The following is a 144,179-nucleotide window of genomic DNA, read 5'->3' on the forward strand; positions in this document are numbered from 1 at the left end:
AGCACAGCTAAAGGCAAAGACAGATCTGGAAAATTAAGGGTGCCTTTTTATGCTGGATTTTGGATCCCCAAAAGGAGGGAGAGCCATCTCTCAAAATGTATTTCTTACCTAATTATTACACACCAGAGTTCTCTCCTAATGTGAAGTAATTTGATACCCCCAAAACTCAAAATGGCCAGATAACACAATGCGAAACAGAACAGAGCCTTTGATTTTGACAGGGAACTATCTGCTTTTAATTCCTGGGGTTTCATGAGGAAAACAGGCGGGATTTTTTCCAAAACAATGTCTGTGGCACCTTCTCTGTTTTCCCACGGAGTTCCATGCTACCAGAAGTTGTCTTAGGGCCTCTTATGTGTGCTTTAAGAGTGGCGAGACAAAAAATGGAGAAAAATAATTCAGTAGACTGAGAATAAAAAAAACCTTTTTCCAGAAAAACAAGATCTGAGAAAAACATAAAGGCCTTTTAAATATACCTATAACTTGAATATCCACTTTTAATTAAGCTGAGTTCTCTTTAAGGAAATCCTTTTAAATCCCTTGTTACTCTACTTTAGCCATGCCAAGCAGTTAAGATTTTTCAGCTTTTGAACTTTGCAAAAAGTAACCTCACAGGTGAAACCTTAATTAGGTTATGATTAACCATATGTGTACAAGATATTTTCAAAGTGGGTGATAGGCAATGTTTGAAACCATCATTGCAAAATTGTCACTGAGACAGTGAGAGATTCAACCCAACCAACTCCATTTTGTTTCCAGCCCCTAAGCTATCCTTGCCCATCCCTGGATGGAGGCCAAACCAACTTCAGGAGGAGCCTGATTTACAGTTTATACTCTAAAACAAAGATAATAACAGCCACTTCTTAAGATATACTTCCTTCCTGCCTGGGGACCAGACCAAGAAACTAGACACAAGATTAAAAACCAGGGCCCAGGAGCCAAGCAGCTGGAGGCTACAAAACTCTGATCCTCCCTCAGCTGCTCTCAAGATCACTGCTTAAGGTATTTTGTAAGCCCTACCCTTGATGGATTAGTTGGCACCACCCAACTCGATAAACTGTCTTATCAGATTTTGTGGTCTTCACCCAGGAACTGACTTAGCACAAGAAGACAGCCACCATTTAAAATGGCAGAGGCTAAAACAAATAATTCCCACATGGTTACAGGTCATGTTCCTAAGGACTTGAAACAAGATGGAGGCCTGTAGCCAAGTTTGTTACTATTTTGTTGAGCTGGCTTGAACAGCAGCCTTGAACAGCAGCCTTAAGGGGTCCTGGCCCTGCGTCCTAACCTACAATACCCTTTCTTTTGACAGAACCATACAGAAAGACACACAAAGCACACTGGATTGGCTACAGCTTAAGATCAACTTCACAAATCCTTTTTCATTATTTGTATGATCTTTTTTTTACCAGTTTGCACAGGGAGAGGGAAGCCAAAAGCTCGACTGGTAATTTTTTTTTTCTTTTTTATTGCGACAGAGTCTCACTCTGTCACCGAGGCTGGAGTGCAATGGCACGATCTCAGCTCACTGCGACCTCCACCTCCCAAGTTCAAGCGATGCTCCTGCCTCAGCCTCCTGAGCAGCTGGGATTACAAGGCCTGCCACCATACCCAGCTAATTTTTGTATTTTTAGTAGAGGCAGGGTTTCACCATGTTAGTGAGGTTGGTCTCAAACTCCTGACCTCGTGATCCACCTGACTCAGCCTCTCAAAGTGCTGGATAACGGGCATGAGCCACCACACTCAGACTCCACTGGTACATTTTTACTCTTTTTCCAGCATGTCAGGCTTCTGAATTCCCTTCCCCCAGCTCAACTCTAAGTAGGAAGAACATTATAAAAGGTCCATTTTAAACTGGGAAAGAAGGAAAAACACCATAGACCTGAGTTAAATTGTGGAAAGTTTCTATATACTTAACAGGGTCGTCAGTAAACTGGCCGAAGTTTCCTTTTATTTGCTTAAGGTCCTTTAATGAGAAGGGAACTTGAAGGGGTCCCAAATAAGGGGGATCCTCAGATGGTTCCCCTGGAAGTTGCTTCTCTAATTTTGGGGAATTATTCTCTTTGGGTCTGCCTGATACGATTGCTTAAAGAGCTGGGTTGATTTGCAACACTTGCAAAGGTCTAGTGAAAAGGCCATGCCCTTGTGCAAAAGAAAATGAGCTGCTTTTTCTTTAAAGTCACAGGGTGAAAGTTGCCCCCAGCGCTTCAGAACGCACTTCAGGGGAGTGCAGGCTGAAGATAGTACCCATCTAGAAAGAGAAGCAATAATAAAAGCATCCTTTTAGTCCCCTTCCTTTCTTTCTGACCCAGGATGGAGGGGAAGACAGTGGAGGATCCCCACGACTGCTTTCTCTTTTTGGTTCCCAAGTCCTGGCACCATGTTAAATGTGCTGCCCATGATTGCAGGTGTGGCCCTCCAAGCCATGGCACCAGAGGAACTAAGTTTTTGGGCCTAGTTGCACTTCTCCAAACAGCTGTAGTTCTCTGCCTGTGATTTCCCTTTGACTTCCTAGACCTGTGCGACCTGTGTGCCTCCCTGAAAAAAAAAAAAAAAGAATATCAAGAAAAACTAAGTAATTGGGCAAGGCCCCTTTAATGGGGGGGTGGACTAGACTGAACTCTATATTCTGCTATTATGTCCCGTGCTAAAGCATTTACCCTTAGAAAAACGGTTCCCGTTAACTTGTGAACCTAAAATCCTCTTATTATTTAAGTACTGTTCTAATTGGAAACAAACTAGGTTTCTCAAAAGAATGTAAGGACTGAATGGCCATTTTCCTGCTGTTGGGACAGCATCAGAACTAAAATTTGGTGATAGAGGACATTTTAGTCATAACTACTGAAGGCAGAACTTTCCTGTTCACAGATGGAGCTTAGAGCCTGATTTCTAGAGGCACAAAAGTAAGGTGCACTGTATGGCAAAGGAAGGACCCGCAACATGCCTCATGAAGAGGATTTCTATTTCCACTAGGTGACGCTTTTGGTTTAGAAATACCATGCACTCCATCTCCCCCTCCAAAGGAATGCAGCTCATCGCCAGCAACAGAACAAAGCTGGACAGAGAATGACTTTGACAAGTTGAGAGAAGAAGGCTTCAGTCAATCAAACTTCTCAGAGCTAAAGGAGGAACTACGTACCCAGTGCAAAGAAACTAAAAACCTTGAAAAAAGATTGGAAGGATAGATAACTAAAATAACCAATGCAGAGAAGTCCATAAACGAACTGATAAAGATGAAAACCATGACACGAGCACTACGTGACAAATGCACAGCTTCAGTAACCAACTCGATCAACTGGAAGAAAGAGTGCCAGTGATTGAAGATCAAATGAATGAAATGAAGCAAGAAGAGAAGGTTAGAGAAAAAAGAGTAAAAATAAATGAACAAAGCCTCTAAGAAATATGGTATTATGTGAAAAGACCAAATCTACGTCTGATTGGTGTGCCTGAAAGTGATGGGGAAAATGGAATCAAGTTGGAAAACACTCTGCAAGATATTATCCAGGAGAACTTCCCCAACCTAGCAAGGCAGGCCAACATTCAAATTCTGGAAATACAGAGAATGCCACAAAGATACTCCTCAAAAAGAGCAACTCCAAGACACATAATGGTCAGATAAACCAAAGTTGAAATGAAGGAAAAAATGTTAAGGGCAGCCAGAGAGAAAGGTCGTGTTACATACAAAGGGAAGCCCATCAGACTAACAGCAGATCTCTCGGCAGAAACTCTACAAGCAAGAAGAGAATGGGAGCCAATATTCAACATTCTTAAAGAAAAGAATTTTCAACCCAGAATTTCATATCCAGCCAAACTAAGTTTCATAAGAGAAGGAGAAATTAAATCCTTTACAGACAAGGAAATGCTTAGAGATTTTGTCACCACCAGGACTGCCCTACAAGAGATCCTGAAGGAAGTACTAAACATGGAAAGGAACAACCAGTACTAGCCATTACAAAAACATGCCAAAATGTAAAGACCATCGATGCTAGGAAGAAACTGCATCAACTAATGAGCAAAATCACCAGCTAATAATGACAGGATTAAGTTCACACATAACAATATTAACCTTAAATGTAAATGGACTAAATGCCCCAATTAAAAGACACAGACTGGCAAAGTGGATAAAGAGCCAAGACCCCTCAGTGTGCTGTATTCAGGAAACCCATCTCATGTGCAGAGACACATACAGGCTCAAAATAAAGGGAGGGAGGAAGATCTACCAAGCAAATGGAAAAAAAAAGGCAGGGATTGCAATCCTAGTCTCTGATAAAACAGACTTTAAACCAACAAAGATCAATAGAGACAAAGAAGCCATTACATAATGGTAAAGTCATCAATTCAACAAGAAGAGCTAACTATCTTAAATATATATGCACCCAATACAGGAGCACCCAGATTCATAAAGCAAGTCCTTAGAGACTTACAAAGAGACTTAAACTCCCATACAATAATAATGGGAGACTTTAACAACCCACTGTCAACTTTGATGGATAAATGAGAAAGTTAACAAGGATATCCGGGAATTGAACTCAACTATGCACCAAGCGAACCTAATAGACATCTACATAACTCTCCACCTCAAATCAAGAATATACATTCTTCTCAGCACCACATTGCACTTATTCCAAAACTGACCACATAGTTGGAAGTAAAGCACTCCTCAGCAAATGTAAAAGAACAGAAATTATAACAAACTGTCTCTCAGACCACAGTGCAATCAAACTAGAACTCAGGACTAAGAAACTCAATGAAAACCGCTAAACTGCATAGAAACTGAACAACCTGCTCCTGAATGACTACTGGGTACATAACAAAATGAAGGCAGAAATAAAGATGTTCTTTGAAACCAATGAGAACAAAGATACAACATACCAGAATCTCTGGGACACATTGAAAGCAGTGTGTAGAGGGAAATTTATAGCACTAAATGCCCACAAGAGAAAGCAGGAAAGATCTAAAATTGACACCCTGACATCACAATTAAAAGAACTAGAGAAGCAAGAGCAAACACATTCAAAAGCTAGCAGAAGGCAAGAAATACTAAGATCAGAGCAGAACTGAAGGAGATAGAGACACAAAAAACCTTTCAAAAAATCAATGAATCCAGGAGCTGGTTTTTGAAAAGATCAACAAAATTGATAAACCACTAGCAAGACTAATACAGAAGAAAAGAGAGAAGAATCAAATAGATGCAATAAAAAATGATAAAAGGGATATCACCACTGACCTCACAGAAATACAAACTACCATCAGAGACTACTATAAACACCTCTATGCAAATAAACTAGAAAACCTAGAAGAAATGGATAAATTCCTGGACACATACACTCTCCCAAGACTAAACCAGGAAGAAGTGGAATCCCTGAATAGACCAATAGCAGGATTTGAAATTGAGGCAATAATTAATAGCCTACCAACCAAAAAAAGTCCAGGACCAGACGGATTCACAGCCGAATTCTACCAGAAGTACAAAGAGGAGTTGGTACCATTCCTTCTGAAACTATTCCAATGAATAGAAAAAGAGGGAATCTTCCCTAACTCATTTTATGAGGCCAAAATCATCCCAACACCAAAGCCTGGCAAAGACACAAGAAAAAAAGAAAATTTTAGACCAATATCCCTGATGAACATCGATGCAAAAATCCTCAATAAAATACTGGCAAACCAAATCCAGCAGCACATCAAAAAGCTTATCCACCATGATCAAGTGGGCTTTATCCCTGGGGTGCAAGGCTGGTTCAACATACGCAAACTAATAAATGTAATCCAGCATATAAACAGAACCAAAGACAAAAACCACATGATTATCTCAATAGATGCAGAAAAGGCCTTTGACAAAATTCAACAGCCCTTCATGCTAAAAGCTCTCAATAAATTTGGTGTTAATGGAACGTATCTCAAAATAATAAGAGCTATATAGGACAAACCCACAGCCAATATCATACTGAATAGGCAAAAACTGGAAGCATTCCCTTTGAAAACTGGCACAAGACAGGGATGCCCTATCTCACCACTCCTATTCAACATAGTGTTGAAAGTTCTGGCTAGGGCAATCAGGCAAGAGAAAAAAATAAAGGTATGCAATTAGGAAAAGAAGAAGTCAAATTTTCCCTGTTTGCAGATGACATGACTGTATATTTAGAAAACCCCATCATCTTAGCCCAAAATCTCCTTAAGCTGATAAGCAACTTCAGCATAGTCTCAGGATACAAAATCAATGTGCAAAAATCACAAGCATTCTTATACACCAATAACAGACAAACAGAGAGCCAAATCATGAATGAACTCCCATTCACAATTATTTCAAAGAGAATAAAATACCTAGGAATCCAACTTACAAGGGATATGAAGGACGTTCTCAAGGAGAACTACAAACCACTGCTCAGTGAAATAAAAGAGGCCACAAACAAATGGAAGAACATACCATGTTAATGGATAGGAAGAATCAATATTGCGAAAATGGTCATACTGCCCAAGGTAATTTATAGATCCTATGCCATCCCCATTAAGCTACCAATGACTTTCTTCACAGAATTGGAAAAAACTGCTTTAAAGTTCATATGGAACCAAAAAAGAGCCCTCATTACCAAGACAATCCTAAGCCAAAAGAACAAAGCTGGAGGCATCATGCTACCTGACTTCAAACTATACTACAAGGCTACAGTAACCAAAACACATGGTACTGGTACCAAAACAGAGATATAGACCAATGGAACAGAACAGAGCCCTCAGAAATAATACCACACATATACAGCCATCTGATCTTTGACAAACCTGACAAAAACAAGAAATGGGGAAAGGATTCACTGTTTAATAATGGTGCTGGAAAATTGGCTAGCTATAAGTAGAAAGCTGAAACTGGATCCTTTCTTTACTCCTTATACGAAAATTAATTCGAGATGGATTAGACACCTAAATGTTAGACCTAAAAGCATAAAAACCCTAGAAGAAAACCTAGGCAATATCATTCAAGACATAGGCATGGGCAAGGACTTCATGCCTAAAACACCAAAAGCAATAGCAACAAAAGCCAAAATTGACAACTGGGATCTAATTAAACTAAAGAGCTTCTGCACAGCAAAAGAAACTACCATCAGAGTGAATAGGCAACCTACAGAATGGGAGAAAATTTTTACAATCTACTTATCTCACAAAGGGCTAATATCCAGAACCTACAAAGAACTCAAACAAATGTACAAGAAAAAAACAAACAACCCCATCAAAAAGTGGGCAAAGGATGTGAACAGACACTTCTCAAAAGAAGACATTTATACAGCCAACAGACACATGAAAAAATACTCATCACTCGCCATCAGAGAAATGCAAATCAAAGTCACAATGAGATACCATCTCACACCAGTTAGAATGGCAATCATTAAAAAGTCAGGAAACAGGTGCTGGAGAGGATGTGAAGAAATAGGAACACTTTTACACTGTTGGTGGGACTGTAAACTAGTTCCACCATTGTGGAAAACAGTGTGGTGAATCCTCAAGGATCTAGAACTAGAAATATCATTTGACCCAGCCATCCCATTACTGGGTATATATCCAAAGGATTCTAAATCATGCTTCTATAAAGACACATGCACACATATGTTTATTGTGGCACTATTCACAATAGCAAAGACTTGGAATCAACCCAAATGTCTATCAGTGGCAGACTGGATTAAGAAAATGTGACACATATACACCATGGAATACTATGCAGCCATAAAAAAGGATGAGTTCGTGTCCTTTGTAGGGACATGGATGAAGCTGGAAACCCATCATTCTCAGCAAACTATCGCAAGAACAGAAAACCAAACACCGCATGTTCTCACTCATAGGTGGGAATTGAACAATGAGATCCCTTGGACACAGGAAGGGGAACATCACACACAGGTGCCTCTTGTGGGGAGCAGGGAGCAGGGAGGGATAGCATTAGGAGATATACCTAATTAAATGATGAGTTAATGGGTGCAGCACACCAACATGGCACATGTATACATATGTAAGAAACCTGCACGTTGTGCACATGTACCCTAGAACTTAAAGTATAGTTAAAAAAGAAAAAAAGAAAAAAGTTTACATATGACCTTCCCATGGCACATTTTGGATGAATATAATTTATGCTGATTAAATGTTATGTAACTGATCCTTAGGGTGATTGTGATGGCACAACATTCATTTTCCCAAGTAAAAAAACAAAAAACAAAAAACGAAATACCATGTGCTCACCAGAGAAATGGAAAAGAGATGCTTATTGAGTTACTGCCTGTCACGTTTGCCCATCTTTTCTAACAGACCTGTTTCCCTGAACTGTAAAAATTTCCACACATCACATACACAGAGAATAGTCGTAGTAACCGTGGATAGAAAAGAAAGGAAAATTTAGCATCAGGATAGCTGGAAGAGAGCCATGAGATTAAAGGACGGATTTGAGATTTGCTCCATACTCACCACTCCAATGTGTCTATTTTCTGTTCTGATCCAGATCCTGGGCGAGAACCCAAAATGAAATGACTTCATTGTCTGGGGTATATATCCTGGCTCTTGGTCTCGGTCAAGAAAGAGTTCAGGACACAGACACACGTGAGGATCGGGTTCAGGAGCGGAAAGTTTAATAGAAGAAGAAAAGAGAGAGAAAATGCTTTCTCGTGTTGAGAAAGCAGGTGGAAGAGGGCCTCATTTGTGGCCGAACGCAATTGGTTTGTACAGAAGGTTGAGGGGGCGGTGACTGATTTACATAGGCCTCAGGGGATTGGGTTGACCAGACGCCATTTACATAGTCCCTGAAAACACTGGCCCTCCCACTCGAGTCTTTTGTTATGCAAATGCGGTCTCCTTCTGGTGGCGGCCATGATGCTAGAACACATGGTTTTATCTGGAGGCTGCCATGAAACCTGGCACACATGGTGACAAGGAAAAGAGGGCAGGAGATGCCGTATTGGGTGGACCTGGCTTTTAGCTGCTGGCATTGGCATATCAATGCTTGTAGGTCTGGGTTTTCAAGCCACTTTTTGTTAGAAAAAAAAATGTTTTGGGAGTAGCTTTTTATTAAAAAAAAATTCCACTGAGAACTTTCACCCTTTCTAGCTGCCTAAAAATAATTAATTGATAATGCCTGTATTAATATCAGTATTACATCACATGAATTGCTCCTGAATAGGATTTTCAATTTAAGACATCATAACAAGGTTTCAAAAGAGCAATTGAGGAGTGGGTAAAGTTCCCATGAGAACCAACTTTCTCTCAATTCTCTATGGGATTCTGATGAATAAAAGAAAGAAACTTGTTGAACATGGAACGGTTCTGTACAACAGGCCATGCTTTCCAAATTTGCGTTGGTCATCAGATTTTCATCAGTCTAGGAAGTGAAAAACTTATGTATGCCTTGAATACAAAAAGTGCTCAATATACATCTAACCAAATTGAATTGATGAAATGGACCTCCAAATTCTTCAAGCTACTAAGCTTATATTTTTAGGTTTGATTCATTTAGTAAATATTTATTGAACCCCTACTTTACTGCAGGATCTTTTCAGGGGTTGGGTCAGCTGCAATGTAAAGGCAGACTGGGTTCATGCCTTCTTGTAGCTCTTGTTCTAAAGGGAGAGTCAAATAATAAACAAAACAAGGGTGCACAGTGATAGCGATGGAGGCTTGTGGGGAAAAGATTAAACAGGGCTGTCAGAGAGAGACTCTGGGAAGATATATTTCACCTACGGTCTGAATAATAACAAGGATCCAGCCAAATGAAGACCAGGGAAGACCAATCAGAAGGAAAAACAAGAGTGAAAGCCCTAAGGTGGAAAGAAGGCAGAGTGTTTGAAAAACAAACAAAAAAAATACAAACTGGCCAGAACACAGTAAAAACTGAGGAAGATGGTGCTAGATGAGATTGGAGAGTCACGTAAGGGCCATATTACATAAAGCTGGGTAAGTCATGGTGAGGAGCATGGATTGCTTTTTTACATATGGAGCAATATTTTTCTAGAAAATTCTCAGTAAGGTTGTCTCTGTCACATTATTTCATGTTACCGTGTTCACTTACCATCAACTTCCAAGAAGCAAGCAAATGAAATGAAAATGTGTTTTTCCTTAACTTTTTCGTATGTTTATTCAACCACAGTAACTTAACACATAGGGAAAAGTTCTTTTTTAAAAGAACTTTTAAAGAAAGAGGATACTGTCCAGGAGCAGTACCTCACACCTGTAATCCCAGTGCTCTGGGGGGCCAAGGTGGGAGGATCACTTGAGCCCAGGAGTTCAAGACCAGTCTGGGCAACATAATGAGACCCCGTCTCTACAAAAAAATTAAAAATTAGCTCGATATGGTGGCATGCACCTGTGGTACCACCTACTCAGGAGCCTGAAGTGGGAGGATCGCTTGAGGCCAGAAGTTCGAGGCTGCAGTGAGTTATAATCATGCCACTGCACTCTAGTCTGTGTGATAGAGGGAGATTTGTGTCTAAATAAACAAATAAACAAAATGAGAATATAGTTGTATGTGTTTGGAGGAAAATAAAAGATAATCATTGACAAAGGAAATTGAGGAAATTCAATATTGGAGCAGAATTTTTCTTCTTCTTCTTGTGCTATGCCACACAAGATGGATCCTGAAAGTAGAAAGATCCCTCAGTGTGTCACCATGCTGAACAAGCCAGGACTGGTGCTATAGGCTTGAAGTGATATTTTCCACTTCTGTTTAGTTCGTGTTGCACTGGTCACATTATTTAAAGGTACTTTTAAAATTTTTGTGTTCTTCCCTCCCATTTTGGTGTATACACCCAGATGCTTCTCCTTATCTTCTACTCTTTATTAATCTTATTTTCGTTGCCACAACCTAATCCATGTGAGCATTTTCCATCCTTACAAGTGCAGGATTACTTGGTTAGGGTTTGCCAACCAGTGTAAAACATACCATTTCCATCAATTTAAGGGATTGCTAAGACTGAAAGGCAGTCATGAAGAAGTATTTGCTAGTTAGGGCAAGGGTAATGGTACAATGGAGACAAAACAATTTCATTCAAATGCTTTAAGGGGCTCATTTTCCACTGTCACTTTTGCCATAATACACAATTTCCCCTCAAATAATTCAGGGATCAAAAATTGTCAAGAGGAATGAAGCCAAGACATAGTATACCAACCCTACAGATAGAAATGTTCCACCTGCCGTCTTCTCTGCCTAGTTAAGTAATTAACTACTTCACTGAAATGTAGTTCTTTGTAAACACTTAAAAAGGTGGTTTTGTTTCTTCGATTATAAAACTATTTAAGTCCATAAAATGGAGATGTTGTAAAAAATGTTGAAGTCTTGGCCAGGTGCAGTGGTTCACACTTGTAATCCCAGCACTTTGGGAGGCCAAAACAGGAGGATCACTTGAGGCCAGGAGTTAGAGACCAGCCTGGGAAATATAGGGAGACCCTGTCTCTATGGAAAAAAAAAAAAAAAAAAAACAGTTTTAAAAAATCACCAGACATGGCAGCTCACACCTGTCGTCCTAGCTATTCAGCAGGCTGAGGTGGGAAGATTGCTTGAGGTCAGGAGTTCGAGGCTGCTATGATTGTGCCACTGAACAATAGCCTGAGTGACAGAACTTTTGTCTCTTAAAAAAAAACAAAGTCTTTTTTATTGAAACTACCAAAATGCTATATATAGAGAACCAAAAGAGTATCCAATCCTGTTAACAATTATATAACAAGGTTATCTCAAGTCAAAGAGTACATAGACTGCACACTAAGATCTTGTCTTAACCTCACAATTCCTCTCATTTCCACATTGCACTAGTCAAAAATCCTCGCTACTTCTGCTCCCAGATCTCATCAAATCTATGCCCCCCGCTTTTACCCACACAAACTATCCTTTGAACTTGTCTCCCTATTGACCTATATTCATTTTACCTCTCACATTCACGCTGAAGTTATCTTTCTGAAATACATTTTTGATTGTGTTATTCCTCTCATGAAAACATTAAATAGCTCCATATCAACTAGAGAATAAAGTCTACAGTACACAAGGCTTGCAGAATCTGGCTCCAATCTACATTTCTAACTTCCTCTCCTGCAGTTATCCTGTTTATCCCATAAAGTAGAAAACTATGGTTTTACTTTAACCAAGCAATAGTTTGTCACACTCCATTACACCTCTGTGCACTATTCCCTTGGACTGGAATGCTTTTCCCCCTCTACTGCCTCAAAAAATCCTACTAATTCTTTACAACCAAGCTTAAACATCAGCTTCTCTGTAAGGAGTCCCTAGTTCTCCAAAACATAATTTTAAAACTCCAACATGCTTTGTCCCAGTAGCTCTTGGTATACACCAGTCTCACAACAAAGATTACCCTCGACTACGGTGTTGTCAAATACAAATATGCATGCCACATGTGTAATTTCAGATTTCCTAGTGGTCTCATGATAAAGGAGAAAAGAAATTGGTGAATTTTAATAATATATTTTATTTAACTATTTAATCAAAAATAGTACCATTTCAACATATACTAATACAAAAAAATAACAAGAAATTCACAGTTTTTTCACTACTAATTCTTTGAAATCCAACACATATTTTGTACTTGCAGCATATTTTAAATTCAGACACTAAGCTGTGATAGTTAATACTGAGTGTCAACTTGATTGAAGGATGCAAAGTATCGTTCCTGGGTGTGTCCGTGAGGGTGTTGCCAAAGGAGATTAACATTTGAGTCAGTGAACTGGGAGAGACAGACCCACCCTCAATCTAGATGGGCACCATCTAATCAGCTGCCAGCGTGGCTAGAATAAAGCAGGCAGGAGATGGAAGAGCAGACTTGCTGAGTCATCTGGCCTTCATCTTTCTCCTGTGCTGGGTGCTTCCTGCCCTCAAACAATGGACTCCAAGTTCTTCTGCTTTTGGACTCCTGGACTTACACTAGTGATTTGCCAGGGGCTCTCAGGCCTTCGGCCACAGACTGAAGGGTGTACTGCCAGCTTCCCTACTTTTGAGATATCGGGACTCTGACTGGCTTCCTCGCTCCTCAGCTTGCAGATGGCCTATTGTGGGACTTCACCTTGTGATTGTATGAGTCAATTCTCCTAATAAGCTTCTATATTTATATATATATACATCTTATTAGTTCTGTCCCTCTAGAGGACCCTAATACACTAAGCTGTTTTCCAAAATAACTGATCTGCATTTACATTTCATAAAATTTATAATTGAAAAAGTAGATTCACATACCTAAATTGTTCTAAATGTACTTGAAAGTTTTCTAATAACTGAATCAAATATCATTTATTTTGAATTAAAATAAAAATTAAATAGCTGAAAATCAGTTTCTCAGTCATAATATTGCAAGTACTCTAGTGTACTAAAATGCAGCTAGTGGCTATTACATTGAACAACATAGCTCTATTATATTTGTGTATACATCTCTCTTCCCTACTTAATTGGACCATGTCTAACTTGCCTGTATCCTCCCCACTGCCTAAAGCTTGAACACACAAATGGAGCTTTATGAAAGCTTGTTGAATAAGTAAAAATAAATGTGGAAGTCACTTGACCCTAGGGCAACATGAAATCAAGAGCGTTCTTTTGTAAATAACATAAATGGAATTTTTATGAATACTTACACACATTGACACACACACACACACACAAGCACAAGTACATGCATACAACCACAGGCCTGCAGCATTATCCACAATAGCCAAGATATGGAAACAACCTAAATGTTCATTGATGGATGGATAAAGAAAATGTAGTATATACATAAAATGGAATACTACTCAGCCTAAAAAAAGGAAATCCTGCTATATGCGACAACATGGGCAAACCTGAAGGGCATTATGCTAAGTGAAATAAGCCAATCACAGAAGGACAAATGCTCCATGTCCACCTACATGAGTTATCTATAGAAGTCAAACTCATAGAAGCAGAAAGGAGGACGGAAGTTGCCATGGTTTAGGGGAAGGGGGAAATGGAGAGTTGCTGTTCAGTGGGTATAGTTTCAATTATACATGAATACATTCCAGAGATCTGCTGTACAATACTGTGCATATAGGTAACAAGATTATATTGTACACTTAAACATTTAAGAGAGCAGAGCTCATGTTAAATGTTCTTACCACAAAAAAAAAAGAAAAAGAAAAAGAAAACTAATAGTGAAAAACAAAACAAAAAAAATTACTCTGGTGTGGGATACTGATAGCAAGGGAGTCTACGTCAGGGAGATGCAGTGGGTGTATGAAAACAGTGCTGTCCTCCTCAATTTTTCTGTGAATATAAAACTGCTCTGAAAAACAAAGTGCACTTAAAGAAGAAAAGAAAATCAGTTAAGTTTAAGTACATTCAATTTGTTACTAATTCCTATAATAATAAAAATTACTTGAAACATATTACTCCCCCTTCCTCTGGGCCTTCATCTCTCTTTTCTCCTTCCCTTAATGCATTTATGGGTATGTTACATAATTAGCATTTCATAATGCATTTTTATATTCTCTAGTTGTTTTGCCTTCTCAAGTTGTATTTTAAGCTTCTGGAGATAGAGCTCATTCCTTGTGTTGTGGGAAGTCAGGGACCCCGAACAGAGGGACCAGCTGGAGCTGCTGCAGAATAACAATTGTGAAGATTTCATGGACATTTATCATTTCCCTAATAATACTCTTATAATTTCTTATGCTGTCTTTACTTCAATCTCTGAACATAAATTGTGAAGATTTCATGGACATTTATCAGTTCCCAAATAATACTCTCATAATTTCTTATGCCTGTCTTACATCTCTTAATCCTGTTATCTTCGTAAGCTGAGGATGTACATCACCTCAGGACCACTATTGTACAAATTGATTGTAAAACATGTGTGTTTGAACAATATGAAATCAGTGCACCTTGAAAAAAAAAACAGAATAACAGCGATTTTAGGGAACAAGGGAAGACAACCATAAGGTCTGACTGCCTGCGGGGTCGGGCAGAATAGAGCCATATTTTGCTGCTTGCAGAGAGCCTATAAACAAACATGCAAGTAGGGAAGATATAGCTGAATTATTTTCCTAGCAAGGAATATTAATAATTAAGATCTTGGGAAAGGAATGCATTCCTGGGGGAAGGTCTATAAACGGCAGCTCTGGGAGTGTCTGTCTTATGCGGTTAAGATAAGGACTGAAATATGCCCTGGTCTCCTGCAGTACCCTCACGCTTATTAGGGTGGAGAAAAAATCCCGCCCTGGTAAATTTGAGGTCAGACCGGTTCTCTGCTCTCGAACCCTGTTTTCTGTTGTTTAAGATGTTTATCAAGACAATATGTGCACAGCTGAACACAGACCCTTATCAGGAGTTTCTGACTTTGCCCTTTGCCTTGCGATCTTGCTTTGCCCTTTGCCTTGTGATCTTTATTGGCCTCAGAAGCATGTGATCTTTGTTCTCCTTTTGCCCTTTGAAGCATGTGATCTTCATGACCTACTCCCTGTTCGTACGCCCCCTCCCCTTTTGAAATCCTTAATAAAACTTGCTGGTTTTGCAGCTCAGGGGGGCATCATGGTCTTACCGACATGTGATGTCACCCCCAGAGGCCCAGCTGTAAAATTCCTCTCTCTGTACTCTTTCTCTTTGTTTCTCAGCCAGTTGACACTTAGGGAAAATAGAAAGAACCTATGTTGAAATATTGGCAGCAGGTTCCCCCAATATCCTTGTACTTTGTAACTGTTATCACACATGGTTTAATGGTAATAAAGAAATGTAATAATTTAATGTATGACATATCATCAATTCTCAATGCCTTTTTTCAGTAAAGCCTTTCCCAATCAATTCCAGAAGCCAAATCTCTCAACAACACTCACATTGATAGCACTATCTCTGGACCTAGCTAGGACCCAGACCTACTTCATATTAGCAATTTTTCTCTAATGTGCTACAATGTGTTTTCATGTGCAATTGTCCTTGACTCTCAAGGAAGTAGGATCATGTTTCTGACCTTTGGTACAGCACCTCACATCACCTAGTGCAATGCTTTCATCAAAATGGATCCCTCCATAGATGCTGCTTCCTGTTCCCATTTCCCACTCCCATCTCCTCCAACCAGGCACAAGATGCAGCAACAACACGGCAAGAGAGAATTCTGTAAGGGCTGCAATCTCCTTGGCCTTATTGCTCTATATCCCTAATAATAGGTAACTCTGATAAATGAGTGCACATATGTAAATTTCCACAAAGGAAATTATAGTAGGTTTATCTTTTATTCTAATGTTGCTTGAATAAGAACAAAATTAAAATAAGCACACACGCACAAAAAAAATGCCTCTGTGAATCAGTCACAGGGTTCCTCTAAGTCTGGGCTGGTGTCCTTTCTCTTCTGCTTGCATAACTCTTTGATGGTCTCTATCTCTGCAGGACTAAACTTGGAGGTTAGTGTCACATTGTCATAGTCAAATTCTTCATCAAGTGAGAAGGGTTGAACTTCATCTCCAAGTATCTATAAAAGGTAACAAAGGAGGAAAAAACATACACAATCATTGTAAATGAAGATAAAATTGAGAAAATTAACTCCCTAGTAATATTTAATTACACCTTTTTTCAGACTTCAGCACTCTCAGCTGATTAAGCTGTTTTTAAGTAAAGGAATAAATTCAATTATTCAGTTTGACCTAATTTAAGCCTCTTAATATGCCCCATTTATACCATGCTGTATCTGAATGAATATCATTAACTAATGCTGCCCAAGGCAAGAATCAGAAAGTCTCCCTTGCATACACTCATTATACATTTTACCACTTGTAGTGTTAGGACTAGAGAAGCATACAGAAAAACCAACAGTTATATTAAAATGTGAGAAAAATATACACTAAGATTTTTTATCAACCTTAAATAGATTTTCACCATTTGCCAAAAAAGATCTATATTAATAAAACATAATTTTTTAAAGATAAAAGTACACTACACTGAATATACTTCTTCAGATAATACCTATAAATCTTGGCTAATAACAGTAAAACTTGAAACATAGTTTAAATTTAAAAGTCCAGGATCTCTTTTTTCCTGCCAAGAATTTAAAAATATCAGTTTATCTATAAGTAAAGTGTTACGAAGAAATGTAATAATTTTGAATCTATTCATAATTTGTGAGTTTTAAAGACTTCCTAAAGGAAGGCAGATAAAAAAGCATATTTTCCAACAAACCAAGAGTATGCCTTAAATCTCTTGTATCACACCCTAAAAAGCCTCTCCAAAAACAAATGGTGTGTGATACAATGAAATCATCCAGTGCTTCTATGTAGCTCTACAATATGTATAGTGATGCTGAAATAATTGAAAACTATGGTTTATGCAAGAATGAAAAAATGTCCCAAAGCTATAATCAGCTTTAAATATTCTTGCATGGAAGATGATCTCATTGAGTGGCTTATGCAATGTTGGTAAAAATGTAGCACGTAGCTCAGAAACTATCTGCTGTTACTAAAGGTGAAAGAAAAAATAATGAGTAGTTATCTCCTACCTGTTCCGCAAGTTATGTTTTGAAGTTAGGTGTGCAGTGATAATAGCAAACGCTCAGCCATTTATCATCCTTTCTTAGTAAAATCAACAGGAGAACAACTTCTGGAGATGTGCTTATTTCCTCTTTATTAGAAAGGACCTTAGTGCTTTTCTGACAAAACTGCCACTGAGTTTCCATGGTGAGTTTCCACCATGTGCCAGCCCTGATACTAGGAACCACATCGCATCAGCAGTGATATTCAAACAACCCTACCGGTAGTCACTGTTACCCCTACTTTATAAAGCTCTGAAAGGTTAAGTAACTTGCCCAAAATACAGAGTTAGTAAGGGAGAGAAGCAATATTTGAATCCAGGGTAATCTGCTTCAAATAAAGCCTCACCTGCTCAACAGAAACATCAACAAGAATCAACCTTGAAGTTTTCACTAAGCCAAGTCATAGCTCTTTGGAGAGAAGACCTTTTCTAAATAAGATGATCAATTCTCACAGCCTACCATTAGAAAACTGTACTCAAGGCTACGTGTAATACCAGGACTAGCTTTTAAAACCCAGCTGTATACAAAAAGCAAATCAGCCTGCAAGGCTGATTTTGATCACTTTCTGAGATCGAATTTATCATCAACACAGCCAAAGTGACAGTGGGACAGTCTTGCTTAGATGGCTCAAATGCAGAAACACACACACACACACACAATGACACAAGATGTTCATTTCCTGAATGTTAAGTGTTCTTGCTGTCTCCAGCTCTACTCAGCAGTAAGTACTGAGGCCTGCAGGCTTGGTTGGCCACAACCCCTTCTGGAGCTGATTCTAGCTGATCCTGGCAAAGCATAAGGAGGAGAACCTGTTTCCATCAATATATTCAGTCTGATGGGAATTTTGCTGCCTTTTCATGCCTGGGTAAAGGCCTTTCATCACATGTCTATTAAGCTTCAAGCTGCCTATACCTGCATATGTCCCCTATACTAGGTCTTTAAATTCTACCTTGAAACCTCTGAAACTTGCCTACACCTTACTAGCCATCCCCACTAGATGCAGTCACTTTGTCTTCACCCACTTCTCACTTAGGGGTTAGGAATACAATTTCAAATTAGACAAATCCCTTTGCCATATTAAAATCTCAGTGACACCATACCATGCCCCCAACTCCCTCTACAGAACACAAATGACCTCAATTCCCACCTCCCTCCCCTTACCTCTTCACTCAATAAACATTTATTATATAGCAGATTCTGAGAACATAAAGTGATTATAGCAAAATCTATGTCTACAAGGTTTCATAACTTCAAGGAGAAGACAGAAGTGTAGGAATGATTTCAGTATCACGTGCTGTGCTCTCCAGTACAGGAATGCAAAAAAGGGAAACAGAAGCACAGAGAGGAAAGTGCAGAAGCTTCATTTACTCTTCTATTTTTTTTTCTTTTTTTTTTTTTTTTTTTTTTTTTTTTTTTTTTTTTTTTTTTTTGAGACAGAGACTCCCTCTGTCACCCAGGCAGTAGTGCAGTGGTACGATCTCAGCTCACTGCAACCTCCAGCCCCCAGGTTCAAGCAATTCTCCCGCCTCAGCCTCCTGAGTTACTGGGACAACTGGCACATATCACCAGGCCTGGCTAATTTTTGTATTTTTAGTAGAGACAGGGTTTCACCATGTTGGCCAGGCTGGTTTCAAACTCCTGGCCTCAAGTAATCCACCCACTGCAGCCTCCCGCAGTGCTGGGATTACAGGCATGAGCACCGAACCTGGCCTCTTACTCTTGATTGAGTTTTGCCACTCTCCAGACAATCTTACTAGCCTCCCCACACATCACTTCACTTATTATCTACCTCATCCTAGCAACCCAGCTAAAGTAAGTCCTGTATTTCAGACTTACTTCTAAACTTTGATCAGGGTTCCCATGGCCGAGTTAGTTCTAGATATGGCCCAACCCATTGCCTTCTTAAGATTCTCCCTTCCCTGAGGTCTCAAACTACCCTGTGGCTGTAATATCCAAACTTAGAGGACTAGACATGTAGAAATGTATTTTTTTTTTTTTTTTTTTTTGAGATGGAGTCTCGCTCTGTCACCCAGGCTGGAGTGCAGTGGCCAGATCTCAGCTCACTGCAAGCTCCGCCTCCCGGGTTCACGCCATTCTCCTGCCTCAGCCTCCCGAGTAGCTGGGACTACAGGCGCCCGCCATCTCGCCCGGCTAGTTTTTTGTATTTTTTTTTTAGCAGAGATGGGGTTTCACTGTGTTAGCCAGGATGGTCTCGATCTCCTGACCTCGTGATCTGCCCGCCTCGGCCTCCCAAAGTGCTGGGATTAATGGAAATATCTTATTTTCCTTTAAGTTTTAATACATTTACATTCTTCTCTGTTATGGATGATGATTTTCTTCATCAGTCACTTGGTACTAACCATAACAATAACATGAAATAAAGTTTTCAGCAAGTCAGTAAAGATAATGTCAACACAAAGATTATTCATTTATAATATCCTTCAATGTATAAAAATATACTTAAAATATAAATTTCTTCACTAAGAAATGAAGGGTTATTAACAGCAGCTATTGTTAGATTTTTCTAGGCAATCAGTTAGATACTGAGATATTAAAGCAAGAAATAAAGAATAGTAATAATGTCACATTTGCAATGCCAAAACATGACATTCAGGACACTCTAAACCATTTTGGGGATATACTGTACTGTGGCCAGTACATCCCTGAGTCGAAATGTCAGAGGAATAGCCTCCTGCAATCATTCAGATATTTTACATTCTTTCTACAAACTCTACATTCCTATTAAATTCTAGTCACTGTGTTAGGTGCTGGGGATACAAAGAGGAAGACCTATGTGAAATCACAAACAAATCATTAGAGTAAAATGTGGTAAGAACAGGGTGATAGGAACACAGAAGGAATACCTGACCCAGACTAAGTTGGAGGGGATTGGGAAGGAATCAGAGAAGGCTTCTTGGAAGAGGTGATATCTAAGCCGACTCTTAAAGGGTAAACATTAGTTTACAAGTTGACAGAGAAGAGCTTTGCTGACAGGGGGAGTTTCCGTGAGCAGTCCATGGAAATAAGATGCAGAATTTCGCATTTGTGAGTCTGAAAGTAGGTCAACATTGTCAGAGCACAAAGTGTAAGTTGGAGAGTGGCAAGAGACAAATATGGTGCCAAATCATCCTAGAGATGATGAAAAGTCACTGAAGAATTTTTTGAAGGCAGGGAAGACACTTGGTCATCTATGCATTTCAAATAAATTCCTTCATCCATTTAATTTTTATTAAGCACCTACAATGAGACAGGTGCTGGAGTAAAAAAAAAAAAAAAAATTGCCCTGCCCTGTTGGAAATTATATGAGACAGATCACTATGAAGGTTAAACAGAAGGTAGATTTGAGCGGGATAAGCCTGGAGCCAGAAGAGTACTCAAGAACCTGCTAGAGCAGTTCAATAAGACATCATGAGAACAGGGGACTGGTAGCAGAGACTTGAAAAATCCATAGAAAGTGAAATTGGCAGCACTCAATAAGTGACTGAATATGGAAATGTAAGAAAAGGAAGAATGCAGAAAGGGAAGCAGGTAAAGCACAGTTTAATTTGAATGTACCTGAAGGAATCTAGATGAATTGAATATACAAACTTGAAACTGAAAAAAAAATAAAAAAAAAAAAGGTCTGAAGCTAGAGATGTCAATTTGAAGATGAAGATGGATTCAAGTATGTAGGCTGTGAGGAACTGTATGTTAAGCACCGAACCCTAAGGCACACCAGCTCATAAGTGATGGATGGAGAGAAAACCCAAAGGAGTCAGGGAAAACACAATTTGAGAAATACGTAAAGAATCACAGAAGAAAAGTGAAGTGAGAACCAACGAAGCAAGAGTGCCAGAGGAAGGTCAACAGTGTCAAACATGGTAGAGAGATCCATTAAAAGGAAGACTGGAAAGTGTCCCCTGGATTTGGCAATCATAAAGCAATTGGTGCCTTCATTCTGAAAACATCCAGGCAGGTGACTGGAGCCAAGGATATTTTACAGTATACTGAAGAGTCTAATAGCTTTTCAATTCTGGATTAAAAGAGAGAAAAAAGAACAGACAGTAGCCAAAGAGGGGTCCAAGATGAAGGGAAGCTTGTTTTCCTTGTTTTGTTTAATTTTGTTAAGGATAGGAAAGACTTAAACCTGTTTACAGGTTGATGTGAATGAACAAATAGAAAAGAGAGAATGACCCCAACCATGTTATTACTGTATACCAGAAAATCACTCCCATTTAGTGGTGAGGTTTGTTTATTTATTTGTTCATTTAATAAATGTTTACTGTATGTCTACTATATGCATGGCACTGAGCTTGGCACTAGTTCTGACTTTGCATGTTAATTACGTAAGCTTATGATGACATGCATGAGTGAATTTAGTTTTCCAAGACCGGAGACACATAAGTGATTCAAAGTGAGCCTAGGTAGGTGCACACTGCAATTCACAAGATATCACTGTGATCTTCTAAATGACAGCTTTGTTTGTTTGTTTGTTTGTTTGTTTTCTTGAGATGGAGTCTCGCTCTGTCGCCCAGGCTGCAGTGCAGTGGCGCGATTTCGGCTCACTGCAAGCTCCGCCTCCCGGGTTCACGCCATTCTCCTGCCTCAGCCTCCCGAGTAGCTGGGACTACAGGCGCCCACCACCACGCCTGACTGATTTTTTTGTATTTTTTTTAGTAGAGACGGGGTTTCACCGTGTTAGCCAGGATGGAACAGCTTTTCAAATACAGAAAGGTTGCATTTCTATGTATATATTTCAGTTATTGGCTGTTGTGGCATACTTTGGAAATTCTCTTCTTTCCAATTCAGTTCGTGTTAGGGTTCAAAGCCAAGGTTTTTAGATTACAAACTGAAATTATGATTTACTTCAGTGAAGACTTTGTGCAATGGAACACCAAGTCCCCTGCTGCCAAACAAAAAACAACTATGAATTAAGTTATTAACTTGTTATTTTTGCCTAAGGAGCTGAAAGAAATATGTGGATTTCAGGTGTCTAATTTCAAATCTAATTGAAACCTTTTTGTAGCCTCTCAGGGAATAAAATTTGTGGAGTATTGGAAAACTTTCAGTCCCCTTAAAATTGCTCATGTGACTTATTCTAATAGAGGCATTGTTGATGGAGAGATTGTTTTCATTCATAGTACCACATAGGCAAATTAAAGAAAATGAAACTAATGCTTAAATCAATAATGGCAGCATTTAGCTGTAGGCTACCATACAAAGTACTATGGTAAATAAACTGTCTTTATAGGAGAAAATTTTTAGAGTACCATTATGAATTGGACAAACAGGAGAGCTCCTATTAAAATACCACACAAGTTTCTTCTATGACCTCTTCTACAGTTTTCAGGGGGAGGGGGTGGGTATCACAATTTTTTATCCTCCTAATAACAACTCTATTTGTTCTGTAGAGTAGCTTCAAACTTCCAAAGTTCATCAAAATGGAGTAACTAAGGCAAGATGATTCTATACACATAATTCTATACATAATTATGCATGTGGTAAAATTAGGGAAGAAATCTGAACCAAAAAAATGTTAAATGTTTGAAGTGATGGATATGCTAATTACCCTGATTTGATCATACACATATATATGTACTAAAATATCACACTATACCCCACAAATATATACAATTATTATATGTTAATTTAAAAATAAAAAAACTAAATTAGGTAAAACATTGAGTTGGTCCCATTCATACAGAAAGTTGATGGATTCGTAATAGGCGGTTCAGAGAAAGTTAGGAAGGACATGCAGAATATATTTTCAGCTTTTCAGATTGAAATCACAGAAAGAAACTATCATCTCTAATCCCAAAATGGCCTTTCAGTAAGCCCTTCAGGACCCATTTGCTATAAACTAATGATTATATTCTTTTACTAGCTCTGGGTGCTTTAAAATAAGATGAATGTTATCAAACCAAAGCAGAGTTGGTACAGTACAGGTTGAGTATCTCTTATCCAAAATGCTTGGGATGAAGTATTTTGGGTTTCAGATTTTAGAATATTTGCAGAACATATACCAGTTGAGCATCCCTAATCCCAAACTCTGAAATCCAAAATGCTCCAATGAGCATTGCCTTTGAGCATCAGGTCAGCACTCAAAAAGTTTCAAATTTTGGAGCATTTCAGATTTTCCCATTTGGAATGTTCAACCTATACTGTGATTCTAGATGGTTGTGAAAAGTTACTCTAAAAAATAGGAATTAGAAATAAAAATTCCCAACCAAGATATTACTTCAGATATTCAAAAAACAGCAAAAGTTATTCATCTGTGGCTTGTATCATTTTGATTCCAACATTTTTAAATGTCCACATTTCTGGTAAGAAATTTATATTCCTCTTAAACACACCATCATATATGGGGTCTCAACTTGAATTATACTGCTATTTGATAGATTCTGTTTTCATTCATAGTACCACATAGGCAAATTAAAGAAAATAGAAGTAATGATTAATCATTCAGTTTTTTTAACCCATTAACTAAAATCACTTTGTAACAATTTCTATAATGGTACTAGATTATATATATTCTCTAATTGTACTGAAATAAAATTGTATTTCTATAAAAGTACTAGATGCCATGTCTACTGGCTGGTCCAATAACTTGTATGGCCACAAGTGAAGTCAACAGCATGAACAAATCTTAAAAAAAAAAACTTATTCCTTCTAGAAATAGCCTTATAATTTTAGCTTTTTACAACTCAGAGAGAGCAATCTATAATTCAAAAAGCATATTGAAAAGTGACTGTCCCTAACAGTTTAGCCAGTAATCAATTTGGGAGTTTATTATAAGCCTGCATGCATCCTGGATATACTTTCATGATGTCAGTGAACAAAAGTACTTATTAGAAAGTGGTAATTTAAAAGTGAAATGTGTGGATTATTTCTGACTGAATCGCTAATTCTATAACAGAATATCTTCTAGTAACAAGACTAGTACCTCCTGATTAAATAATCCAAAAAGACCCTAAGGATTTTATTAGAAAGCAATAATAAAGAGCCCTTAACAACTTCTTGGGCCTGATCCTGCTTTGTGTTCCAGTAAGGAGGGTGAGAAAGGTCACTACCAGCGCTAGCAACAGCCTCTATTGATGCAAGTTTATTAAGCATATGTAGAAGAGCTGCAAAATGATAGCAAAAGATGACTTTCAAGTTGCACATTTGTGAAAGATATGCCATAGATTCCATTTTCATAGCTAGGTGACATTTCTCAGCCTCCCCTGTGGCTAGTAGGAACATGTGACTAAGTGGTCACCAATGGAATGTGAGCAGAAGAAATTAAGGACCTTGAGTCCTAAGCCTTGGGGAAACATGCTGTCCCCATGCTCCTCTATTCTGCCCTCCAGGTATGATGATGACCTGACCCGGAATACGCAGGTGAGGATGATGTCCTAAAATATAATGGACATCCAGAAAGAAGGAACCTGGGTCCCTAATGACCCCCCAAAAAGGAGCCACCTGCTCATTTTAAGGGCTCTATATAGGCTGTTAAATAAGAGAAATAAAGATCTATCTCTTTTCAGCCATTGAATTATTATTGGGATTCTCTGTTACAGAAGCCTGGCCTTACCTTAACTCATTCAAAAGTTTATAGAACCTTATCCATAATAATAAAAACGGCCTGTTCAGACTAAAAAGGGCAAGAAAACTGTCCATCCTTTCTATGTGTAGTCCTTGGGTAGCACAGATCTGTAGCACGGCATACATTGTAAAACAAAAATGGTTTCCACGTAAAAACATAATTGTGCTATGTGTTTAAAAAGAAATGTATGCATTTGAGATAGATGGCTGTGAGAAGGACCAATTAAGCAACTTGAATTTTATATTTTCCCAAATCTTAGACAAATACAAAAGTATACAGCATTTCTTTGAAGGGATGAATTACAAAATCAAGGCAGTGTAGAGAATGACTGAATTCCCTGTAGAGTACCTCTTCCGTCTGTTTGTCCATTCTTTTTACAGCGGGCTTTGGCTTCACCTCACAGGTAGGAGGCTGGGCTACAGAAGGGATACAGAGAGGAATGCTGGTGCTTGCAGCCTGCTCCACTTCTCCTGGAAGAAGCAGCAAATCTGTTGGATACAAAATATTTCAGTTGAGCCCTTCGCCAAGTTCACAATTTACCTAAATCATTTAAATGCCCAGAAGTCAAAGAAAATGAAGCAAATATGCTCATGTAAAGTAGGTCCATTTCACAATGCCTGTTCCCCTTTGGGAACTGGACTCAAGGGTTTGCCCTTTCCTCATAATAGAAGCCAGTAGTGCATTTACTTTTATTTTATCGTTGCAAACTTAAGAGTCCCCCAAAAATGTCTGGACGAGTACTGTTTTTGGAGTAACCTGACTGTCCCTTTTACTCTCAACTCAATTTCTACTTTTATAGGAAAATAAGGTGGTAAGATGTTACTTTTGCTTCATTTTCCCATATTTTCTTGAAGGGATAAAGAGAAAGAAAATGGAGTGCTGATTTCATCCTGTAACAATATGGCAATATTTCAAAAATATATATTAAAAAACAGTAATGCCAGAAGGAAAGTACTTTAACTTTCAGCAGAAGAATGAAATACTCTGTCATATTCATAATGCATGGTCTAATTTTCAACACTTGCAAAGAACAACAGCAATGTGTTTCCTGCTTGTTAAGCACAATCTCAAGAATTCAATAACCAATTTTGGAGTTCTGATTGACCTATTATAAGCGGATATGTCTCCTGATTTTTGCATGTGTGACAGTACATGCATGCATCACAGACAACTGATGATCTTCCACAGCTTTCTTCAAGGAGGACAAAAAAACAAATAGAAGCACAACAGGTTTCCTCCTCAGCCTGTTTTCATAGGAACAGAAGGGCTTGCTAGAACTAGCCAATAACTTGGAGGCGACTCTGGATGATGCTGCCCACTTCTCAAGGATGATCCTAATTAAGGCACTAATTAAGTTCTCAATGGAAGTGATTAATTAGTAACAGGCATGACTTGACTGCTGCAAATGGCAGCATGCATAGGGAGATAATTGAGCAGGTATTGCTGTTCAAAAACTGAAACTTATTTGAAATGAATCCCTCAACACTATAGATATCTCCTTCACACACAAAAAAAATATAATTACAAAATTCTTATGACTCCAGCAACAGAGAAAACAGACAGCCTGGAAATAGAATTGTGGAGGGGAAATGACAAAGAAGGTAATTCTGCTATGGCTAATTATTGAAATTTTAGACTATGATTTCATTAATTAGCAGAAATAAAAACAATAATAATAGCCAACACTTACATACTCATCATTTTGTATGCTTTAGCTCTGCTAATACTCCCAAAGCTCTATTATTTCCTGTTCTACAAGCAATGAGCTCTAAACACTGACAGTAGCCTCACTCAAGATCCCACAGCTAAAAAGGGCAGAGCTGGGCAGTCTATCTACAGAGCCCATGCTCTTATCCTACAATGCCACATTACGAACTTCTTTTAAACAAGCCTTTTCATTACATATTTTATTTTACTGGATCAAATTAAACACTCAAACTCAGAACCAAGAAATGTCATTACTATAACACATTAGCATGGTTAGGCAACATTAAGTACATTTCCCAAACATTTCATACCCAGAGAAACAACATTTTAAAATTCAGTGAGGTTGGTGGGAAGACTGGTTTTCTAATGCACCTATTTATGAGTTCAAAGCCAAATCCTCACTGAGCATCCTCGTGTAATAGCCCAGGACTGGTACAAATCTGGTGAGGGACCCACTAACAAGGAAAGCAACAAGAGAAAGGCTTGGGCCTCTCAACATGAAAACCATTATCTACCTGACCACTGGCTGACAGAGCAAACATCAGTTCAAATGTGAAATCAAAATCAAGTCTGCTTTCAGGGCTATTTAAAATCATTGTTCTGGCTGACAGTATTGTGCAGCGAGGAGGCTAACTCTGCAGTTTCTTTACTGAAACTTCACTTCTCTAACTTATTTGCCAAGAAAGTAGGATTTTCAACAAAAATGGTTTCTTTCATAATAATTCTACTGCCATGGGAACAATTCTTTCAAAATGACAAGACTCAGTATTCTCCATGTCTTAAATTCTTGTCATTTGTTTCTTCAGAGTCAAAGCGAAATGCACCAATGCATATCTATTAGTGCCTAACATAGCACCTCATACACAGCGAATTCTCAACAAATACTTGGAGATAGAAAATGAATTGTGTACACCTCAACTTTTAAACTGAACAGCAAGTATCAAGAGTCTGCCTGCCAATAAGATGTTGTGGATGATGTAAAATGAGTATAGCCCTTACCCTCAAAAACTAAACATTACAGGAATAAGACTTTCATATATAAAATCAATCAAAGAATAATCAAGAAAAAATAGAATGGCTCTAACTCTAAAGATGACAGATTTATAAAAGGGCAAAAACAATATGAATGAGAAGAGCCTGGCAAGGCATATGTTATAAAGAAAACTACTGCAATCATTTAGCCATTTTACAATTGTGGGTGGGTTATATATATACTCACATTCTCTCAGGAGAAAAAAATACTGTATTCACTCATGGTAGGAAATGAAATTTCTGAAGTTCTCTGTATAACCTTCTAAAACAGAAATGCTTTAAGAGACTTAATCTGATCATATTAGTTGTTTCTAAAACAACCAAAGGCTTTGTTTTCACCTTAATGAAATGCCACCATCTTGGCATTATAGAGTCAGGGACACTTTCAAAAATGAATCTTGAGGTTGGACGGCAAGACTGGTTGAAGTATTTTAATCTCTTCTTTCTCAACCATATGTTTAGAAATTCTACTATTTAAAAAGTAGCTATTCATGCCATTTGTCTCTGTATTTTGTCAATGATCAGAAAGTCAAAGACTATAGCCATGTAATCTAATACAGTGTTACAAAGTGAGCAATCTACTTGACATCTGAAATTTTATATACAATAATATTTAATCTGCCTGGCATATTTATAAAATTAACCAGTGTGTTCATTTGTTACCACATAAAACGGCCAAAATTTCCTGAAAGTTTGGGCATCCTAATACAAAAAGGATATAGATAAAAAATACTTTAGCCATCCAGGCCACTTCTAAATAGAGCTTCCAGCTATGATAGTCTCGTTCAGTAGTTCTTATTCTTAAAAATGATTGAAGATCCCAAAGATCTTTTGTTTATATGGGTTATGTCTATCAACACTCACCATATTAGAAATTAAAACTGACAAGTGTTCTAATATTTGTATATTAGAATCATTACAAATAATCAAGTTATATATTAAAATAAGTATTTTTATTAAAAGTCTATTTTCTAGAAACAGAAAATATTGAGAAGAGAAGCATTATTTTATATTTTTTCAAATCTGTTATAATATCTGGCTGAACAGAAGAAAGTTGGATTCCCTATTTGTTTCTGCATTCAATTTTTGAAATATGCTGTTTTTTAGTTGAAGTAAAGAAAATCCAGACTCACACAGATAGGCAGTTGGAAAGGGGAGGAGTATTTTAATAGTCTTTTTATATAGTTGTGGATATTTTTCTGTGATACTACACCACCATCTGAAAAATGATAAAGTTTTTCAAAAGTTATTTTCAATGAGCATTCTGAAAACATGTCAGTGAACTTTTTGTACTGCTACATTAAAATCCATTGGTCTATCTTGCACACTGAATGGATCTTTCTTCTATGTATAATTTTGTAAACATTATTAATTGGTCATTTGGAAAATACTGGTTCACTGTGTTATGTAGATCTTCCAAATTTTGACATATTTCATTATACAGTATAAAAATCACATTAGTTAATATCACCAATTTTGCCAGAGAAGCCTTTAAATATTGAGAAGCTGTCAAGCTCACAGTACTAGATACAAGTTCTCTAAAAATCTAATTTTCACTTGATGCATTGCCAATTTTATCATTGGCAACAAATACCATTAGTTATTAGCCTTGAAGAGACAGGCTCACTTTATTCATTTTTGAGAAATATAGTTTGCCAGTCATTCTTTCAAGTAAAAATGGTGATTCATGAAAGAGAAAAATAAACTAGTTCAGCACACCACTCAATCACCCAAGTGTTTTTCCACAACCACTGTATTTCAGTATGTAACAGAAGTGCCGTATGAACACTTACTATTTTGGCACAAAAATCATTAAAAAGAGGTATACTTAAGAATCAAGATTTAATAAAATTAATAATTTTTACATCAAGAAATTTTCAATGAAAACTGGCATTTGTTTTTTATTATAAATTTATGACAGTGAAGATGACAACTGCTAGTATAACTTGGTGCCACAAACTTGATTCAGACTAAGGTGCCAGCATCTTCACCCATCATTGCTTTTCCAACTTCAGTGCAAACATCAACACATGACCTGCCAACCTCAGGGTTTCTGAGGGATTCCCAGACCACACCCTCAGGAGTCCGCTGGTCTAGCTAATGTCAGTCCAACCCTCCCACTATCAACAACTAGAAAAGCTAGATAAATTACAAAAATCAACTATTTAAAGGCATTGGAGAAGGATGAGGAACCAAGATTTCAGCCACAGTTCTTAAATATGTGTTGAATAAGAGTCCCTAGTCATTTGGGGGTAGCCTAAAGCTGCTTAAAGTTGCAAATTAAGAAATACCTCTTTTTAAAAAAAAAAAAAGAAAAAGAAAAAAAAAGAGGTAACCAATGTCATCACTTGTATGCACTTGCTCATTAATGGCAATTAATCCCTTTAATGGACTAAAAATGACTGGACGTTGCTATGGTTAGGATATGGTTTGTTTGGCCTTAGCAAGTCTCATGTTGAAATTTGATCCCCAATGTTGGAGGGTAGGGACTGGAGGGAGGTGCTTGGTTTGAGAGTAGATCCCTCAGGAATGGCTTGGTGCCATTCTCTCCTGAGTGAGTGAGTTTTCGCTGAGTTCTCACTCTTAGTTCCCGAGAGAACTGACTGTTGAAAACAGCCTGGCACCTCTTTCCCTCTCTCTCAGTTCCTCTCTCGTCATGCAGTTTCTGCACATGTGACTACCCTTTGGCTTCCCCAGAAGCACATGCTGGCTCCATGCTTCTTGCACAGCCTGAAGAACCACGAGCCAAATAAATCTCTTTTCTTTACCCAGCAACATAAATGGACTAAGGCAGAAGTACAGTACTGGAGAACCTGAAAATAAAAATCAAACAAGGCTGCCAACCTTTGGGCAGGAATCAGTGCCCATTCTCAAGCAATACAATCAGTCACAGCATAAGTACACCCACTGGCCAAGAGATGTGTGTAAGACAGCATGAATCTCAGAAGTAGATTAAAAAAAAAAAAGTCTTGAGCTACTTGGGCTGGGCCCACTGAAGAAGCATAAAAATAAAGATGAACAGAAAATCTTCCTATTCTAATGGTCTCAGCACAATAACTAATAACTGATCCAAACAATAATCGTGCTGGGTAAAAGTTTGGGCCAGTTTGTCTGAGGCCTGACAGTCACCAGGTTAACTACCTTATCTCAAATTCAAAAAAGGAAGAATAGGTTAACTTGATATCAAATAAACACAGTGCACAAAACTCTGTGGCAGATGCTAACCTCAGAAAACTGCTTAATACCATTGCTTAACAGAACTGGCTCCACTGAAAAACCGTCTCCAATCTTTCCACCTGGGCTGCCAAATGATAAAACAAATATCAGAAAAGAATCATGCTCCTAAATCTTGGAGAATATTTATGAGAGTGAATGGGGTGAACAAATAAAGTCAGTGGTAGAAAAACAATATGCAAACCACTTCCTTGTTGCCCCAGGCAAATCTGTTGCTTAAACAATAACAACAGAATCTAATCAGTAAACCTCCCAGCTGCCAAAATTATACAAGCAACTTGACTATTTAAAATGTCACATTTCCCATCTGATATAAATATTTGCCTTCTGCTCGCATTCCTGAAGTGTAATACAAATTAGGCCCAAAATAAAATTCACCTTGGCACAAACTATTTAATTTCTTTTTCCTTTAAATGACCCTGATTGTGCATTATGAAAATTGTAAAGCCCTGGTGGCCTTTTCAGTAATTAGAATAAATTGCTGAAGCCTAGTTTGATTTTCAGCATAGGCTTCGCACATCATTCTATGTGTGGGAAGGTCTTGACTAGTTCATTCAAGTCTTGGTTCAGCCTCAGTAATCTTTTATACACAAATATAAGAAGGCTTGTTATCTGATTTCTGGAAAAATCCTACTAGTAAGATGTTTTTATCAATATTTTAAAATAAATCTGTTAATTGAAAAATGTAACTTGAAAAAAATATTTAAAGAAAGCAATGTGAAAATACTGGAGAAGGTAAAAAGGCTAATTTAAAAGATTGACGGGCTGGGCACAGGGGCTCATGCCTGTAATCCTAGCACTCGGGGAGGCCGAGGTAGGTGGATTGCCTGAGACCGGCCTGGGCAACACAGTGAAATCTTGTCCCTACTAAAATACAAAAAAATTAGCCGGGTGTGGCAGCATGCACCTGTAATCCCAGCTACTTGGGAGGCTGAGGCAGGAGAATTGCTTCAACCTGAGAGGCAGAGGCTGCAGTGAGCTGAGATCCTGCCATTGCACTCCAGCCTGGGTGACAGAGTGAGACTCCATCTCAAAAAACAAAGATTGACATAAGAAAAATCAGATCTGTTGGCTATGTTGGTTTATGTCAATATACAGACTTCTCATATTGGCAAGAAATGAAAAATTTAAACCATTCACAAAAGCACCCAAAACATGTACTTTTGTGCCCTCTTATGAAATTTATTTTATATTGCATATGTATTACATGCAGACTAGAACCATTTGTCTCCACGTGCTATCCTCAAATTAATTATATTAACATATATTTTACATATAATATAGATTACATATGTTTTATATGTTTATATATGTTAACATATAATATATTAACACATTATATAATTATTATATTTTATTATTATGTATTATTATATTATTATATATAATATAGGAATTCAGGAACTGAACTCAACTCTGCACCAAGCAGACCTAATAGACATCTACAGAACTCTCCACCTCAAATCAACAGAATATACATTCTTCTCAGCACCACATTGCACTTATTCCAAAACTGACCACATAGTTGGAAGTAAAGCACTCCTCAGCAAATGTACAAGAACGGAAATTATAACAAACTATCTCTCAGACCACAGTGCAATCAAACTAGAACTCAGGACTAAGAAACTCAATCAAAACCGCTCAACTACATGGAAACTGAACAACCTGCTCCTGAATGACTACTGGGTACATAACGAAATGAAAGCAGAAATAAAGATGTTCTTTGAAACCAATGAGAACAAAGATACAACATACCAGAATCTCTGGGACACATTGAAAGCAGTGTGTAGAGGGAAATTTATAGCACTAAATGCCCACAAGAGAAAGCAGGAAAGATCTAAAATTGACAACCTGACATCACAATTAAAAGAACTAGAGAAGCAAGAGCAAACACATTCAAAAGCTAGCAGAAAGCAAGAAATAACTAAGATCAGAGCAGAACTGAAGGAGAGAGAGACACAAAAAACCCTCCAAAAACCAATGAATCCAGGAGCTGGTTTTTTGAAAAGATCAACAAAATTGATAGACCGCTAGCAAGACTAATAAAGAAGAAAAGAGAGAAGAATCAAACAGATGCAATAAAAAATGAAAAAGGGGATATCATCACTGACCCCACAGAAATACAAACTACCATCAGAGAATGCTATAAACACCTCTATGCAAATAAATTAGAAAACCTAGAAAATGGATAATTTCCTGGACACTTACACTCTCGCAAGACTAAACCAGGAAGAAGTTGAATCCCTGAATAGACCAATAGCAGGCTCTGAAATTGAGGCAATAATTAATAGCCTACGAACCAAAAAAAGTCCAGGACCAGACAGATTCACAGCTGAATTCTACCAGAGGAACAAGGAGGAGTTGGTACCATTCCTTCTCAAACTATTCCAATCAATAGAAAAAGGGAATCCTCCCTAACTCATTTTACGAGGCCAACATCATCCTCATACCAAAGCCTGGCAGAGATACAACAAAAAAAGAGAATTTTAGACCAATATCCCTGATGAACATCGATGCAAAAATCCTCAATAAAATACTGGCAAACCGAATCCAGCAGCACATCAAAAAGCTTATCCACCATGATCAAGTGGGCTTCATCCCTGGGATGCAAGGCTGGTTCAACATATGCAAATCAATAAACGTAATCCAGCATATAAACAGAACCAAAGACAAAAACCACATGATTATCTCAATAGATGCAGAAAAGGCCTTTGACAAAATTCAACAGCCCTTCATGCTAAAAACTCTCAATAAATTCGGTATTGATGGGATGTATCTCAAAATAATAAGATCTGTTTATGACAAACCCACAGCCAATATCATACTGAATAGGCAAAAACTGGAAGCACGCCCATTGACAACTGGCACAAGACAGGGATGCCCTCTCTCACCACTCCTATTCAACATAGTGTTGGAAGTTCTGGCCAGGGCAATCAGGCAGGAGAAAGAAATAAAGGGTATTCAATCAGGAAAAGAGGACGTCAAATTGTCCCTGTTTTGCGGATGACATGATTGTATATTCAGAAAATCCCATCGTCTCAGCCCAAAATCTCCTTAAGCTGATAAGCAACTTCAGCAAAGTCTCAGGATACAAAATCAATGTGCAAAAATCACAAGCATTCTTATGCACCAATAACAGACAAACAGAGAGCCAAATCATGAGTGAACTCCCATTCACAATTGTTTCAAAGAGAATAAAATACCTAGGAATCCAGCTAACAAGGGATGTGAAGGACCTCTTCAAGGAGAACTACAAACCACTGCTCAGTGAAATAAAAGAGAACACAAACAAATGGAAGAAGAATCCGTGCTCATGGATGGGAAGAATCAGTATCGTGAAAATGGCCTTACTGCCCAAGGTAATTTATAGATTCAATGCCATCCCCATTAAGCTACCAATGACTTTCTTCACAGAATTGGAAAAAACTACTTTAAAGTTCATATAGAACGAAAAAGAGCCCACATTGCCAGGACAATCCTAAGCCAGAAGAACAAAGCTGGAGGCATCACGTTACCTGACTTCAAACTATACTACAAGGCTACAGTAACCAAAGCAGCATGGTACTGGTACCAAAACAGAGATATAGACCAATAGAACAGAACAGAGCTTTCAGAAATAGTGCCACACATCTACAAACTTCTGATGTTTGACAAACCTGACAAAAACAAGAAATGGGGAAAGGATTCCCTATTTAATAAATGGTGCTGGGAAAACTGGCTAGCCATATGTAGAAAGCTGAAACTGGATCCCTTCCTTACACTTTATACAAAAATTAATTCAAGATGGATTAGACTTAAATGTTAGACCTAAAACCATAAAAACCCTAGAAGAAAACCTACACAATACCATTCAGGACATAGGCATGGGCAAGGACTTCATGACTAAAACACCAAAAGCAATGGCAACAAAAGCCAAAATAGACAAATGAGGTCTAATTAAACTAAAGAGCTTCTGCACAGCAAAAGAAACTACCATCAGAGTGCACAGTCAACCTATAGAGTGGGAGAAAATTTTTACAATTTATCCATCTGACAAAGGGCTAATATCCAGAAACTACAAAGAACTTAAACAAATTTACAAGAAAAAAACAAACAACCCTATCAAAAAGTGGGTGAAGGATATGAACAGACAATTCTCAAAGGAAGACATTTATGCAGCCAACAGACACATGTGGTGATTCCTCAGGGATCTAGAACTACAAATACCGTTTGACCCAGCCATCCCATTACTGAGTATATACCCAAAGGATTATAAATCATGCTGCTATAAAGACACATGCACACGTATGTTTACTGCGGCACTATTCACAATAGCAAAGACTTGGAACCAACCCAAATGTCCATCAATGATAGACTGGATTAAGAAAATGTGGCACATATACACCATGGAATACTATGCAGCCATAAAAAAGGATGAGTTCATGTTCTTTGTAGGGATGTGGATGAAGCCAGAAACCATCATTCTGAGCAAACTATCACAAGGACAGAAAACCAAACACCACATGTTCTCACTCATAGGTGAGAATTGAACAATGAGATCACTTGGACACAGGAAGGGGAACATCACACACAGGGTCCTATTGTGGAGAGGGGGGAGGGAGGAGGGATAGCATTAGGAGATATACCTAATGTAAATGACGAGTTAATGGGTGCAGCACACCGACATGGCACATGTATACATATGTAACAAACCTGCACGTTGTGCACATGTACCCTAGGACTTAAAGAATAATAATAAATAATAATATTATTTATTATTATGCATTATTATATATTAGTATATATTATTATATGCAACATATTAATATATCAAAATTAATATTAATATATTGATATTGATGTTGATTAATATTAATAGTGTATTAATATCAATATTAATTATTAATATAATATCAATATTGTGTGTTATATTATATATTATATTATAATATTAATTAATATTATTATAATATAATAATATTAATATTATTATAATATAAATTACATATACACTAGTATATATAGTATATAGATATACCAGTATATATAATTATATTAATTAATATTATTATATTATAATATAAAATGTTAATTATATTAATAATATAGAATATTAACTGGCAATCTGGGGTGTTGGTTAAAATGCAGATCACCAGATGCCATCAAAGACCTTCTGAATTAGATTCTCTATTGGGAGGGAGATCCAGAAATCTGCATTTTTAACAAGGTTCCCTCTCCCAAATCACCCAAAACCCAAAACAGTGTGCTTCCTCTACAAGTGTAGCTTCCTGACAAGTCCTTAGCTCTCCCTTCTAATCCAACTGGAGTCCCTATGCTGCTCTTATAGAAATTCAGAGCCACTCAGCGTATTAAAGTTAGAGAACCTCTCCCTAGAGGATGTGATCCCTCTAGACCTCTGATTTCACTTAAACCAAGTAAGTAATTAAAGAATCTGCAACATCTACTGGTTAATAGTGTGCTTGAAAAGCAATCCCTTCATGGAGTAGTGTGATGTTTGAAAACAATAAAAATATTCATTGCTTCCGGTTACCAAAGCCTCTCAAATTCAAGCAGCTGAAGAAGCTAGAGTAGAGGTTTATACAACCAACGTATAGATAGTCACCATCCCCAAACCAACTTTACCCAGTCACTTTAACTTCTGTCTGATTATAAATAAGCCATCCTTCCAACACTAATGACCATAAATCATGTTTATGACTACCTAAAGACAGTAAACAATAGTGAAACATCGACAACCAAACCTCCATGGAAACTGCTCCTTCCGTAAAATTAGGCATTGACTTTGATATATTCTTGCATATTAAATCAGGAATGAGTGTTTTCAAAAAAAAAAAAAAAAAACCTCTTGATTTTGAACATATTTCAAACGTCCTTTGAGAAACAAAGAATATCTATGCCTATCCAGAAATGTTAACTAGAAAGAAAAAAGTTTTCCTCTAAATAAACATCAACAGACTAGCATGAAGTCTTTTTCAATCCAGTCCATGTGGAAAAATGCCTCAGAAGAAACATTTACAATATATCTTTAGTATTAAGAGTTTAATTTACATAATAAATATTTTTAAAAGCAAAAAAATGGATTTTCTTTTATTTTCTTTCGACTAGCTCACTGAAGCATGTGTAGATTTTCTGTCTAGGCTTTGCATGTTATTCTACATGTGGGACGGTCTTGACATTAGTTCACTCAAGTCCACTGAAACTTGGTTCAACCTCAGTAACCTTTAATACCAGGCAAGACAGCCTTATTTTTGTGACCAATTCTGATATTTTTATGATTTTTATGATCAATAGGTATTTCATGCGTCCCTCAAAAATAATCTCAGTTTACAAGACTGTACTTCTAAGAAATAAAGAGTTGACTTACAATGGCTCCACTTGAGACAATTACCTAAGAATCAATCCTGTGATGAATTGTTAGTGGGAGGGCACACCTTTATTTCATTTAAGACCAAAGGTTTCACAATCTTCAAAAAGCTTTGACCTTTCAGCTGAAATTTTTGTTATTGAAAAAAATAGCTCACAACTTTAGTTTTTCCTATCTTAGGAGAGGTGGAGGTAAGAATTGCCAAAAACAGGAAAGCTGTCTAAAGCCTTATTTGTAGTTTCTAGAAAGAGGTCAGGTAGTATAGAAAGGAAATAGAAAGCATACCCTCACTCATTTGGGGTTTAATCTCTTCATCCATGTCCAAATCTTCTAAATCTAGGAAATTGTTTACCTAGAAAAAAAAGAATTAACATCATTTTTAAGCAGAATAGACCTAAAGAAAAACTGCAATGAAAAGTCAATGAATTCACTTCCACAACACCTAACTGAGCAGCTGAATCCACTTTTCTCATTAACTCTTGAGTCCCAGCTCAAGGCTTTTGTGTTCACTGTGCTTTCCCAAGAGACATCTGAAAGAAGCAGTAAATTTGAAAGCTGACCTGGATTTTGGCAGGCCAAAATGGCACCATAGTCAGACCTCTGCATTGAAAGGGAAAAAAGTAGTCTGAGACTTTTTAAAAAGGGACTTTGTTCCAGATTCTATCCCAGAATATATACCACCACCATGACAATCAAAAACAGTGTTTCTGGGTTTTGTTTTCATTTTATTGCTTTTGCCTCTCAAGCAAATGGTGGTGGTGGCTCTGGCTACTGTCATAACAGCAGGCTTTCTTACAGCACTCTGAAGAGCCAGAGAGAAGAAACTAAAGAAAACAGGAGAGAAAAGTTCATGCAAAACAAAATCACAAGAGAGGTGAGCAGGGCAAAAACTCAAGTGTTTTCTCTTTCGAGCAAATAAAACTGAAAATTACTTCAAAGGTAAAAAGCAGGGCAAATGACCTTTACAGACACAATAGCAGCATTTCAATGAAAAACTATTCCACATGGAATACTGCTTTCCACTGCAAGCTGACAATGAGACATTTTAGATTAACAAAATGGTAAGATTTAGACAGGAACTAATTCATCTCAAGTGAATATATCAAAGAGTGTAAATAAGAAAATGATCTCACCACTGGCACGAATGAGACCGAGTAAAGGAATAAGGTGGCAATGCCTTTTATGCTCATGACCTAAACATGTGCATAACAAAATACCATAAAATTACAAATTTACATTTCATAATTGTAATTCAAAAGACAGGCTGGGTCCTTCTTCCCTCAGCTCTACCTGTGAGACCATAGCTATTACATAGGAATTTTAAATGGTACTTCTATTGCTTTTAAGTACATACCTGCAGTTATTATCTAGCATCCAAGAGAAGGCAAAAATTTATCTTCCATATAATGGTTTCACTACTAAATTTTGAAATTCTCTCATATTATATTGTTATTTACTTAGTGGTGTGTGCTAAGGGTGCTATACCAAAGCACCCCTTTCATTTATTAAGCTCTAAGGAAAAAAGATCCAGAACCCAGCTGACCAAGAATAGTTTAAGATATTCAAACACCAATGAATAAAAATAAAACAAACAAAAAAAAAACTTGCAAGGACAAAATCTGCTGAATTCTCCAACTTTGTATAAGGGACAGTAAATGAGTCCTGTGTTTTTAGTTTGTTTGTTATGTTTTTGGTTTTTGCCAAGAAAATTGAATCATGCCTTATCTTCACCTTTTCTGCCCAATTCGGATCACCTTGAAAAGAACTGCCAACTTTTTGGCCTTCATCCATCACTATCTGAAAAAATACTTTTTGTCCTTCATCTGTCACATATTGATGGAAAAATGAAACAACCGAAAATAAATAAGCTGATCTTGTAGCCCTTCAGATGACAAAACTCCCCTTCCTATTTTTGTTAATTAGCTAAGCATAACAGACCAAATTCAGTAAGCCATAGCAGAGGTCAGGGAATAGGTTTCAGGAGCTCTGATTCTACTTCTGTCCTATAGACTCATCCACAGTATAACCTACAATAGACTACTTAACCTCAGTCTTCTCATGAGTAAAACAGGAATACTTCCCACTCCTATCCCATCCCAATGAACCTCTGATGAACAAATCAGAGAATGCTAATACAACATTTTCAAGTTATTAGAAAACAATGTCATTCAACCATTTTTTTTCTTACATGCTGGTTAAAGACTCTCTATATAATATAATCCCAATGGTCAGTCATTGCCAGTAAAGAGTGAAAAAAGTTCATATCCCACAATTATCTCTCTGGAAGCAAGTTCTGGAAATAAAGAATTATAGGCATCTGCTGTATAAAAACATATTTCTAGCACAGAGATTTTTGTTCCCTTGTAAAAAAAAAAAAAAAAAAAAGAACACAATATACAATTCTGTCTACAATATTGCAAGGAAGCCATGACGAAGCAGATATTAGAAACTTAAATGGCTTAAAAAGCAGAACAGTTTCCACTATAATTCCTTGATAATTAAAAACTATAGCTGAGGAGAATGTGAAGAGTCTATAAAGTCTTCAAGATTAGAAAAAAAGTATCTAACATTTATTGACCAAATCTTAGAGAAAAACAAAATAACCGATTCCACCTTGAGTTTGAAAGAGATGAATCTAGGAGAGGTGAAAGAAAGCCCCATTTTACACAGGTAATTATAGAAAGGAACTCCTTTGTCTCAACTAGAAGAAGATAAGCTAAAAGAAATAATTTCAATAATTTATAGATGGCAGATCGTTAAGAACTTTTTAATAAAACTTGGGGATAACCGATTATCATCATAAACAATAGCTGTCAAAATCATGAAATACATGTAATGATGACCTTCAATAAAGTGCCCCAATGGTACTCCTTCTAGAATTAGGAGTTACAGATCTAACAACTATCTAGTGTTTAGTAGGGTCTCTCTCTTTTTTTTTTTTTTTGATTCATGAAGAATTCTTTTCTTCTCAGATTGTTTCTATAAATGTACTATGTTGGCATTACCTGTTCTTCCAAACACTGTGATGAAGTACGAAGAAAGATGGTTTTATTTCTAAGATGGCAGTTATTTGCTTCATTTTTATGAGTAACTTTTGCTGAGGTAAAAATGTTTTCTGAAGAATCAGTTCCAAACACTCCCCTTTCGGACACAAGATCCTCTGAAATAAGAAGTTATGCACTATTAGAAAACATCCACAGCACCCAGTCTGGTTTATTTTGTGTATATTGAGAAAGTTCCTTGCAACAAAAAAGAATACTTTTCAAAGAATTCGACAAACTGAACGCTTAAGGCATTAAGCACTCTGAACTGTTAAAACTGATTTCTAAAATTGGATAGAAAGATAACATTATGTCACTCAACATATATTTACTGAGTGCCTATTACATATCCAGCACTGTTCTTGGGCGATGTTAAAAAGTTAGTAAAATACAGTATTTGCAAGACTCTTAGACATGACCTATCCCATCTATTTCTAAATTTGAGGGATTTTTTCTTTATATGAAAGCAATTTATGGATGATTTTAGAAACCTTGTGAGGGAAAAAAGTAAAATATGAAAATCACTCATAATCCTACAAGCCAGAAAGGCCATAACAAAGTTTTTTCAGTGGCTATCTAAAATTTTTTATGTATCCATGCACTTCTAAAAATCCAAATTCAATCATACTGTACACAACTCAACTTGCCAGCAGTATCTCTTTTCAGGTTATTGAATATTCCATGTAATTTTAGTAGTTATCAAGAACTCCTTTATATAAAATGTAAGATAGTTTATTTAACCAATTCCTTATTCTTGACTGTTTAAAATTATAAACATGAATATATTTGTACTAAATCCATGTACATTCATGACTATCTACTTAGGCTGAGGAGAGCATCTAAGAGTAATCCTAAATTAAGAGACTAAGACAATTATATCATGATGCTATTAAAAGAAATGTGGGGGAAAATGAAATAATTTTGGTAAAAGATAATGAATCTAGCTTTGGCCATGTGGCATTTGAAGTGCCAGTTGAAACTGTAGTGGAAATGACCGAACAGCAGCTGCAAATGTAGGTTAAAATCTGGGAGAGATTTCACAGGAGGTAAATATCTGGTCATCAATTACACTGAGGTAATAGTTTAAGCCATAACATTATTTTTAATATTAATAGTAATATTAAAATTAATAATCAAGGTTAACATTCATTGAGTGTCTGGCACTCACCCTATTCTAATAAAAGGTGAAACAGTTTCCGTTTTCCCTGCTCAAAAGCATCTCATGAATCATTTCATTTAATCCTCAGAATACCACTAAAAGTAGACACTGTTACTATCCTCACTTCACAGATTAGAGAACTAAGGCCTGCAGAGAAAGAGTAACTCACTCAAGGCTATACAGATGGTTAAGCAGCAGAGTGGGGATCTGAACACTGCCTTCTGACTCTAGAACCTATCCTTCTAACCACTGTGCCTTGCTACCTGCGTTAGTGCAGCAAATGAAAAGAAAAGGTCTTTAGAGAATAGAAGAAAAAAGAAGCAGAAAGGGCAGGGGGTGGCGGGGAGCCAGAAAGGAGACAAAGAAAAATGGCTTACAATAGTCAAAGAAGAACTAAGGGTGCAGGGTACATTCCAAAACTGAAACTTGCTTCTTCTGACAATAGCAAGTACAGGAACCTACGTCAATGATCACTAAAAGAGTGATAAAGGAATTCAAAAGAAGTCAAGTGGCAGAAATCAAGCCATTGTTGGACTGGGCAATCCTACTCCATCCCCTTCCTAGCCTCTACTATAAAAATGTTCCAGAGACCCAGCAATTGTTTTATCTGTGAGTTCCTTAGGAACATCCCTAACTGAAGGGGTTACAGATAGCCTAACCCAGCACAATGCCCATGTTTGTTTCCCTTGACCTGTCAGTGCATGGCATCAAAATCAGTGAGATTCATGTTGTTGTAATGATCACAGCCTGGTACAAATCCAATTAACATCATTTGTTTGCTTCTGAATACCCTATCATTGGTAGAATTAAGACTTGTGAGGATATGTTTAGGACATAACACAGATACACTGATAGGAAGCAGAGATAAGGTGACCTAATCTATAATACACAATTAATAAGCCAGAGAGGGAAAACACAAATATGAAATGCATCACACTCTCTTTAAAAAGGTCATATCCATAAATAACACCAGCTCAGGCCAGCTCTCTACTACTGCCTACTGCACCAGCACCAGTGACTTCGAACTAGTTACTAGCGGGAGAGGTGGCCCCTGCCTTTTGCCTCAACAAATCCTTGGAAATTCTGGTGTGAAGCACCCAACCTTGGCTTCTGTGGGTGGAGGGCTGGGGGGGTGCTGAGCAAAGTGTGGGGAGGGTTGCTAAGAATATGCTGGAGTAACCAGCCCTATACAAGATGAGATAAATGAGGAAGAAATGGTCTTAGGCCTTAGTCTCCCTGACTTCTTCCACTTTTACAGCCACAGAGATGTCCTGAATCAGTCCTAGGGCAAAAAGCATTGGTAGCAGAGTAAAGCAAGATAGGCACAGAGACACTTGGAAATAGGAGTTAACTGAGGGATGAAAGGGTTCCTCAAACTTCATCGATGTTGAAAGGAAAGCAGACTTCCTGTGGCTACTGCCATGCCTTAGTGCCCTATTCTAATAAAAGGTGAAACAGTTTTCATTTTCCCTGCTCATCCTTTAAGTCAAGTATAACCTAAATCTAGTAATTACTAAGAAAATACTATGTACCCAGCACAACACTATTGTAATAATCTATTGACTTAAATACTTGAAAAGCACAGCAATGTCTGAAAATCAAAGATGTTCTACAAGGACGAGTTCTATTTGTTCTCACAATCACTCAGTGTACTCTCTACTATTTCCAGTAAAACACCCAGGTTATGTGACAGGTAACCAGATGAAACTCCTCTGAAATAAAGAACAAAATATAATGAAGTCTCGGCTTCTGATCCTGATGTTGGACTATTGTTGGGATCTCAGATCTCACAAAAGTTCTTTCACTCTTTTAAAAATTCTCCTTTTATAAACACAAAGTTTTCATTTTTAAAAGACTGGATGATGTAGAAAAGAACTTGTTTGCTCTCTGACAAAAGCTACAGTTTACGGCTCCTTTCTAAACTTCAAAATTGGTTTCACAAGAACATATGCTATATCCCTCCTAAGACCCAGAAGTGCTCCTTCTAAAGGTTTTTATCGTTGTTTTTAAAATCCAGCAAATAATAAATATCTTGGCATAATAAGAAAGGAAAAAAAAGTTATTTTTCAATATGATAATGTCAAATTGCAGATGCTGGCACAGCCCAGAATCCAAAGTGGCTGAAAGCCTGATTAGAGAGCCAGATGCCGCTTCCTATAGCCATCCTGGTGCAATCCAAAAGTGCCACCCAAGTGTTCGACTCATCTTCTTCTGTTTCTGTTTTTCATCAGGGTCCTCTTCCACCCTTTCATCTTATCCCTAATGTTTCTTGCTTTGAAATAAATGTCAGACATAATACGGTTTAGAAATCTAACAGCAATATTTCAGAGAACAAGTAGGTTATTGAGACCTGAAAAAGCGTTTCTTTGGGCATTTCTGAGTCAAAACTTCAATACAGATGAGACAAAAGTTTTTTTTCTGAAGGTTTTTCGAGGTTTCATTATTCTGAAGCAATGGAATTTCAATTTCCTTTTGATACCAAACAGAGAAGCTTCCAACAGATCTCCCTTACAAGGCCCCCCCTACACCTATAGGGTCTAATTTCAGACCAAAGAAAAAGGTTACACACCTTGAAAAGGTTGAAACTTTTGATGTCTTGATAAATTAAACACTAACCTCATATTGATTATATATCTTCCAGATAAAAGCCATTTTTTTAAACAACTCAATTTCGAAAGAAACTTTTTTAAAAATTCAAATTAATCTGTAAAAAAGCCAGACTAGTGCCCATGCAATGAGGAGCATTATCACACTTGCAGGAGAATTTTCACAGATCAGCACAACCAACATTAGAATTCACAACCAAATCTGCCAGCAAGCTCGGAGTGTCTGTTCTTCCACACTCTGGTCAATAGCAATATAAATCAAGAGCATGTTCTCAGTTGAGAGGAGATATTGAATATATTGCTAGAAGGAAAGAAAAATTCATGAGGGGACAATTCTGTGCAACACTAGGCAATTGCAAAAAGCCTTCTGCAAAGAGAATAGGGGATAAGCAATCATGCTGATAACAAGGTTGGGTACTCTGAAAGTCAGGGCGTGATTTTTGCATTATACTCCTTGCCTAGAGCAATGTTTCTCTGGACAATAATATTTGCTCTTGATTTGTCCAGCCAAGCTACTTCACTCCACTGCTTCTTGATCTCATGCTCCTTGGTATCTGGCCTCCCCTGGAGTGACAGTCGTTAGAACTAAATAAGCAATTTAAAAACCAATCAATCATAAATCAGAATAAATCCAAAGAAGCTAAATTCGGCTGACAAATGCTTTGTCTAAATTCCCTTTGCAGTGCTCTGAATTCCAACTGTTTTATGTTCCTCATTTGAAAGGGCACGGGGAGGAGACGATTACCTCAGTCTGGCCAGTCAGGAATAACTGTGCTTTCCCCGAGGCTGGATGATAATTGACTCATTATTCACAGTCATAGCCATCAACCTGCCAAGGCACAAATGCACAACCCTGGCCTAGAAAAATGTGTGTGAAAAGCCCCAGATGAGAGACACAATAGCAGTAAGTTGAAATTTTTGAAATGTCCAGTGTTAGGCACTTACAGAGAGAAAAATATGAAGAGAGTGTAATGTTTCTGAAAGCTTATTTTCAGACAGAAAAAAATTCTGTGTGGTGGCTGAGTTACGGAGCTCATTCAATCCAAAAGTTATATTCTGGTCATCAACTATGTGCAAGGTGACAAAGATGGTTAACACTCAGTCCTTGTTGTCCTTACAGAGTTTACAAACTAGGAAGGTAAGCCATATATGCAAACCACCAAAATAGAAGGCACCGATGGCAGATGATATAAGGGAGGTACAAAGACAAAGAATGGTAAAATCATAATTGGTTTGGGAGAATCACAAAAGGCTTCACATAGGACTAAGGCATCTGAGCTGGGCTTTGAAAGACAGCTAAAATTTCAACAGGTGAGCACTGTGAAGAGGTCATTTTACACAGGGAAAATTCCCTGAGCAAGGCCCTCAATGTGGGAACGCACAAGGCCTGAGGAAGAATCGCCAATTATTCCAGGAAGATTTGGGGACACATGGATGGGGTATATTTGGAGGGCCTGACAAAAACTGTGCTTGACCCACATCCTGGGGAGTCACAATTAGAGCTGTACTCTAAGACGACAAACGGACAGAATGGATCAAAGTGGTTCAGGTACTAGAGACAAGAAAGTGGAGCTACCATAGTAACCCAGGTGAGAAGGGCAGCTTCAGCTATGGTGGCAGTGGTGGGAACAGAAGAGATTTAGAAAAAAAAAAAAAGAGTTCGCAAGTGAGTTCTCTTTTGTTTTTAGAACAAAAATGAAGGCACTATCTCCAACTGATTATGTGTCCTCTCTCCAGATATCACAGAATCATCACGTTATCTTTCCACTGCAATCTGTACTATACTTTTACATATAATTTGGTATGCCCTTGATAACTTTTTTTTAAACAATCTCTGTGATGGTGGGTGCAAATAACAGCATGACGGCAACCTGTCAAGTAGATAACAGTTTGGTGCTAAGAGGCCACACATACCCATCCCATAAAATGAGCTTACCTTCCCAACTGACTTAGTCAAGACCACAAAAGAGGTGGCCCACACTGGGAACAGATGCAGCATATTTGAGCATAGCCTCCCACAGCTCCAGAATTCCTAACAGAGCAACAGCTGCTGGTGACAATGTCAGCACAAGGGAGAATCTGTTACATCCAAGTTTGTTTCTTTTTGCACCACAACCCTTTTCTATGCTAAACTTACAAGTCTATGCATAATTGATTTATTTTCTTAATAGGTAATATTTACAAACAAGTAGGATCCTCCTACTTCTTGAGCTAAACCCAGAATCACAAGGACACATGCTTATCTGGTGAAGAACCCAGGAAGGATCTAAGTATCCACGAACAATACCCCCACTTCCCCACAGCTTTACTGGGTATAATTTACACACCACAAAACTCGCTCATTTTAAGTGTACAATTCAATGATTTTTAGGAAGTATACAAAGTTGTACTACCATCACCACGATTCCATTTTTAGGTCATTCCATCACCCCAAAAAGGTGCCTGGAGCCCATTTGCAGTCACTCCCCATTCCTACTCTCAACCACAGGCAACCACTAATCTACTCTGTGTTGCTATGTATTTGTCTCTTCTAGACATTCTGTATCAATGGAATCTTATGATATGTGGTCTTTTGTGCCTGGCTTCTTTCCCTTAGCGTAACATTACTGAAGTTGGTCTGTTGGAGTGTATTAGTACTTCCCTTATTGTCAAATAGTCCATTGTATAAATAGTACCAAGTCTTATTTTTCCACTCACTAGTTGATGAAAATTTGGAGTGTTTCCACATTTTATACCCCCTTAATGATGATACTGAGTTTGACCTAAGGACTGTCATCACTAATCCAATTCCATGCTGTCCCATATGACAAAATAAAACCACAGGGTAACTATGCAGTTTAACTTCCCTCCACACCCAATGGAAGAAATGCTGATGCTCATTGAGGCTATAATTCTTTAATCACCTTATCTCCACTGTACCATCAGAGTCATAGGATCAGGCCACTCTCTATCACATGGCCTGTTTTCTTCAAATTTATATGAAATAATCTGAAATTACCTTCCTAAATTGTTCATTGCCTGTTCCCACTAAAATGTATCCCTAAGAGGAGCAGGGATCTCACCATCAGGAACTTACTCACAGTTTCTGTAAAGTAAAATATTCATTCTCCACTCTAAAGGATGGGTAAGAATTAAGACTGAAACATAGATTGATATTCAGCCCTTCAACCAGGAAGTTTTACACTGAGAGTTCACCATGTGCTTAACACTCTGCTAGGCTGGAAGAGGAGTTAAGAAAATGATATGACACGGCCTCTGCCTATAAGAAACATATCATCTAGTCCCTTAAAATTTTTACTCATTCAAAGACACAACATTTTACATATCTTTCAGCTCACATTTCCATGTTTAAGAATGTATCCAAAGGAAATGATTAAGTAAGTACGTGGGTGAAGATTTCACTGCAAAGCCAAAAATGTCTGATTTATTCCCTTGAACATTTTTATTTAATTGAGGACATATGTTTTTGCAGATCTTTGAACCAGCATTTCCATGGGTGAAAATGTATCTAAAGGCCATAAATAAGAAGGGTACAAAAGTGCTGGTACCAAAATCAATCAATAAATAAAGGCCAGAACCCTTGCAAGGACCTACAAACCCATCCATGCCCCATCTTTCCCTACCTCCATGCCCTCTAACCTCAGCTTCCACTCCTTTCACCTTTGCTCATGCAACTCCAGTCGCACTGGCCTCCTTGCTGGTCCTCAGCTGGGAAGGTGCTGCTATGACCTGGCCTCTGCACTCGCTGTTCCCTGGGCCTCAAATATCTGCAGACTCACCTCATTCCAGCTTTATTCAAATTTTACCTTCCCAGATCATCCTATATAAAACTGCAACCCTACATCCTCCTGCCAGCACTCATGATTCCCTATACCATGCTCTGGTTGTTTTCCCCCTTTCTAGAATACAAATTTCAGTTTCCCCCTTCTAGAATACAATTTCTCTGAAGGCAATGATCTTTGTGTCTTTTGTTCACTTCTGTAAGTAACATTTAGCACATAGTAGATATTCAACAAACATTTACCAAATGAATGAGGGTGTGCAATGCAGCATCATTTGTAATAGACAAAAATTAGAAATAATTCAAATCTCCAACGAAAAGAGAATGGCTAAACAAATATCCATGCAACTGAATACCAGGAAGTCATCAAAACACTGGTAAATAATATTTATTGCTATGAGGTGTTCATAATGTAATGTTACATTAAAAAGCAAGTTGCTTCTTATCTGTAGAGTGGTGAGGGGAAAAAAGCAAGATACAAAAACTATGTGTAGTACAAGCCCACTTTTATAAAATAATTATAATAACTTTGCTGAATATATAAATGAATGAAAATATTAGGTTGAGCCCTTACAATAATTCAGGTACTATAAATATAAATAAATAAATATATTTATGTGCATTTTATATATTTTTATTTAATCCTAATAACAATGAGGTAAAAGTTATTATATCTATTTTACATATGATAAAACTGAAGCTCAGAAATGTTAAGTAAGTTTCCCAAGACCATCTAGTTAGAAAGTAAGAGTTTAGATTCAAATCTTGGTTGTCTCCAACTTCCATGTTCTTAACTAATAACTGAATACATATATACATATTAATAAACAGAAAAATTCAAAAAGGATGCATACAACCATGGTTTATCTATAGGACAATAGACTATGGCTTTATTAGTTAACTGCATATAAGTTTGCCTACATAAAAAAGACACCTAAAGTAACAACAGCTTAAACAAAATGGAAGTTTATTTCTCGCTCATGCAACAGTAAGAGATATAGACAATCCAAGGATAATATGATTGTTCTGCACAGTCATCTGACCCAGGCTTCTATCTTTCTACTCTGCCATGACTACAGCACCAACCTTCTCCACATGGTCCAGGATGACACACCCCCACACCCTTGTTCCAAGCAAGAGGATGAAGATAAGGAAGAATAAAGCACATACCTCACTCCTCTGTAATTAGCTAAGGCTAATTTCAGCTACCAGATCAAGGAAGCACAAAAAATAGAGCAGCTCAAACAAGAATTTTATTTCTCTCTCCTGTAACAGTTTAGGACAGGTGGGTATGCTTTGTTCCATGAAATGACCCAGGGATTCAGGCTGCTGGAGTTTTCTATCATCCTAAGCACATGGCCTCCATGTCTGGGTCTAAAGGAGTTGTTCTAATGATTCCCAATTTCCAGCCAGGAGGAAAAGGATAAAAAGAATATAGTGCATGTGTCTTAAGGATCTGACCCAGAAGTTGCACATACCAATTCCCCTCACATCTCATTGGCACAAACTTAGTCAAATGACCATACCCAGCTTCAAGGAAGACTGGGATGTAATCTTTATTCTGGCTGGCCATAGAGTAGCTAAAAATTCTACGGCTATAAAAAGAGCATGTTTATTGTTTTGCTGTGTGTGTGGGTGTGAGTGTGTGCATGGGTGTGTGGGTGTTGGTGCCTCTGAGTATTTTCTAATTTTTCTACTGTGAACAAAAAAACTAAAAACTATACTTATATTTGTAGAGGCAAAAAAGCATTTCTTCTAACGAAGTTTCTAATCCTCAATCTAGGGAGAATACCTACATGCATATTCTTCCTTCTTAAAAAGTTTTTCCTGGAAATAATGAAGAAGGAGGAAAAATACATATACACACATAGATATACACACATATATATAATTTTACATTTTTTTCTATTGTAGGTCAAGATTCTCTTAATATTTAACTTTGATGTCCCTCTTTTAAATCACAAATAATTACCCTAATCATAAAATTCTACTCTTGTGTAAGTCTTTAAAACTACCAAGTACCTTTGTGCATGAAATATACAACAGAAAAGTTACCAGAAACAGCGAAATGATTGGAGGGGCATTTCCTGAAAGTACAGACAATGAGATGCCTCCACAGCCTGGGTGGTCTCCCTAGTCTCTTGTCTGTGCACTTGCTAATGGCAAAACACTCACAAAGAACACAGTTCTGGCAGCAACAGACAGAAGTAGCAAGGACATTTCCCTGTGATGGAGTAGCTTTGACCTATAGGCACATGCACTATAATCCTTCAGACTTGGAACAGAACGTGTGCCGAACTAAAGCCCACCCTAAAATTCTGTAAGCTATAATATCCTAGCCTCTGTATCAGCAATCAGCAAGATCACAGTAAAATTATTCCTACAACCCATTATACTTTTTCACTGTCAAAATGCTTTCTAAATAATATACAATGGTGATATTCAACAAAAATGTCACATTTAAAGTAAAATAATTGTTCTTATGCTTTGAGTGGGGTGGGGAGTGTCACAATTTCATGAAAGCTATAGACCTTATTCACAGAAAAAATACCATATATACAAAAATGGGCACAAAATGTTGAAAAATTCATTTATCTCCCTAAACTCCTCCCTGATTTCATTTAGAGTAAGAAACTATTTCTCAAAGCTGGTCTGAAAGTCCAAGTTCCTGATCTGCACACTAGTAGAACTACTGAATCTTGGGGCAAGATCCCTAGAAATCTGCTTTTTAATAAGTACCTTCCCGGTCATTTGTATATAAGGTAAAATTCCCAAGTAAAGATTCCATGAAGTAAAATCTAACAATGATAATTAAAAAGAAGAATCTGATACTTTATCTTTTGTCAACGCATGTATATACATTTGCCTGATGATTATGTGTAGACATAGTATTGCGTCCATCCACCAGAGGCCAGTGTGGGATCATCCCCTGAATTGTACTCTTACACCATACAATATACCACGTACATGTATACAATACAATATGTACTACACATAGTTGGTTTTAACTACTTTAAGAAATGCGGTATAAACAACTAACACTGTAGACAATATTTTACATTTTTTATATTTACATTCAAGATTCCTTTCATATTTAACCTTGATGTTTTTCTCTTTCATATTAGAGAATTAGAACCCCTCATCATAAAACTTCACACATGAGTAAGTCTTTAAAATTTACCAAATACTTTCATGTGTATTTCATCCGATTCTTACCACAACCATTTGAGACATACCAAACAGGCAGAATCAGCCCTGATTTACAGATTGACAGAGTAAGTGACAGGCCTGTGATCTTAAGAAATTAGTATATGCCTGGGCTAGTACCCAGGTCTTCTGACTCCAAGGATAGAAGTGTCCCTTCCCATTACACTGGCCATGCCCATAACAAAATGAGAACTATAAAAGCAATATAGTAAATTATTTATAAAACTAAATATCTGCAATCTAAAAGATTTTCCTTCACCCTAAGATCATGCCCTATCGCCTACCTGCACAAAGTTGCATTTACTCAAGGCAACCTCTTTAACTCATCTACATTGGAGAAAGTTAGGAGTAATTTTTCCTTCTTTTTAAAAAAGTAAATACTTCTTAGAAGTTTTCAAACTCTCTAAAGTAGAATAACATCTGCTGAATACATTTGTAATAATATAGGACTCAGACTTTGGCATGTTGCATTAGAGCAGTTCAAGAGGAGACTTAAATTATACATGTCTTTCACATTCTCTCATTTTTTTTTTTCAGGAAACTCCAGGACAGCCTTCCCCCCACGCCCCCCCCAAAAAAATAAAGCTTAAAGTAAAATAAGAAGGAAAAAGTCTGAAAATTCACTGTTCTAATCATTTTTATTGTTATTTTATTAACTCATAGAGTATTTATTCAATCTAAAACTGAGACCCCAAAACCAATGGCAATATTCTGGATATGATGTTAATCAACACTAGGCAAACAGTTAATATTGCCTTACCAAATCAACCTCTAACTATACAATCTATAAACATATAGATTGCTATTCTGCCTTCACACATTTAGAGCATTTGGGAATCACACCATCCTTTATAAGCAGATTGCAGCAGGCATCACATATCAGCTGATGAATTTTTCTAGGGTAGGGACCCTGTTTTGTTCATCTGAGTATTCCCAGATTCTAGCTCAATGCTTAAAACACAGAAGGAACCGTCAATACCAAAATGACCTCAACATTAGCAAGAAGACCTGGATTGACACTATAATTAGGGACTAAACTCAACACTCAGAATTAGATGACTCCCTACAACCCCAGTTTTCTAAATAGTAGTTAATATACAATAAAATCGAATGCAAAAGGCAAGTCTGCAAAACACATGAAAATGGTATAATGATTCCTCTCTGTGCTAAGGATGCATGAACTGCAAGAAGAGTGAGCTGATGGGCGTCACTTAAATCTACCTCCTCTGGAACGAATCCAAATTAAGGGGAAAAAAAGACACTAAAAATCACAAACTAGACAGATTGTGGTTTGATTTTCATATAAGGATTTGGTTAAAATAAAGTTTCCTGTTTGTATCCCTTTGGGTTTAGCTGACCATTTCAAAGAAAATATTATTGTTTCACGGCTAAAAGAACATTTTGCTAAAACCATTCAGATCTGAAACATGCCCATTCAATTGAATCAAAGGACACAGTCTTATGATCACCTCAGTTTCAAGTGGAACAATTTACCCTTTTCCTTCAAGTAATGATACACTTAGCAACAAAGAATAAAAAATAATGTCTCAAGTTAAAGAGAAATGCATACAAAACAAATATGCACTCACTTAATACTGTTTAAGTTGGCTATTTAAAGATTGATAATGACCACCTTAAAAGTTTATTTAGCTATTAGTAGTTCTCTTCCATTCTGTAAAAGTTTAAAATCCCATTTGTCTACAAAAGTTCAACTCTCTAATTTATATGTACATATAAAATATATCAAATATATATAAATTGAAAAGATGTGTATCTTTCCAAGTAAATCAAACAATTTTATTCTTTTCAAAGAATCAAAGAAAATGATTATTTTATTTGTAGGAAAAATAAATATTTTTAATTCCCATGTCTTCACTGAGAAAGCATATTAGAAAAGATATTTATTGGAACAAAATACTATGCATTAAAAACACTGCCAAAAATAAATGTAATGATTATAATTCAAAATGCCATGCTCATTTAAATACATTTTCTTTCCTTATCCAATTACATGTAAACTACAGCAGTCACAAAAAACAAATGATTATCTATGGACCAAATATTCACGTTGAAATAAATGAATATGAATTATAACAACTTCAGCTGAAGGTTTATGCTAATATATCTAAAACAAAATGGCTTGATCAGCTCAAAATCTGTCATAATTTGAAAGGGGAAATTTCTTTCTGCAACTGAACCAGCAATTTTTTGTGTGTTTCATAATTTGTCAATTTGTTCCCTAAGTGTAGTGATTTAGTGATGACAAAAGAAATACAGAAACAAATGAAAATTGCTTAATTACAGCTTGCAGATGTTCCCCCAAAGAGAAAAAAACAGGTTAATGCTGCTGATGCTGTTTCTTCCACAAGACTCTGCTATAAATTAGTTCACTTCATTCAATATTTTTTTCCTTCAGTGTTCTATGTGATGTTTGATGTTATGTTGTGATAAAGAGATTACATACACATAGTTACTGAATTTATGATCAATATAAAACTATCAACATTTTTTCTTACCCTTTTATTCTTTTTGGTAATACTAAAAAACACATCAATAAAAAGCTTTAAAATAACACTGCTTCCTTACTCGCTCCCTTGGGATGCAAGATTAATTAATTTTTTTTTATTGCCTACTTTTATTAGCAAGTCCTTATGTCTTCTGCAAATTTCTCTCGAGGTGACATTATCCCCATGGCCTATGTCCCATGGCCTATGTCTTCAGTTAAAGTAAGTTTATTGCTATTTGCTGTGATATTTTCAATTATCTTCTCTTTACTGTTAAATTCACATTTGCAAAAGCGCTTCCCGAGTTGTCTTTTTTTTTCTTAATGTGGCTAACGTTAAAAAGGAAACAGAAAGGCACTGCAAATGGCCTGTGAACTAAAAACACCACTCAATATTCAGTAGGGAATTAAATGACTGATAACAACAGCACAGAAAATGTGGCTTCAGTGCCACCTGGAAGCATAAAGCTGGTCAGTTCGTTTCCAACTTCCTCTGACAGGCAATCTGCCAGTTGCAAGGGTATCAAAACAATGTTAAGACCTCTGGTCTCTATCTAATACATGACAAAAAATAACTGCAAAAGGCTACACAGCAAGGATTATTTTTCTTGTTGTGTTTTCTTTTATGAGAGAAAGCTGTTTTTATGCTCTACTGAAATTCCTTTCCTGCTCTGAAGTTGGTAAGAGGGCCAGCTGCTTTCTCTATTTTTCTCTGTGGTATTTTTCTACAGCAGATTTTAAATTCATTCTTCAGATTGGGAAAAGCCTCTCTTTGTACCCTCATGGAAGTTTAAAGATGCATTGCTAATGTTCAAATTCAAAATAGCTTTGGGGACCAAGATGATATGTCAACTTCGGAAATGTGTTGTTTTATGTGCTGTCACCAGTTTCATTTTTAATTATATTTTTTAGAAGCTGTCAAGTATAAGTAGTGATATTCTTTTGGCTGAAATGACAACTCAAAATTTATCAGTCCAGAAGTGTAAACCAAATCCCAACCCAAGATTCTAAGCTCTTGACAGAATGAGTACTCAATAAGGAAAAAAAAAAAAAAAAAAAAAATTAAAAGACTCCTGAAATGAGAACTGTGTAACTTTGAAGAAGTCATTTGGCCTCTGTGGGCCTCAGTATCTCCCAGGCACAATACTTGTGATTCTTCCTTGACTCTTTCTTCTCCCTAATCCTCTGCCAGTCACCTGTTACTAAGCGCTGTCAGTCATTCCTTCACTGGCAGCGTCTCCTAGGCCCTTTTGCTTTCCATTTTCTCCCCCACTACCCTAGTCCAGACCTCCAGCGATGTACTTCTGCTTAGCCCCCGGCTAGTCTCCCTGACTCCAGATGTTTTCTCTACTTCCTCTTTGCTCTACCTTTCAAAATCACAAGCAGCGTGTATTACTGGGTTTTGATTGTTTGTTTGAAAATTCTACTATGGTTCCCAGTTACATAGTATATCAAAATCCAAACTTGAGCATCATTACATAGCCTCCTTTTCAGGCTCTCCTTTCTGTGCCATCCACTACATGTGGGTGTTCCTCAGGGTTGTACTCTAAGGCCCTCCTGTCTGCCTGCCTGTCATTCTGTATTCTCTTTTCTTTTCATTGCATTTTTTCAACCAATATTTAAGCATCTACTCATTCTGCCCCACCAGGCACTGCTTTAGATCCAAGTGTAAGAGTGGTGAAAACCCACGAGACACTAGCTGCATGGAGTTGATACTCTAGAGAAGACAGGGTAAGTGTATTTTGAGGTAGCACATCCATTCCTGTTGGCATATATTATCTACATAGCAGTGACCCCAGGTCTTGAGAAGAACTGCCCGATGCCCTAAGGAAGGCAGAGAACAAAGTGGTTCAGGGTGTGGGCTTTGAAATCACACTGACTAGGCCCATAGTCTAACTCCATCTCTTCTTATGAGGACAGCAGTCATATTGGGTTAGGGTCCACCCTTATGACCTCATTTAACCCTAATTATCTCTTTAAAGGCTTCATCTCCCAATACAGTCCACGTTGGGGGTTAGGGCTCCAACATGTAAATTTGGGAGGCACACAATTCAGTCCATAACAGCAAGTTACTTAACTTTATGCCTTGGTTTCCTCATCTGTAAGTTAAAAATAATAAAATGATAAAAATTAAAATGTAAGAAAAAACTCACTAGGTCATTATAATGATTAATGGAGATGATACATGTGAAGTGCTAAGCATTAATCCCTAGAACTTAATGCTATCAGTAGTAATATTAGACTTGTTTTGTAAGAGTCTCTCACTCACAGATGTTTCTGTGAGAGAGGTATAATTGTACAGAGGAGAGTCAGATGTCTGGAGTGTGAATCCTTGACCTGAACTCAGGCAAATTATTTAATCTACAATGACTTTCAGTTCCCTGAGCTATAAAAAGGAAGAATAATAGCTAATTCTTTGCATAATTGTGGCAATTAAATAAGTTACTCGAGACAAATACTTAGTAAATATATCCATAAGTGAATCTAAAATAAAGAGCACTAGACAGCCTCTGCCAACTCTATAATTTAAAAAGAAACATACTTTAAGCAATTATCTGGTATTTTAAAGCGGTACAGACAGTCCTGCTTTTTAACGGACTGCATTATCAGAATCTGTAGCCTAAATCAGTGTTTCTCAAAACTAGTGGTACATCAGAATCACCTAGAGAGCCTAGAGAATATAAAAATTTTAGACCCCTTGCTATAGTTTCATTTAATAAGCCAAAAGCCTGGAAATCTATACTTTTATAAAAGTCTGTCATCACAAAAGTCTTCCTGATATTCAGCCAAGTTTGAGAACTACTTGTCTATAGTAGAGCTGCTTACATATGTGGTTTTATGTTTTCAAGTAGACATGGTAAAAAATAAATATGCAAATAAAATGTAAAGTTAATTTTAATAATTTATTTTATTTAAATTAATTTTCTAAAATATTATTCAAATATAGTCAATATAAAAATATTAAGATATTTTACATTCTATTTTTATACAAGTCTCCAAAATCCAGTGTACGTTTATGCTTATGGCATGTCTCAATTCAGAGAGTAAATTTTCGTCAGAAATATTTGATCTGTATTTAGATTTCATAAAATTTACATTTAAAAAAATGGATTCACCTACCCAAGTTGTTCCAAACACCTTTTAAAGTTTTCTAATAAACGAATACCAGTTTTTTTATTTAAATTTAAATTAATTTAAGGTAATTAAAATTTAAAATTCTGTTTCTGGATAGCACTAGCCATGTCTCCAATACTCAATAGTTGCATGTTGCTAGTAGCTACTATGGTGGACAGTGCAGGCCTGTATGATCACGAATCATACAGTTACTACACCACTCATGAAATCTGTAATGCTGGAAAAGCACTGGCATCACTCCTTAAATAACTCAATGTGAATTAAGTAAATATAGATTAATTTCTCTATGATTATACAATATTATTAAAATCTGAGAAAAACTGAACGCTATTCAGTGGTTTTGAAACCCTGAGAGTTTGGAACTATTAAAGGCCAGCCCTCCACCAATTTATAAAGCCACAGGCATAGCCATTTGTCCTGAACATTCAGACACACAATGTTCTACCTAATAGGAAAATCAATTCAAATATTAACAAATATGAAGAGAAAAAGGGAGGTTGAGTTGACAGGAATTTTTTTCAAAGATATGTTAAAAGAACAATAAAATGCTAAAAGCACAAAGTATTGCAAGTGAAATGAGAATAGCATAAAGAAAAACTAGGAATGAAATTACACATCAAAATGTGAAATAAAATCTTTGATCTACACAGAAGAAAACAGGTTAAAGTAGACAAATATGGCAGTGAATAGAAAGCTGTTATTATGTGGCAATATAAAAACTCTAGAATCACTTGGAAAGCTGGATGCTAGGCACGTGAGAGAGAGAGAAAGAGAGATTTGGAAATAACTACTGTAACTCCTAACAGTTACCATATGTAATAAAATGGAGTTGAAAAGATTTAATGTCAATTTCTAAGTCATTGGCTTCTTAATTATACAATTTCTGTGTGACAGCAACATGAGCAGTAATTACCACTCTAAAAGGTGGGAGCAAATGCTTCCCAAATGGGATCATGTTGTAATCCTGGTGTGGAAGGAAATTAAAAGAAATTGCCTTTTTCTTTCAGCAGTTTAGAAGCAACTCTAAACTTTACTAAAGCAAGGCTACATATTCGTCTTGAAGATGTATTGTTTAAAGGAGATAGAGATACATCAGTACTAAAATCAATGCAACCATGACCCAAAGAACCATCACTAGCGTAGGCATTTTAACATCTTTCAGTTTCAGCTCTTTTCTGTCAAACTTTCCTGGTTCTACTTAACGTCTTGAAGCCCAAGGCAAGTTTGGGTTCAGTAGTTATCCCAGACTCATCTCAAGCAGCCCCTCTGATGACTAGACTTTATTGCCCTCCCTCCAACCACAGGCTAGGTGGCCCTCCTATAAACTCTCAGTCTCCACTGTGATACTTACCATGCATTAGTCTAATTTCCTGCTTGCTTATTTATCTCTACCACTGGATTACGAGTGCTTGAGAACACAAACTATATTTTATTTCCTTTTTAATCTTCAGCACCTAAAATGATATCTGGACCATAACAAGATACTCACAGATTTAATGAATTAATGAATTAATAAAAAATCAAATGTAAGTATTTACCTCAGTGTTTCTATAACCTAGAAAACATGATAGCAATATGACAGGCAAGAAGAAAGAATCCTTTTTTCCTTTTAAACAGATATTCTAGAAATTCCCATAAATTAGTTACATTCACAGAGAAACTGAGATACAAAAGATTGAAACTTAGCTGCTTATCTTTATCCACTATGTCAACAATATAACGGTGTCTTTACCAACTATTAAAAAAAATCTGCATGCTAATTTTCTAATACACATCTTACAGTTTGATTTACCCTCCTGAACGGAAGATACTACTGAGAATTCACTCATAATTGGCCTTTTAAAACTAATAATTAATGTCTCTTTAAACATTTTGATAGAACATTGTCTTTACCACGTTAAAAACTTAGTTGCTCTAAAAGAGAAAAAAACTACAAAACATGATCAACATAAATGTACTGTAGTGAGAATTATGCTATAATATTAACAGTTTCCAAATGTTTTCCAAGAGTCTGAGGCAGTAATGAGAATTTCTTTCAACAAGGCTATAATTTAATTTTTTCCAGAGAAATATTTTTAATAGGATTACTGACCCTTTTAACACTCTTGGAAAGAAAATGAATCCCATAAGCATTCTGGTGTATAACTATTATAAAAATAAATAGAACAGTCAATCAGTGGAAATGGTAATGGACTTGAGAAACTAAACTTACTAAAGAAATGTACATAAGTATGCATGGTGATAACCACTTTAACAGAGAAAAGGCTCAGTGTATATCAACAAAACGACTAAACACATTGAGACAAATGAAGGGCCTGGAAAGAAGCAGGGAAAATGGGAATTTTGGAAATACAGCTTTAATGTCTTTCTTAAACAAAACTAACCACATTTACCTTGATCAATTCTGCTGGCTATCACTCAACTCTTAGGCCTGTCCCTAAGTCCTGGTTTCTCAGAAGGTATTTAAATGTTTCAAGGGAAAAAAGGACACTTACTGATTTAAGAGACATTTTTACACTCACAACTCTTTGTGCTTTAAGAGGAATTTTTTCAGGTCATTAGTTTATAATGTGCACTGGTGCCTAGGGATATTTTGAAAGACAAAAAGAAAAACAAAACTAGTATGCTTGAAGATGCAGTTTATGGGACCTGCATCATCATTTATTTCAGCTCAATTTGGGGCCCAAAACTGAACCCAAAATGGAAGTTATCACATCTACAACAGTTTCTTTCTCAGCATGCAATGATCATACTGGAATTTGAAAACAGAGTAAGACCCCTTTTCACAAAAGTAAATGTATTATAACCCCCTAAATATATCAAAGTCCTTGCAAAAAGTTTTTATTCTTCTAGGGTATAAAAATAAAGTCAGTCTTACAAATGATTTCCAAAATAATATGAATTATCAAAATGTCATTAGCATACCAAAATTCATTAATTCTGCCAATTTTACCCTTGTTTCCACCACCCCACCACAGCCATTCATACTGCTATGTTTAGGTCCAGAAAACACAAACTAAATCATCGGTCTCGAACAAAGCAGGTATCTTCCTAAACTCAGGTTCATAGACTAAAAGATAATTTAGTCATTCTCAAGATTCATTTGATCTACATATCACGTCCAAACAGATCATTCACAGTCAGCCCCAAAGTTAACTAGCTAGTTCCTAAATTTTTCATCTCCACTAAGTATAAACAAAACCACCACATCTATGTTTTTTGTTTAAGTGTAAACGAAACAGATATCAATTATATTATATCTTGCCTGATAAAAGAAACAGGTTAGAATCACGTTTTCTTTTCATTATAACTACTACACTTCTTTTATATTTATACATTATAACTATAATTTCATTATAACTACTACTCTTCTTTTACATTTCTTTGGGACACATGAATCATTACTCAAATCATGAAGTCTGGTATTTTAACAGTGTCATGACCTCAGAGATTATGGAACTCTCTGTTCTCGCCCTTGGGTACACATTAGAAACACCAGAGGAGGATTTATAAAATATGAATCCCTTGATCCTAGCTGAGCTTCAGAGTGGGCTCTGATGTCGATACATTCTAAAAGCAAGTCAGGCGAGTCTAATGCGTAGCTAGGTAGAGAACCAATGGTCTCAAAAATGTGGATCAATGACCCAGAAAGGATCAAGGTTGAGAGCAAGCCGATGGCAATCTGAAGCAAAATCCAGAAGGAAGATAACAACTCAAATGCCTAGGGGCCCACTTGAATGAATGAAGCAGCCAATGTAAGCACACATTTTTAGACTGCGTGAGTACCAGAGAGCACGACAAACTAAGGAGCTCACTGGGCAAGAGCTCCTGAGCTCTAGCTGACATTGCCACGAGGAAGTAACAGATATTCTCACTGGATCCCACCCAAAAAAAAAACACAAATCAAGATTTTCATGTAAAATTACCCAACTTTCAAATGTTGGCTCAATTACTAAAACAATAACGCTGGATGAGGGAAACAAATAATGAAAAACACAACATGGGTTTGGCCTCATCTCACCCAGTCTAAAGGGTTGTTTCCGCTCTACAGAAAACAGGAGCAGCAGCAGCAGCATCACAACAGCAATACCAATACCTAACACTCAGTAAGTACTTATTATGTATTAGTCACTACGCTAAGAGTTTCACATGGATTATCTCAATTAACCTTTCTCAACCTTTGAGAGAAGTACTATTATTATTCCCCTTTTACTCAAAAACTACCTCCGCCCATGATCACATGGCCAGTAAGTGTGATCCCAGTTTCCAGAAGTGTGCAATGTAATCCATAGTCTATACTATGCTATTTCTCTTTGAAATTTTTTAAAATAGGCTTTTAACAACCTCCACTCTTTGCATTTGGCTTTCTTAAAAAATAAAAGGATTATACTAAATGATTTCTCAAGTCATTTTTAGTTATCAAATTCTGTGGCTCTGACACCATCACACAACTCTTGGATGTATGAAGACTAGTATTTATATCATCAATAACATTAGGGCACTGGTCACGAGTGCCCTAGTAAGAATTACCTGATAAACGAATGGAATGAATGTTCACTAAATAGTCTTTCTTAAGAGGCAGCAAAAACATAAACTTAAAATAAAATTATTTATCTCTATTGCTGCAGAAAGTTTACTTCTCCATTTTACCTTGTGAACGATGAGCAAAAGTGTTCAGAAATTCTTCATCATTTGTTTGCTCATGACAATTAAGGAATTTATCCAAGACTTCTTTGATTAACTGATCTTCATTCATTATTTCCAATCCTGACACATGGGCAGACATTTCTATTCACGAGGCCACAGTATCTGCAAGACAGAAAAATACCAGCTAGCGAGCAACAGGCAATACCAGCCCCTTTGAAAATATTCTGGATGGGTAGGTTGAAAAATCCCAAGGCTCCAAAAGAAAGATCAAGATAGTTACTAGAGCAACGACCTCTAGTTCAAGAGATCAGAATTTTATTCATATCTTTGCTGCTGAATTGTTAATTATCACAATTTTATTTTTTTGCTTCAGTCTTCTCATTACTATCTTCTTAATTCATAAGAATATTGTCACCCAATTACACAATTAGAAATTCAAAGTCTTTCAAGGTAGGAGGAACTTTAAAGAGTACTCAACTAACCACCCATCCAATGACAATAGCTTAGTGACTTATTTAGCAGTTACTGTGTACCAGGTGCTGTTCTGAGTAATTTTTTTTGTTAATTATCATAACAGTCCTAGATAAGGTCACAGAGTCAATACGGAGAAGTGCCAGCTCAAGAAGTCTGATCCTAGAAACCATGCCTTTAAACACTTCACTATCCATCACTCTATTCACTGGGTGACCTGCCCTCCCCCCGCCAGCCCCCGCCTTCCCTACTATCGCTGACAAAAGTTGACTTGCCCGTGCATCAACACATCCAGGGACTGGTAACTCTGAACATTCCAAAAAAGCCTTTGCACAGCTCTGTTAAAAACTTTTTAAATTAAGCCTAAATCTGTCTCCCTGAACCCTACCCCAACTGGTTTCTGAGCCCCCAACGTTGTACTGAAAAATTTCAGTCTTTCTTATACATGACATCTTTTCAAATATTTGAACAAGGTTATACTGTCCTTTGTCAATCTGTCAATCTTCTGATTTCCTTAACCTCAATTCCAAAATACCAAAAAGCTCAGGAAAAAAAAAATTTCATAAGACAATGCCCAAATGCATTTGGGGGCAAGACCTGGTTGAATTAACATGAGAGTACTTACGGCTTTTATTCTACTCAGCATTACTATTCATATATTTCCCTGTAGAAATACCAGTGTGCTTGCATATAAGGTGCTTTCCCAGAACCAGCCTAGAGATTTTGTATAATATATGACACATGCACTGATTACCTTTCTAAACTCCAAAAAGTTCTGAATTCTGAAGCACATCTGACCCTGAGGGTTTAAATAAAGAATCGTGAAGCTACACATGCCTCACAAGATTACTATGAAAATTAAATGAGTACGCATGGCATCTCAAAAAATGTTAGCCAGGATGATGATGATGATGGATCAGTCTTAGGATTCTGTCCTTTGCCTACACGAAGACCTGTTATAACTGTGCCCACTCAACTCTGAAGGCAGTGATGTTATCTAAAGATAAATCAAGATAATTCCACATGTATTACAACCCCAGATAAAGCATGGAGTTGTAGAGGACTGAGTAAAAATTAAAAGTGTAGCTGGGTACCAACTTAAAACAAAAGAAACCATTTCAAGCTATTTGTACCTAAAAAAGTTAGATATATGAAAAAGCATTGGTTATGGCTTATGCACATTTACTTGTAACACTGCCAAGGCTTTAGCCATGCAAAGCTGAATAAATTGTGTTTGCAGTAGCTAGACAGTAAATAATGATAAGTAAACTCAAAAGTGGCTATTATTTTACTACATTAGCATGTATACTTCATTACAAGAATTTCAATGTCAATCTGCTTTTCCAGAATTGGAGCCTAGAAAATTTTCAACAGTTTATTAATCTCTTCTTTAAAATCATCTTTGGTAAGTTACTTCAGCAAACAAATACCAAAGAGATGCACCCAGGTTGTGGTTTCCATTCCTGTAAATGTCTTCTCATAATGCTTTAGGAGTGTTAACAGAAATTCCTTTAAACTTCTTTTCCACGGCATATTTTGAGTATTATTCAACACATCTCAGTAGTACTAAAAGCAAACAATTAACAGATTGTGCCAGCACAAATTCAAAATCCTTCTAGGCCTTTAATTTTATTTGTGTGGTTATCCCAATATAGAGATGACATGCTTTTATTGACTATTTTATTTATTTACTTATTTATTTATTTATTTATTATTTATTTATTTATTTTGAGACAAAGTCTCACTCTTGATGCCCAGGCTGAAGTGCAGTGGCGCGATCTTGGCTCACTGCAACCTCTGCCTCCCAGGTTCAAGCAATTCTCCTGCCTCAGCCTCCCGAGTCACCAGGATTACCAGGCGCCCCCCCACTATGGCTGGCTAATTTTTTTTGTATTTTTAGTAGAGACAGGGTTTCGCCATGTTGGGCAGACTGGTCTCGAACTTCTGACCTCAGGTGATCCGCCTGCCTCGGCCTCCCAAAGTGCTGGGATTACAGGCGTGAGCCACCGTGCCCGGTCTTATTGACTTCTTAAAGGACTTCTGGAATATCCAGTTTCACAAACTGTCATTATTAGAAGAGTTTAACAATACCCATCTTCAAATTTAGAACTTGCCTTTTCTACAAAAATACAAACCTAGTATTAAAAGTCCCCAGGGACTGACAGAACAGATAATCACTTATCAGACAGCCAAGTGGTTTATGCAAATCCTAGTGGTTTTCTAAAAGGAAGCAATGCATTTTCAATTACCATTCACATACTTTTGTGTTTTTATCATGAAGTATTTTTCTAAAAGAAAAAGCGGGGGGGAGAGAGATCGAGAGACACTTGCCTGGATAAGAGAATTCTTTGTTTTGGTTTGGTTTTTATGTTTTAAGGCTTTGAGCTCCACATGACAGACTCAAAACGTCTTGAGATAAGTAAATGTGTATAAATATCTGCTGGTAAATCACAAGCAACACTTTCACAGTCACGGCCCCCAGAAGGAAATACAGGGAGCATGCACTGCTCCTTGGACTATTACACTTCACTTGAAAACCACAGGCCTGGTAAGGAATAGGGTTCACTTTTTACCAAGTCACTGAGAAATAGAAAAATCATATAACCTCCCTAAAGTCTTGTTTTCTGCTATCAAATAATGAAGCTAACAACCACCTAAGCTAGTTAATGTTATGTGCTCTCTGAAAGAACATTATTATGAAATATGGTACATGAAATTGTCAGCACTGATTCAGCACATCTTTGATGTTCACCTTCAGATACCTGTTAATGAACTTACTCAAACAAAATGCAACTTTCAGACACAATAGTCGACCTAAAGAAGTAAATCACCACGAGTTTGCTTCTCTGAAAGTGCATACCATACTTTTTAACAGCACTAGGGTTATATGTCTGCAAAAAAAAAGTGTGGGGCAGTGGTTCAAAACTCTGAGAGTCATGCAGGTCTATGAAAGCCCACTTACTCAAAATTGTATTCTTCTGCTCAGTAACAATCTACTGCTATACCGAAAGGTAAGATGGGATATCATAAAAATATTATCACTTTGCCTAAGGAAATAAAATCATCAACATTTGTACTTCAACAATTGCACAAGGGGTGTGTCCTTTTATATTTGTGTAAATGGTCAAATCTCCAAAAGACCAAACTGCACTCTAACTGCAGAGATTTAGTAAGACTGCACAGATGTGATTAGAACAGACCTAATATGAACTGATGTCTTCCTCCTTGACTGAACTACAACAATTTTGCATCCTCTAATTTTTTTGTCTTTCAGATAATATCAAGAAGAAAGAAAAAACATCCAACGAGAAATTCAGATTCTCTGACTTGAGAGAAACCTGAAGGTTATCTAGTCCAATCATAGGAATAAATGAGTATGGGAAAGAAACTTCATGTGGGGTTTCTGTCAACTAATGACTCTATTGATGAGCAGTAATGGATGGTTCTCTCATCATAAATAGTAATGAGATGCTCATGATTATGAACTTTAAGGCATATCTGAAGCCTCAGGAAATTAAGCACAAAGCAGCAATCTTACCCTGGCAGGTATATTCATGCCTCCATTTGTGCTCCATACCCTAATGACATTCAAAAGGCCAGAGGCTGAGCACATATTATACCATTATATATTAGCGACCCACCAATACAAATGAGAAAACAAAAGAAGAAACAAAAGGAATAAAGGGAAAGCAGAATATAAAACAAAACATCTCTTACAAAATAGAAAAGAACCTACACTCCTTTATTGTTTTCCATCAGGATGAAATAAAAAAACATACAATTAGAGCAAAAAGTATACACTGCACTTCAAGTCATGAGTTTTTATCAAAAGCCTTTTCTAACACGTAAAAGACATCAAACTCTTCATTATCACCAAAAAAGTTGGTAGTATAAGCATCTAGACTTCTACATATTATTAAATTCCCCTAGGTATATAGCCCTTTTCAGTGAATATTAAAGGAAGTATTTGGAAGGAGGTAGGAAAGGTTTGGGGATTATTGTTGACTACAAAGCTTTGAGAGAGAGATGAACTGCATTCCATGCAGCAGTAATAGAAGTATGTCTTACTAGCTATACGTTTCTCCTTGATAAATTCTCACCAAAAGGAAAAGACAGCACATCCATCCTAAAAACTGCATATAATTTTTAAAATGTGGGTTCAGATTATAAACAAAGATACCACAAAGGATGCCTTAACAAAAATAGATCTAGGTTCTTCCCTAAAGAGATTTATAATTTACATATTTACATATTCTTTTTTGTTTGTTTGTTTTTGAGACTGAGTTTTGCTCTTGTCACCCAGGCTGGAGTGCAGTGGCGCAATCTCGACTCACTGCAGCCTCCACCTCCTGGGTTCAAGCGATTCTCCTGCCTCAGCCTCGTGAGTAGTTGGGATTACAGGCACCCACCACCACACCTGACTAATTTTTGAATTTTGAGTAGAGACAGGGTTTCACCATGTTGGCCAGGCTGGTCTCAAACATCTAACCTCAAGTGATCCGTCTACCTCGGCCTCCCAAAGTGCTGGGATTACAGGCGTTAGCCACTGTGCCTGACTGTAATTTACATATTCTATACAACACTCCATTTTTGTAATAGCAATAACTCAGATTTTTATGTTATACTATACTTATGCAAGATGTTAACATTGCAGAAGGCTGGACCAAGGATGCATGAGACCTCCCTATATACCTCTTTGGAACCTCCTGTGAATTCATTTTGTGAATCTGTAATTATTTTTTTCGCTTAGAAAGGGGGGATGGAAACAGAGACGAATGATAAGTCAATTAAAACAAAAGATATTTAGGAAAAGTAAATTATCACTAAAAGTTTACCAAGAATGTGAGAACCAGGTGTGTTGTTTTCCCCTACAGAAAACTCTGGGAGACAGACTAATACTGATCTATACAATTACATGCATAAACAGAAACTTTCCTCTTGAAAACTTTGCTTCCCTTTCCTGTTCATTCACCCAAGCTACTGTAATGAGGTTTCTTGAGGCTATCATTCATTAAGCCCTGCTGTTCATCATCCGCAGATTGTACAAGACCCACTTTATTTCCCCAAGTATACTCTTCCTCCTAGCTGTTTAAGTCAATCCAGAAATGTCTGCATTGACTCACTGAGGCAGGTCAAGTAAGTATTAGATTGTTTTCAGTTAAACAGCTATTAATTCTATCAAACAAAGAAAAATGCAAACCAGTGAAGCATTTGAACTCTCCCCACTTACTCCCTATCATTTTTTAAAAACAGATTAACTGTGTACACAGAATCTGTAGGATACACTTATAAGACAAATCTCAGGAAATTCATTGTTTTTGAAATCAGAAAGTCTGCCTTTTCACAACCATTTTTGCTTCTTTTTTTTTTTTTAAGAATTTACAGTTGTGTGGAATTACAAGTAAACACCATACCTTCACCCCCTAACAAAACTCCTATAAGCACACTAACTGACCTGTAGACATTTATCAAGAAAAATCTGCCATACACGTATTTCAACCATGTCCAAAACTGATCTCCTAGCCTCAGAAATGCTATCAACTATACCAATGAGTTATGGGCAGTAACGGCGAGTAATTCAGTGAACATTTTCTTCAAGACTCCTGATACAACTGTGAATCCATAAAGCAGTAGGGTTTCTGAGTCAACTTTATAGCTCTATAATCACACAATATTTCAATCATAAAAGATTAGTTCAAACATAATCCCACCCTCACATAAGATACAGTGTCCCACTAATGGTTACTTTATCTATACTGCATACTATGGCACAAAGGCATTCACTCTTAATTAAAGTTGTCCCCTTCTCTCCAACTTCCTGAGCCTGTTAACCACCTGCACAGCGCACAGGACTTTAAACAATACCAAGAAGTCTACTCTAAAGCAAAACCCACACAGCTGGTTAGGAGCAGGTGTAGACCAACTGAACTAAATCACCTAGGAGTTCATTTCGAAATGTTTCAAAATGCCAGATCTCGCAAATAAAATCAAACTTTATTTCACTTGGCATTCTCTTAAAAGAAGTAAGATTTTAGATTTGTTTCCCAGCTATTTTGAATTATAAATTCCTAAGGTTGTGGAATAATAAATGGGCTGTAAGAGGTAATACAGTGCTTCCCCAGCTTCCAATTTCACTCAATACTTTATCTGCAATTTTGCCTCAAGGTAGAAAACATAACATACACATGCACATACATATATAAATAATTTCTTTTTGTCAATATGGTTTCTATACTCAAAGGTAGAAATTAAGAATCAGGTCAAGTGCAATAGCTCGTGCCTGTAACCCCAGCACTTGGGAAGGACAACATAGGGGGAACACTCTAGCCCAGTAGTTCGGGACCACCTGGGCAGTATAGTGAGACCTTATCTCTACAAAAAATTAAATAATTAGCTGAGCATGGTGGTGTCCATCTGTGGTCCCAGCTACTTGAGAGACTGAGGTGGGAGGATGACTTGAGCCCAGAAGGTGGAGGCTGAGTTGAGACAAGATTATGCCACTGCACTCCAGCCTGGGCAACACAGCGAGATCCTGTCTCCAAAAAAAAAAAAAGAATCACAAACTCCTTCAAACTCCTTTCCTTCTCTAAAAATAAAATCTTTCAGTAAATTTTTTTCTAGCAAGAAAAATTTTCCAGCCAAACTCCTCTGAAATTTTTTTTCCATTTTGTTTTCAAGCAAAGAATCCACCTTAAATCAGAGAGCATGAAACTTTTATAGGAAGACACTACTCATTCTGGTCAGGTGGCCATATCTAATTAATTGCTTTAAATAAAAAATGTCAAGTCACTTGTCATGTTCTTCTCTTGATAATCCATCATACTAACTGTAAATTGCTTCCTTCTATATATTTCCTCTTCCTTCCTCTTTTCTTTGTCAGTTTCAGTTGTGGCTCCTATTATGGAATTCATTCAACAGGCCAAACATCTCCCTTTCCAACACAATTTATCTTATTTCCTCAAAACTCTGCCACTTAGTAAAACAGTAATCATTGTCTATGCTTATCCTAATGCTATGAGAAGTTGCCACTGACATTATTTCAAACACTAGTTAACTCACTGAGTAATAATGAAGTTTAAGCTGTTTCTCCATTTACAAAATGGTGATAGAAACGCTTGAGAGATGCACTACAGTTCTTGAAATGCACTGTCATGAATTCTGCCTCCCTCCAACCCACCATGTCCACAGATCCCTGCAGCTGTGTTACCCTTGTCAAGCTATGTAAACTTTTCCGACCCTGAGTAGTTTGAGTGTAAAAATAAAGGGATTGGGCTTGAGGTTGGCTTCCATCTTTTTTTTCCAATTACATTTCCTTTTTGGTCCAATTATTATGCCAGGATATCCCATTACTAAGTTTTTATCTTTCCCATAAAATAAAGGTTGTTTTACTATGTAATTTCACTGACTTGTATTCTTTGATTGTGTACTGGTTTTTTGAAATTTACTGAAGGATAAATCAATATGTTCTTGTAGGAGTTTGAATTTGATTTTGCCTCAAGGCTTAAAAATGGGCTGAGAAACTTATAATTGTGATTTCTTAATGAACTTCTAAGAACTTTTAAGAAAAGATGAATGTGGCAAGAATATAAGGCGTGTTCATCTGCAACCAAAAGTTGCTTCATTCTACTATTATATATGTTCTTTAAGGCAGTGGTCCCCAACCTTTTTGGCACCAGAGACTAGTTTCATGGAAGACAATTTTTCCATGGACCACAGTGAGGGGGCTGGTTTCAGAATGAAACTGTTCCACCTAAGATCATCAAGCATTAGATTCTCATAAGGAACACTCAACCTAGATCCCTTGCATGCGCAGTTTACAATAGGGTTCACACTCCTATGATGATCTAATGCCACACAGCAGATCTGACAGGAGGCGGAGCTCAGGCAGTAAGGCTTGCCAACCTGCAGCTCACCTCCTGCTATGAAGCCCTGTTCCTAACAGACTGCTGACCGTACCTGTCCTTGGCCCAGGGATTGGCAACCCCTGCTTTAAGGGCAAGACCTGTGTCTGATTTTTTTTCTAATTCTCCACATGGTTTTATATATAGTAGATGCTCAATAAATATAGTTTACTATTTTATATTTAGTTTCAATGCTGAGGAATTTGGGAGATCAGGGACCTTGTATGAAATCACTGTAAGTCTAATGCTCTCCTAACGGTATAGCAAGGACTTGGAGTCTTAAAACCCATTTTCAAATGTGCTACTAATTTCTAGTCTCCTCAGGAGACAACTACTCATTCAGCAACTAATTATTATGCTAAAAATGGCCTGTTAGTAAAATCCAAAGGCTAAAACATGTCTAAACCTACCTATGGTTTCTATCTTTGCATTTCTTATTTTATATTTACAGTGGAGACATCCAATATATCAACTTTATGACAGTTGTCCTTATTGTTGCTCTAATTTCAAGAATCTTATACATAAAACACATAAATAGGTTAGAGAAATAACCCAACATCCTTTTGCAGATTAAAAAAATCATCATGGAAGGCACTAGAAGAGATGATGATGCTGTTTAAAGGATGGGTCGACATTTCAAATGATGAGAATCAACCAAGCAATTGAACTACACACATCTGTTTAAAAAAAAATCAACCCTGAAAATATACACACTAAAATTTTGCAAAAAAATTAAAGTAGTCACTATACAAATATATTTACAGCATCTTCATTAGGTAAGATTTACTGTATACATTCTATATACTAGACATTTTAATCCATTAAGCCTTAAAACAAGGTAATTACTACTCCCATCTTAGAGATAAGAAAACTGACACTCAAAAAGGTCACAACATTGAAACTCAAACCCAGATTTGCCTACCTCTGTTCACTACATTTTATCACCTCAGCCATATGGAAACTGATCAAATGACCAACAACAGTGGAAGGTCAGGTAAATTATATTACATTTACTTAATGTAATGTTATGCTACTATTAGAAATTATAGGCTGGGCAAGGTGGCTCACACCTGTAATGCCAGCACTTTGGGAGGCCATGGCAGGCAGATCACCCAAGGTTAGGAGTTTGAGACTAGACTGGCCAACACAGTAAAACCCCATCTCTACTAAAAATACAAAAATTAGTTGGGTGTCATGGCATGTGCCTGTTATCCCAGCTATTTGGGAGGCTGAGGTAGGAGAATCGCTTGAACCTGGGAAGCAGAGGTTGCAGTGAGCCGAGATCATGCCACTGCACTCCAGCCTGGGAGACAGACGGGACTCCATCTCAAAAAAAAAAAAAAAAAAAAAAAAAAAAAAAAAAAGGTAAAGGTAAGAAATTATAAAGGTAATTTTTTGCTATCCAGATCATTATGGAATATTAATCTCTTCCTTGGCTAAACACTTTACATACATTACCTTATTTAATCTTTTCTCAACAGCTTTTTGAAGTAAATATTTCTATTATCATCATTTCAGAGACAGAGAAACAAAGGCTTAAGTATTAAGATAACTTTACCTGAAAAAATAGCAGAGCTAGCAGAGAAAACCAGGTGAGCTTGACCCCAAAGCCCATTTTCTTAATCACTAAACTGTATTATTACACAGTAGCTGCCTGATATAAAGTTGGTAGAGGGCCTGGAATAATTATAACTCTTTCTTTCTGAGTCTTGTATTAAAGAAAATGAGACCACAAAAGAGTACTTCAAAGTTAAAATGAATAGCCCTGGTATTAGTGGTCTCTGCTTTAGGACAAATAATTTCTCATTTGACTCAAAATAGTATTTATTTAAACCACAGAAACTGTATGCATTTCTTCTGTGTTTTTCTAAAATGTTTTTAATTTTTAAAAATCAAGTTTTAACCAGATTTCTTTTTATCTTTACAAATAGTGAATTGTGTTGCCATTTTTGCTAGTAGTGAAATAGTTAAATCCTGAGGGTACACCCTGGTGGGTAACTCCCTCAACCATCTAAAGAGAGAGAGAGAGAGAGAAAAAAAAAAAAAAAGGTCATAGTCAGTTACTCCCATTAGATCAGTGTTCATGAGAACATCTGCAGGCACACATACACACTCTCTTTACACTCAGCCTTCTGCTTGCCACAGTCATAGTGCGCAGTCAGTGAATCTTCCCCAGGTGCTGACAATTAATACCTGGTTTAGCGGCAAAGATTCAGAGAGGCGTGAGCAGCCCCTCTGGCTTTCAGGTAGGTCTGATACCTTCATTTCTACCAAAGCTAAAAAATGGGAGCCTATGTTCATAAACTTTAAGGGAATGAAGATGCCACACTTTGACAGTGTGTTAGTTACAAATGGATTTGGTATCTAGATAGGGAAGGGATGAGTAGAATTTGGAAAATGTGGGGCTTTCTGTTCTCTGGCAGCTTCAGGGATTTAATTCTTAGGCCTTTAGAGCACTATTATTAATCTTAGTACATAAATCGTTATCTGGCCTAAGTATAGGAAGGAAGATCTAATCCTGCTTTTACTGCCAGCAAAAATAAAATAATGTATGCCTCAAACCTGATTAACAGTGCAAGATAGTGTTATTCACACATTAAATGCCTGAAGTTACTTACATGAGGTTACCTGCTACTCTGGAGCAATCAGGAAAACATGGCCAGCACGGATCAGCAAGATTTAATGTTTCAGAGTACAGTATCTTTCTTTGGAAAAGAAAAAGTCGGTTCAGATGTGGGGAACTATAAACCCAGACCTCATACCATGAGTCCTTTTATTATACTCAACTATGCCCTAGCATCACAGTGAATAAATGAAAATCTCCCTGCTTAAGAATGTTAGCATGGGGTTGGGAAAATTGTATATATTTATTGGTCCTATATTTCTGTCCTTTACAAAGAATCTTTAATGTGTTGACCTTGAAACCTCCCTCAGCTGAAGAACACGGTCTCATTTTTTTAAATCTGTCTGTTTTATATAGCCTATTAAAAGGAAAATACTTCAGTAGGTTATTTTAGATATAGTATAATCATTCAAAAACTCTTTTTAAAAACCAAGATGTGACTAATACAGTCATATTGAAACCATGGAAGAGAAACAATAGTCTACTCAAGTGAAAAATATATTCAAGTCAATAAAGCAAAATTTCAAAAACTAAATGGGCAAAATAATGTGAAAACACTTTCCATATTCCTGTTTATTCTTTAAATGCATATATCATCTGGTTAAAGTGAGTAATCTAAAAATTACTCACACTTGAACTGTGTTCCAAGAGGAGGTAATTCATCTTAGCAGTAAGAAACTTTACCACCGTTTTTAGGGCCTTGAAATTATGAAATGAGCCCAAAGCAGGGTATCAAAGGGAAAACAGGTCAAAAGTCCTATTTCAAAAATCTTTAGGGGCCCAGACTAAGTTACAAACATGGACAATCCTCCTTACGTCTTGCCCAAGAAAATGTTTCTGTGTAATCTACAATAATCATGTTTTCACTTATAAGAAGCCAAAATTCCTAGAGCAACCTTAAAGTGAAACCAAAGGGCGACAATGAAAACATTGTTTTAAAAGCAAGTGTTCTTGAAAAATCCCACAAAGGGATTTTTCAAGTGGTAATGGAATCCATTACCACTGAATGGCTTGCCTTGTAGCTCAGAAGCAGTCACCACAGGTGTTTGAAACAAGCTGACTTTGGCTTCAGTGTTCCCCCTACCCAAATTGGAACAACTCTCTGATCATAATCACTCAGGCTGAGTGTAATCACCTACAGTTTTCTGGAGTGAGGGTCAATAAGGTCTCCTTTTACTTTCTATGAATAGCATTTTTCATAGTTGCTCAGATGCCTTCACTCATGTAGGCTTGGGTAGGCCATGATATAAATAAAACACTGCCCAGATTATTTTTAAGCAGGACAGGTTGCTGAATGTACAACTGAGGGAGAGAGGCTTGCTTTCATAACTTTGATAATAATGCTTCTCAGACACCATTTCCTCACCTGCTTTAATAACCCACCGGATAACTGTTAAAAGATCACCCCCTTAGGAGTCTCCCAAGTAGACTAAAAATAATAACTACAAGAGATTATTTAGCAGTAAATCACAGCTGATCTACAGAAATTCTTAAAGCAAAAAAAAAAAAAAGAAACCCACCAACATCTCATTAGAGTGACCAGAGATTCTAAATAGTTCAAGGAATCTTTGCAGAAGGAATAAAAATAAATTAGATAAATTATAGTACCAACTAACATTTATTGAGTGTTTATGTGCCAGGCACTGTTCTATTTGACTTACACATGCTATCCCATTTATTTCTCAAAACAACCCAGTGAATAGATACCAAGATTATCCCCATTTTACAGATAAAAATAACAGAGAGAAAAATAACTTGCCCAGGGTGGTTACACAGCAACTAAGTGTTAGAGCCTAATTTGGACTCAGAGAATTCAACTTTAGGGCCTATTTAATAAAGGTTAGACAAAGGGTGACAAAAGGAATAAAATATTAACTATCTTCTGTTAATAAATTAACTACTACCAGCACCCTCATCATATATGTTTATCCAATTCTTTTTAGTTCAAATGTTTATCTATCTATACCCATTGACCTGATTCCCAGATCCTAAAGCCCCTTCTCATCCTCTCCAACCTTATCAACTGCCATTACTGGCAGGTGCGTATGCACTAGACCTTACTTTTTGGTAAATTTTTTAAAAATCATAATAATAACTATCATCTACTGTGTGCAAATCCCTGTTCTAAGTGCTTTACGTACATTCAACTATTAATCATAACTGACATCAATATACGAGGTTGGTAAAATTATCATCTCAGTTTTCAGATGAGGAAACTGAGGCACACAGAAGTTAAAGAACTTGCCCAAAGTCATGTAGTTAGTGGCAGAGCCAGGATTTGAATCCAGCCAGTAAGCATTCAGAGTCCATACTCTTAGCCATTGTTTATACCGCTTTTGAACCACATTAAGAATTAACTCTTAAAAGTCAAGTATTCTGTACTATTTTGTTTCCTTTAATATTTGGTGCACAGGACTTCACACTGCAAACAGGCAGTGTATTCCACATCTCTCTAAGGTAAACAATAATAAAATAGAAATTTATCAAGCTTCCTTCATCTAGTAAATATTCTTTTTGTTGTAACACAAGTATGAAATCCTGAATAATTCAAACATTTCGCTTCTTAGTCCCTGCTTTCTTACTACAGAATTATTAAAGAATTACCTAAAAGTTTTTGGACTGGAAAGATGTGAAAAAGCCACTAACTCTATTTTCCTAGAATGAAGATGAAAAGGAGATGTGTTTAGGAACCTTCTCTGCTTCCCTAAAAGAACCCTAAAAACAGTAGTAAAAACAGTGAAGAAAACAAAGGGCCTTTTGTATTTCAATTACTAAATGTAGAAGTGGTAAAAATCATTAACAGGCAATGTCTCCCCTGCACTCGAGGGATTCAAAGACCCATCTTTCTGTTCTGTAAGACAGTCACGGCTTTTGTAACCTCGGTGACCCCTTCAACCTCCCGCCCCAAGCACCTCCGAGGTCCTCAGGGGTGTAATTTTGAGTCGCGCTCCTAAGCATCCAGACAGGCAGGACACAGTAACGACATCTCTGCCCGGAGTCCCTTCAGACTGCGGTCTCCAGGCAACCGCACTCCAACAGAAGCAGTTGTGCTTCCTACCGGGTCACCTGTTCAAAAGTCCCCAGGAGAGGCTCCAACAATACCAGGGTAGCGGTTTGCCCGACACCGCTCCGGGCGCTGCAGCCTTCCGGCAACCCGGATGTTGGGTCGGTGTAGCCACTCTCACCTCCCATTCCCTAGTTTTCCTCCTTGGCTCCCATCTAGTCACTTCGCACCTTCCGGTAGTCTTTATTCAGAGACACATTCCAGGAGTCCCCTCTCCCAGAGCAACAAAGACAGATTTCCAAAGCGACACATTCCCGGATTCTTGGGAAATGTGGTTCTTTCAGCTGACGCGTGGTGACTCTTTAAGGAAAAGGACTACAATTCCCAGAAATCCTAGGGAGAATAGTTCGTGGCTAAAACATGTCCCAGCTCCTTGGATGGCAAGGCAGTAAAGGTTCTGTGGCTCTTTACTGACCTAACTCCTTGGATTTTCCTCATTCAGTCCCACTGCAAGCGTGTGGGAGGACTTTTAAAAAATGCTATTTACATGTGAAGGAATCTAAATACGATGATTTATATGAAGCGATCTCTAAGTAATTTTATTTTATAATTCTTTCAGACAAAAATCTACATGCCATCAGAAAATATGTCTCTGCAGATGGTAACAGTAAGTAATAACATAGCCTTAATTCAACCAGGCTTCTCACTGATGAATTTTGATGGACAAGTTTTCTTCTTTGGCCAAAAAGGCTGGCCCAAAAGATCCTGCCCCACTGGAGTTTTCCACTTGGATGTAAAGCATAACCATGTCAAACTGAAGCCTACAATTTTCTCTAAGGATTCCTGCTACCTCCCTCCTCTTCGCTACCCAGCTACTTGCACATTCAAAGGCAACTTGGAGTCTGAAAAGCATCAATACATCATCCATGGAGGGAAAACACCAAACAATGAGCTTTCAGATAAGATTTATGTCATGTCTATTGTTTGCAAGAACAACAAAAGGGTTACTTTTCGCTGCACAGAGAAAGACTTGGTCGGCGATGTTCCTGAAGCCAGATATGGTCATTCCATTAATGTGGTGTATAGCCGAGGGAAAAGTATGGGTGTTCTCTTTGGAGGACGCTCATACATGCCTTCTACCCACAGAACCACAGAAAAATGGAATAGTGTAGCTGACTGCCTGCCCCATGTTTTCCTGGTGGATTTTGAATTTGGGTGTGCTACATCATACATTCTTCCAGAACTTCAGGATGGGCTATCTTTTCATGTCTCTATTGCCAAAAATGATACCATCTATATTTTAGGAGGACATTCACTTGCCAATAATATCCGGCCTGCCAACCTGTACAGAATAAGGGTTGATCTTCCCTTGGGTAGCCCAGCTGTGAATTGCACAGTCTTGCCAGGAGGAATCTCTGTCTCCAGTGCAATCCTGACTCAAACTAACAAGGATGAATTTGTTATTGTTGGTGGATATCAGCTTGAAAACCAAAAAAGAATGATCTGCAACATAATCTCTTTAGAGGACAACAAGATAGAAATTCGTGAGATGGAGACCCCAGATTGGACCCCAGACATTAAGCACAGCAAGATATGGTTTGGAAGCAACATGGGAAATGGAACTGTTTTTCTTGGCATACCAGGAGACAATAAACAAGTTGTTTCAGAAGCATTCTATTTCTATACATTGAAATGTGCTGAAGATGATACGAATGAAGAGCAAACAACATTCACAAACAGTCAGACATCAACAGAAGATCCAGGGGATTCCACTCCCTTTGAAGACTCCGAAGAATTTTGTTTCAGTGCAGAAGCAAATAGTTTTGATGGTGATGATGAATTTGACACCTATAATGAAGATGATGAAGAAGATGAGTCTGAGACAGGCTACTGGATTACATGCTGCCCTACTTGTGACGTGGATATCAACACTTGGGTGCCATTCTATTCAACCGAGCTGAATAAACCCGCCATGATCTACTGTTCTCATGGGGATGGGCACTGGGTCCATGCTCAGTGCATGGATCTGGCAGAACGCACGCTCATCCATCTGTCAGCAGGAAGCAACAAGTATTACTGCAATGAGCATGTGGAGATAGCAAGAGCTCTACACACTCCCCAAAGAGTCCTACCCTTAAAAAAGCCTCCAATGAAATCCCTCCGTAAAAAAGGTTCTGGAAAAATCTTGACTCCTGCCAAGAAATCCTTTCTTAGAAGGTTGTTTGATTAGTTTTGCAGAAGCCTTTCAGATTCAGGTATATGGAACTTCTGAACCTATTTTAAAAATCATAACATTGATTTTAAAAATATGTTTTTATTTTTGTTTATTTTAAATGCCTATGTTTTCTTTTAGTTACATGAATTAAGGGCCAGAAAAATGTGTTTATAATGCAATGATAAATAAAGTCACTCTAGAACCTATACATTTTGAAAATATTTTACCCGAATACTCAATTTACTAATTTATTCTTAACTGAGAATTTCTGATCTGACTCTTTTTTATTCACCAAAACTTAAACACCCAGAAGCAGTAATAATCATCAAGGTATGTTTATATTTCTTATATGAGTCTTGGTAACAAATAACCTATAGAGTGGTTATGACAAATTTAGCCAATAATGAAATTAACACACAAAAGAATTAATTATTTTGTGCAATGTAACAATTCAGCAGTTGGCCAAAACTTAAAAGCAAGATCAACTACATCCCACATCAGTGTTCTTTATATACATTCAAGCAACCCCTTGGGTTATGCTTATGAACAACTTAGTTCCTCATAGATTTACAGATGTAGATATAAATATAAATATACATATACATATGGATAGATAATGTTCTCCACGACATGAACGAAGAAATAAAGAATTTACATCAAGTTTGATATGTTTTCTTGAATTATTTGTGTGCATTTTCTTTAAGGATTTCCCCTCCCCATTATATGATGTATGAATGATGTGCCAAAGTCAGTCATTTTAACTAATTATTTGTGGGCATTTTCATGGAAAATTGAAGCCCATTGCTCTTAGTACTCTGGAAAAAGGAAATGAGTAAGAATACAATAAGAAAGGCCCACCAAATAAATCTCGTGGAGAATAATAATATTGATTATTTCCCAAAATAATATGTTAGAATTTCATCGCATTTACAGGCAGAAGATTTAAATAGAGGAAAAGAAATTTATTTGTGTGCGTGTGTGTGTAGTTAACATGTGGAGATTGCTGCCAGTGAATATTATAAAATCAGTGATCTTGCCAAGGTTTAATTAGACACTCGCTAGGATGAAACTAGTTGAAATGACTGTTAATTTTAAGGTTTCAAGACATCGGTTGATAGCTAGATTACCTTAAAAACAAATTTCTTTCCTCCTGGAATATTTTCCTGAAAAAAAAAAAACATTTTTCTGGAAAAACCTTAACTTAAGAGCTTCAGCCACAGTTACAGTGAAGACTCTTACTCTTCACTGAAAGGCTACAGTGTGTAAGGTACAACTAGCAAATTTAGGGGAAACATGAATTATACAAGAGATGAAACGCTGAAGCACAAGTTCTTCTGCTGACAGTTCCATGTGCCAGATACTGAAGTTAATTTTGATAAACTGAATTATGTTCACTCTGTTTCAATAACGTTGCTCGCTGAATATTCCTGTTGAACAATTGTTGCATGTTGATTTGGTCTTTTGTTGTTTCCATCACCTACGTAAAAATAATAAAATATAAAAATCTTCTGTTTATATTGATTTACTCAAATTATTAAGATATGTTACCTAAATAAAGGCAAAATTAAACTAATTTTTTCAGGGTCAGTCCACTTTGATTTTTTTTCTATTTGTTAGTAGAAAATGGCACAAGTTGGAGCGAAAATATGCTTTACAGAGTCCAAAGGTGAAATTTCCCCAAGGAGTAGGTATATTCTGTCTTCTTGATTTGTCTGCAGTGATTCGGTGGCTAAAGAATTATTACCACATATTTATTTTGTAGCCAACGAATCCAGATATGGTAATCTAAGTGATTCAATTGTGAACTCACTGAGTTTCTTAGTCAAACTCAGATCTCACCAGCATAGCTGCTTTTGGGGGAGGGTGTGTGTGTGTGTGTGTGTGTGTGTGTGTGTGTGTGTGTGTGTCAACAGCATGCAAATTGGTTATACAGATTATATATTTGAGTAAAATTAAGTCTTTTTTATGTCATCTCAGCAATCAGTTTATTCTATGTGACTTTAAGATAATGTCGTTGCTTTTCTAATAAGCTAATGCAAACATTCAAATGAGCCACGTTAGAAAAGCAGACACCTATTTCAGCAATATTGCCTTTGCCAAAAATGTTTCAGGGACTCACATTTCAATCAATCACTTTCAGAATCCATGGTTCATTCCCTTGAAGATGTTCAACAGCTGTACCTCTTTCTTCATTAAAGATGGATTTAATTTCTGGAAACAGATAAGTGTCATTTGAAATCCAGCAGAGTGAGATTTTCACATTACACTACCACTTTAGGTCAAAAACAAAGTGTGAATACAAGCTAACAAAATGGATTTTCTGATATGGCTTATGAATGGGTTTTAAAGGAAAGTCCCAAAATTGTTTGCACAAGACTACAGGAGTAGTATCAGGAAATAAGTATATGGCTTCCCAAGGTAATCATTTCAGGTGATTATACAAGTCTGTAAGTACAGGTGAGTTCAATGTTTTAGGGGAAAGGGAAAGTATAAAGAAAAAGAAATTGTTATTCCAAAGGCTCTGGGGAGAGATGAAGCTTGTCACATTTGAAGAACTGAAAGGTCAGCCTGGTTAAAACACAGTAAACAAGTAGGGGTGGAATGGCATGAGCCCAGAGAGCCTGGCAGGGCCTAGGGATCCAATTTTTCATCAGTAAAATAAAATCACTAAGGGCCAAGCACATTATTATAAACTGAAAAATAATGTATACTCTTGTTATATGTGTATTCAAAAACATAGTTTCATTATTCTCTATCATTGTGAAATAAATGCAGACACTGAGTAAAAATTATTTAAGAGGGTATTTGCCAGAGATTTTACCATAATAAACATACATAACACACACTCCAACTGACAAATACAAAATCTAGACCACACATCATCAAGGACTACATAAAAATATTTTAGGTAGCCTAAGTTCTATTCACTCTTTATATCCTAGTTTAGATACCTCCTCCCTCTAGAAGACTTCTCTGAACCCCACTATCTTTTACAGCTTAAATACTCAGGGTGCAAGAAATAAACTTGGCTGTATTTTTCTCTAACTCAGCTTACATACTATTATGAATCTCTTTGACTGTATGCTGGAAATATAATTTCAACAATTTTAGAGTTCTACCTATCTTCACCCAACTTTTCATCCACGTTCCAGGGAGAAATATAATGCTGAGTTGTCAGGAGAGGGGTGATGAAAGGTGAAGTATCCGGTGCTTAGGGTCATCTTTGCTCCTCATCAACTTCAGCTACAGCATCCATCGCCATTATCAGACTTGGAGGATGATCCTGAATTGCAGCTCAGTCTTCACTGCAGGTCGTCCTTATGTCTAGCCCTCTCTAAGCTGCTTTCTGGTCTCTAGTGAGCTAACATGATGACAAGGAGATCATTCTGCCTCTTCCTTTCCCAGCATGGCCACAGTTCTCTGTTTGGGACCATCTAGGAACTTGTTTATTTCTGTACCTTTCTTGTGCACATCCTACTACTGTTGCAGCTTTCTGGACCACAGATTCTCGTCCAAACTATCACTGGCTAAACACACATCACCAACATTTCACCTCTGGATGTTACTTGTTTCCTAAGCTCTGTCACGGAATATGCACATCCCCACTGCTCCCAACTCCCAGAAACGAATCTGGGATTCCTAGTGCTCTCTCCAACTCCACAGCTCAGCCCAAGGTATATGGTATGAAGAATTCTTTTCCCTGGGACCCACACTGTCTGCTCACTCCATCTTTGTCTCAAATTCACTTCTCAAAAATCTTTATCTAGGCATGGAAACAGTTTCTTGTCATGTTGCTTACCAAATACATGTCGATTGCGTGAAAGAATGACTATTGAATGACTGAGGGTGTGACAGAATAGCTCTTACTCATCAGATACTCTTCAAAACATAATGCTAATATTTTCCATTTTTTTCCATTTCCCCATGAAGCATAGACTATTTTTCCTTTTTCTTTTTTCTTTTTCTTTCTTTTTTTAGATTTCTTTCTTTTTTTAAGATATGGAGTATCACTCCGTCACACAGGCTAGAGTTCAGTGGCGCCATCATGACTCTCTGCAACCTCTAACTCCTAGGCTCAAGAAATCCTCCTACCTCAGCTCCCAAGTAGCTAGAGCTTCAGGTGCATACCACCATCCCCAGCTAATTGTTTTATTTTTTGCAGAGATGGGGTCTCCATATCTTCCCCAGACTAATCTTGAACTCCTGGCCTCAAGCAATCCTCCTGTCTCAGCCTCCTAAAGCACTAGGGTTATAGGAATAAGCCACTGCACCAGCTTCCTAAGCATAGACTTTTCACACTCAAATCTTGGATAAAAGAAAGATCTAGGAGGAAAACTAGTCAAGTACTATCTAGCAGTATTATACAACACAGAGTCCATCACATCCTCCTTGGTGCTGCTTCAACGCCTTGTAATTATTTCTGTTGTTACACCTAAATGAGTTAAAAACTACTACTTGGTAAGTATTCTAAGTGTCTGGCTCTTCCAACCAACTATGAGTTTCATGAATACTAGAACAATGTTTTTATAATTTTTATGTCAAGTACTTAACATAATGCCTGGTATACCTTAGGTAACGTGTTGTTAAGCTGAATTTAATTAAATACGTTACTGAGTTGTATCTGACTTTTATTGTGAGTAACCCAAGTGATGTATACTTTTTCTAGCATAACACTAATTGTACTTTGCTACATTTGTTATAACTACTTATAACTTATCTTTTCTTCCTTTTATCTCTTAGTTCCATCATGACAGAGATCTTAATTATTTATTATTGAATCTCCAACATCCAGCAGAGTGACTACTGCTAAACATACATGTGTTTATACAGATATGGCATATATATATATACACACACATATATACACACACACATACACACACACACACACACACAAAAAGGGAGAGAGACAGTAAAAACTTAAAGCAACTAAAGAAGCAAGGGATATGAGCTTAAAGGAAACCAACAAACTTCTGGCTGATGGCAAAGGTAAGAATAAGAAAATATGTGTTAGGGTAATTAACACTAGCTGCAATAACGAAAACTCTCAAACACTTCAGTAAGTCATTTAAAGTTTATTTCTTGCTCACGGAAAATCCAATGCAGGTGTTCTTATCAGGTTATTCACCTGAGTGACTCTCCTCCAAGATTTGTCTCAGGGATCCAGGCTTTTTCTCTTTGGCAACTCTAACATCTCTATCTCCATCATGTGTCCTCAAGACTTCAGATACAAAAAGAATAAAAGAAAGAAAGAGAAAGAGAAAATGTGGGGAAGGCACATTCACTTGTAAATATTTCAGCCTGCAAATGATACATCATTTTCTCTGACTTTCATTGGCAAAAGCTAGTCACATGGCCCCACCTAGATCCAAGAAGGCTGGGAAATGTAGTTTAACTATGTGTCTATAAAAGGGAATTGTAAGTGTCAAGCATTTAGCCAGCATCTAACACAGTAGACATTTTAAACATTCCAGCTGCAATAGCCCCATTTGCCCTGAAATAGTAATGAAAGGTACTAGAATGGTTCTTGTAGGCTACAAACAAAAGTACGTGCTGTGTGATACGGTTTGGCTCTGTCCACACCCAATTCTCATCTTGAATCCCCATGTGTTATGGGAGGAACTGGTGGGAGGTAATTGAATCATAGAGCAGGTCTTTCCCTTGCTTTTCTCATGATAGTGAATAAGTCTCACAAGATTTGATGGTTCTATAAGGCGGAGTTTCCCTGCACAAACTCTCTCTTTGCCTGCTGCCATCCATGTATAAGACATGACTTGCTCCTGATTTCCTTCTGCCATGATTGTGAGGCCTCCCCAGCCATGTGGAACTGTAAGTCCATTAAATGCTTTTTCCTGTATAAATTACCCAGTCTCAGGTATGTCTTTATCAGCAGTGTGAAAATGGACTAATATACAACCTGTGCATACTCATTGCCACTGCTTTTATTACCTTTTATTACCTTTTGCAACCTCCTAACTGGTCTCTCTGCCTTTGCCTTGTCTCCTTCCAGTCCTCTAACTGTGCTGAAATGACAGCGAACATTCAAAAATAAAAGTCTGATGTTTCATTGATGAAAACTCTTCAGTGGCTTCCCATCTTCCATGAGAAAAAAAAAAATCCAAATGCCTCATTATGGCAAGATATGACTCTGTAGGCCATCCTTCCCTTCTACGCACACCCCTTGTACTTACTCTCTATCAATGCTGGAAATCCTCCACCTGAAAAGTCCATCTTCCTGGTTAATAACTATCATCTTTCAAGATTTAGTTGTTCTCTGTAAAGCCTTTGGTTTAAAAAGTGTGGAATACTCAACCTTCTATCCAAACCATCACTTTTCATAGCACCTATCAACTTATAAACATTTATGTATATGCCAGATCTTCAAATAGAGAAGCTATTTGAAAATAGGCTTCTTAAAAGAAAGTTTCTTTCTCAGTTGCATGTTCGTAACAGAAGGCATAGAGTCTCGTACATTATAGTTGCTCAATGAATGTTCATTGAATTAAATTAAGTTCCATCTATAAGGACTGAAATTTATTCACTTCTGCAGCTATTGTCTTACTATCTTTCTGATTCTTTAATACATGAAAGAGGAGCTGTGGAAATAAATTATGTGTTCTAAATATCTTGATCAATTAAAATATCTCACAGAACTTGGAAATCAAAAGTACAGCAAAATTCACAGAAAGTGATGAGCTCTTAGGTTATATTTATTCTCCTTTCTGGTGAAAAGAGTTCACACAGTATTAGAATAGATATCACGGTAAATTTTGATAGAATAGACAGCCGTTGCAATACACAGTGACAAGAATTCCACATTACTTACATGCCACAAAATTCCACTCTAGCATAGAATATTGCTTTTTGGCTTGGACTTCACCATAGATGATAATACATTTTCCAAACCTAATTCTGTCAAGAAACATCTAACATTGCACACTTACTTCTAAGAAAACCAATTCCTCACCCTGTCTCCAGATATCAATCCAAAAAAAATGTGTGTATTCACTTAAATCACAATTTGTGAGAATAGAAAAGAAAAGTTATCAATACTACTCCTTTTAAGAGGATGGTTAAGAATAAAAATCTCCTGAATCCATGGCTCAATTCCTCTCCCAGTAGGCTTATTCAGGGTATACATCAGTCAGCATTTATTGAAAATCCAAGATTGACATTAAATATTATGAGACCTGCAAAAGAAATATAAAACATAAGCCTCACCTTTAGTGAATTTATACTCCCACTATAGAATGGGGAAAAGTGGCAGGACAAGAGAGTTGTGGACAATAAAATAATAGACTCAAATTTGAAACTGTGTAGTCCAGGCTGTCCGTGCAATAACAGTTCATTTTTTTCTTTAACGTGGGATATACTGGGAAAATTAAGAAATTGGGCTAAAATATTTCCAAATTTCCTTTGTTTTCTTTAGACCTGCTGAAGGGATGTCGTGATCAAGATAACTGGAAATGTAGAAAAGACTATTTGAAATGCTATGCAAAATGTATAGTGATAACTTAAAAGAGGCAGGGTTTGTGTGTGTGCAAAAGATGGCTAAATCATCAATTTTCAATTATGAAAAAGTTTCAGTTTCTTGAGGAAAAGATGAAAAAATGTCTATGTGAGATTAGGTATTTATTTAGACCTGGATCAGACCTCAGTATAAAAATAATTTGCAGGTCTTGGCCTCCAAGTAAGTTGGTATGTATTTTACGATGGTACAAATACGTTGTCATCATCAAAAAGAAGAAAAAGATTATATAAAGGCCAAAAGGGGGAAAAAAGAAAATTTCCAAAGAAAGAAGGAAAAAAGTCAGGGAAAGAAACACTGACTTCATGAAAAAAAAAAAAAATGAGGCTACCAAGGACAGAGAACCTTCCTTCATCTCCTCCTGCCTAGAGTTGGGCACAGTCATCTAAAGAAGTGAGACAAGTGAATCAGTAGGCAGGTATCATTGAGGAGAAAAAAAATGCTTGAAATTGCTACCCCATCATTTAGCTTCGTTTGCATAACCCTTCTCAAACTTGGATCAATTCCTTCATACTTTATATCTTCCAAAAGTATTTCACTCGTGCCCCACTGCTGTTGTGGTGTGGATTGTCTCATTGGCCCGCCTCAAACTCTTCAGTGGTTTTTTCCTTTGCACTTCTGATAGCACTCAAGTCCATTGGGTCCTGCATTATGAAACCTCTGCCTGCTTCTCCAGAGCAGCTCCTCCTTCAGGTGGCTCCTGAACATTTATCTTCCTTCAGTTCTTAAACACTGACAATTGCTCTCCCATCACAGAGTCTTTCCACAGACTAACTTTACTCCAGGTCTCTCACTCCAGGTAACCTACCTGACCTCATCCACTCATTTTCCCAGTCTCCACTAAAAAGTTCCTTCTTCCTAGATGCTTTCTCTGATACCGCAGGTTAAATTCTATTGTCCTATTGTACTTCATACTGCACCTATGGTGCTCTGATCACATTTAGTGTTTTTCCTTCATGACACCTACTAGAGCGTGTGGCAGTGCATTTAGAGCCCTATTGTTGATTTGAAGTCTATCTCTCCCCAGCTGTTTGTGAGCAGAAACCGTCTATGTTCTTCACCACTGTATCTCCTCTGCCAAGCCCACATTGCCCACAAAAGGCATCCTACAAATATGTATTTAATATATAGGCTGAAGTAACTAGAAAGGGTGAGAAGGATGCAGACTTTACCTGGGTCTTAAAAGGTAAGAAGGTGCTACATTCTGAAAGGTAGAGGTAGCATTCAAATATTCAAATGTTTAAAAACCCAGGTCCGGAGGCCTCCAGCAGTGCTGTGAGTTACTTGCTGGATTGTGGAGTGATCCCCAGTTCCTGAAAGATAGAGGAGGGCTGTGAGAGTAGCAAAAGAGCACTTGGGTCTTGGGCCACAGGCTATTTACCTACAAATACAAACATATTTCAATATTTTTAAAAAATGGTATAGCTGTAGAGAGACAGCCAGACTGAATCTCAGCCCTGACTGGAAGGGAGCTAGGAAACGTCCAGCTAAGGTGGGTCTATGGTACTTAAAAATGTGTGGATGTGGCTCTGCCATTTTCTAGCTGAGGTAAGCTTCAGTTATTTCAAGTGTAACATGGAGAAAATAGGAGTATCCACTTCAAAAAGATCAAATAAGAAAATTTATGCAAAGTGGTTAGCACACAAAAAAGTTTGGTAAATGATAGCTATTATTACTATTATTTATTATTATTATTAAAAGCACTGACTAAAAGCACTCGGACTGTAGCCAGTTCTGCCATTTTCTGAGTGACGCTGGAAAAGTCAACAACTCTGACCAAAATTTTGAGCATATAAGTGATGCTGTTCGGATGTTTGTTCCTCCAAATCTCACCTTGAAATGTAATCCCCAGTGTTGGAAGTAGAACCTGGTGAAAGGTGATTGGATCCCGGCAACAGATCCCTCACGAATGGCTTGGTGCTCTCCTCATGATAATGAGCAAGTTCTTGCTCTAAAAGTTCATGCAAGATCTGATTGTTTAAAGTGTGGAGCACCTTACTCCCACCCTTGCTCCCACTTTCAGTATGTGACACCAGTGTCATGCTTTCTGTACAACCTGTAGAACTGTGAGCCAAATAAACCTCTTTTCTTTATAAATTATCAAGTCTCAGATGTTTCTTTATAGCAATGCAAGAATGGCCCCATACAGAAAATTGTTAACAAGGAGTAGGACATTGCTATAAAGATACCTGAAAATGTGGAAGTGGCTTTGGAACCGGGTAACAGGCGGAGGTTAAAATTGGAAGAGCCTGGAGGGTTCAGAAGAAGATAGGAAAATGAGGGAAAGTTTGTAACTTATTAGAGACTGGTTAAATGGTTACGATCAAAATGCTGATAGAGATATGGATAGTGAAGGGTAGGCTAATGAGGTCTCAGAGGGAAATGAGGAAGCTACTGGGAACTGGAGTAAAGGTCACCTGTGTTATTCCTTAGCAAAGAGCTTGGCTGCATTGTGTTCACATCCTAGAGATCAGTGAAGGTTGAACTTAAGGGTGATGACTTAGGGTATCTAGTAGAAGAAATTTCTATGCACCAAAGTATTTAAGATGTAGCCTGGCTGCTTATAACAGCCTAAGATCAAATACAGGTGCAAAGGAATGACTTAAATTTGGAATTTATATTTAAAATGATAGCAGAATGTAAAAGTTTGGAAAATTTGCAGCTTGACTTTGTGATAAAGGAGGAATTCAAGCAGCTACAGAGCAACCACTGGCTACAGAGATTAGCATGACTAAAAGAAAGCCAAGTGCTACTATCCCAGACAAAGGGAAGGTCTTGAAGGCATTTCAGAGATCTTTGAGGCAACCACTCCCATCACAGGCCCAGGGCCTAGGAGGAAAGAATGGTTTTAGGGGCCAATCCCAGGGCCCTGCTACCTTGCACAGCCTTGGGACACTGCTCTCTGCATTCAGGCCACTCAGCTCCAGCTTTGGCTCAAAGGGCCCCAGATACAGTTCAGGCTGCAGCTCCAGAGGGCACAACCATAAGCCTTGGCAGCTTCCACATGGTTTTCAGCCTGCAGGTGCTCAGAATGCAGGAGAGAAGAAGGCTTGGCAGCTTCGCCCTAGATTTCAGAGGATGTATGAGAAAACCTGGGTTTTCTATGGGTGAGCACTTGCAGAGAGCCTCTACTAGGAAAATGCAGAGGGGAAATGTGGAGCTGGAGCCCCCATACAAAGTCCCTACCAGGTTATTGCCTAGTGGAGCTGTGGATTGGGACCACCACCCTCTAACCCCAAGAGTGGTATGGCTACCTGCAACTTGCAACCTCAGCAGGGAAAAGCTGCAGTCACTCAACTCCAACTCTTGAGAGCAGCGATGGAGGCTGCACCTTGCGCAGCCATAGGGCTGGAGCTGCCCAAGGCATTGGAAGCCCACCGCTTGCAGCAACATGCCTTGGATGTGGGACATGGTGTCAACAGACATTATTTTGGAGCTTTAAGGTTTAATGTCTGCCCTGCTCGGTTTTGTGTGGGGCCTATTACCCCTTTCTTTTGGCCAATTTCTACTTTTTGGAATGAGAATGTCAGTCCAATGCCTCTACCACCATTGTATCTTGGAAGTCAATAACTTGATTTTTATTTTACAGGATCAGGAAGAAATTCGCCTTGAGTCTCCAATGATGAGACTCTAGACTTAGGACTTTTGGACTTTTAAGTTGATACTTGGAATGAGTAAAGACTTTGGGGTAATGTTGGGAGGGGATGATTGTATTTTGCAAAGTGAGGAGAACATGAGATTTGGAAGGCCAGGGGCAGAATGCTATGTTTTGGATATTTGTCCCCTCCAATTCGCATGTTGAAATGTAACCCCAATGTTGGAGGTCAGGACTGATGGGAGGTGATTGGATTATGGAGGCAGATCCCTTACAGATGGTTTGGTGCTATTCTCACGATGATGAGCAAGTTCTTGCTCAGCAAGTTTACATGAGATCTGGTTGTGTAAAAGTGTGTGGCACCTCCCCACCCTTGTTCCCATTCTCGCTGTGTGACGCTCCTGCTCTCCTTTCCCTTTGTGCCATGATTGTAGCTTTCTGTGGCCTCACCAGAAGGTGAATTAGATGCTAGTGCCATACTTACTGCAAAACTGTGAACCAATGAAACCTCTTTTCTTTATAAACTACCCAGTCTCAGGTATTTATTTATAGTAATGCCAAGAGTGACCTAATATAATAAGTATGTGAATTTTCTGGAGAATAAGTCTGTATTTTCACTATTCCCAAAAAAGTTAAAAAACAAATAAAAAGATTTACCATTTATCCTATGTATCTGGGGGGAAAAATTGTCTCATCTCCATTAGGATAAATTTTTCACATAATCATTATTCAATTGTCCTTTAATCCAAAGACCACCAAATTTATTCTGTATTTCTCTCAAAGTAAATGATGTTAATTTTTAAATGCTGCACTCAATATTATTATTAATATTTGAATAGAAATTACAAAACACACTATTTTCAAATCTTAAACTTTTATTTCAAATATTCAAATGTACAATTGCTGACAATAACCGTAATATTAATGAATGGAAATACTAAAATATAAAAATAAGTATTGAAACTCATATTTCTTTTTATTTGAAAACATTTGACATGGAAATACAGGTCCCCTGCATCAAGTAAATCCATTGCATCCTGGTACCAGAATTTTCTCTGAAATAGAAAAAATAAAAATAACAAAAGGCTCTTGGAAACCATTCAACAAAATGTAAGGTTATTTGTAAGAAAATAAACTGAAGTGCAATTCTACAAAACGAAAAATATTGCCAAAAATGATCTCTGAGGTATATTTATGTAGATTACTAGTTAAAATCAGAAAATGTAAAATGGGTACAAAGTATCTACTCTTACTTAAAATCTTTTAACGTGAAAAGAATACACCATCTGCCATACAATCACTGAAGACACACACGTATCTGCAATCAAAAACCACCTGCATCCAAATGATGGTTTATTCGTCCCAACTACCACTGGCGCTTACATATCCTGCCTCTTATCTGTGTGGAATTTGAATTGTTTTATGTAATGCAAGACCCACACTCTCAACCGAAGCAATCTTTATCTTCATCTACATCTTGCGGGAAAAAAAAAAATTTGAGGCAAAACTAAATTCCAGTTCACCTGGAAGAAAAAGACATCTTTTTCTCCTCCTCTTGCTTCTCAGTGCATGTTTATTAATCTAAAGGCTCCTTTTGACCTCACCGACCAATCATCAATTTTCATCAGCCATTATCACTGGTCCCTGCAATGCACCTGAGTGACTTGACATGAAAACTTGTAGAATCAGGTTTCACAGGAGAAAAATACATTGCACTTCCGAGGTCCCAGTATATACTTCACACACACACACACACACACAAATGCTCCATTCAGTGTGGTGAATTTCCCTGGAGTATGTAATTGCACTTGCAATAGGCATTGTTAAAAATAAAACTGTAGTATAAAACTAGGGTCTAGCGTATTGCAATCTCAACAATAAGGGCAAAAAAACATAGGCAGCATTTCTACATATTGAAATTCCTGCAGCCAGATGTTCCCAGGGTTTATCAAAATGTGATCTGATTAAGGGATTATTGGAAAGGTTGTGCTATAAATCATGCTCTTAGTCATATGCATTCAAAATAGCTCCTACGGTGTTAGAAAAGGATAATTTAATATGGAAAGTATTTACAGTGCCACCAATAGAGTAAAAGAGTAGAAAAGGGTAAAAAAAAATCTATAAACCAGCACTACCATACTTCAGGGAATAGGATAATTATGTGAATTTAGCCATTTATTAGTGTAGAGACATGGTGGAAGGATTAAGCAGTATGAAGGGAAAGGGTGGCTTAGTAGTCCATTCATTTCCAAAAAAAACAAAACCAAGAGTTTTCAAAAATGTTAAAATATGCATATGTTTTTGACAACTAAAGTAGAAGTGACTTTGATATTCTGCATATAAAAAGCAAGGAAAACTGCTGTATTTGTTAATGAAAGATACTGAGTTGAATTCCTGCAGAAGCACCAAATGCATACCATTTAGGATAATGTCACTGATGCACTTTTGACAACTAAATTATCAAGCTCTTTGATATACTGTGTATGAAGAGTAGCAATTATGGCCAATAAAATCAAAGGAAGAAAAAAACTAATTAACACTAACATATCATTATGACTCACTAGCATATAAAATTCCATGCCTGCTCTACATTGCCAGCAACCGGCAAATCCCAAATTCCTAAGGATGCAGATAATAGTTGCCAAATAACTGGAGCCACAAGAGGATTAGGGTGCTCTTTGGAGCTTTTGCGTTGCTTTCTTCTAGCAAAAGGGCCAGAGCACACAAATGACTTAAAAACTTGCTTACTCCTGCCCCATAAAAATGTAATCCCAAGGTCATGTGCTACAGTGATTAGTTGTGAATCCTAAACAAATTCTGATATTACCTTATAAACATAGTGATTAATTTGTGGTGGAAAGAAGAAGGGCTTTGGAGACAAAAGGGCTGTGTTCAATTTCCAAGCCAAGTATTTATTACCCCTAAATAACTTTCAGCAAATCATTTAAACCTCCATCAAATGGAGATAATAACAACACCTACTCCTCAGAATTGTTGTAAGGAAAAATGAGTGTGAAAACATTCCTCAAAAAAAGCACTGTGTAAATGTTAACTCTTCTGCTGTACTGCATTTGGACTCCATCTAAACTTAGCAGATGGAAAAATACAAGGTTATCCTGCTACACAATTCTGAATCCACTGAAAGTAAACTGATCATTATAGAAAGAATAATACATTGCAGAGGAGAGGACTCTATGAAACCTAGATTTAGAAAAATTGATTCAGGTTTCATTTGGAGAAAGTCTGGCAAAATGTTTCAGTAAGACATGAAATATATTTTTAGACATCAAGCTAACCTATATTCTTATAAGCTTCTGTGGCTTTAAGATTGTATGCAGAGGCTCTAAATTTGGAAACTCTAAATTACCTGAAATTAAAAAGCAAAAATAAAGAATCACACTCTGATAGCTAAGTAAATATATATTATCGAAAGATTTAATAACTAACTGTAGCTAGCAGGTGTATTCTAAATTCATTATTAAAAAATCTGTGACAGCAGATGACCTCCTAAACTCTGAAGGTTACAATAGATACATAATTTAAACATAAAAAGGACTGATTTTCTCAAAATTGTCCTGATGTAAAGTAATTCTGCATAAATATAACAAATGGTAAATGCATTGAGAGCACTTTGTAAAGGTCATTGTGCTGTACAAATATAAGATATTATTAGAAAAATTTAAAAAGCTCTTTTGAATCTTATAGAACAAGCCAAGATATGTAAAATTTTAAAAATGAAGAATTATTCAAAAATGAAATAGAAGGCACTTATCATATCTCAATACAAAATATAATAAATCAAGGGGGAAAAATGAAAACCACAGGACCAATTTCTTTCCTGGCCTCGCGGGCTGTTCTTTGATAACCTTGGCTTTGATTTCCACGACAGTTCCCCAGCACACACAGATCTTTGTTTACTCTCGTCCCCTGCAGTTACTCCTGTTATGAGTTATTGAGCTTTCAGATAACTAATTTTTCCTGTTGCTTTTCGGAACTCACTAAAAGGCTCAAGCAACCAGCTCATCAGTTTCCATTCCTGACTTGAGAGCGTCTGTAGCATCTCACTCCAACCTACCACTTGGGTGGTGAAGCCCCGTACACAGCAGTAAAGGGTGCTAGGAGAAGCCCTCAATGCAACCCAGAGAGAAACTCAATTGCAAAAACCAACTCATAAGTGATTGCCCTACTTAAAATTCCATTGAATCTTGGCTTTCCAGAGAGTCCTCTATGCCTAATGGGTCCCCTAAGCTTGCCTGAGAGTCCATGTTAAACCCAGAGGTTTTTAATGCATTATGAGCATTCATAAACTTCTGGAGGTATTTGGAGGTGTACAGCCAGTGGTGTTTCAGGACGTCTTCCATCTCATAGCATTTGGACTGCCTGGCATTCATTTTCCGGAAGCGTCTAAACAGTTTGTTACCAGACTCATTTCCCTCACTTGCCCATGCCCCAATGGAGCCATCCCTCTCAATAATTTCAGGAACATGTGCCAGGGTTTTGTGAAAATAATTGGTGATTTTTCCCTCATACCTATACTTGAACTTGGTAGAAAGGAGCTCAGCAAAACGCTGTGAATTGAAACTGTACTGGCAGAGGGATTCTGGGCACTCTTTAGCAGGGCATGATGACCGCCACACCGGTTTCATCTTCAGGTAAAGATCCATCAGCTCCCTCAGAGCCTCGTGCCTCTCCTCCGAAGGAATTAACTCACAAACTGCATCCACAGTCTCTTTGGTCATGAGCTTCCTGGCAAAGTTGCCATTCATCCTCATGATTGGTTTGAGGTTCATCTTCTTCCGGAGATGCTTGTCCAGTGTGGCCTGCCACCTTTTCCTTTCCTCTTTGGAAGCATTGGGATTCTTATACACCTCCCCTATCTCTAGCTGGAAGATCTTGTAGAACTCAGCTGCATTGCCAATGTCACAGTGGAGTGCGTCTATGGAAGGGACTGTCTCAATGAAAGGTTTGGCTGAGACCCCTTTCACCCGATCCCGCAGTTCTTCCACAGACTCATGGTAAGGATTGGAACGCCAGACCTCATAACGTTCCAGGTTCTCAGCATGGCTTCTGGTTATAGAGTGGAAGACAAGATTTTGAGAGGCTTCCAGACGGGTGGCATCACAAAGAGTACAAATGTAGACTGAGCCAGAAGCCTCAAGGCCTTCCACTTCCCGCACAAGTTTTTCATCATATCCGGTACCCCTGAAGATAAACTTGAAAGTCCGTAGAATGCCTCCCAGCTCAAGCATTAATTCACTGCTCTTCATGGCCTCCCTCTCAGCAATGAGAGGGCTCAGGATGGCAGTCAGTGTCTCGTGGTCAGACTCATCTGCCAGCATAAGGCACAATGGCTTGCAACACAGTTCAGAGTTAGGTTTGGCTTCCTCAAATACTTTCACATTCTGAGAGCTGTGGGCGATAGTAATTTTCATGATTGTGAATGAAAAACGGACTGCCTTTTCTGGAACTACTGGCCCACTCCCGTGCTTCTCACTCACATCTCCCATTCCATCACAAGACTCCTTCACCACCACTGTGAAGGGGCCATTCAGGTAATCATCAAGGTCTTGGGATCTCATGCCTTCCAAGATGTCTTCTTCCATGTCCATCAAAGCAGACACCAAAGCTGAATCATAGCGGAACCTCTTGGCAATGGTGTCCACTGGGTAATCATCCACAGAGGATGATAGTCCAGACAGCCCATCAATAATGCCAACATCAGTGCTGGAAGACACATTCTTCAGAGGTGGCTGCCACTCAAAGTGGTGGTAGCCCGGCAGAAGTACCTTCTCAGCATTCCGAAGGGCATGCAAAGGCTGAAAAATCTGTCTCCCTGTGATGGCTTTCACAGTCCTGTACATCTTGTGGTACTGACTGCAGCTGAGGAAGGTGTTGACACGGATGGCCAAGCAAACAGCTGGCTGCAGGCCAGAGCCCTTTCCCTGCATGATGGCCTCCAGCTCGTCGGCTTGCCTGTGCTCATTCCTCGCCCTCAGAGCCAGCAGGAACAAGGTCATGCACACCGACTTCACATCTCCACCTTCTTCTTTGTCAGCAAAGGCTTTGACTTGCAGCTTGAGCTCCCTCAGCCGGTGCTTCTGAGCTCTCCGAGTCAGCGACAGAAGATGTTGGCGGGGCCGGCCCCCTTTATTAATGTGCACAAAATTCTCTTTTGATTCCTTGTGACTTAAGATGTGGTGATTATATTTTTCCAAACTGACCTCCTGATTGCACTCTTTTGCTGGACATTTCACCATCAGGGAATTCAAGATGCTCAGAAAGGACTTCACTGGACTCTCCAGGTCAGTAGGGAAGCATGGATATCGGCAAGAGGGACAATAGCTGCCCATGACTTTGAGGCATCTGAGAATGCAGACCCGGCAATAGACATGCTTACAGTTGGTCTCCACAGGGTCGGCCAGAATGTGTTCACAGATCTGGCAGGAGATGGATTTCACGAAGTGCTCCGGGAAGTCCACTGCAAGCAGCTTGGTACTAAGATGTATCTTACTGCAGTTGGCGATCTTCTTCATGACATCCTTGCTGCTGGTCCTTGCCTGAGCTCTTCTCTTGCGCTGACGGGCTTGTCTTGCTTGGTCAAGCACAGTTTTGAGTTTTTTGCTGAGCTGCAAGTTTGGCTGAAGACTCTTCCTCTTGAGTCCCCGACGGGCAGTGTTGCAGATGTCACAGGATGGTGTGTGGGGGTGCCACTCCACGGTCACATTCCTCGGGAAGTAAACCTCACAAGGGGCACTGCTAAACTTCCTGTGCATGATGCTCCAGCAGTTATGGCAGAACTCAGTGGGGTGGATCGAGTCAACATCTGCCTTCACATCAATCCGGAAAACCTTGGTAATGAGGTCTGGCCAGGAAGTAGCTCTCTTTTCCTTCTTTCGTAAAAGGCCTAGGGTTTTACCATCCACAGGACCATGAACTGGATATCTCCTGTTGTGCTCATCAGTTTTAAAAGAATTCCCACAGATGCGGCAGAGATGTCGAAGGTTGGCTTGATGGATGGCTTTAACTCTTGCTTTCCCAGTGTCATGAAATTTCTTTGAAAACTTAGGATGGGCTTTTAACACTGGCTGATTTGGGACTGGCTTCTGACCATCAGCATTGTCCAGGACTGCTGGAGATTGCTCCAGAGAGGGCTTCCCCTCAAAGGAATCCTTCTTTTCCCTTTGAGCTTCTTCAGGTGTCTTTTCAAAGGATCTCACCCGGAACAGCTTAAATTTCCATTCTGAAAATTTAATATATGGGTGCTGAATTTCATCTGGGGCAGAACTGAGTCCCAAGGTGGGTGGGAAAGAGGACGCCATGCTGGCTGAGGTACCTGAGAACAATGAAAACAAGTCATATTAAGACCAATATCAATATCCCACTGGTGTATCTTATAAGTAATAAAAATAAATACATTCAATTATTTATTCATGTATTCCAAAAGATATGTATTAAATCTTCTATCTTAATATATCATGTTAGGTGCTGATCACAGAGTTATTTCCTGTTCTGACAGTGTTTACGGTTACTTATACCTATTACACACATATAAATGTTTAGATATATACATGTAAAGTTTTATTCCCTTCCACAAACACCTTAAGGTCTTTGAGGACAGAATCTTTGATTTATCTTTGTCTCCCCAAGGGTCCTAGTATACATTAGGTGCTCAATAGTTATTTGTTCAGTAAATGTAAAGATGAATTGGCTACTAACACTAAAGAAAAGTAATATTTTCCACATTGTATTAGCCTCATTGCACTAGCTGGACAATATTTTCCAGCTTTTTAAAGCAGTCTTCCGGGAGGTTGGTTGTTTATTTCTTCCAAATGGGTCATAAAAGGATGATAAAGCTGCAAACTCAAAGAAACTAATTATTCACTACTTGAAAGGATGAAGTGAATTTTGAGCTTTATGAGTGCAAACTAATAATAAGTATCATGGATAGTAATTATGCTTACAATTTTAATTAGTGAATGCTGTTGTAAATTATAAGGCTGCGTCTACATTAGAAACAAAAACCACAGAACTCTAAACCTGCAACAAACCAGAGTGTACATAAACTGAGATTCTGAGGGACTTTTAAGATGAAAAATTCACATGGTTTCAGATAAAACTCACACAGGTCATCCTGAAAGTCATTGTCGGTCGATGGTCATTAGCACTATAGTTTGTAACATAATAAGAAGAGGTGGGAGTATTGTTTCTCTTCTGTTAAAAAAACATTTTGGCAATTGCATATGCTAGGAAACCCTACTGATTTCAGTTGTAGTGCACAGATCTCTAGCGATGCAGAAAAAAAGTCTAACAATGCCATGTGAGGTGTACTCTTTAGACCCAATTAGACCAATCTTTCCCAAATTACTTAGTACATAATTGCAAAAAGAGCAACTATATTTTCAATCCATCATCCCATCCACCTATCTCAAATTTGCCTGGGTTAACTCTTTCGACCCACCAGTTATGTAAAGTAACATATGTTTTCCCCTCAATTGATCAACTAACAAAATCGATGAGAATTTTTATAGTCACATAGTTATGGAGACAAATTCTCAGATGAACACACTTTCAACAGGGGTGGGATTAGGGGGTACAGAGGGGCAAGGGCTAACTCTGACACCTGCTACCAAAGACTCTTTTCAAGTCCCTGCTTTGCTGAAGTTTGTTCCATCTTACAAGCATTACGCATCAGAAATTGGTGTTTTGGGGCAAGGGTGCAGTGGCTCATGCCTGGAATCCCAACACTTTGGGAGGCCAAGGCGGTCAGTGTGAGACCAGCCTGGCAAATGTGGTGAAACTTCATCTCTACTAAAAATACAAAAAACAATTAGCCGGGCATGGTGGCAGGCACCTGTAATTCCAGCTACTCAGGAGGCTGAGGCAGGAGAATCGCCTGAACCCGGGAGGCAGAGGTTGCAGTGAGCCAAGATCCCACTACTGCACCCCAGCCTGGACAACAGAGCAAGACTCTGTCTCAAAAAAAAGAAATGGGTGTTTTTCATAAAAATTAAAAGCAAATTTCTGAGACTTGATTAACAGAGAAATCCTATTAGATTGTTACCTATGCAGGACTATGCAAGAGTTAAAACAATACACAGCCATTTCAAATGTCTCATTAACCTCAAAAAATATTTCAACTGCAGCCCAACGAACACCTCAAAATTGCTTATAGTTCCATTCTGCTTCCTAATTATCTTCTGTGGCAGGTGCTAGGTCTTTCCCTGTGGTTTCCCTGCCTCTTAGGTTGAACTCAACCCCAAATACCTTCTCATTCCTTTAGCATTTTACTTCCCAGACTATTCTTAAATCACTTGCTCTCTGGTATTCCAAGATAATATTATGAGTAATTCTTTTTAAAATGCATGACCGTCTCTAGAGCTCATCAAGTTTAATACTGACTTTCAAATTGAGTAAGTCAATCATAAGGCATGGTGGTAGGATCCCTGGAAGTATCTCACTTCCCTACACATTTCTCCCTTGACTCCCACTGACCTGAATTACTATATCAAAATCTACCAAACTACATTTATTTAAATACTCCTGTGGAAGGCAACCAAAGCAAAAATGGACAAATGGGATTGCATCAAGTTAAAAGCTTTTGCACAGCAAAGTAAACAATCCACAAAATGAAGACAAAATCCACATGATGGGAGAAAATATTTGTAAGCTATGCATCTGACAAGAGATTAATAACCAGAATATATAAGGAGCTCAAACAACTCTACAGGAAACAAACTAATAATCCAATTTTTAAACGGGCAAAATATCTGAATAGACATTTCTCAAAGGAAGACATACAAATGGCAAACAGGTATATGAAAAGGTGCTCAACATCACTGATCATCAGAGAAACGCAAATCAAAACTACAATGAGGTGTCATCTCGCCCCAGTTAAAATAGATTTTATCCAAATGACAAGCAACAATAGGAATGTAAATTAGTACAGCCACTATGAAGAATAGTACGGAAGTCCTCAAAAAAACTAAAGATAGAATTATTACATGATCCAGCAGTCCTACCACTGGGTGTTTATCCAAAGGAAATCAAATCTGTATGTTCAGAGACATCTACACTCTTGTGTTTATTACTGCACTATTTTTTATCCTTACTTGTGATTTTTACTCCCTAAAATAGACATGTATTACTTTTGGTAGAAAGTAGAACTTTTAAGAACTAGGTTTAGATTAGATATTTTTTATCTATTCAATTAGCAAAGATTAAAACTACTTATATGGTTCAGCATTAATGAAGGCATGGAGAAATTAAGATATCTCCATACATTCTTGGGAGGAGTATAAACTGGTATCAAATGCCTACTAGACAATTTAGCAATGTCTTTAAAATTTTTAAATATATTATCTTTGGTGCAATAAATCTCCTTTTGGGAAGTTATCCAATAGAAACATTTCCACAGGAATACAACAATATTTATATAAAGACAGAGAGATTTGTTTCAAAAACTGTTACTTTGAAAAAGCAGGAAACAATATAAATAATTACCCAAAGGGCATTATTAAATAAACTATGGTCCAGACATACAGTGGAAAACCATGCAGAAAATTTAATTTTCTGTATGCATTGATGCATATGTGCAATTTCTGTATGCATCAGTGACATGGAAAGATGCTCACATGAAAAAGCAGAGAATAGAATGACAATAGCAAGTATAGTAGGATTCTGTTTGTGTATAATGTTTGTATTTGTACATATATGAAATCACAGAAATTCTGAAAGGATATGCACTAAAATCTTAACAGTGTTTAATTTCTGAAAAAAATAGAATTGGCATTGATAAGAGGGCCTCTTGCACTTTTTATTTTATTCATTTTTGTATCATTTGAATTATTCAAAACAAGCAAGTACTATTTTTATTAACTTTGTGATACATTTATTCTGGATAAAACTGTTTTAAAGACTAGATTTATATGTGCTTATAGTCACTTTTCCATATTTTCTTCTAAATTTCCCCCAGAAAAGCTTAAGATCTGGCTAATTTCAAATCTGACCACCACCCTTAGCTTCTCATTCTTTTCAGATAGACATGTAGAAAGCAGGCTAAAATATGGACCTGTAGACAGAATGAAGTTAGGATTGTGAAGGAGTTATCTTGGACTCAGATTTTGACACTCAGAAACCTTGCAAATGCTTGATCTCCTCTCTTCTAACAAAAGATCTCAGCAGTAGACCAGCCTCAGGATCTCAAAGGCTGAGTGGTTGGTGCTGGCTCAGCCCTGTCCCCACCGTGCACTGCCATCTCAGCATTGCCATCTGACATCAGAGCTGCAGGGGTGCCTCCCTCCACACAGCACAGATTCATTTCGACAAACTAGTTTGGGGTGGCTTGGACAGTGCAGGAACAGTAGTTTCTGGTGAGTGATATCATTAGTTCAGGAGGCCAGGACACAGCAGCAGCAGCAGCCCCCATTTCCATCCCAGCTGCCCACCCTACACACACACATACACCCCATTACTTGGCCCACAATCTTCCCTCCTAACGTCTTCAACTTAGTCTGTACACAATTTTCAAGTAATACCTGTGTGCTCAAGTGTGACCTCTCATTATCACACCTGTTCCACTTACTCATTCACTCTGCAAATACCATCGTCTGTCTTTTGTCAAACATCACACAACAAAAATGTGACAAAATACAAAGGGTTTTTATAAGTCTCAAGTATCCACAAAATAGCACTATGATCCTTGCTCTTCCTTCAGACAACCTCTTGCATAAACCACTTCAGAAAGTGAAATTTATCATCACAATCCCTGGCCAGGAATCCTGACTCAAGAACAAAACCTCAAAGCAGGGTCTCTACCATGGCAATTCTCTAAATTAATACAAATCAGAATCATGAGTGAACTTGTTTTTAAAAAGAAATGCAGATCATCAGGTCCTAAAGAGTCTGGCTGTTAGGGAAGGAATCCAGGAATTGCATTTTTAAACATTCAGTGATTCTAAAATGAGCGGATATTTCGAGAAACATTGGTCTCCTACTTAGGCCAATCTAGTTCAGGAAATGCCTGGTAATACTTGTTCATACCTGGGAAACCACACATTTCTCCCATCCTAGAACTTGCATTCCTGACTATTTTTCTTGCCTGAACTAACAGTATTTATTTCCAAGAGTCTCACACGTTACCTTCTGCTGATTTGTACACATTCATTCAAGAAGCATTCCTTAAACCCTTCTTCTGACAATAGCATTCATTTATAGTAATTCAGATATTTTGCATCTTTCTATGAACCTTCAGTGGCCCTAAACTGGGCCCTCAGTGGCCCTAAACTTGTCCTCTTATACCTTTTTTATTTTCATATGTTAAAAAAAAACATTGATGTAGCTTTGCTCATTCCATCCCCTCATCACCTGGAAGGAAAGAAAGCTCAAGCACTTCTAGTTAGAAACATAAAAATGTAATAAATATTTTGGCTCAAGGCATGAAAAGTATGAGTGTTACCTTGCTCAGCAGGCTGCCTGGCCAAAGTGTTGAGATGTCTGCAACTTGATTGATATTACTCAATACCAAAGAGAAGGCAAAGTGTGTTCTCTGCTCTCTCCTTGCTCTCGTTTCTCAGAACATGCTGCTGAGCTGTTTATCAGCTTCCACTGTCCTTCCCAGCCTCCCCCACCATGGAGGGCTAACCACAAATGATGACAGCCAATCACAAGCCAGGAGACCCCAGCTCCAGCTGCCACCTGGCTCTTTAGGAAGCTTAGCTCAGAGGAGGCCTGAGTGTAGAATGATGTGCGAGTTTGCTGGCGCACTGGCTGCCAGTTCCCTCCCTGAGAATGTTTGGGTTGGAAATGGTCTTATCAGTCAGTATAAGCCCCAGCTTATGCCAGGGTTCTATATCTCTGTGCCTCAGTTCCACATCTGTAAAAAGGAAATGCTAGTAGTGTGTACCTCAAAGAGTCAATAAGGTTATACGATGAGAGTTGTTACAGGAAAATACTTGAAACGATGTCTGCCTCTTTGTGAATGTTCATCAGATATTAACAACACTATGGGGTTTTTTTATTATTATCTTGAAATGGTATCCAAACAATCTCAGAACCTTTCAACCTGGTCAAATCTTGCTGAGGAAGGTTGATGCTCCTTGCAACTACTCTAAGTTTGAACATTACTCGAGTATGGAAGTCAACAGACCTGGATTTAAATCTTGACTTAGGCCTTTGATTCATTGCTTAGATTTTATGAACCTCAATCTCATCACCCGCAACCTAAGATTAATAATATTAGTCCCCGTTATTGAGAGCAATGGGCCAGGCTTCTAAGTGTTTTATGTGTCATTTAATTTTCACAACAATCTTACGCATTTGATAGTATTATCTCTAAAAAGAAGTGACAAAAGTTCAGAGCAATAGAGTGACTTGCCCATGGTCACACAGCCACTACTTAGTGAAGGTGAGGTGGAATTCCAAAGCTCATGTTCTTAATCACTCCATTATGCCATGAAAGGAGAATAATGAAAGCCACTTTGTAGTAATAGTCTAAGGAAAACTCAAGAATGAATAGGTATATACACACCTCTGTCTGTTTCAAAACCCCTTTATAATTCTCAGACCAGCTTTATCCTCAAAGTCTTTCTGTGTTCAGCTAATAAGTGAGAGATTCCTTGCTTGTCTGATTCTCAGAAAAAAACTGTCAAGGAGGCAGGTGCAAGGATTTCACTGGTCTGTGCTGCCCTCATTAGACGCTCTTCTTACATCTCCCACTCTTTTGCATCTGGACCTGTCTAACCACACAACAGACCTGGGGCCACAGCTTCTGCTCACTAAAGACAAGGCAGAAGCCACTGCAGTAACATTGGGGGAGAGGGGAAACTGGTCTGTGGCTTCTAGGTGCTTCAGTGTGTTTTTCCCTAAGGATATGCAGCCTTACCTGAGGGTCGTATTTAAGGCAACATGGCGAGAAAAGGCAGCTGAGAGCTAAGAATTTCCTGAAGACAGTGTTCATGTTCAACAGAACCATCAAGAAGCAAGCTTTGTGGCCCTGGGCCCTCCTTATACAATGAGGTCAAGTAGAGAGGAGTCATAACATGACTTACATGCAAGAGGGTGTCCTTCCCACCCATCCTCCTGCTCCTTAAAATCTTGCATCTCCAATGGACTTAAAGAAAGAAAAAGAAAAGGTCAGATGTTCATGCTTCCCCTGAAGGAAAGAGCAAAACAATAATATCTCACAGTATTAGAACAAAGCACCAAGTTCAAGGATCAGGCTTCAGTTCTGTAGGTTCACTGGGAAGTTACGTGAAACTAAGGTGACAAAATGCACCGGTTTGTTTTGGACTTTCCTTGGTTTAGAATCAAGAGTCTAAAGTGAACAGAGTTGGTAGGTTGCCCATAACCTCCAAACCAGAGTTAGAAAATTTCTCTGAGCTGAAAAATGTACAGATGGAATCCTTTTCGATTTTTCTTGAAAAAGTAAGCTGGTCAAATGGACTCATCAAAGAACGGTGGGGGTGTGAGGTTCAGACCAGATAATGGAGGAGCTTTCTCTCTCTCTCTTTCTCTCTTTTTAAAAATCATATTTAACATACTGTATTGCTGAATTTTTCATCAGCTATATATACTTTTATAATTAGGAAAAATCACAATATTTACAAATAAAGTACTCAATGAATTTTAAATGAGACATAACAAAATATTGGGTGCATATGAAGATACAGTTTTCTAAATGCTTTGTTTGATAAAAGTCTGGATTTGTATACATCACCAGTATTTCCATGTTTCTCCCAATTTCTCCCATCCATGTTGAAATCAAGGCACTTGTCTCCTGCTGAGAAGTGAGACCTCCCTTGGATCACCTGGAAAAAAACAAGTTAAACGATGCCCCATTGTCCCTCTGCCTGGACACTAACATTTTATTCACTGTCTTTATTTCAAATCTTTTCCACGTGACAAGAAAACCTTGACTTGCATCACAAAATAGCAAAGTCAGAGCTGCCTAGGATGCATGTTGTTCTAAGCAAATTAAAAATAAAACACAGCCGACATGTATTGGCCAATTGTTGCAACAGACAAAGAATGAAAAGGGTGAACTAGAGCCTGGACAATTTGGTGCCAAGTTCCAGCCTTGAGTACAGACTTCCCAGACTAGTGATTAGCTGTTGTTAGTCCTGGAAGTGCCGACAGGCCCTTCACTGGCCCTGCTCCTCCAGGCAATGTGCTCCCTGCATCCCTGCTTTCACCTGCCTCTCCATCCAAGCCCCAATCCCCCTTAGCAGGTTGCCTACACTTACTCCCCTTGGCTCCCAAAGGCCCTTTTAAGTAACCTTTTCAAATTCAATTTCTTCCCAGACAGCAATGAGTTCCAGTTGCTGATAACAATCAAAATCTACTCCTGCAGCCATGGTCTGAGTGTGTGAACGCTGCATTTTGAGCTCTTATCATAATTCAGCAGATGCTGTTTACGGACATTGAGATTACATACATAAGCATGTATCTATACATCTCTAACTAGCGAAACTCTTGTCTTCTATCATCACCAATTTGAAAGCCAGAACTAGAAGGGAACTTAGAGGTTACTTGCCCCAATGTATGTGTTTTATTTATTCCTGAAGGGCAAAGTGTTCCTGTTCAATGTCACAGAAGGGAATTAGTAGCAGAAATAGCATTACAAATCTGATCTCCCAGCTCCCAGGACAACGTTCTTTCCACTACACTGAAAAGGGAACATCCCTCCCTAACCTGCCCAAGATGCATCTTAGATGGTAAAGAAACTCAAGCTGGCAATGGAGCAGAACCTTAACAGGTCGTAGCTAGATCAGAGCCCTGGGTGAGCATGCAAACTCACCACCCTGCACTGGTGGTGGAGAGACAGCATCTCTACACACTCATTTCTCCCCCTTTCTCTGTCTTAAAATTGTTTTCTAATTAACTCAATGTGAATTACCCCTGTTAGTAAAATTTCTAAAGCGTTATTAATTGCTCTAAACATCAACTGCAGCTCACTCTCCATGCTTTCAGGAGTGCTTCTGCGGGCTGTCTGATTGTAGCTATGCTGTTTTCTAAGCAGCTAGTGCCACCCTGTGGGCAAAGAAAAGACTACATTCTTGACTATCAGAAAAAGCCATGAGAAAAAGTCTCAGAAGTTGTTGAATCCATGAACAGGTTAAGAATGAATTATGTGTTTGTTTCTCTTCTCTTCCCTCTTCCCCTTATCCCAACCTCTATTCTCCCTACCCCCACTTTCACCATCACTTACCTTTGTAGAAATCCCCCACAATTCCTATAGACTGGGAAACAGAGCCAAAAGCTTAAAAGGTCAAAGTTACTTGCACAAGACCCCACACTTCATTAACTCCAGTCTTCCATAAAGGTCAAGAGACAACATAGAACTCCATTCTCATTGTCTTGCTAATCCTGACCAGTCCCAGAAAACATGTTATAAATACCTTCTCCCTATTCCTCAAACAAGAGAAGACGTGAGGACCATGTCTTATTTCATAAGTTGAACAGTTAGTGCTTCTGGAGACAGATAGAAAAGGAGCATCGTTTTCTGATTATTTTTACACAAAATCTGCTTTTAAATTGACTATGTTTCTCAGAAAAAATAGTTTCTGATTTACCATGTGATTTAAATGTTTGTCTTGTTATACATTTTTCTTGGAACATTCTTTTCACTCAAAGAATGCATTTCCAAAAAATCCCACTTTGCCATTATCATTATAGGAAAAAAGGTCTTCCTTTCCACATGTGAGAATGGCTAACAGGAGTCGTTACATAAATTTAAAGACCCATCTGAATTAAATATAAAATAATTAAATAAATTTTTGTAAAGACCCAGCTGAATTCTAGTGATTCTTGTCTATAAATCAGTTTCCAAAAGTAACTTTGCTATGTAGCAAATAAGAGGAGACTAGTTGAGCTGTGCTGTGGTTGAGATTTGCAGTCCTTTATGCTGCTATCAAAAGGGATTTGCCTTTATTATTCTCAGGCCTCCCTCCACCTTTCCAATCTCTCCAGTGACCTCTCCAAAAAGTGATCCAATCACCAACATAAAAACCTATGATTGTCCTTCATTAGCATGTGTCATGTGTATTATCAGGAAAAAAAAAATGTTCTCAGCAACATGGCAAGACAATGTGAATAGTCCTCAGGCCTCCGAAGCCTCTTTGCAACTCCTCTGTTGCTCGTGGGCCATACTGTCATGTAGAGACTGTGTGTAAGATACCAGGAGTCAATTCTAGGTGCAGTGACCTTTTGGCCACCTACGTTCATAACCCCCTGTCTCCATAAAAGCTATCTGTCTTGATAATAAGAATAATACTATGGTATATAGTTACAATAATTTGTGGTTGCTGTCTGTTGACCTGAAGGCAGGTGTTAGAGGTGGAACTGTTTCATCTCAAAATTTATATATTAAAGCCCTAACCCCTAGTACTTCAGCATGTGACTGTATCTGGAGATAGGGCCTTGTACTAGTTAGGATTCTCCAGAAAAACAGAACTATGAGAAAGAGAGAGAGAGAGATTTTTACAGGAATTGGCTTACACAATTTTGGAGTTCGAGAAGTCCGGCAATCTGCTGTCTTCAAGCTGGAGACCCAGGAAAACCAGTAACGTAATTCAGTCCAAGCCCAAGGTCCTAAGAGCCAGAAGCATGGATGTCTGAGGACAGGAGAAGATGGACGTCCCAGCTCAGACAGTGCAAATTAGTCCTTCCTCCACTTTTTTGTTCTATCTGGGCCTTAATCACATTAGGTGATGCCCATCCACATTGGTGAGGGTGGATCTTCTTTACTCAGTCTACTGACTTAAATGCTAATCTCTTCCAGAAATATGAACACAGACATACCCAGAATCATTTTAGTAGCTCTATGGGTATCCCTTCACCCAGTGAAGTTTACACATAAGATTAACCATCACAAGCTTTAAAAGGGGTGATTAAGATGGGGTCATTAGAGTGGGTTGTAATCCAATCTTACTGGTATCCTTATGAGAAAAGGAAATTTGGACATACACACAGAGACACTAGAAGTACAAAGGAATGACCAGGTGAAGACACAGTAAGAAGGCAGCTGTCTGCAAGTCAAGGACAGAAGCCTCCCAAGAAATCACACCTGCTTTATGGAAATTGGATCACACAATTATGGAGATTGAGATGTCCCACAATCTGATACCTTCAAGCTGGAGAACCAGGAAAACCACTGGTATAAATCAATAGATCAAACTTTGATCTTCTACTTCAATCCTCCATACTGTGAAAATATACTTTTGTTGTTGTTTAAGCTACCCAGTCCATGGTATTGTGTTATGGTAGCCCAAGCCAATTAGCAGAGTGGGGATCAAGTCTCTCATCTTGGGCATTTCCTTCATCCACCCACCCAAGGAGGAAGAAGAAGAGGTCAAATTGGAAGTTACTCATTGGGCTTCATTCTTAACGAGCAAGTATGATTATCATGACCATTATTATAAATCTAATGTTGAGCTGTGGTGTGGGGTACTGGTTAAAAACCCAGGCATTGGAGTGCCATAACATTGGTTTAAATTCTGGCCCCATCTCTTGCAACTTGTGTGATTTGGGGCACATTTCTTAACCTCTCTGACTCCATTTTCTCATTTGAAGATGAGGATAATAATATGAAGCTGGTAACGTTCTTGGCAGAATTAAGTGAGTTAAAATATTTGAGGTGCTTCGCACACTGTTAAATACAATGTTATCTTGAAAACTCACAATCCTCCTCAAAAACCCATTTCTCTTACAGTCTTTCCCAGCTTGCTTAATGGCAACTCCACATTTCAAGGCAAACTCTTAGAATTATCTTTCATTTATCTCTTCCTCTAAATCCTCATGCCCAATCAGTCAATAAATTCTAATCTTGTTAAAACTATACGTCAAATCACTTTACTTCTCTAATCAAAACCCTCCTATGGTTCCCCATCATGGTTAGAATAAAAGTGAAAGGCCTCTCAAGGGTCAACAGGGAACATGACTTTCCCTTCCTTTTCCATCTCTTTTCCCACTTACCTGCAGCCACAGTAGCCTCCTTGCTGATCCTCAAAATGTCCAGATATGCTGACATTGGCTATTTTCTCTGCTTAAAATATTACTTTAGACACATTAGGCACTGCTTTATAGTCGGAGTCTTCAGAAAAACAGAGCCAGTAAAATAGAGAGAGATGAGGAATTGGCTCACACAATTATGGAGGCTATCACACTCTGCCATCCACAAGCTAGAGGGGAAAGTCAGTGTTATAGTTTCAGTACCAATCCAAAAGTCTGAGGACCAGGAGCACCAATGGTTCAAGTCTTAGCCCAAGGCCAGGAAAATAATAATGTCCCAGATCCAGCAAGGTAGAAAGAGGAAAAAAATTTCCATCAGGTAGAAAGAGGAAAAGAATTCACTCTTCCTCCTCCTTTTTGTTCTATTTGGTTCTTCCATGAATTGCATGATGCCTACCTTATAGGGGAGAGCAATCTGCTTTACTCAGTCAACCAGTTCAAATGCTAATATCATTCAGAAAAACACTAACAGACACACTCAGGAATAATGTTTAGCCAAATATCTCTGCACTCTGTGATCCAGCCGTATTAACATACACACAAAAAATGAATAAACAAACCTGGAGTAATTGGTAGGGCAGAAAGAGCTAATGAGATTGTGAATCAAGAGTGATGAGATTGGAATCAAAGGCTGAAGAGTAGCTCATCCAAAGACCTCCCAGATCATCCTCAGTTCCCTCTGTGGAATTCTGGGGAAAAGGAAGCTGTAGGAGACCATGCTCACCCATCTGCCTGGAGAACCAGGCACCTTGTACAGTGTGGTAAGGAAGGTGTAAAGAAGCCCCAAGAAAATCCATCTTTTCCTCCCTCAGCCCCACATTGTGCTCCAAGTAGATGAGCCATTTGGACTGCATCACCAGAAGGCCCTCAACCTCCAGCTTCCAGTTTAATCCAGCCATTGGGCAACACCATAAATACGTGAGTACAGCAGGAGGAAGACAGTATAATTGTGCCTCAGGAAGGCACATGGGAGATGTTGTCAACAAGATGGCTGCCTAGAAGTGTCAAAGCTCACCTCCTCCACAAAGAAGGACCAAAACAACAAACAAATAACTACACTTTGAGTGTCTAAGGCAGAACACTGGAATTCAGTAAGGAAGTGATGAAGCCCTCTGAATCATGGACACTCAAGATGGCAGTATAAAGAAGGAAATGAAGCACCCAGCCAAGATCAGCTCAGCGCCAAGAGGGATTCCCTATAGTGGGGAAAAGGGGGAAAGGTAATCAGGAGATCCCTAGCAGTCCTCATTTCCACTGCAGATGCCTGAAATCCTAGCTACAAAAGACCCTCACAGTCCCTAAGCCCAGTATACAAAAGCTACCTGGAGTTTACACAGCTCCATTGCTCCACAGTAGGAAATCATGCTGGGTTCTCCACTCCTCAGGACCCAAGCTGCTATGGAACTGCATATGCTGAGAACAGAGCCACCAATAAAGTGAATCCTGTTTTGGAAGCCAGTGTCCTGGCATCTCCACCTACCTGGAGCTCTGCCGTCATTCCACCACGATCAGGCAAAAGACTTCAAAGCCAGGGTTCAAGACTCTATCTTGATTCAGTGGTTCAGCTGTAAACCTTGCACCTAAGCCCACACAGTGACATGCACCCCAAGAAACAGGTGGTCTAGAATAGGAAATAAACCTCCCCCAAGACCAGGGGCACTGCTGTGCATACCCCCATTGCCCAAGGACTGATCACCCAATGCTTGCCACCACTGGCAATACTGTACTGAAGAACTGCAGAGCTGCTATGCCCAACACATGCCCTACCAAGGCCTGAGAACCAGTCCACCTGTCATTCCCCAACCCCAGCAAAGCCACATCACTGTCTCTACAAACACCACTGATATTGATTACAGTCAAAGAAATCACATGGATACTACACTACTGCAGCCACTCAGAACCAAATCCAAACCACTTTACCCAATCAACACTATAGGACAGACTCACAGGAAAAAGTCTTTCTCTACAAAAGCTAGTCCATAAAATTGGAAGAGGCAACTGCTCCAGCAGATTCACAGATGCTAACAAAGGAACACAAGAAACATGAAAAAGCAGGGAAATATAACACCTCCAAAGGAGTTCTCCTATAACAGACCCTAAAGAAGCAACTCTATGAAATGCCTGAAAAGGAATTCAAAATAATGAGTATAAGAAAACTCAGCAAGATTCAAGCAAATACAGATAGACAATACAGAAAAACAATTTATGATCTTAATGAGAAATTCAGCAAAAAGGCACCGAGAAAAGACTGATGACATCATTTAAACTCTTGGACACAGCTATGCCTGAAATAAACTCCAACTTCACATGCTTCTCGTAATAAAAGCCAAGCAATTCCATTTCCTATTTAACCTAAGTTGTATTTGGGTCATCTAACCATCAAAACCTTAAGTCCTAACTAATATATATGAAGATCTTTTCTTCTGCCATTGTGAATGATCCCTTGAAACTATGCCTTTCTAAAAATGTGGGGTCATCTCATAAGGAAAAGTTCAGTTCAATCCATGGTATGTTTGGAATTTTAGAGCCTCTTTGATGTTCTAAATAAGTCTCTTTTTTTCTCTTAGGGTGGGTCAAATTTGGATTTCTGATTAAAGCAAGTATCTGACCATCTTTTGATTTGGTACACAATTCTTAACTGGAAAACCAAAAACTTTTTTTTATTATTATTATACTTTTAAGTTCTAGGATACATGTGCAGGACATGCAAGTTTGTTACATAGGTATACACTTGCCATGGTGGTTTGCTGCACCCATCAAGCCATCATCTACATTAGGTATTTCTCCTAATGCTATCCCTCCCCAGCTCCCCAACCCCCAGCAGGCCCCATGCATGATGTTCCCCTCCCTGTGTCCATGTGTTCTCATTGTTCAGCTCCCACTTATGAGTGAGAACATGCAGTGCTCGGTTTGCTGTTCCTCTGTTCGTTGCTGAGAATGATGGTTTCCAGCTTTGTCTCTGCAAATGACATGAACTCATCCTTTTTTATGGCTGCATAGTATTCCATGGTGTATATGTGCCACATTTTCTTTATCCAGTCTATCATTGATGGGCTTTTGGGTTCTTTCCAAGTCTTCGCTATTGTGAACAGTGCTGCAATAAACATATGTGTGCATGTGTCTTTGTAGTAGCATGATTTATAAATCCTTTGGGCATATACTCAGTAATGAGACTGCTGGGTCAAATGGTATTTCTGGTTCTAGATCCTTGAGGAATCGCCACATTGTCTTCCACAATGGTTGAACCAATTTACACTCCCAAAACTGTGTAAAAGCATTCCTATTTCTCAACATCCTCTTCAGCATCTGTTGTTTCCTGACTTTTTAATGATTCCCATTCTAACTGGTGTGAGATGGTATCTAATTGTGGATTTGATTTGCATTTCTCTAATGACCAGTGATGATGCGCTTTTTTTTTATATGTCTGTTGGCTGCATAAATGTATTCTTTTAAGAAGTGTCTGTTCATATCCTTTGCCCACTTTTTGATAGGTTGTTTGTATTTTTCTTGTAGATTTGTTTGAGTTCTTTGTAGATTCTGGATATTAGCCCTGTGTCAGATGGATAGGTTGCAAAAATTTTCTCCCATTCTGTAGGTTGCCTGTTCACTCTGATGATAGTTTCTTTTGCTGTGCAGAAGCTCTCTAGTTTAATTAGATCCTGTTTGTCAATTTTGGCTGTTGTTGCCATTGCTTTTGGTGTGTTAGTCTGAAGCCTTTGCTCATACCTATATCCTGAATGGTATTGCCTAGGTTTTCTTCTAGGGTTTTTATGGTTATAGGTCTTACCTTTAAGTCTTTAATCCATCTCGAGTTAATTTTTGTAAAAGATGTAAGGAAGGGGTCCAGTTTCAGTTTTCTGCATACCGCTAGCCAGTTTTTCCAACACCATTTATTAAATAGGGAATCCTTTCCCCATTTCTTGTTTTGTCAGATTTATCAAAAACCTGGTTGTAGATGTGTGGTATCATTTCTGAGGGCTCTGTTCTGTTCCATTGGTCTATATCTCTATTTGGGTACCAGTACCATGCTGTTTTGGTTACTGTAGCCTTGTAGTATAGTTTCAAGTCAGGTAGCATGATGCCTCCAGCTTTGTTCTTTTGGCTTAGGATTGTCCTGGCAATGCGGGCTCTTTTTCAGTTCCGTATGAACTTTAAAGTAGTTTTTTCCAGTTCTGTGAAGAAAGTCATTGGTAGCTTAATGGGGATGGCTTTGAATCTATAAATTACCTTGGGCAGTATGGCCATTTTCACAATACTGATTCTTCCTATCCATGAGCATGGTATGTTCTTCCATTTGTTTGTGTCCTCTTTTATTTCGTTGAGCAGTGGTTTGCAGTTCTCCTTGAAAAGGTCCTTCACATCCCTTGTAAGTTGGATTCCTAGGTATTTTATTCTCTTTGAAGCAATTGTGAATGGGAGTTCATTCATGATTTGGCTCTCTCTCTGTTATTGGTGTATAAGAGTGCTTGTGATTTTTGCACATTGATTGTGTATCCTGAGACACTGCTGAAATCGCTTATCAGCTTAAGGAGATTTTGAGCTGAGATGATGAGGTGTTCTAAATATACAATCATGTCATCTGCAAACAGGGAAAATTTGACCTCCTCTTTTCCTAATTGAATACCCTTTATTTCTTTCTCCTGCTTGATTGCCCTGGCCAGAATTTCCAACACTATGTTGAAGAGGAGTGGTGAGAGAGGGCATCCCTGTCTTGTGCCAGTTTTCAGTGGGAATGCTTCCAGTTTTTGCCCATTTATTATGATACTGGTTGTGGGTTTGTCATAAATAGATCTTATTATTTTGAGATACATCCCATCAATACTGAACTTATTGAGAATTTTTAGCATGAAGGGCTGTTGAATTTTGTCAAAGGCCTTTTCTGCATCTGTTGAGATAATCATGTGGTTTTTGTTGTTGGTTCTGTTTATATGGTGGATTACATTTATTGATTTGCGTATGTTGAACCAGCCTCGCATCCCAGGAATGAAGCCCACTTGATCATGGTGGATAAGCTTTTTGATGTGCTGCCGGATTCCGTTTGCCGGTATTTTATTGAGGATATTTGCATTGATGTTCATCAGGGATATTGGTTGAAAATTCTCTTTTTTTGTTGTGTCTGTGCCAGGATTTGGTATCAGGATGATTCTTGCTTCATAAAATGAGTTAGGGAGGATTCCCTCTTTTTCTATTGATTGGAATAGTTTCAGAAGGAATGGTACCAGCTTCTCTATGTACCTCTGGTAGAATTCTGCTGTGAATCCGTCTGGTCCTGGACTTTTTCTGGTTGATAGGATATTAATTATTGCCTCAATTTCAGAACCTGTTGTTGGTCTATAAGAGATTCGACTTCTTCCTGGCTTAGTCTTGGGAGGGTGTATGTGTCCAGGAATTTATCCATTTCTTCTAGATTTTCTAGTTCACTTGCGTAGAGGTGGTTTTAATATTCTCTGATGGTAGTTTGTATTTCTGTGGGATCAGTGGTGGTATCTCCTTTATCATTTTTTATTGTGTCTATTTGATTCTTCTCTCTTTTCTTCTTCATTAGTCTGGCTAGTGGTCTATGTATTTAGTTGATCTTTTCAAAAAAACAGCTCCTGGATTCATTGATTTTTTTGAAAAGTTTTGCATGTTTCTATCTCCTTCAGTTCTGCTCTGATCTTAGTTATTTCTTGTCTTCTAACTTTTGAATTTGTTTGTTCTTGCTTCTCTAGTTCTTTTTATTGTGATGCTAGGATGTTGATTTTAGATCTTTCCCGCTTTCTCCTGTAGGCATTTAGTGTTATAAATTTCCCTCTAAACACTGCTTTAGCTCCAAACTAGCACAACAGGCCAACATTCAAATTCAGGAACTACCGAGATCACCACAAAGATACTCCTCAAGAAGAGCAACCCCAAGACACATAATCATCAGATTCATCAAGGTTGAAATGAAGGAAAAAATGTTAAGGGCAGCCAGAGATAAAGGTCGGATTACCCACAAAGGGAAAGCCATCAGACTAAGAGCAGATCTCTCTGCAGAAACCCTACAAGCCCAAAGAGAGTGGGGGCCAATATTCAACATTCTTAAAGAAAAGAATTTTCAACCCAGAATTTCATATCCAGCCAAACTAAGCTTCATAAGAGAAGGAGAAATAAAATCCTTTACAGACAAGCAAATGCTGAGAGATTTTGTCACCACCAGGCCTGCCTTACAAGAGTTTCTGATTGAAGCACTATATATGGAAAGGAAAAACCAGTACCAGCCACTGCAAAAACATACCAAAGTCCATTGACACTATGAAGAAACTGCATCAACAAACGAGCAAAATAACAAGTTAGCATCATAATGACAGGATCAAATTCACACATAACAATATTAACCTTAAATATAAACAGGCTAAATACCCCAATTCAAAGACACAGACTGGCAAATTGGATAAAGAGTAAAGATCCATCCGTGTGCTGTATTCTGGAGACCCATCTCATGTGCAAAAACACACATAGTCTTAAAATAAAGGAATGGAGGAAGATTTACCAAGCAAATGGAAAGCAAAAAGAAAGCAGGGGTTCCAATCCTAGTCTCTAATGAAACAGACTTTAAACCAACAATGATAAAAGAAAAAAAAATACAAAGCAGAGCATTACACAATGGTAAAGACATCAATGCAACAAGAAGAGCTAACTATCCAAAATATATATGCACCCAATACAGGAGCACCTAGATTCTTAAGCAAGTTCTTGGATACCTACAAAGAGGCTTAGACTCCCAGACAATAATAGTGGGAGACTTTAACACCCCACTGTCAGTATTAGACAGATCAACAAGACAGAAAATTAACAAGGATATTCACGATTTGAACTCAGCTCTGGACCTAATAGACATCTGGACCAAGTGGACCTAATAGACATCTACAGAACTCTCCACCCCAAAATTCACCACATAATTGGTAGTAAAACACTCCTCAGCGAATGCAAAAGAACAGAAATCATAACAAATAGTCTCTCAGACCGCAGTGCAATCAAATTAGAACTCAGGATTAAGAAACTCACTCAAAACTGCACAGCTACATGGAAACTGAACAACCTGCTCCTGAATGACTACTGGACAAATAATGAAATTAAGGCATACGTTCTTTGAAACCAATGAGAACAAAGACATACGTACCAGAGTCTCTAAGACACAAAAAAAACTTGTTTTTTTAAAGTTTATAATGTTAATTGCAGCATGGTTTGTTACAATCTGTTGAAAATAGCCTAAATGTCTGCCAATAGAAGAACAGAAGCTGGAAAAAGTACAAAGTGATCCAACTTGCATGGACAGCAATTTGGCAATAATTGTCAAAATTACATATGCACTATGTTTGTCTTCTAGGGCTTTTGTGACAAAATATCACAGTCTGGGTGGCTTAAATAACAGAAATTTATTTTCTCACAGTTCTGGAGGTCGAGGTGTCAGGAGAATTGGTTTCTGGTGAGACCTCTCTCCTTGGCTTGCTGATGACTATCTTGCTGTGCCCTCATATGGTCTTTTCTCTATGACTCACTTTTTGGTGTCTCTTTCTCTTCTTACAAAGACACCAGTCACATTGAATTCAACCCACCATTATGACCTCCCTTAATCTTACTTCCCTCTTCATAGATCCTATCTTTAAATGCAGACACACTGGAGGTTAGAGTTTTAACATGGGAATTTTGAGGGGACACAATTCGATTCATGTGCTCACTGTTTGATCTACAAATTCGACATCTGTTTAATTTATCCCAAGAATATTCAGATATATTTTAATGCAAAAAAAGATATGTGTAAAAAAAATTTATTGAAGTTTTGTTTGTAATAAAAAAATATTGAGAACAGCTAAAGTTGTCACTGGATAAATTCTAATCTATCTTTTCAACGGAATGTAATGCAACCATTGTATTAGTCCACTCTCACACTGCTATAAAGAACTACCTGAGACTGGGTAATTTACAAAGAGAAGATGTTTAATTGACTCACAGTTCCACATGTCTGAAGAGGCCTCAGGAAACTTACAATCATGGCAGAAGGCAAAGGGGAAGCATGGTTGCAGAAAAGAGAGAGCGAGGGGGGATCCACCACACACTTTTAAGCCATCAGATCTCGTGAAAACTCATTCACAATCATGAGAACAGCATGGGGGAACCCCCGCCATGATCCAGTCACCTCCCACAAGGTCCCTCCCTCGACACATGAGGATTACAATTCTAGATAAGATTTGGGTAAGGACACAGAGCCAGACCATTTCAACCATTAAAAAGAAAAAGAAAACTACTTAAATGGAACGGTCTTCAAGAGCTGTTGTTAGTGGGAAAAAGCAGGATACAAAACAATGTACATGACATCATTTGGGTGAAAAGAGAGAGAAAATATAAAAACATATTTTTGCTTATATATGCATCAGATATCTCTGGAAAGATGCAGAATGACCTATTAACACTGGCTGTCTTCAGAAAGGGTAATAGACTAGAGAGAAATTCTTAGATTCCTCTGGTACCCTTTCAATTTTAAAAGGTTCTATGGTGGAATTTGTTCCTTACCTCCAGCCCCCAGAGCTGCTTTCTTTGTGTTCTATCAGAGTGGCCACATCACTCCAGTCTCTGCCTCAGTGGTCTCCTAGTCGACCCTTCTATGTTAATAATCCCCCTTCTTCTCTGATAAGAACACTTAGGATTGTATTTGGGGTCCATCTGGATGATCCAGGACAACCTCCTTAACTTAAAATCTTTAACTTGATCACATCTGCAGTCTCTGCCACATTTATATGTCCCAGGAATTAGGCACTGATATCTCTGAGGGCCATTATTCAGCCAATTGTACCTACCCTAAAAAAATGGTTAAAGGAAGTTTACTGGTTCATGAATTCTGGAAAATGTTCCATACGAATATAAATGTTAATAGAGGAAACCAGCTAGGGTGTATATGAGAATTCTCTATACTATCTTCTCAATTTCTCTGTACCTTTGACACTTTTTTTTAATGTCTATTGAATTAGAAAACACCAAACATGCAACTAACATAAAACCAAGGAATTGCGCTTCTGGCCATTTATCCCAGAGAAATGAGTACTATGTCCACATAAAAACTTGTCCACAAATCTTTATAGCATCTTCTAATTAGTCTGTTGACACTCATTACACAGAAAAGAAGAAGTTCCCCCAAAAAAGGTTGATTTGCCTTAACCTGGGCCTTCTGAATTTAGTGTATTCCATAAATAATAAATTTAGACCAAGAGGTAAGTCATCTTATTCCCGCATGTGATCAATATTTCTTGAGCTAGAGAAGTAGGTTAGAAGGAGAGATGGAAGGGAGAGGCCAAGTAAGAGAAAGGCTGGTAAGAGCTTCCAAGAAGGGCCCCTGCGCCCAAGCTGCACTTCTATCTCAGTCAAGAGCAGGGTAAGTGCCACAACAGAACCACCTCCCAATAAGTTTTGGGATCTGAGGGCGGGGAGGATCTGACTTCCTGGGTAGAGCCTGGAAATGTGAGCAAATCCCACAGTTCTGCTATGGCATGCTGGCATGTGGCCTGGCAGCCACAGAGGCAGTAAAGCTGTGTGGGGTACAGGGCATCAGAGGGAAGAGGCAAGCATGCTGTGGGTTTTCTGATGCTGGACTGGTGAAAAAGACACAGAAGTAGTTGAGAGGCAACCTCACATTTCCAAAGAGGAGGAGGAGGCAGAGGTACAGTCAGATGACCAGGGTGATGTCCACAGAGACTGGGGTCTAATCAAGGCTATACCTAAGACCCTGAGAAGGTCAGCCAGGGTCTGAGACCCTGAGAGGATGTCAGCCAGTTCCCCATCTGCCATCCCTGAACCATAATGTCAGAAATGTAGGGGTCACCAAGGAAGAAGGAGATGGGGGAAGAAGAAAGATCCACTAGTGACTAGTTCAATCTGAAGTGACAGAGAAAACGAGGCATTGATTAGATTAATTTTTCCTGCCTTTGAGTTGATGGGGATTCCTAATGGAGATTCAGCTGGCTTAGGAAAATTAAAAAATGGACTTATTTGCACAACTGAAATCTGTAAATACTTTGCATGTGAATTTTACATATACGGGTTTTTTCTATTTTTTTACACTAGAGGTATACAACATATAGAGCAACAATTATGTGATTGATTAAAAGGAAAAAATTCAAAACATCGTTTATGGCCCCAAGCTCAACAATCATTGACACCAAGCTTTATTGCCTTCATGTGGCACTGCTAGTTCATATGACTGAAAGTCCTGTTTTCTGTACCATTCAATGCCACACAAGCTACACTCTCGATTCTTCTCCCACCGTTCTTCTCCCTGTCTTCTGGGAACAAGCAAAGGAGTGGTTGGTCAGAGACCTTTTCTGTGCAGCAGGCATGGTCCAGATCCATAGAGGTGCCAACCTCTGGTTACTTCTGGGGCAGCCCCTCTTCCTCTTGGGCATCTCGGTGATAACAGATGCCATTAGTTCACTGTCTATCCCAACTTTCCCAATTCAGCCTCTCAGCAAAACATTCCAAAAGAGGCCTCAGCTTCTGTGTAGAAGGAAAGGGGAGGGGATAGAGGTTCATAATAAACTATGCCAGCATCTCTGTGTTACCTTGTGTACCACCTTCACGATCATTCCCTTATCCAGATATCACCTGCAGCGTCATGTGTTTAATATTTGTCTTTAAAGAGACTCACTTTGTTCAGCTAAATTAATTTATATAAAGAAGGACTTTTATATGATATGTAATGGTAGTAACAGAAATACAATGTAGGAGAGAAAACGCTCTCTTTATTAGAGAGGGAAGATAGTGAATGTGAGAAACAAACTCACCCATCCAAACCCAAACAATGAACTCAGAGGCCTCAAGAACAATGAAAGTGAAACTTTTAATGACAGTCTTGCAAGATCAGGTGTCTGATAGGCAGGCACACCCAGCACAGTTTCAACAAGCAATTTATCCCCTAGTGCACAGGTCCCTCTTGCTGTTCCTTATAGGCTGAGTACTATGGGTCACAATCTTCCCAGATGTTGCCTATTGATTGTTGGGTAGGGGCCATAGGGGGTTTTTTTAGGGTTGTCTGGCTGCATTTTGTTGCAGCTGACAATGTATTGCAATCCTAGTTAGCTCAGAGGCTCTTCAAGTATTTGACTTATGACCTAAGTAGCTGGGCAGGCTGATAAGAACAGACAAAACAAGCTATTTTGTAGGCTAGTATGCTTTTTTATTAGACTAAACTTTTGGTTCGGGTGAGGGCAACTAAGAGTGGGGACAAGAGGGAGAAGGGAGAGGCCAACAAGCAGGCATCGGCTATCCAAGCAGGGGCCTAGTATATCCTGTGTCTTCTGTAGTTTGCTGACCTAAGCCAATTCAAGGCACTTTGTCTTGGATATGGACCACTGTACACATTATTTCCTTTAGTGAATATAAACAGAAGTGTCAAAAGGCCTACCAGCACTAAACAGATACTTTCTCCATCCCCAAACCAAAAAGATGGAAAGAATATTGGAAATGCAATTCAGTGTTAATGTGTGTTCAACATTAACGTGTGTCCATGTAAAATCATCTTGTGTGCCATCTGAAATCATTCCATGTGCCGCAATAAGACTTTGTGAATCACCAAAGAATATGACGTCTAAGAATCCTCCCAATGTGACCTGCGTGTGTTAGGAGTCATTTCACATCTGTCACTGATCAGCTGACAATGGAAAGTCAATTCCGGAGTACGCCCAGTGGGTGGCAGGACTGAACCTAAGGCTGCAGATGCAGGACTTTCTTAATATAGCTCCATTGTTTACAGCCCGCAGCTGTTGTTTACAGCTCAGCGCCACCCTTCCTCCTCACCTGCTATTTGTCTACATCTGCCTCTAGGTCCCTGAGGAAAACAACAGACCAGCATATTATGTCATGTGGAAACCAGAAATGGGGACTCCTAAATCCTCACGTTTGTTGGGAGAAGGCCCCAGTCCCTCTTCCCTCACACCTGGTGGAGTTTGAATTCACCTCTAAACCTAGGTGGGAAACAGAAAGGATCAAGATCACTGTGCCGCTGAGTCCAATTTGAGGATTTAAACCAATGAACTGTCCAAGTCAAAATAAAAAATGTAGAGACGAATCTCTGAAGTGTAACATTTTATTTGGGAAGAAAGAATTGCAGTTCAGACCATACGCGGAGACCGGGCGGTCTTCGGTATGTCCAAAGAACAAAGAGAAGATTGGAGGTTTCATTTTAAAAAATGAAGAAAAGAGGCAGGGCGCGGTGGCTCACACCTGTAATCCCAGCACTTTGGGAGGCCGAGGCGGACAGATCACGAGGTCAGGAGATCTAGACCATCCTGGCTAACACGGTGAAACCCCGTCTCTACTACAAATACACAAAAATTAGCCAGACGTGGTGGCGGGCGCCTATAGTCCCAGCTACTCGGGAGGCTGAGGCAGGAGAATGGCGTGAATCCGGGAGGCGGAGCTTGCAGGGAGCGGAGATTGCGCCACTGCACTCCAGCCTGGGGGACAGAGCAAGGCTCTGTCTCAAAAATAAATAAATAAATAAATAAATAAATAAATAAATAAATAAATAAATGTATGTTAAGTATTGCTCTTTGAAAAGTTCACTGGCACTAGTAAGGCTCTAGGGGGCTGGCAAGCTTCAACTGGTGAGTGACATGAGTGAGTAAAATTAATCTTAGAGCTGTAGCAGGTTGTCTCAGAAACCATTAGACAAAACCGGTTGAAGATTACAGCAGGCAATTTCATTAGGCAGGTTTGCAGAGAATTACATTCTTGGAGCAACGTTATATGTTCTGAGTACTTCTCCCCCCAGCTTCTCAACTCTGTATTTTAGTTAGGTATGTAACAAGAATGACTCAACTTGTAGGATCAGTGTTCCCACCAGTCCTCCAGCACTTTTAAGCATAAATATTGTGCTAGACAGGAATTATAGAACATAATTACCTGCTGCTTGCAAGCTACAGGCTAATTGGGCAGATGATATTAAAGCTATTGCTATTAATGGATGGAACAAAATAGAACATAACTGCTAAGTGACATGACAGAAACTAAAAGAAATGTAAAGTTTCAGAGGAGATTCATAGAAGACCAAATGAATTCTTCTTTCCCAAATGTCCCTGTAAAAATACCTGTGATTTACATTTAAAAGAAGAGAAAAATTCAGCAGTACTTGATATTAGTAATAAAAACGAACTGGGTGTGATGGCTTATGTCTATAACCCCAACATTTTGGGAGATTGAGGTGGGAAGATCACCTGAGGTTAGGAGTTCAAGGCCAGCCTGGCCAACATGGTGAAACCCTGTCTCTACTAAAAATATCAAAATTCGCAGGGTGTGGTGGCAGGTGCCTGTAGTCCCAGCTACTCGGGAGGCTGAGGCAGGAGAATCCCTTGCAACCAGGAGGTGGAGCTTTCAGTGAGCTGAGATAGCACCACTGCACTCCAGCCTGGGCAACAGAACAAGACTCTGTCTCGAAAAAAATAAAAACAAACCAAAAAACCTGGACATATGGCAAGATCCCCAGAAGTCTCTTAACAATTAGCAGATGATGGGTAGACAGAGTCTATATTAGTCAGCTAGGGCTGCCATAACAAAACACCACGGACTGGTGGCTTAAACAACAAGCATTTATTTCTGACACTTCCAGAGGCTGGAAGACAAAGACCAAAGTGTCAGCGGGCCTGGTTTCTCTTGAGGCCTCTCTCCTTGGTTGCAGATGACTGCCTTCTCGCTGCGTTCTTCCATAGCCCTTTTTTCTGTGCATGCATCCCTGGTGGTGTCTCTCTTTCCTTATAAGGATACCAGTCTTATTGGATTAAGACCCCACCCTTATGACCGCTTTTAATCTTAATTACCTCCTAAAAGCCTTATCTCTAAATACAATAACACTGGGGTTGGGCTTCAACATACAAATGTGAGGGGTACACAATTCAATCCACAAGAGTCTCAATCCATTCATCGATTTTTGCAGAGAAAATTGCGTGGAAGAAAAACAGAAGAAAAAGACTGAGAAGGAAGAGGAGGGAGGGAGAAAAGAGAAAGTGCATTAATGATTGAATTGAGGCCTCTTCCCGAGCCACAGGACAGCCCCATGGACAGCTTCCAACTTGGAGGTGGGTGGGAAGGGAGGTGACACTGAGGAACTGGGCAGCCCAGAGCAAAAGGGCTTTTGAGCATTAAGCTGAACTGAAAGTCTGCCTCAGATAAGAAGCTGTCACAAGTATTTGAGAAGCAGACTTCAAAGGCAAGAATAAAAATTTATTTCAGCCACACATCACTGCACTAACCAGGAAATCAGCCAGAGGAAAAAGGTTAAAGACCCCCTCAAAAAAAAAACGCTCTGAAACTTCACTGTGCCTTTCTGTAACTTCAGCTTTAGAGCATGTAAGATTTATGTTGAGTTCAATAAACATGTATTTGTTTTACCATCTAAAAGAAAATGCATGAAACTAAAAGGAACCTGCAAAATATACAACAAACCAAGAACCTACCCCATTAGCTCTTATTCTTCCAAATAAGAACCTATTGAATACAGCAAGAACAATTTCAATGCGAGTTTGTTTGCTTTTGCATTGAAGAGCTTTGCATTTGGAAAGAAAGATAGTGTTGCCTTTCCTATATGTGGTAGATTAGGGTTTTACACCCAAGCAGGAGCTGCAGCTAGCATTTGGGACTGCAGCTGGACCCTGGACGGCACCCTGAATGGTGATGGAGAATTAGGCAGCATAACCGTTCTTTAACACTACTAGCTCTACATAGAATTCTCCTCTTTCTAGGATCAATAATAGAACAAAATCTACGTGATATCTATGAAGAAATTCTACAGCACAAGGAAAAACATTTTTAATGACCAAATAATTTAGTAGAAAAGGCTTTTTCTAAAATGGAAGAAAAGTTGCAACATTTTTTCTTTTGTTCCTATAAGGACTTGCCTCAATTGAACAAGTAAGGGCCTTGGTAAGAAGATCAGTCAAGAAGAAAGTACAATGAAACTAACACCCGAGCAGAAGGGGCAAATAAATTTATGCTTTAAAAGACAATTTTACAGCTTGGTAATGCAGAAGATAAACTGGAGAAATAATCTAGGATCGTATAAGAAATGAATAAAGAGATGAAAATAATCAGAGAAAAAGATGGAGATAGATACTATAGGATAAGTGAAATGGTGAAAAGAAATCCAAGAAATGGTGGGTGTTCCCCCCAAAGATAACTGAATCAAATCAAAAGAAATGGAATGCAATCATTATTCAAGATATAATTAAAGTCAGTTTTCCAGAGCTAAAACAAAGCTTTAGCTTTTTAGGGTTTATCACCATACTCTCATAAAGATAATGAACAGAGATCTCCTCAAGGCATAAGCTATTAAAATTTTAAAATTTAAAGAATAACAAAAGATCTTGAAAAAACCTTTTTCAAAGAAAAATAGTTAACTTTAAAGCACAAAGATAAGGAAGTATGATAACATAAAATGACGTTTTCTATGCTATTTAATATTTTATTTGATTTCTTCTGTTTAAGCTTTACTGATGTATAATTGATAGACAAAAATATAAATTGATATACAAATTGATACTCAAAAATGTATACATTTGATGAGTTTTGACATGTATATACACCCATGATACCATCACCACAATCAAGACCCTAAATATGTTTATCACCTCTGAAAATTTTCTTATGTTCTTTTACATTTTGTTTTGCTTTGCTTTTGTGTGAAGAACACTTAACACGAGACCTAAACATATTTATTTAAACATATTTTAAAGTGCACAATGCCATATTGTTAACTATAGATACTAGGTTGTACAACAGATATCTAGAACTTACCCATCTTACATAGCTGAGGCTCAATAGGTATAAAGATTTTTTATTTCTACTAAATTAGGAAAATTATTTCTGCCTCTGAATTGTTTTATTGTTGTTGTTTTGTATTTAAAATAAATACATTTACTTTTTATATGTAGTATAACCATAATTTTTTATGTACTTTATAAAAATATAAATATTTTATTTACTTTATATATCCTCATCCTTTCACCTAGCTATGCTATTTTTTCTTCTTATGTCTTTTTAAAAAACTTTGAAATATATTACACATACAGAATGTTTTTATGCACAGGATGATGAATGTTTATAAAGCAAATACCCATAGAACTACCACAAAAATCAAGAAATAGTACCTTAGATGCTCCTTTTTACTCACATCTTGGAGTAAATGTTTATTGGTTTTATTTTAGACTTTTAATATCTAGAAATACCTCCCTAAGAGCAAGATTTTTTTTTTTTTTTTTTTTGAGACGGAGTCTTGCTCTGTCGCCCAGGCTGGAGTGCAGTGGCCGGATCTCAGCTCACTGCAGCTCCGCCTCCCGGGTTTACGCCATTCTCCTGCCTCAGCCTCCCGAGTAGCTGGGACTACAGGCACCCATCACCTCGCCCGGCTAGTTTTTTGTCGTTTTAGTAGAGACGGGGTTTCACTGTGTTCGCCAGGATGGTCTCGATCTCCTGACCTCGTGATCCACCCGTCTCGGCCTCCCAAAGTGCTGGGATTACAGGCTTGAGCCACCGCGCCCAGCCAAGAGCAAGATTTTTGAAGTTTGTGTAAATAAAAGAGCAATAAATGCTATTTTTTCTGGCTTCTTTCATTCAACATGATGTTTAAGATTCAGCCCATTTATTGTGCGTAGGTCTATTTTAGTAGGTTTCATTGCCATATTCTATTGTATAATATATCAAAATTTACTTAAGCTTTTTACAGTGGGTAGCCATTTGAGTTGTTTCCAATTTTAACTAATAGTACTTCATTTCATTAGGTTTTTCGTAAGTTGTTTACAATTGGATTTGGTGTTTTAATCCTATCCTTCCCTTGTAATAGGTGACTTCCATCCATTTATATTCATTATTACAATTGATTCACTTGTTTCTATTTTTTATTACTTTAGCTTCCCTAACAAGTGAAAGACTCACGTAATTAACTCTGTAGGAGAGAAAGAACTTGATAGATATCCACCTGGTCTAGCAGATCTGAAAGAGATGAATGCATAATAAGGACCAGAAATTAAATTATACATAATCCACAATGATGAGCTAACAATATCTTTCATGGGTTAATGATATAGCATTGAAATATTTAAAACAAAAAGAGGCTGGGTGCGGTGGCTCACACCTGTAATTCCAGCACTTTGGGAGGCCCAGGCGGGCGGATCACAAGGTCAGGAGGTCAAGACCATCCTGGCTAACATGGTGAAACCCCATCTCTACTAAAAATACAAAAAATTAGCCGGACGTGCTGGTGGGCGCCTGTAGTCCCAGCTACTCAGGAGGCTGAGGCAGAAGAATGGTGTGAATCTGGGAGGCGGAGCTTGCAGTGAGCCAAGATCGCACCACTACACTCCAGCCTGGGCGACAGAGCAAGACTCCATCTCAAAAAAAAAAAAAAAAAAAAAAGAGAGAGACTATAAATGGACAGAAATTTACTTGTAATAAGAAAACACACTACTATGTAATAAATGATATGTGTGTATATATTTTATTTATTTATTTGAGAGGGAGTCTTTTTCTGTTGCCCAGGCTGGAGTGCAGTGGCTCTATCTTGGCTCACTGCAACCTTTGCCTCCCAGGTTCAAGTGAATTCTCCTGCCTCAGTCTCTTGAGCAGCTGGGATTACAGGCACGCACCACCATATCTGACTAATTTTTGTATTTTTAGTAAAAACAAGGTTTCACCATGTTGGCCAGGCTGGTCTGGAACTCCTGAGCTCAGGTGATTTACCCGCCTCGGCCACCCAAGTGCTGGGATTATGAAGCCTGGCCTATATGTGTGTATATATTTAAACATTGCATATATTATAATTAATGTGTTGAACTAGAAATAGACATATCTCAGACTTTACATCCTAATTTTAAAAAATGCTGACAAATTCTTTGAGGAATCCATGGAATTGTTGAACTTGAAATAGATATATCTCAGACTTTACATCCTTTACATTTTTCCCTAAGAAGTGAAAGACTCACCTAATTAACTCTGTAGGAGAGAAAGAACTTGATAGATATCCACCTGGTCTAACAGATCCGAAAGAGATGAATGCCTGATAAGGACCAGAAATTAAATTATACATAATCTGCAATGATTATGATTAGAGTGTACTTTTCATGAAAGCCAACAACTTCTCTCAGGAATCCATGGAATATTTACAAAAATTGATCACATGATAGACCTTGATGTGTTCCAAAACAACACAATTATATGGAATAATCCTCCAGTCAAAATGTAATATAACGTAGTCAAAGGTAAAGATAAAATTCTGATGATTTGAATGTTTTAAAACTTAACCCTAAATGGCTATTAGATCAAAGAAAGAAGTAAAATTACAATTTTAGTCTATTTGCAGGGCAATAACAAAGAAACTACCACATGTTAGAACTGCTAGGATATACCAAAAGCCTTACTAAAATATAAATTGATAGACCTAAATGTATAAGTTTTGAAAATATAAATGAAATAGACATGCAACTGAAAATTTTTAAAGGCTTAAAAATTAAATAAATTTTAAAAAAGAAAGAACAATGAAAGGAGAAAATAATTGTGGTAGACAGATTGATTGCAAAACAGTCACAATTCTTCACCCTTCCCTGCATCTTTTGCAATGTAACTTTGCATGTCCTCTCAACAAGAAGTAGAATCTATTTCCCCATTCCTTGATTCTAGATTGGCCTTCTGACATGCTTTGGTCAAGAAAATGTGGCAGAAGAGAGGATTGCCGTGGCAGTGGAAAAGATCTGGTATGGCAAATTATACATCCTAAAGTGACACATGTGACTTCTGCGCACGTTTCAATGGGAAAACAAGTCATGTGACCATACCTAACTCCAAGGGGGCAGGACAGTATAGCCTTCCCATGGCCAGAAGGAAAACTAGAAACATTTGGTGAGCAAAACAGTGTTATTATTGTAAGAAATCATCTTTGTTTCCTGTTGCTTTTTTTTCCTTTTTCTCCACTAGAGTGTACTTTTCACGAAAGCAAGGATCTTGCCTGTTCCTGCTGTATCATACAAAATTAATTGGTAATGAATCTGAAAATTTTACTACTGCAGAAAAATTTCTAAGATTATAATTTGAAACGTAAATTGCTTAAGAAGTAGCCTATCTGAAGAGAGCGATTATAGAATAATTACAAATATGAAATAGATATAAATATTTAAAAATTACCTCCAAAAAGTCTTCAGGGATCAATATTTTTTTACCAATGAGGTTTCAAAATTCTAAGGAAAAGCTAATTATAATGCTACATTCATTTGATTTAGGCTATTTTAAAAGTTAAAAATACCTTCAGGAATCAAGTGTAAGCCTTTACCAAAACCTGAAAAAAGTAATATTACTTTAAAAAGTGGAAATTTTATCTGGAGGATTGGATGGATATTAGGACATCCGCTAGTAACTAATAAATAATTTAATATAATTAATATCATACATATGATCACCTTAATCAAAAGTGAAGGATGCTTATCTCAATGTCAATAATAAGCATTACTATCGCAAATCAAACCATCAGCCAGAATACTACTTAACAATGAAAGAATAGAGGCATCTCCATTTAAAAATCAGAGGAAGATAAAGGAAACAAAACACATTCACCATTATTCAACATTGTCTAAACATTTTAGCTGAGATCATGATATGAAACAGAACTAAAAAATAATCCATGAAAAGGAAGAAACAAAATTATCATTATTCTTCTTCCATATGGTTGCCTATTTAGACATTTTATGAATAAACTGAAAAGTCTTTGAATTCATAAAAATTTAGTAAAGTGCATATAAAATTAATGCCCCTGAATGTTAAGTAGGTGCACCGTGCACTGCTTACCAATATGCCTCAGTCCAATTCGACAGAACATACGCACACACCCGTTACGTGAATTGGGTTTATTACTTACAGACTGGCAACAATGGCAACATAAGCTGAGGATTCATTGTAAGCTGATCTTGCAAGGCTCAGGAAAGTTGCCCAAGACAGATGGAATCTTATTTACAAGTACTCAACTAGCACAGCAGTTGAGGGACCCCAGAAAGTAGCGCCCTCTCCTCTGGCTTTATACTATGGGGTCACATCACATGCTGGGCCTACGTGTTGAAAGAAGTCCTGTTTCTATGGGGAACCAGAACAGAACCGAGGTTTTTCTGGCCAGTTCCTTCTTTTCTCAGGATGTTGCATTCCTAGCACATTCTGCAGCTATTCTTGAGAACTACAAGTGAAAAAAAAGGGAAGAATTAAGCTGTTCCAACCTCCCAGAAGACTGTCCTGCAACTATAATAGCTTTCTTGCATTTACAACAAAATATATACAGCAGTTTTCCCCTATACATTTATACCTATGATAAAGTTTAATTTATAAATTAGGCAAAATAAGAGATTGACAAACTAATAATAAAAGAGAACTATAACAATGTACTGTACTAAAAGTTATGTAAATGTGCTGTCTCTTTTTCTCTGTGTGTGTCTCTCTCTCCCTCTCTCTCAAAATATCTTATTGTACTGTACCTACTTTTCTTCTTCTTGAGATCTTTTAAATTCATAACACAGATGGCTGGCTAAGTGACTAAAGGACAGGTAGCATATACAGCAGCAAATAAGCTGGGCAAAGGGACCAGGTGAGATTTCATCACACTTCTCAGAACAGTGTGCATTTTAAAATTTATAAAGTGTTTATTTCTGGAATTTTCTATTTAATATTTTTGGGCCATGGTTAATCATGGATAATTGAAACCACAGAAAGCAAAACCACAGATAAGATGGATTTCTATACTAGAGACAAATTTCTGGAAAGCATCTGTCCTAGATGAAGTTATTAAAATTATGCTATTGAATAAAATAGAAAAGTGTTTATGATATATTGCTAGATGGAAAGAGTGTATCATATACTAATATGGTACCATTTTTGTAAAATATAAATATAGATATTTTAAAATGATCAACATAAAATTAACACATATAATACTTCACACAAAACACATAAAAATATTCCAGACCGACTAGAATGACAGACATAAAATATTAGCACATAGTATCTCTAGTTTAGAATATTAAAATAGCTTTCAGTTTTTTCTCCGTATCTTTCCATTTTTTCCCAATATTTCTAGTGATTTTCTATTCAAAATTATATATTTAAAGGAAATTCAAAAGGAGATGTATTTGGGGAATATATCTCATTAATAAATGCCATAAAAACATGAAATATCTAGAAATAACCTTAAAAAGAATTGTATATAACTGCCCTAGAAATCACATTATTTTCCTGAGAGATAAATGGAGAATTAAGAAAATGAAAAGGTATTTTGTGGATAAAAATATATAAGCATTCCTCAATCTAAAACTCAACATCACACTAAATGGAAAAAAACATTACAAGCATTCCATTAAAGTCAGAAAGAAGAAGCAAGACTTTCATATGCATTGCAATAAAGTATATAATATTTTGAAAGTTTCTAGTTCATGTCATTTGATAAGAAAAAGGTTATTGAATGGCTACAGGAAGTTCTTTAAACAGAAAGAAAATGACTAAGTATCTTGGATCATCAGTAAAAAAACATGGTAACTAAAATATCAGTAAATATAATAGACTTCCCTTCTCCTCTTGCATTTTCTAAATTATGTTTGATAGCGAAAGCATCACCAAAATTATGTTTGATGACGAAAGCATCACCAAAATTATGTTTGATGGTGAAATGTAAAGGAGGTATGTTTTCTACATTACACTCAAATTAGTAAAATCATACCAGTAGACTGTATAGACTGTTAATATAAATCATATGTGTACATATATATAATGTAATGCCTAGAGCAAAAACATTAAAAATCTATACAAAAAGACATACCACCATATTAAAAATCAAAATGGAATTCTAATGAATGTTTAAGCAATTCACAGAAAAAAGAAAACAGAGAAATGAAAAACAGAGATAAAACAACTAATAAAATAGTAGACCTAAGCCATAACATACCAATAATTACATTAAGCAAATGGTCTTAATATACCAATTACAAGACAGAGATTGACAGAGTGGATTAAAAAACATTCAACTATATGTTGTCCATATGAAACCCACTTCAAATATAATAATAAGGACAGGTTGAAAGTAAAATAATGGGAAATGTTTCGTGTAAACATTAACCAAAAGAAAGCAAGAGTAGGTAGCTCTATTAATAGCAGATAAAATAGATGCAAAGTAAAGAAAATTACCAAACCCAAAGAGGATCTTATATAATGCAAAAAAAAATCCTTAATCTATCAAGAAGATGTACAATTCTAAATGTGTATGTACGAACCAACTGTGTATGCACCAAACAATGTGTTGAAAATTACGGCTGGGCGCGGTGGCTCAAGCCTGTAATCTCAGCACTTTGGGAGGCCGAGATGGGCGGATCACGAGGTCAGGAGATCGAGACCATCCTGGCTAACACGGTGAAACCCCGTCTCTACTAAGAAATACAAAAAATAGCCGGGCGAGGTGGCGGTTGCCTGTAGTCCCAGCTACTCGGGAGGCTGAGGCCGGAGAATGGCGTGAACCCGGGAGGCGGAGCTTGCAGTGAGCTGAGATCCGGCCACTGCACTCCAGCCTGGGCTACAGAGCGAGACTCCGTCTCAAAAAAAAAAAAAAAAAAAAAAAGAAAATTACGTGAAACAAAACTGAAAAAAACTGAAAGGAGAAATAGAGAAATCCACAAGTATGGCTGGAGACTTTAACACCTTTCTCTGAGCAGTTGATATAACACCTAGACAGAAAATTGGCAAGGATATAAGAAGAACTCAACAACACCATCAACAAGTAGGAACTAATCAACATTTACAGAGCACTCCATCCAACAACAGCAGAATACACATTCTTTTGAAGGTCCTAAGGAAAATACATTAAGAAAAACCATTAAAAAACTCAACAAATGTCAAAGAATCAAAGCATATCAAGTGTGTTCTCCAACTAAAATGAAGTTGAACTAGAAATTAATAACAAAAAGTTAGAAAAAAAAAATCCAAACACTTTGAAAGTAAACAACATACTCCTAAATAACCAGTGGGTCAAAGAAGAAACCTCAAAGAAATTTTAAAAATACATTAGACTGAATGAAAATGAGAATACAACTTATAATTCATAGGACACAACTAAAGCAGTGATAAGAGGGAAATCTGTAGCTCTAAATGCATATATTAGAAGAGAGAAAAAGTCTCGAATTAAAAATTTAAGTTCTTCAAGAACCTACAGAAAGAAGAGAAAGAGTCGAAGCAAGCAGAAGGAAAGAAGTAATAAAAAGAGAAGCAGAAATTAATGAAATTGAAAAGGCATACCTACACAGAAAATCAATAAAACAAAGACTCATTATTTGAAAATGTCCATAAAATGGACACAATTTGCACAACATCTTGCAAGATGAACAAAGGAAAAACAGAAGTAATAAGTTACCAACATCAGGAATGAAACAAGGATAGCAGTATAGACTCTGCAGATTTAAAAAGCAAAATAAGGGAATAATAACAAACAACTCTACACATATAAATTTAACAATTAAGATGAAATGGACTAATTCCTCAAAAAACATAAACAGCCACAGTTAACCCAAAATGAAATAAATAATTTAAGTAGTTGTATAGTTATTAAGGAAACTGAATTTGCAATTTTAAAAACCTTTAAGAAACGTAATCTCCAGAACTAATGGTTTCACTGAAGAATTCACCCAAATAGTCAATTAGGAATTGACATCAATTGTACACAATCTTTTCTGGAAAATAAGAGAAAAAAAAAACTTCCCAATTTATTCCGGAAAGCCAATATTAACCTTATACCAAAATGAAATAAAGATATTACATAAAGAAAACTCTAGATCAATATCCTTCCTGAATACAGATTAAAAATTCTTAAATATACAATCATGTCATCTGCAAACAGAGACCATTTGACTTCCTCTTTTCTCAATTGAATGCCTTTTATTTCTTTCTCTTGCCTGATTGCCATGGCCAGAACTTCCAACACTATGTTGAATAGGAGTGGTGAGAGAGGGCATCCCTGTCTTGTGCCAGTTTTCAAAGGGAATGCTTCCAGTTTTTGCCCATTCAGTATGATACTGGCTGTGGGTCTGTCATAAATAGCTCTTACTATTTTGAGATACATTCCACTGATACCTAGTTTATTGAGAGTTTTTAGCATGAAGTCCTGTTGAATTTTGTCGAAGGCCTTTTCTGCATCTATTAAGATAATCATGTGGTTTTTGTCGTTGTTTCTGTTTATGTGACGGATTACGTTTATTGATTTGCATATGTTGAACCAGCCTTGCATCCCAGGGATGAAGCCGACTTGATTGTGGTGGATAAGCTTTTTGATGTGCTGCTGGATTTGGTTTGCCAGTATTTTATTGAGGATGTTTGCATTGATGTTCATCAGGGATATTGGCCTAAAATTTTGTTTTTTTATTGTGTCTCTGCCAGGTTTTGGTATTAGGATGATGCTGGCCTCATAAAATGAGTTACGGAGGATTCCCTCTTTTTCTATTGATTGGAATAGTTTCAGAAGGAATAGTACCAGCTCTTCTATGTACCTCTGGTAGAATTCTGCTGTGAATCTGTCCGGTCCTGGACTTTTTTTGGTTGATGGGATATTAATTATTGCCTCAATTTCAGAACCTGTTATTGGTCTATACAGAGATTTGACTTCTTCCTAGTTTAGTCTTGGGAGGGTGTATGTGTCCAAGAATTTATCCATTTCTTCTAGATTTTCTAGTTCACTTGTGTAGAGGTGGTTATAATATTCTCTGATGGTAGTTTGTATTTCTGTGGATCGATGGTGATATCCCCTTTTCATTTTTTATTGTGTCTATTTGATTCTTCTCTCTTTTCTTCATTATTAGTCCTGCTAGTGGGCTATTTTGTTGATCTTTTCAAAAAACAGCTCCTGGATTCATTGATTTTTTTGAATGATTTTTTGTGTCTCTATCTCCTTCAGTTCTGCTCTAATCTTAGTTATTTCTTGTCTTCTGCTAGCTTTTGAATTGGTTTGCTCTTGTTTCTCTAGTTCTTTTAATTGTGATGTTAGGGTGTCAACTTTAGATCATTCCTGCTTTCTCTAGTGGCCACTTAGTGCTATAAATTTCCCTCTACACACTGCTTTAAATGTGTCCCAGAGATTCTGGTATCTTGTGTCTTTGTTCTCATTGGTTTCAAAGAACATCTTTATGTCCGCCTTCATTTCGTTATTTACCCGGGAGTCATTCAGGAGTAGTTGTGGGGTTTTGAGTGAGTTTCTTAATCCTGAGTTCTAATTTTTTTGTACTGTGGTCTGAGAGACAGTTTTTTTATGATTTATTTTACATTTGCTGAGGAGTGTTTCACTTCCAATAATGTGGTCAATTTTAGAATAAGTGTGATGTGGTGCTGAGAAGAATGCATATTCTGTTGATTTGAGGTGGAGAGTTCTGTAGATGTTTATGAGGTCCACTTGGTCCAGAGCTGAGTTCAAGTCCTGAATATTGTTGTTAATTTTCTGTCTCATTCATCTGTCTAATACTGACAGTGGGGTGTTAAAGTCTCCCACTATTATTGTGTGGGAGTCTAAGTCTCTTTGTAGATGACATGATTGTACATTTAGAAAACCCCATTGTCTCAGCCCAAAATCTACTTAAGCTGATAAATAACTTCAGCAAAGTTTCAGGATAGAAAATCAATGTGCAAAAATTACAAGGATGCCTGTACACTAATAACAGACAAACAGAGAGACAAATCATGAGTGAACTCCCATTCACAATTGCTACAAAGATAATAAAATACCTAGGAATACAACTTACAAAGGATGTGAAGGATCTTTTCAAGGAAAACTACAAACCACTGCTCAACGAAATAAGAGAGGACACAAACAAATGGAAAAACATTCCATGCTCATGGACAGGAAGAATCAATATCATGAAAATGGCCATACAGCCCAAAGAAATTTATAGATTCAATGCTAACCCCACCAAGCTACCACTGACTTTCTTCACAGAATTGGAAAAAAACTACCTTAAATTTCATATGGAACCAAAAAAGAGCCCGCATAGCCAACACAATACTCAACAAAAAGAACAAAGCTGGAGTCATCATGCTACCTGACTTCAAACTATACTACAAGGCTACAGTAACCAAAACAGCTTGGTACTGTTACTGAAACATATATATATAGACCAATGGAACAGAACAGAGCCCTCAGAAATGATACCACATATCTACAACCAGGTTTTTGACAAACCTGACAAAAACAAGAAATGGGGAAAGGATTCCCTATTTAATAAATGGTGTTGGAAAAACTGGCTAGCGGTATGCAGAAAACTGAAACTGGACCCCTTCCTTATACCTTTTACAAAAATTAATTCAAGATGGATTAGAGACTTAAATATAAGACCTAAAACCATAAAAACCCTAGAAGAAAACCTAGGCAATACCATTCAGGACATAGGCATGGGCAAAGACTTCATGACCAAAACACAAAAAGCAATGGTAACAAAAGCCAAAATTAGCAAATGGGATCTGATTAAACTAAAGAGCTTCTGCACACCAAAAGAAACTATCATCAGAGTGAACAGGCAACCTCCAGAATGGGAGAAAATGTTTGCAATCTATCCATCTGACAAAGGGCTAATATCCAGAATCTACAAAGAACTTAAACAAATTTACAAGAAATAAAAGACAACCCCATCAAAAAGTGAGCAAAGTATATGAACAGACACTTCTTAAAAGAATACATTTATGCAGCCAACAGACACATGAAAAAATGCTCATCATCACAGGTCATTAGAGAAGTGCAAATCAAAACCACAATGAGATACCATCTCATGCCAGTTAGAATGGGAATCATTAAAAAGTCAGGAAACAACAGATGCTGGAGAGGATGTGGAGAAATAGGAATGCTTTTACACTATTGGTGGGACTGTAAATTAGTTCAACCATTGTGGAAGACAGTGTGGCAATTCCTCAAGGATCTAGAACTAGAAATACCATTTGACCTAGCAATCCCATTACTGGGTCTATACCCAAAGATTATAAATCATGGTACTATAAAGACACATGCACACATAGGTTTATTGTGGCACTATTCACAATAGCAAAGACTTGAAACCAACCCAAATGTCTATCAGTGATATACTGGATAAAGAAAATGTGGCACATATACACCATGGAATACTATGCAGCCATAAAAAAGCATGAGTTCATGTCCTCCTGAAGCTGGAAACCATCATTCTCAGCAAACTATCACAAGGACAGAAAACCAAACACCACATGTTCTCACTCATAAGTGGCAGTTGGATAATGAGAGCACATGGACACAGGGAGGGGAACATCCCACACTGGGGCCTGTCCGGGGTTGGGGGGAGCAGGGAGGGATAGCATTAGGAGAAATACCTAATGTAATTGATGAGTGGATGGGTGCAGCAAACCAACATGGCACATGTATACCTATGTAACAAACCTGCACGTTGTGCACATGTACCCCAGAACTTAAAAAAAAAATTCTTAACAAAATACTTACAAATAGAATTCAATAATATATGAAAAGAATTTTACAACATTTATCTCAAGGATGCAAGACTAGCTCAATATTCAAAACCCAGTCAATATAATCAACCATTCTAACAATTCTGAAAAGAAAATCACAATTACAGGGTTCTTATATAACATGGTTCTAGAAGTTCTAACCAGTACAATAGGCAAGAAAAGGAAATGAAAAGGATACAAAACACAAAGAAATGAAACCACTTCTATTTGCAGATGACATGATTGTCTATGTAGACCATCTATCTCACAGAATTCACCAAAAAAAACCCTGCTAGAATTAAAAATGTGAGTTTAGCAACATAAGATAACCGCTAAAAATATAAATTGTATTTCAATATACTAGCAATTAAAATGTGCACACTGGAAAATGATTTATTTATTTTTGCAATATCATTTAAATTGCTCAAACAAAGCTTAGCTATAAATCTAACAAAACATGTACAAAACATGTAAAGGACTTGCATTCTGAAAACAACAAAATGATGATGAAAGAAGTCATAGAAGATCTAAATAGAGACATACCATGTTCATTGACTGAAATAATCAACATAGTAAAAGTATCAATTCTCCCCCAAATTAATACACAAGTCTAACACAATTCTTATCAAAATACCAGTAAGAATTTTTTAAGATTTCCAATATTATTCTAAAATTTATATGGAAGGTAAATGAACTAAAAGAGCTTAGGGAATTTTAAAAATCTAAAGTAGGAAGAATTTATCTACTTGACTTCGAGACTTATTATATAGCTACAGTAATCACAACTTTGTAGCATTGGTGGAGGGATAGACATAAAAATCAATGAAAAAAATTGAGAAACCAGAAATAGACCCACATAAGTACACCCAATTTTTTTTTGACAATAGTGCAAAAACAATTCAATAGAGAAAAAATAGCCTTTTAAACAAATGGTACTAGAGCAATTGAATACCACAAAGAAAAGAAGGAATAAAGAGACAGGAAGAAGAGAAGGGATGTAGGGAGAAAGGAAAGAAAGGGAAAAAAGAACAAGGAAGGAAAGAGAGGGAAGGAAGGAAGAAAAGAAAGAAATAAGGAAGGAAGAATAATACTTGACATAAGTCTCATCTCTTATGTACAAAAACTCAAAATGAATCACAGTAAAAAAGACTAACAATCCAATTAGAAAATGGGCAAATGATACGAAAAGACCTTTTTGCCAAATAGAATATACGGATGGCAAAGAAGTACATGAAAATATGTTACATGTTTTTACCATTAGGAAAATGCAAATTAAAACTACATTGAGGCCAGGTGTGGTGGGTCATGCCTGTAATCCTCAGCACTTTGGAAGGCCGAGGTGGGTGGATCGCTTGAACCCAGGAGTTTGAGGCCAACTCTGGAAGCATAGTGAGACCCCGTCTCTACAAAAATTACAAAAAATAGCCAGGTGTTGTGGTGTGTGTGTGTATTCCCAGCTACTTGGGAGGCTTAGGTGGGAGGATCACCTGAGCCAGGCAAGGTGGAGGCTGCAGTGAGCACTGATTGCATCATTGCATTCCAGCCTGGGCAAGAGAGTGAGATCTTGTAAAAAAACAAAACAAAACAAAAAAAACAACAAACAAACAAACAAAAAAAAACAGCACACACCACATTGCAATATAACTACACATTTATCAGGATGCCCAAAATAAAAGCTAAATCACTCATACATTGCTGGTGGGAATGTCTCGTGGTAGAGACACTCTAAATACCTATTTTGCCATTTCTTTTCTTTTCTTTTCTTTTTTTAATTATACTTTAAGTTCTAGGGTACATGTGCACAATGTGCAGATCTGTTACGTATGTATATATGTGCCATGTTGGTGTGCTGCACCCATTAACTCATCTTTTACATCAGTTATATGTCCTAATGCTATTCCTCCCCTCTCCCCCAAAGCTAAAATGCAAGTACCATGACTCAGTAATTACACTCCTGGATTTAGCTCAGAAAAATGAAAATTTATGTTCACACAAAAACCTGTCACAGGAATGTTCATAGCCAACCCTAATCCAAAAATCTACACACTATATTATTCCATTCATATAAAATTCTTGAAATGATAAAATTGTAGAAATAGAGAACAGATTAGTAGTTTGGGGAGTATAAAGGTGGATAGAGGAGGAGAGAATGTGTGTGGTAGAAAAGGGCAACATGATAGATGGATCCTGGTGATAGCAGAAATATTCTATAACTTGACTATACGAATGTCAAGATATTGTCATATTAGCCTACAGTTTTGCAGGGTGTTACCGTTGGTAGAAACTGAGTAAAGGGTAAATGAAATTTCTCTCTTATACCTTACAATTGCATGTAAATTTACAATGATCTCAAAATTGAAAGTGTATTTAAAAAAAAAATACTATGCAATGGCCAGCAAATGCAATTGTGAACTTGGACTGGATCCTGGATGGAAGCCTAAGCCAAACATCCATCTTTAAAGGATATTTGAAGTACATTTGCACAAATGTAAATATGGGTGTGTATTGGATAATGTTTATTATATAAGTTAAGTTTTCAAGTGTGATAATTATATTATGGTTATATAGAAAACGCTCCTTGTTCTTAGTTGTATTAGTCCATTTCACACTGCTAATAAAGACATACCCGAGATTGGGCAATTTATGAAAGAAAGAGGTTTATTGGACTTACAGTTCCACATGGCTGGGGAGGCCTCACAATCATGCTGGAAAGCAAGGAGGAGCAAGTCACATCTTATGTGGATGGCAGCAGGCAAAGAGAGAGCTTGTGCAGGGAAACTTCTATTTTTAGAACCATCAGATCTTATGAGATCCATTCACTATTATAAGAACAGAACAAGAAAGACCCACCCCCATGATTCAATCATCTCCCACCAGGTCCCTCCCACAACACGTGGGAATTATGAGAGCTACAAGATGAGGTTTGGGTAAGGACACAGAGCCAAATCATATCATTCCACCCCAGCCCCTCCCAAATCTCATATCTTCACATTTCAAAACCAATCATGCCTTCCTAACAGTCCCCCTAAGTCTCAGCTCATTTCAGCATTAACTCAAAAGTTCACAGTCCAAAGTCTCATCTGAGACAAAGCAAGTCCCTTTACCTATGAGCCTATAAAGTCAAAAACAAGTTAGTTACTTCCTAGGTACAATGAGGGTACAGGCATTGGGTAAATACACTTGTTCTAAATGGGAGAAATTGGCCAAAACCAAAGGGCTAAAGGGCTCATGCAAATCCAAAATCCAGCAGGGCAGTTAAATCTTAAAGCTCCAAAATGATCTCCTTTGTCTCCATGTCTCACATCCAAGTTACACTGATGCAAGAGGTGGGTACTCATGGTCTTAGGCAGCTCCACCCCTGTGGCTTTGAAGGGTACAGCCTCCCTCCCAGTTGCTTTCACAGGCTGGTGTTGAATGTCTGCAGCTTTTCCAGGCAAACAGTGCAAACTGTCAGTAGATCTACCATTCTGCGGTCTGGAGGATGGTGGCCCTCTTCTCACAGCTCCACTAGGCAGAGCCCCAGTAGGAACTCTATGTGGGTTCCTACTGACCCCACATTGCCTTTCCACACTTCCCTAGCAGAAGTTCTCCATGAGGGCCCCACCCCTGCAACAAACTTCTGCCAGGGTATCCAGGAGTTTCCATACTTCTTTCTGAAATCTAGGCAGAGGTTCCCCAACCTCAGTTCGTGACTTCTGTGCACTCGCAGGCTCAACACCACATGGAAGCTGCCAAGGCTTGGGGCTTGCACCCTCTGAAGCCGTGGCCTGAACCATACCTTGGACCCTTTTAGTCATGGCTGGAGCAGCTGGGACACAGGGCACCAAGTCCCAAGACAGCACATAGCACAGGAACCCTGGGCCAGGCCCACAAAACCACTTTTTCCTCCTAGGCCTCTGGGCCTGTGATGGGAGAGGCTGCCGTGAAGACCTCTGACACGCCCTGGAGACACTTTTTCCATTGTCTTGGGGATTAACATTTGGCTCCTCATTACTTATGCAAATTCTGCAGCTGGCTTAAATTTCTCCTCAGAAAACGGGATTTTCTTTTCTATTTCACTGTCAGACAGCAAATTTCCAAGATTTTATGCTCCACTTCCCTTATTTTTTTCTTTTTTGAAATGGAGTCTCTCTCTGTCACCCAGGCTGGAGTGCGGTGGCGTGATCTCAGCTCAGTGCAACCTCTGCCCCTCCAGGTTTAAGCAATTATCTGCCTCAGCCTTCGGAGTAGCTGGGATTACAGGCACGCGCCACCACGCCCGGCTAATTTTTTTGTATTTTTAGTAGAGATGGGGTTTCACCATCTTGGCCAGGCTGGTCTTGAACTCCTGACCTCATGATCCACCTACCTTGGCCTCCCAAAGTGCTGGGATTACAGGCATGAGCCACTGCACCCGGCCCACTTCCCTTATAAAACTGAATGCCTTTAACAGTACCCAAGTCACCTCTTGAATTCTTTGCTGCTTAGAAATTTCTTCCACCAGATACCCTAAATCATCTCTCTCAAGTTCAAAGTTCTACAAATCTCTAGGGCAGGGACAAAATGCTTCCAGTTTTTTTGCTAAAACATAACAAGAGTCACCTTTGCTCCAGTTCCCAGTGAATTCCTCATCTCCATCTGATACCATCTCAGACTGGATTACATTGTCCATATCATTATCAGCATTTCAGTCAAAGCCATTGAACAAGTGTCTAGGAAGTTCCAAACTTTCCCACATTTTCCTGTCTTCTTCTGAGCCCTGCTGATAAAGGCATACCTGAGACTGAGCAATTTACAAAAGAAGGAGGTTTATTGGACTTACAGTTCCACATAGCTGGGGAAGCCTCACAATCATGGTGGAAGGTGAAAGACACATGGCAGCAGACAACAAAAGAGAGTTTGGGCAGTGAGACTCCTGTTTTTAAAATCATCAGATCTCATGAGACTCATTCACTATCATGAGAACAGCACAGGAAAGACTTGCCCTCATGACTCAATCATCTTTCACTGGGTCCCTCCCACAACACGGGGAAATTGTGGGAGCTAAAAGATGAGATTTGGGCCGAGCAGTGGCTCAAGCCTGTAATCCCAGCACTTTGGGAGGCCGAGGAGGACGGATCACGTGAGGTCAGGAGTTCGAGACCAGCCTGACCAACATGGAGAAACCCTATCTCTATCAAAAATGCAAAATTAGCCAGGCGTGGTGGCACGCGCCTATAGTCCCAGCTACTCAGGAGACTGAGAAAGGGGAATCACTTGAACCTGGGAGGCGGAGGTTGCAGTGAGCCGAGATCATGCCATGGCACTCTAGCCTGGGCAAACAGAGCAAAACTCCAATTCCAAAAAAAAAAAAAAAAAAAGATGAGATTTGGGTGGGGACACAGAGCCAAACCATACCATTAGTATAATGAAATATTTAAGGATAACATGTAACAATGCCTGCCCCTTACTCTCAAACCATTGAGAAATTATAAACTGGAGAAAGGGAAGTGGGAGGAAAGAATGAAAGGAAAGCAGCCTCCATAACCAATAGTGATAAACTTTGTCCCATATTTTAAGAGTTAAGATCTCAACTAACAAAGTAATCTTTAATGTCTCACTGGCCTGGACAAACACAGCAATTCCTTTTTACAACACTAATGTTTTACTTTCTCAGATAAAGTTTGTAACCCTTTTATACATCTGATATGTTTTACTGGATAGATACTGTAACCTTTTCAAATACATGTTATCACTACATTTGAATAGCCTTTTTCAGCCAGGTGCCATGCCTCATGCCTGTAATCCCAGCACTTTGGGAGGCCAAGATAGGTGGATCACGAGGTGAGGAGATCGAGGCCATCCTGGCTAACACAGTGAAACCCCGTCTCTACTAAAAAAATACAAAAAACTAGCAGGGCGTGGTGGCGGGCGCCTGTGGTCCCAGCTACTCGGGAGGCTGAGGCAGGAGAATGGCATAAACCCAGGAGGCGGAGCTTGCAGTGAGCTGAGATCCGGCTACTGCACTCCAGCCTGGGCGATAGAGCCAGACTCCGTCTCAACAACAACAACAACAAAATACAAAAAATTAGCTGGGCCTGGTGGCACGCGCCTGTAGTCCCAGCTACTCGGGAGGCTGAGACAGGAGTATCACTAGAACCCAGGAGAGGGAGGTTGCAATGAGCCAAGATCATGCCACTGCACTCCAGCCTGGGCAACAGAGCAATACTTCATCTAAAAAAATAATAATAATAACAATAATAAATAGCCTTTTTCCAGTTTGTGAACATATGATTCACATTTCCCTCTTGGCTGAATGTCCTTGGGTCTCATCTTCCCCACTGCAATGTCAGCGAGAAAACAAGGTGATTCTTTGAAGTGGCTTTAGATTGCACTCCTGTCAAAAGAAAGCTTGCGATGTTGATGAATTTAGGAACTGTGGGATAGTGGTTTTCAAGTCCTGGCAGGTAAGCTCTTCCTTCCTTTCCCAATGTAGTTCTTATATAAACAGCAAGACTATGTTTTAAATTTTAAAATTGGTAATCAATTTAAATTTAAATTCCAATCACAGTGGCTATTTCAGAAAGTAGAGCCGAGTTTCAAAATAGTAAGGCGGATGTTTTTACTTTTTATTTAATAATCTTCTGTAACATGACTATTTTCTCTTATCTGTGAATTTGAATTTCTTTTTAAAGTTGTGGGTGTGGGTTGGTGGGAGAGCGTGGAGGGGTTATGTTCATTTGGTTTTTAAGACAATACTCAATCTCAGAATCCTGGAGAGAATAAACAGGATGATACCAAGAGCCAGATGGAACACAAATTGATACCTTTCTGAGAAGTCAGTTGTAACAGGAGTCATAAATATTCACAGCCTTTGGCCTACCAATTTCCCTTGAAGGAATCCTTCTTACAGTCATAATTTAAAATGCTGACAAAGATTCATGCAAAAAAAGTTCGTTGGCACATTATAAATGCAAAGGCAGAAGAAATAACCTAATGTTCAACCTTAGAGGAATAGTTAGTTTATTTTAAGTGCAGTTGTATAGATAGGAAACTGTATATTCTTTAATATTATACTGAAACATTCGATCACAAATAAAAATGCATGATGTATTTGAAATAAATATAAGTGACTTTAAGGGTAATGCAATTAAAGCTGTTGAATTTCAGTTTCCAACTGTGTTCCAATTTCTAATATTTTATTTCCTCTCTGGAATATGATTTTTGGCACTTCGCTACCTTAGTTTTGAGGGATTTCCTATCAGAAAACACACCTGTCTGGTCATGGCTAAAATTCTTTGTTGCCCATTGCTTTCTAATATTGACTCTTTATATCCCTACCTTACTGATGCAGAAAACAACAACAAAAAAATGTAAATGGTCCTTAATAAATGCCTTAAGAAAAAATTACCACCATTATCACCCTCAAATAACCATTTTGGAAATCTTCCAATGGGCATATATCAAATCTTCAAAGGTCATTATTTATTTAACATAGTTGATATCCCCTACAGAATCTCCTTCAGGAAAGTAGTAGCATTAGCTCATTCAGAAAATGAACATTACTTTGTTATAAGAAAGCAAACACTCTCATGTTGTTTGTTAAAGCAATGTTCTACTTAGTAAATCCACGAAGAAATCTGTTTTGTTCTGGCAGGAATTGGGATGAAAGTGACTTTTTGGTGGATGCATTCTGCAAGTTCAATTTGAAATTGAAAGTTATTTTATTCTTAATAATCACAAGGTATTAACAAGCACACCATATGAGAGAGGCAAACGTGGGCAAAGACTGCAGGAGTCTGGAATGTGTGTCCTACTATATGTGATAGAAAACTAAAAGGTATGATAGCATTAACAAAACACACTCAAACACACACACACTTACACAAACCTTCCCTTTCCTTCTATACTAAAGCCATTTGTAATTTACCTAATTTTGTCATTTTAATAAACCTCATTGTAGGCTGATTCTACTCTAAAAAATGTGTATATTCCCCCCACCCCAAAACATTTGCGTTTAGTTGTTTGGAACAAAATATACATTCTTTCATAGAAACAATGTTATAAATTGGGATTAGTTTTCCAGTCAGCCTCACAAGAGACAATTTGGTTCATATTCTATCTAAAATATGTTTGCAATGAAAATATGCAATTATTGAAAATAATACTGTTGCATAAAAGACATTATTTCAACTACATTGCGGGCAATTCAAGAAAACTAATCGTGATTTAGTGTCCTTTTTGGGAAATCATATCACAAATTCAAATCAGGAACACTGGAAACAAATATCCTGTTTTTCTCACCAAGTTCAAACCTCAGTTTGGGACACTTCCTCCTGTCCTGCCTCAGATTCTCTGTTTTGCTGCTGCTGCGAGAGTCTCCACACCTAGCAGCCATCAGCAATATACACAAACCAGGCTTTTAAATTCAGACACTTCCTAAACAATAAACCTCCAACTGTTTCAAAATACAGATTAAACCAAAAGCTTAAATATATGTTTTTGGGACGGGTGCAGTGGTTCACACCTGTAATTCCAGTAGTAAGTAGCAAAGTCAAACAGAGGCACATGCTCCAACATAGATAAATATTTTTTAGGTGAACATGTTAAGCAATGATATTGAAAGGACATGTAGGCATCCTTTTGCTTTATTTCAGGTTTTGGGTGATTTTAGTAATTTTTAAAAATGTGTCCAGAAGGGAAGGTACAAAGAGAATTCATAAGGTATTATTTACTTTGGTGAATTAATCTGACCTTTAGCTCAGTTCAAAAACTGATCTTACCAGCTGGGCGCGGTGGCTCACGCCTGTAATCCCAGCACTTTGGGAGGCCAAGGCGGGCGAATCACGAGGTCAGGAGATTAAGACCATCCTGGCTAACATGGTGAAACCCCGTCTCCACTA

The 144,179-nt window shown here is 37.9% G+C and overlaps 3 protein-coding genes and 1 long non-coding RNA gene across 14 annotated transcripts; 1 reads left to right on the forward strand and 3 right to left on the reverse strand.

Moving 5' to 3' along the window:
* Positions 1-16,175: 16,175 nt before the first annotated feature.
* IFTA (intraflagellar transport associated protein) lies at positions 16,176-75,777 on the reverse strand. Of its 11 annotated transcripts, none has more exons than XM_071074872.1 (8): positions 75,371-75,493; positions 75,063-75,113; positions 72,464-72,540; positions 61,467-61,625; positions 40,390-40,544; positions 37,670-37,736; positions 25,396-25,535; positions 16,176-16,430 (listed from the first exon to the last, which is right to left on the reverse strand). In XM_071074872.1, exons 4-8 carry the CDS (start codon positions 61,600-61,602, stop codon positions 16,266-16,268), a joined length of 663 nt encoding a protein of 220 aa, XP_070930973.1. In that variant the 5' UTR covers positions 61,603-61,625; positions 72,464-72,540; positions 75,063-75,113; positions 75,371-75,493; the 3' UTR covers positions 16,176-16,265. The 11 variants fall into 11 exon arrangements, with proteins under 11 accessions (XP_070930973.1, XP_024645387.2, XP_070930971.1 ...); XM_024789619.2 differs by having other exon boundaries at positions 72,454-72,540; positions 75,371-75,491; XM_071074870.1 differs by lacking the exons at positions 75,063-75,113; positions 75,371-75,493 and adding an exon at positions 75,693-75,777.
* On the forward strand, positions 71,917-79,246 carry LOC105471575 (recombination activating 2). The gene is made up of 2 exons (XM_011724124.3): positions 71,917-72,081; positions 76,082-79,246. The coding sequence occupies exon 2, from the start codon at positions 76,094-76,096 to the stop codon at positions 77,690-77,692; it is 1,599 nt and encodes a 532-aa protein (XP_011722426.2). The 5' UTR covers positions 71,917-72,081; positions 76,082-76,093; the 3' UTR covers positions 77,693-79,246.
* Positions 79,247-89,657: 10,411 nt separating this feature from the next.
* Positions 89,658-101,393, reverse strand: LOC105471573 (recombination activating 1). The gene is made up of 2 exons (XM_011724121.3): positions 101,255-101,393; positions 89,658-96,133 (listed from the first exon to the last, which is right to left on the reverse strand). The coding sequence occupies exon 2, from the start codon at positions 96,117-96,119 to the stop codon at positions 92,988-92,990; it is 3,132 nt and encodes a 1,043-aa protein (XP_011722423.1). The 5' UTR covers positions 96,120-96,133; positions 101,255-101,393; the 3' UTR covers positions 89,658-92,987.
* A 1,449-nt stretch (positions 101,394-102,842) lies between these two features.
* On the reverse strand, positions 102,843-108,533 carry LOC139357472 (uncharacterized). The gene is made up of 3 exons (XR_011610673.1): positions 106,294-108,533; positions 103,514-103,604; positions 102,843-102,907 (listed from the first exon to the last, which is right to left on the reverse strand). It is a non-coding gene; the product is annotated as an uncharacterized lncRNA (long non-coding RNA).
* Between the last annotated feature and the right edge of the window lie 35,646 nt (positions 108,534-144,179).

The sequence above is a fragment of the Macaca nemestrina genome, chromosome 12 (assembly GCF_043159975.1).
Source record: "Macaca nemestrina isolate mMacNem1 chromosome 12, mMacNem.hap1, whole genome shotgun sequence".
Taxonomy (NCBI): domain Eukaryota; kingdom Metazoa; phylum Chordata; class Mammalia; order Primates; family Cercopithecidae; genus Macaca; species Macaca nemestrina.

Excerpts from the sequence above, each read along its gene's own strand:
- LOC105471575 (XM_011724124.3), top strand. The coding sequence starts at position 76,094 with ATGCCATCAGAAAATATGTCTCTGCAGATGGTAACAGTAAGTAATAAC.
- LOC105471573 (XM_011724121.3), bottom strand. The coding sequence starts at position 96,119 with ATGGCGTCCTCTTTCCCACCCACCTTGGGACTCAGTTCTGCCCCAGAT.
- IFTA (XM_071074870.1), bottom strand. The coding sequence starts at position 61,602 with ATGTCTGCCCATGTGTCAGGATTGGAAATAATGAATGAAGATCAGTTA. Across the intron at positions 40,545-61,466 it reads TTTTGCTCATCGTTCACAAG|AGGATCTTGTGTCCGAAAGG; the intron begins GTAAAATGGAGA and ends TTCTTATTTCAG. Across the intron at positions 16,431-25,395 it reads TGGACAAACAGACGGAAGAG|ATACTTGGAGATGAAGTTCA; the intron begins GTACTCTACAGG and ends TACCTTTTATAG.